The 132,693-nt window shown below is 46.7% G+C and overlaps 10 protein-coding genes, 1 non-coding gene and 2 pseudogenes across 11 annotated transcripts; 5 read left to right on the top strand and 8 right to left on the bottom strand.

Moving 5' to 3' along the window:
* Positions 1 to 6,207: 6,207 nt before the first annotated feature.
* On the top strand, positions 6,208 to 6,346 carry LOC117851064 (small nucleolar RNA Z247). Its single transcript, XR_004639435.1, has one exon. It is a non-coding gene; the product is annotated as a small nucleolar RNA Z247 (small nucleolar RNA).
* Positions 6,347 to 10,475: 4,129 nt separating this feature from the next.
* Positions 10,476 to 12,759, top strand: LOC117850375 (protein NRT1/ PTR FAMILY 3.1-like; annotated as a pseudogene).
* Positions 12,760 to 25,318: 12,559 nt separating this feature from the next.
* LOC117849868 (protein NRT1/ PTR FAMILY 3.1) lies at positions 25,319 to 28,550 on the top strand. The gene is made up of 3 exons (XM_034731583.2): positions 25,319 to 25,665; positions 26,191 to 26,995; positions 27,405 to 28,550. Exons 1-3 carry the CDS (start codon positions 25,572 to 25,574, stop codon positions 28,312 to 28,314), a joined length of 1,809 nt encoding a protein of 602 aa, XP_034587474.1. The 5' UTR covers positions 25,319 to 25,571; the 3' UTR covers positions 28,315 to 28,550.
* A 4,391-nt stretch (positions 28,551 to 32,941) lies between these two features.
* On the bottom strand, positions 32,942 to 35,607 carry LOC117849867 (protein NRT1/ PTR FAMILY 3.1). Its single transcript, XM_034731582.2, has 3 exons — positions 35,157 to 35,607; positions 34,202 to 35,042; positions 32,942 to 33,974 (listed from the first exon to the last, which is right to left on the bottom strand). Exons 1-3 carry the CDS (start codon positions 35,242 to 35,244, stop codon positions 33,068 to 33,070), a joined length of 1,836 nt encoding a protein of 611 aa, XP_034587473.1. The 5' UTR covers positions 35,245 to 35,607; the 3' UTR covers positions 32,942 to 33,067.
* A 3,064-nt stretch (positions 35,608 to 38,671) lies between these two features.
* Positions 38,672 to 40,360, bottom strand: LOC117849123 (uncharacterized). Its single transcript, XM_034730713.2, has one exon. The coding sequence runs from the start codon at positions 40,006 to 40,008 to the stop codon at positions 39,025 to 39,027; it is 984 nt and encodes a 327-aa protein (XP_034586604.1). The 5' UTR covers positions 40,009 to 40,360; the 3' UTR covers positions 38,672 to 39,024.
* A 3,175-nt stretch (positions 40,361 to 43,535) lies between these two features.
* LOC117847586 (probable carboxylesterase 17) lies at positions 43,536 to 45,068 on the bottom strand. The gene has a single exon (XM_034728809.2). The coding sequence runs from the start codon at positions 44,839 to 44,841 to the stop codon at positions 43,744 to 43,746; it is 1,098 nt and encodes a 365-aa protein (XP_034584700.1). The 5' UTR covers positions 44,842 to 45,068; the 3' UTR covers positions 43,536 to 43,743.
* A 12,181-nt stretch (positions 45,069 to 57,249) lies between these two features.
* Positions 57,250 to 74,695, bottom strand: LOC117849124 (pentatricopeptide repeat-containing protein At4g14170-like; annotated as a pseudogene).
* Positions 74,696 to 80,232: 5,537 nt separating this feature from the next.
* LOC117849985 (asparagine synthetase [glutamine-hydrolyzing]) lies at positions 80,233 to 82,725 on the top strand. The gene is made up of 5 exons (XM_034731748.2): positions 80,233 to 80,719; positions 80,800 to 81,738; positions 81,818 to 81,898; positions 81,978 to 82,064; positions 82,159 to 82,725. The coding sequence occupies exons 1-5, from the start codon at positions 80,390 to 80,392 to the stop codon at positions 82,540 to 82,542; spliced, it is 1,821 nt and encodes a 606-aa protein (XP_034587639.1). The 5' UTR covers positions 80,233 to 80,389; the 3' UTR covers positions 82,543 to 82,725.
* Positions 82,726 to 83,186: 461 nt separating this feature from the next.
* On the bottom strand, positions 83,187 to 85,827 carry LOC117849987 (pentatricopeptide repeat-containing protein At4g14170). The gene has a single exon (XM_034731749.2). It carries the CDS (start codon positions 85,437 to 85,439, stop codon positions 84,234 to 84,236), a length of 1,206 nt encoding a protein of 401 aa, XP_034587640.2. The 5' UTR covers positions 85,440 to 85,827; the 3' UTR covers positions 83,187 to 84,233.
* Positions 85,828 to 103,656: 17,829 nt separating this feature from the next.
* On the top strand, positions 103,657 to 105,829 carry LOC117847636 (WAT1-related protein At5g07050). Its single transcript, XM_034728878.2, has 6 exons — positions 103,657 to 104,061; positions 104,164 to 104,280; positions 104,428 to 104,680; positions 104,780 to 104,938; positions 105,059 to 105,210; positions 105,322 to 105,829. The coding sequence occupies exons 1-6, from the start codon at positions 103,793 to 103,795 to the stop codon at positions 105,575 to 105,577; spliced, it is 1,206 nt and encodes a 401-aa protein (XP_034584769.1). The 5' UTR covers positions 103,657 to 103,792; the 3' UTR covers positions 105,578 to 105,829.
* A 3,119-nt stretch (positions 105,830 to 108,948) lies between these two features.
* Positions 108,949 to 114,532, bottom strand: LOC117850673 (65-kDa microtubule-associated protein 5). Its single transcript, XM_034732532.2, has 11 exons — positions 114,256 to 114,532; positions 113,414 to 113,617; positions 113,059 to 113,313; positions 112,765 to 112,980; positions 111,796 to 111,951; positions 111,540 to 111,699; positions 110,669 to 110,820; positions 110,450 to 110,537; positions 109,802 to 109,875; positions 109,625 to 109,699; positions 108,949 to 109,365 (listed from the first exon to the last, which is right to left on the bottom strand). The coding sequence occupies exons 1-11, from the start codon at positions 114,334 to 114,336 to the stop codon at positions 109,111 to 109,113; spliced, it is 1,716 nt and encodes a 571-aa protein (XP_034588423.1). The 5' UTR covers positions 114,337 to 114,532; the 3' UTR covers positions 108,949 to 109,110.
* A 2,107-nt stretch (positions 114,533 to 116,639) lies between these two features.
* On the bottom strand, positions 116,640 to 119,398 carry LOC117850665 (cysteine proteinase inhibitor 3). The gene is made up of 4 exons (XM_034732525.2): positions 119,083 to 119,398; positions 118,347 to 118,578; positions 118,142 to 118,245; positions 116,640 to 116,935 (listed from the first exon to the last, which is right to left on the bottom strand). Exons 1-3 carry the CDS (start codon positions 119,281 to 119,283, stop codon positions 118,142 to 118,144), a joined length of 537 nt encoding a protein of 178 aa, XP_034588416.1. The 5' UTR covers positions 119,284 to 119,398; the 3' UTR covers positions 116,640 to 116,935.
* A 7,268-nt stretch (positions 119,399 to 126,666) lies between these two features.
* Positions 126,667 to 132,213, bottom strand: LOC117846962 (uncharacterized). The gene is made up of 8 exons (XM_034728090.2): positions 131,966 to 132,213; positions 131,389 to 131,602; positions 130,082 to 130,902; positions 128,775 to 128,948; positions 128,563 to 128,679; positions 127,969 to 128,148; positions 127,627 to 127,673; positions 126,667 to 127,286 (listed from the first exon to the last, which is right to left on the bottom strand). The coding sequence occupies exons 1-8, from the start codon at positions 132,014 to 132,016 to the stop codon at positions 126,950 to 126,952; spliced, it is 1,941 nt and encodes a 646-aa protein (XP_034583981.1). The 5' UTR covers positions 132,017 to 132,213; the 3' UTR covers positions 126,667 to 126,949.
* Positions 132,214 to 132,693: the final 480 nt, after the last annotated feature.

The following is a 132,693-nucleotide window of genomic DNA, read 5'->3' on the forward strand; positions in this document are numbered from 1 at the left end:
TGGATGCAAAACTAAAACTACAGATGACACAAGTGGTGATCCTTCATCTCGATGCTACGCAAGACTTTAGACCCCTCTTGGACGCTGAATTCACTTTGAGAGCCAAACTCAAAAAACGTACTCTAGGCTGGGTGGTAATTGAGCGAGCAAGGAAACAACAATCATCACACATCAAAAACCTCAGGGAGGGGGATGCGAATACGCGATACTTCCACCTTAAGGTCAATGCGCGTAGAAGGAAAAATTTCATACAACGGCCTGACACGGGATGGGCCCTCTCACATCAAGACAAGCAGGACATTGTGCATGAACACTTCTCCAACATAATGTTGACACCACAGCATCGCACACGAGACCTGCATTGGGATAGCCTGCAACACAGTCAGGTGGACCTATCCGACCTAGACCGCACTTTCGACGAAAAGGAGATCCTGCACACCGTCAAACAGCTCCCGCACGAACGCGCACTAGGCCCGGATGGCTTCACAGGGATCTTCTTCAAGGCATGCTGGAACATCATCAGAGGAGACCTAATGGCGGCAGCTAATGCTTTCTACAACATTCGCTGCAACAACCTAAATCTCCTAAACAAAGCAAACATTGTCCTAATTCCTAAAAAGGAAGGTGCAGAAACTGTACTGGAGTATCGGCCAATCAGCCTCATCCATGCATTTGCAAAAATCATCACCAAAGCTCTAGCGCTACGACTAGCCCCGCACATGAACGCTATCATCTCACCTTGCCAGAGTGCCTTCATCAAGACCAGAAGTATTCATGACAACTTCTTATACGTCAGAAATATCACCCGTCATTTCCACTGAAATGCGACTCCAGCTCTACTAATGAAACTAGACATCTCCAAAGCCTTCGACTCAGTCCGCTGGGACTACCTCATCATCTTGCTGCAACACAAAGGCTTCCCTACTCGCTGGAACCAATGGATTATGGTTCTTCTTGCTACCTCAACTTCAAAAGTTCTGCTCAACGGCACGCCCTTGCCATCGATCCAGCACGGTAGAGGCCTCAGACAGGGAGACCCCCTGTCACCTCTCCTCTTTGTTCTGGCCATCGATCCACTACAGCACATTATTGTCCAGGCAACGGAGAGGGGCCTACTCACCAAGCTAGGAGGAAGAGCGGCAAGATTCAGAGCATCCTTGTACGCCGACGACGCTTCCATATTTGTTAAGCTGACACACAAAGACATCTCCAACATGGTGAACATACTGCAACAGTTCGGAGAAGCCACTGGTCTACGCACGAACCTACACAAGACTCAGACCGCACCCATAAGCTGCCAAAACATTGATCTTGACCATCTACTCAATGAACTGCTGGTTGCAAGATCAACATTCCCAATGCGCTACCTTGGTCTTCCCTTATCAACAAAGCACCTCAGGAAGGTTGAGTTCCAACCACTAATAGATAAAGCGGCAGGTAAACTATCTGCTTGGACCGGACGAAATCTAACGCAGGCCGGCAGATTAGCCCTCACGAAATCGGTCCTCTCCTCACAGCTGGTATACTTCCTAACGGTTCTCAAGGCAAATAACGAGGTGCTCCAAGAATTATACAAAATACGCAAAAAAAAATTCCTCTAGGCAGGCGACCAACAGCTAACAGGAGGAAAATACAAAGTGAATTGGATGAGAACCTACCTCCCGAAACAGCTCAGGGGTCTAGGCATACCAGACCTCAAAAAAGTCACCAGAGCCCTCCGCCTAAGGTGGCTTTGGTATGAGTGGACATCCCCAGACAAGCCCTGGGCTAACACAGAAACCCCATGTGACGAGACGGATAAGCAACTCTTTGTTGCATGCACGGTCATCACTCTCAGTAACGGCAAAAAGGTCAGCTTCTGGAACTCTGGCTAGTTACACGGCCAACGTCCAAAGGACATCGCACCACTACTCTTCGATATCTCAAGAAAAAAGAATAGGACGGTTCACGATGCCATCAGTAACAACAATTGGATCCCTCAACATCAACAACAACATCAGCACATCACATCTAGCTTCATTCGCCGAGTTATGGAACATGGTCAGGCACACAGAACTTCGACCAAGAGATGAGGATACTATCAGCTGGAAACTAACGAAATCAGGCATGTACACAACAGAATCGGCGTATAAAGCACAGTTCCTAGGCTGCACCGAAACACCGAACATCTCATCTATCTGGAAAACGTGGGCGCCACCAAAATATAAATTTTTCGCATGGCTAATTACACAGGACCGTGTTTGGTCCGCGGACAGGCTTGCCAGACGAGGATGGCCACACAACGCCACTTGCGCCCTCTGCAGACAGACAATGGAGACTGGTCACCACATTTTGGCCGAGTGCGGATACACAAGAAAAATCTGGGATCTAACGGCGACATGGATTGCGCAGCCTAATCTCAGGCCAAGCGCATGGCAACCCTCATCCAATGCACTGGAATGGTGGACTCACATAACCACAACACCGGATTCACCGCGTAAGGCTCTGAGAAGTCTAACTCTACTCATCATGTGGGAGGTTTGGAAAGAACAGAATGAGCGCATCTTCAATGCACATGAGAGTTCTACAACCACGTTGCTGGCAAAAATCAAGGAGGAGGAGTCAGCGTGGATGCTGGCGGGGCAAAAGACCTAGCGTTACTCGTAGCACGAGAGTAGTCCTTATCTTCTTGCATGGCTAGCTGCTCGGCTGGCTGTTTGTTTTTCCTCTTGATTTTGTTTCCTTCCTGTAAACTCCTGCTTTACCAATGCAATAGGCACAATCTCGTGACCATTCGTAAAAAAAAAGATAGAGTAGCTTGTAACTATTTTACCGAAGTCAAACTCTTGATATAAATTAGGTTCATACCCAAATTAAAAGCAATGAAGTGCCAGCTGTTAGCTTAGCTGGCAGCCGTTCGCAAGTCAAAAGTGAGGGGTTCGATAAACCCAACACCCCAAGATATTTTTGCCTAAAAGTATTGTTTGTATAAACCCATACTGAAGCAAATCAGTGGTATACATCCAAGTTGAACATGGTTTCCGCCTCTTTCTCACTTCTTCTTTATTTTTTTATTACCGAAATGGCTAGAAACAGATTAACATGAACATGAATTCAAACAAGGCATGAAAATGGAGTGAGGTGCGGCCCAGACGAAGCGGTTGTCATCATACTGGACTGACTGACATCGCAGTTGCAAGCCTAAAGAAAGAGCTTGCGGCCCAGACCAGAAAAGCCGGCCCATGAAAGAGCACAGTCAAAAAGCGGCTCAGTCCGTGCATGACACTCATCATGCCTATTGCCTTAATTTAGTATTTTTATATTAATAATAACTTACATAGGTAATTTGGATCCTATATTAGTTTATTTTTGGAGATTTTCTTTATGATGCATGTGGAGATAATTAGACTAAGATTTAGATGTTTACTTAAGTTTATTTTTAATAATTGTATACATGCATAATTTAGATATAAATGTAGAATGGAATTGATAAGTTATTCTTTATAATGACATGCATGAATAAATTGGATGAACTTTAGATTATTTTTTATAATGGTAGAGCTCGATAATTTAGATATAGCTTTAGTCTTTGTTTTGGAATATTTTCATAATGATAGCAGCGGGTAACTTTTTAGAAAATATAATAGATCAATGACTATGATTAATAGAGTTTACAGGATTCATGTTTGTTGTTTCTGATTTTTGTGAGCATTTCTAGGATTTGTTTTTTTTCTAGCGTGTCTCGTGAGAACTAATGCGGAATCTCCAATGAAAAAATGAGACCACATTGCTACAAAACTATTGCTTTAAGCTACCTCTCATTTGTTAAATATTGGAATACAATTCTTATTATAGAGATGTATACTTATTATCTTATCCGATTGTGATAGATTTTAGTTACTAATTACTCTATAATATTTTCATCCATATTTATAATGTGTTAACTTTTTTGATGCAAATATGCATCTAGATTTGTTTAATGGATATTAAGTTTGAGCTATAATTTTAACATAGAAATCTATATTCTCATTATTTCCTTTATATCTTTATAAATGGTGACACATCATGCGTATATACCTTAGTTATTATATCATATACTAATAGTATAGGAAATAGATGATTTAAAATCATATATATTGGTGTATATTTTTAATTAAGTGATTTGGAATAAAAAGTAGGGTTACCTTAAGTTATTTTTAATAATAGCATATATGAGTAATATATATTTAAATTTAAGGGTTACTTTAAAGTATTTAGCTATGGACAATTTAGTTGCAAATATAGAGGGTTATTTTAAATATTGTTTATAATGGCATAAGTGGGTAATTTTGATGAAGATTAGGGGGTTACATTAGTTTATTTTACGTAATGACAAAGATGGTTAATTTAGATATAGATTTAAGGGGTTACTTTAGGCTATTTTCATAATGGCATAGGTGGGTAATTTTTTAGAAAACATAATAGATGTAATGGCTATGATGAGTTGAGCCTGGCTAAATATTTTGCTTTTTTTTGAGAATTTCTAGAATTTCTCTATTTTTCTAGAGTCTCTACCTAAAATTCTAGGTGGCTTCACCTAGAGGTTTTAAAAGGAGGCTCCAATTAGTAATAGTAAGATCAAGAACGACCTTCTTTTAATGCAATCGGCATTATAAGTACTACCTCCATCGCAAATTACTACTCTTTTTTGCTTTTCGGCTTTTCTAAGTACATAGCATTTACTACGTATTAGACATAACATATATCTAGGTGCAAACTAATAATGTGGGATGGAGGGAATACTAAAATTTTCAGTCATGCTTGTCCGTTCGAGATTTCTGTGAACTTAATAAGAGTTTTGTACCCATCACCTGCCAACTTTTCCGAGAAAATGGAAACAGGTTGCAACATCCGCTTAATGTTACAACATCTTTAGAACACAAGATTCACACTACTGGAGTTGCAAGGAAATTTCATAGGGTGTCATCCTTAGTTGCAAAGAGCCACTACAAAGGAAATTTTCCTGCAGGATTGGAATCCTTCAAAATATCTATGATTTTCCTTTGTTTGAAAGGGGGCCTCAATGTTCATTATCACAACACATCAGCAGTCCCCTACGGCACATCATCTGCCAACTGAACTGCTTAACTGTAGAAGATACAGTCATGGACTCATGAGCAGCGTGTGCTGCTTTGCCATGACTGCTACCAGCTGCACGGCTTCGTTGGCAGAGTTCAGATTAAGTCAACTGGCGGTTGTGTGTCCAGCATCACCACCGTTCTCCATGCCACGGCCCCTACTCATACAGATCACGGCGTAGCAGGATGGCAGCACTGGCATTGCCTTCTCGAGGTCCTAATTAACTTGCTAAAAGTACAGGGGCACCATCAGCGACCCTGTGACAGCCAAAGGCCGGATTTTATGATACTGGTTTCTGCACTATTTAAGTCAGGAGCTGAGTAGATCGATGACTGGTACATCCAAATCGTACACTCAGAAGTCAGATTGATTCAAAAATCGTACACTCAGATTGCCTGTACTGCTAGGAGGTCTCCCCTGGACCTGTGTAGAGATATATTTTGTATTTATCCCTTTGCTGTTCCTAGACTTATGCGGCTGTGGTGAATCTTCCAGAATAGATTAGATAGAGTTGGTGTAACAAACCACAGCCGGTTCTCTAGGGATGGAGCCTATATAAGCCACCGGTGCCAGGCGTTTTGGTAACCATAATAATTAACACGTAACCGGCCAGGAGCTCTAAGTTTGGGGCCCTGCCGTTCCACCACATTGCGCCTCTGAAGCTCTTTCACATGGTAATCAGAGCCTAGGTCACCATGTCGTCAAGTTCAAGCGTTCCGCATCCTCTCTTCGGTGTTCCAATCACCGAGAAATTGACAAGGAAGAATCACGCGCCATGGCGCGCACTCGTGCTTGCAGCCGTCCGCGGCGCACGCACGGAAGGCTACCTCAATGGCAAGACTCAAGCTCCTGCGCAAGAGATCGAGGAGAAGAAGGCTGACGGTACAACCGTCAAGGTGCCTAATCCGGCCTATGCAGATTGGTTCGCCGAGGATCAGAAAGTCCTTGGGCTGATCTTGTCTTCGGTCGGGAAGGAAGTGCAGCCACAGGTCGTCGCTGCAGTGAAACGTGCGATTAGCACTTGCTACAACAAGGAAAGGTAACCAGACAATTGCTGAATACTTTACCAAGATGAAAGGCTATGCAGATGAGATGGCAGCTGCGGGGAAGCCAATGGACGACGAGGAGCTGGCGGCCCATATCTGTAACGGGCTGGACGCTGAATTCAATCCGGTGGTGACATCTGTTACTGCCCGGACTGAACCGCTCTCAATTCATGAGTTGTACTCTCAGCTTCTTAGCTTTGAGACGCGACTCGAGCTTCAAGATGGATCGGGCTTCTCTGCAAACGCCGCCAATAGGGGCGGCCGATCTGGATCAGGAGGATCTGGGTCAGGCGGCTACAACAATCACTACTTCAACAACAATCGCGCCCCTGGGCGCGGTGATGGAGGCCGTGGCGGCTCGCGTGGGCGCAGTCCCGCGCGTGGTCGCGGACAGCAATGCGGGGGAAGGGCACAGCGCCCCAACCTTGGAGGCGTGGATGAACGTCCTCTTTGTCAAGTGTGCTTAAAAATAGGGCACACTGCGGCGAAGTGTTGGCATCGCTTCGACGAGTCCTATGTCCCTGAAGAACGGCACGTGGCTGCGGCGATGAACTCCTACAACGTCGACACCAACTGGTACACGGACACGGGCGCGACCGACCACGTCACCAGCGAATTGGAGAAGTTGTCCTTCCGTGAGAGGTATCACGGGAATGATCAGATCCACACAGCTAGTGGTGCAGGTATGGAAATTAAGCACATCGGTCATACTACTGTTCCAACCCAGTCCCGTAATCTTCATCTAAACAATGTGCTTCATGTTCCAAAAGCTAGCAAAAATCTTGTTTCTGTTCGTCGCCTTGCTAAAGATAACTCTGTTTTCCTTGAATTTCACCCTGATTATTTTCTTATCAAGGATCAGGCCACGAAGAACACGATTCTTAGAGGACGATGCCACCGAGGGTTGTACCCTCTTCCATCAGATCAGTCAATAAAACAGGCATTTGGAGTAGTGAAGTCGTCCATGTCTAGATGGCATAGCCGCCTGGGTCATCCAGCTTTTCCAGTTGTTTCCAAAATTATCAGCAGTAATAAGCTCCCATGTTCCTCTGAGAAAAACAATGATTCAGTTTGTGATGCCTGTCAACAGGCAAAGAGTCATCAACTTTCTTATAGTAGATCCTTTAATTCCTCAAAATTTCCTTTAGAACTTGTGCATTCTAATGTCTGGGGTCCTGCTCTAGATTCAGTCGGGAGAAAGAAATATTATGTTAGTTTTGTTGATGATTTTAGCAAGTTCACCTGGATCTACTTTATTAAATACAAGTCTGAAGTGTTTGAGAAATTCCATGATTTTCAGGCCATGGTAGAGAGACAATTTGGTCGCAAAATTCTCACCATGCAAACTGATTGGGGAGGGGAGTACCAAAAATTGCATAATTTCTTTACCAAAAGTGGGATTGTGCATCATGTTTCCTGTCCCCATGCGCATCAACAAAATGGAGTTGTTGAGCGCAAGCATAGACACATTGTCGAAATTGGACTTTCCCTCCTCGCTCATGCCTCTATGCCACTAAAATTTTGGGATGAGGCTTTTGCAACAGCTGTTTTTCTTATTAACCGTATGCCTAGCGCTACCATCCAGCATGAAACACCTTTAGAACGCTTGTTTAATCAAAAGCCTGAATATTCCTCTCTTCGGGTTTTTGGTTGCGCCTGTTGGCCCAACCTTCGTCCATATAATCAACATAAGCTTGAGTTTCGCTCAAGACGATGCGTTTTTATTGGCTATAGTCCTCTCCATAAAGGGTTCAAGTGTCTAGATGTGTCATCCGGTCGTGTTTTTATCTCCCGGGATGTTATTTTTGATGAGTCTATTTTTCCTTTTTCTGAACTCCACTCCAATGCAGGAGCCCGACTCCGTGCTGAAATTAATCTATTACCATCAGACCTTGTTCCTTTATCTATTCCTGGGGTGGAACCTGTAGCAGACCGTGTGTTTAATTCCGCTAATGCTACTCACCAGAATGGATCTAGTGCATGTGATAACAGGATCTCAGATTTGCCTCCTGGTGCGAGACATGAGAATGATGCGGCACGGACTCCTGGGCGATCTGCTCCGGGATCGGGGCTCTCCAACTCTACCGGCCCATCCCACCAACGCGCCAGCGCCACGGAGATGCTGGTTCGCGCTCCGGCACTGCCTGACCCCCGCGTGCACGCCGGGTGCCCCACCTGGTGCTGACGCGCGGCCGAATCAGGGTTCAGGCGAGGGGGAGACAGAAGCTGTGCCTGCGCCTGATTCTGGAGCTGTGCCTGCGCCTGATTCTGACGCTGCGGACGATGCGGCCGAGAGAACAGCGCCTGTGCCTGATACTGCAGATGCAGATCTCCCTGTTGATGAATCCTCTGTGCCAGCACCACATCACCCAGCACCACATCACCGGACCCGGCTGAGTGCAGGTATTCGTAAGCCAAAAATTTATACTGATGGAACAGTCAGGTATGGTTGTTTTACTGCTTCCGGGGAGCCACAAAATTTAGATGAAGCACTAAATAATAAAGAGTGGAAATCAGCAATGGATGCCGAATATGAGGCTTTAATTAGGAATCAAACTTGACATTTAGTTCCTCCAAGAAAAGGGATTAATATTATTGACTGCAAATGGGTTTATAAGATAAAGCGAAAAGCGGATGGGAGTCTGGATAGGTATAAGGCTCGTCTAGTTGCAAAAGGTTTTAAACAGAGATATGGTGTTGATTATGAGGATACTTTTAGTTCTGTTATTAAGCATGCTACTATCAGAACAATTCTATCTATTGCTGTTTCTAGAGGATGGAGCCTGCGGCAACTTGATGTACAGAATGCTTTTCTTCATGGTTTTTTGGAAGAAGAAGTGTACATGCGTCAGCCACCTGGTTATGAAAGCAAGGCTACTCCAAATTATGTCTGTAAGTTAGATAAGGCTCTATATGGTTTGAAACAAGCGCCAAGGGCGTGGTACTCGAGGTTGAGCAGAAAATTGTGTTCTTTAGGCTTCAAGGCTTCGAAGGCTAACACATCTTTGTTCTTCTATCAAAAAGGGCCTGTTACTATATTTATTCTCGTATATGTTGATGATATCATTGTTGCTAGCTCCACACAGGAGGCTACAACTTGTTTGTTGCAGGACTTGAGGAAGGAATTTGCTCTCAAGGATCTTGGAGAGCTGCACTACTTCCTTGGGATAGAGGTAAATAAATTGAGGAATGGTATTCTGTTGACCCAGGAAAAATATGCTAGAGATGTATTGCATCGTGTGGGCATGAAGGATTGTAAACCAGTAAGTACTCCTATGTCTACATCAGAAAAATTGTCAGCACAAGAAGGGACACCTCTTGGACCAAAAGATGCTACAGCCTACAGGAGTGTAGTAGTTGCATTACAGTACTTGACTTTGACTCGACCTGATATTTCTTTTGCTGTGAACAAAGTTTGTCAGTATTTACATGCTCCTACGACACTTCATTGGGCGGCAGTAAAGAGGATCTTGATGTATTTAAAACACACCATGAAGATTGGGCTCCGTATTAGTAAAACCTCCTCTCTTTTGGTGAGTGCCTTTTCAGATGCAGATTGGGCAGGAGATGTAGATGATCGTCGGTCAACTGGAGGATTTGCAGTATTTCTAGGGTCTAATCTGATAGCATGGAGTGCAAGAAAACAAGCCACTGTCTCCGGATCAAGTACAGAAGCTGAATACAAGGCTGTAGCAAATGCCACAGCTGAGATTATGTGGATACAAATTCTGTTATATGAATTGGGAATACAGGCGCCCAGAGCTGCCAAATTATGGTGTGATAATATTGGAGCTAAGTATCTCTCTGCTAACCCAGTTTTTCATGCTAGGACAAAACATATAGAAGTGGATTATCATTTTGTGCGAGAAAGGGTAGCAAGAAGATTACTTGACATTGAGTTTATATCTACAAGAGATCAAGTTGCTGATGGCTTCACAAAACCATTGCCGGTAAGACAATTAGAGATGTTTAAGAAGAATCTCAACTTGAGAAGTTTAGATTGAGGGGGAGTGTTAAATGTAAAGATATATTTTGTATTTATCCCTTTGCTGTTCCTAGACTTATGCGGCTGTGGTGAATCTTCCAGAATAGATTAGATAGAGTTTGCTGTAACAAACCACAGCCGGTTCTCTAGGGATGGAGCCTATGTAAGCCACCGGTGCCAGGCGTTTTGGTAACCATAATAATTAACACGTAATCGGCCAGGAGCTCTAAGTTTGGGGCCCTGCCGTTCCACCACATTGCGCCTCTGAAGCTCTTTCACATGCTGCTGGCTCGGCGTGCTTATAAGTTACAAAAACATGGCTCCATCCTCACAGCAGGTCACAGCACATGTAGGGGCACGTGTTGGTTACGGTAGCATATGGCTTGTTCTGCTTGAACAGCTGAACATCATCAACGCCTCAGTTACTGTAGCTGGGAGGACTGGGTTCTCTGCAGGCTGCAGCCATGGCGACTGTAACGGCGGAAAGGGAAGGAAATGGAGAGCAGCACCAGAAGAGATGGAAGCAGGGAGGCTACAAGACCCTGCCATTCATCATGGGTGAGTACAGCGTATCTGTTGAACTTGCATCATCAAACATTAGCCGTCTTCCGGATTCCGAACATTTTGGATGCTGTATTGCTGACGGTCACATGAATCACCTGTCCGGCTGCCCGTTGCAGCAAACGAGATCTGCGACAAGTTCGCCACGGCCGGCTTCAACGCCAATCTGATCTCGTACCTGACGCAGCAGCTGAACATGACGCTGGTGGACGCGTCGAACACGCTCACCAACTTCGGCGGCACCACCAGCCTCACTGTCGTCCTCGGCGCCTTCTTCGCCGACTCCTACATCGGCCGCTTCTGGAGCATCGTCGCCGGCTCGATCTTCTACCTGATCGGCATTATGGGCCTCGTCCTGTCCGCGGTCGTCCTTTCGCTCCGGCCGCCGCCGTGCAACGCTCTCAACCCGGACGCGTGCCAGCGCCCCTCCGGGGGCCACCTCGCCGTGCTGTACATCTCCAAGCTGTGCATGTGCCTCGGCACCGGCGGGATCCGGCCAGCGTCGTGGCGTTCGACGCCGACCAGTTCGACCAGCAGGGCGCGGAGGCCTGGGCCAACCGGAAGCGGCGCTACTTCAATGTCTACTTCTTCACCATGGGGTCGGCGACGCTGCTGGCGCTGACGCTGGTGGTGTACATCCAGGATCACGTCGGGTGGGGCTGGGGGTTCGGCATCCCGGCCATCAGCATGTTCGTCTCCATCGTCGAGTTCGTGGTCGCGTACCCGCTATACGTCCGGGCCAAACCCGGGGGCAGCCCGTTCACGAGGCAGGCGCAAATCCTCGCCGCCGCGTTCAGGAAGCGCAACGCCGCCGTGCCGGAGGACAGAAACATGCTGTACCAGGACAAGGAGCTCGATGCCCTCATCTCCACCAAAGGCCGGTTCCTGCATACTGACAAGCTCAAGTAGGCAGCATGCTGCGTGCACGTGACATGTCTCGCATTTTCTTTTTCTGCGTGCACGAAGGCTGTGCTCACACTGGGACATTTTTCTGACATCTGCAATAATGTGCGTCAAGCTAGGTTCTTGGACCGGGCGGCGATCGTGACACCGGGTGACGTCTCCGACTCCGGGCGGCCGAAGCTGTGGCGCCTGTCGACGGTGCACCGCGTGGAGGAGCTCAAGTCCGTCGCCCGCTTGCTGCCCATCTGGTCGGCCGGCATCATCCTCGCCGCCGCCGGCTCGCACAACGGCTCCTTCACCATCATGCAGGCGCGCACCATGGAGCGCCGCATCACCCGGAACGTGGAGATCCCGCCGGCGACCCTGTCCATCTTCACCACCGGGACCACGCTCGTGAGCATCATCCTCTACGACCGCGTGTTCGTTCCCCTGGCGCGGCGCGTCACAGGCCTGCCGTCCGGGGTCACCTACTTCCAGCGCATGGGCATCGGGCTGACCATCGCCATCTTCGGCGTCGGCGCGGCCGCGCTCGTCGAGACCAGGCGCCGCGGCACCGCGGCCGCCCACGGGCTCCTGGACACCCCCAAGGCCATCGTCCCGATGAGCGTGTTCTGGCTGGTGCCGCTGTACACCATCCACGGCATCGCCGACGCCTTCGCGTCGGTGGGGCAGATGGAGTTCCTGTACGACCAGTCGCCCGAGAGCATGCGCTCCACGGCCGTCGCCTTGTTCTGGCTCTGCGGCTCATTCGGGAGCTACCTGAGCACGGTGCTCGTCACGGTGGTGCAGCGCGCCACGCGAGGCCACGGAGACTGGCTCCAGGACAACATCAACCGGGGCAGGATCAACAACTACTACTGGCTCATCACCTTCATCATGGTGCTCAACTTGGGCCACTACCTTTGCTGCTTCTATTTCTACACCTTGAAGCCACTGGAGCTGGCTGAAGCACAACCCGGCGATCATCGCGATAAGGAGGGCGACGAGCTCCATTCTCCACAGAAAAATGGTGCTGGCAATGGCGTCGGCATGGCATAAAATTGATTTGGATTGTTATAACGTACTCCGTAATTCATCTGTTTGAATGTTGTTAATACATAGTTATCCAGCTGTTCATGCCACAAGGATTACAAGTTCTTTGAAGGGATAGTGTTTTTACCTTTGTAAGTAATACTGTCACAGTAAAATCCAAGTGATAATATTGATCATGCATGCATGCGGTTCAAAGCAAACATAACACTCGTGTATATATTTGACCATGTCCAGTAGAGAACCAGCTCAAAGATAGAGCCAGAGGATATTTTCTATAATTAAAATAGCATGTGGGCGTAGTGGAAATTGTTTTTCTAGTCAGTAGCGTTGAAAACTGTCCTGACCGTTGCGCAGCCGAAATTGTTCATTTTAGGAGAGTAGGGTCACAAGTAACAACTGAAAAATCACTTGGAAAATAGGATAATGTATTATGACTTCTGAATCCTTGCCAGTGGATGTGTTTTTTTTTTTTTTTTTGGGGGGGGGGGGGGGGGGGGGGGGCATGTCATGATTGCAAGAAGTAGTTGTTTACCCAAGATTGAAGTGAACTGTTGAAGCTGCCCGGAGATAAGAGGAAGAAACATGGTTATCATGTCGAGAACATGCCATTCTGGAATGGTTTCCTCGTTATCGTATTGCTATAGTTTTTTGCTGACACTACTGAAAATTGTTTTCAGTATTTGACGCTACCGTACCTGATTAGGACAGTTATTTTTTTCATCTTATGTTTTACTGAGGGATTCCAAATGGTGATTCCGTATACCATATGTATCCACCGTATGCTCAGATGGAGAAAAATAGACTTTGATTCAAGATATATTTTTAAAATTTCAATAACAAACAGGCCTTACTTTCGACTTTCAATATCAGATAAGGTACAAATTAGAAGTACCGTAGGAGCACGGGGGGCACAGATTGAGGGATAAAATAAGGAGCAGCATATACTGACGAAATATCAATATCATCAAGTGGCAGCATATAGTCTAGGCTCCAAAGGCCCAAGCATCGGTAGTCAGTGAACGAACCCGGCGACAGGCGTGGCACACGTTGGGGACAGCGAGGCGCGGGAGCCAAAGATGAGCAACCCAACGGTGCAGCCTGCAGTGGGTTCAGATCGTACTACATTATACAAATATACAAGAAAATGCGAATCCATTATACAAATATACAATTGTTTAGGACTAGGAGTCGCTTTCAGCTAGTCAAATGTTCTTCTTCTTGAGTCCAAGCCCAGGCTAGCAAGGAGAATCCACATGGTGCCAGACTGCAAGAGCTAGCAAGTGCTACTGCTGTAGAATCACTTGCGCTGCATGCACAGTTGCCATCATCGGTTCAGCAATATTCTCGTTTGAGTCTTACGTTGGATAGCAAAAGAGACAGACACAATCAGGGCTGGTTTAGTCGGTCCGCGACGGCCCATATTATTGCACAGAGAGACATGGCCTGAAATCCTAAGAGGGCCGTGCCCAATCCACGGAAAGCCCTGGGCTGGTAAAAAGATGGGCCAGCTTGCATTGTACATTATTTGGATTTGAAAGTCTTTTATTAACTTCCTATCCATATTTCTTTTTTCAAACGACCAAGCCTATTTTTTTTATCTGAATTCGAACCTAAAGTTACCATGCTAATTCTGTCAATCCTTAGAATAGCTTGGATTTTTCTTGTCACTGGCTAAAATTTGGCATACCTTTTTTTATGTATAATGATTATATATTAAAAAGAGAAGTCCAAAAGGAACAAACATACAAAGGGAATCAAGTAACAAAGAAGGAAACACGTAAAATTAGAAATAATATATAAGGTTCTCTATCCATTCTTCAATGTGCATGAAGTATCTTTTTTCTTTGTCCAGCGGAAAACCATAGCAATCTCCTTCCTAAAATTAAATTCAATTTGCAACTTGTTTACAGCCATATATTATTGTTTCTCTAACCAGAGCTATCACTATAGAGGAGACTATTTCTTATGATTGAGCAATTTTATCCCCTAGTCATGTAATTTCTTCGCTCACACTAACATTGATGATCCATTCTTACAAACACTCGAACCACCGACACGTTATTCCACTAGGTTGATATGTTGTCTAATGATATCGCAATGTGCAGATGAACAGCTAGATTTGATTCCTTGAACCAACTATTATTCGAGACCCCTTTGCAATCGCACGGTTTTAGCGCTCCTTATCCTTGGGTGCATGACACGCCTTGCATACTATCCGACACTAGTGAATGGAACTACTCGTGCTACGTACTCGGCACTCGGCAGCCAGGTGTTTCATGTTTGTATAATGCTGACATGACATATCACCAGTGCCGAAAACCGCCAGAGTGTTCGTCAGGCACGCGCCAAACATATCAAGGCAGTTGCTCAAGTGGAGCACGGTTCTGTTCTGATCTCCAAATAAAGAGCCTTTCAAAAGGAAGCCCTTTCGGCATCCCATCCCTCCCCCCAACCACGTACTACAGGATTTGGCATGCCCCACTTCCCCAACACCCGGCGCACCAGCGACGAGATCACGGCAACAGCGCGTGTCCGGGCACGTCCGGCCAGTCGACGCGATCCGCGCCCGGCACACAGGCCGCACAGCCAGATAAAAAGGCCACCGCTGCTGCCGGTGCCGGGACCCGCCGCCTGCCTGCGCCGCGAGCACGGACCCGGCGATGAGGTCACGCAGGACGCCACCAGTTTTGTCCTTCTCCTCCCGCCCGGGCGCACGAGCCCCGCGCGCGATCCGCGAGCGCGACCCGGCCGGCGACAGCGACGTTCCCTCGCGTCCGCGCGCGCGCGCCGCACCGTGCGGTCAATCACCCTGTTCATGGTCCGGTTTAGCCGGTTTTTGGTTTGTTTCCAAACCAACCCAAGAGACAGTCGCTGGTCCGGGGCGGCCTGGTCTTGCATGGGTTGCTGACAGTTTTTGGAAGCACACCGGTGCGGGTTGGGCTGGTTGGTTTGATGGTTTACGCAGGTTTCGTGCGCTCTGGGTAACTGCTAAAGTTTACGCAGGTTTCGTGCGCTCTGGGGTAACTGAGGACGAGGTCGTCGAACAAATATTTGAGGTTATGTGTACGCAGGTTAAGTGAAGAACCAAAATCACCGATACAACGCTGCTACTGCTAACACACAGCATTTGCAAAACTAATCACCCAAGAGTAACAAAGGGGTATCAACTGTCACGATCTAAAATTCTGAAGTCTGAACCTGCAAGTCAGCATATCGGATTCTATTGCCAAAAGCAGTACAATTACTATAGAAATTATCTAAGATACTATAAGATTTGCCAAGGAAAACCATAAACATCAGTACCATTTGTGATATGTCTCTGCAGCAATACTTGGGCACCTGCATTACAGCTGCAGCAAACACACTGCCATATTTACTAACTGCTAAAGTTTTTATCTCTCCCGCCTCCCTCCTTCCTTTTTTTTAGTATTCAAAATCATCCAGTATAACCTGAAATAGAGAATAGTTTGAAGACCATTCATTGCATGCTAAATAAATGATATGTGACATGCTTCTAGAAAAAGAATGCTGCCATGAAGATATACTTCCAAAATATCATTGTAAAGAAAACTGTTACCAAACTAGCAAAGAAAAAAGAGCCTGTTACCAAACTAGCAAAGAAAAAAGAGCCTGTCATGAACTTCTTAACCTAGATAGCATGCTTACTTTTAGCAGATAATTCCACATAGCAGTTCCACACTATCAGTTCCAAAAGAAAAGAATTGTGTATGACGTAGTTATACTAATTTAGCGTTTCAACAGACACTAGCAGCAGACTTTAGTAGCCTGAACCATTCACTAGCACAGACTTCAGCATTGATACTCATCGTTTCAGTTCCACAAGCTAATTTTAACAAACTTCTGCATGTCGCAATAGGATGTTGACCTCTTAATCCCGAAATGCTTCCAAACAAGTGATTTTTTGAACCGGTTCTTTTATTTCTCTTGTGAACAGGAGAAACTGGAGTAGGAGAGCTAGCTGACTGAACATTTGATGTATTAACTGCTAAAGTTAGTCTTATTCTCTTTCTCACTTGAGTTGGCAATGCTTCCCTAGTTGCTTCTGATAACCTTTTCTGCATAGCAATTAACCTATTCAATCTCTCACTGCTATCTTCAAAGGGTCTTGCAGCAGGTACCTCCAAAGATTGGTCTTCACCATCCTGAAATAGATCTAGGTAGATTAAAAGATGACAACAATTATCAGCTGGACACAATCCAGATTGCTCAAATTGAGATGCTAGCATGTCCCAAATATAGCTGCCAACCCAGTTTTTACACAGATAGTCGGCCTATGTGAAAGGAGTGTTTGCACAGATAGCTACAGATATGTCAAATTTGTATCTTCCTATGACACAGTAGCACAAAGCCAAAAGATATTGATTCATACGACAGCTAAACTGCCAGCATAAGGCATGGAAATATGTGGCTCAAACAGAAAGAAAAGAAACCACAGAGAAATTTTTAAAGAAAATAATGTAACCTATTACTTTGGATAACCTGTTTGATAGATGACTTAAACAACCAAATCTGTTACTTAAAGCCACTGGGAGTTGCTATATCAGAATCCCACACCAACATTGCTAGTAAATTCAAAAGGAATCGAACCACACTATAGCAAGCACACAGATCACAGGGTAGCAGAAACTGAATCTGAGCTAGGGTTCAAAGCTGAATCAATCCGAGAAATAAGCAACAGACATGGAAAAATAGAATGGAAAACAATGAAACAAGAAGGTATAGAAGGCCACCTTGTTCAGCCTGGATGGATTGGGAGTGAGGATTGACCCATCGCCGATGAGCTCCATGGTGAGAAGTGGTAGCGAGTCGACGTCCGTATCGAGGAACCCATCCATGGAGGCAACCGCTTCCCGCAGCCGCGATGCTGATTCGGCCGCCAGCGCGGCCTCCAGCTCAAGGCCTTCAGCGACACCGTCGCGCAGCATCTTCGCCGCCGCCGGCCGCCGTCCTGTTTTCTTTTTCGCGGTCAAGGCGCGGAGGATTCGAGCGTGCACCGCCCCGTCGTCCCCTCGACCCCTCTCCTCGATCTCGACCCGGCGCGCGACAACCGCCACGCAACGCACGGGCGCCGGGCACCGGGCGCAGCAGCGCACGGGAGCCACCCGTCCCTTCTGCGGCCCGAAGCCGGGGCCAACCGAGCCCGTGCGCGCCTCGAATCCGCCACGTCCGCGGCCGCGCCGGGCCCGAACGAGCAGGAAGGGTCCGGGTGTCCGGATACTGGATCGTGGATGGGACCAGAGCACCACACCGGAGACCAGACCACCAGCACGCACCGCGCCGGCCGCCGGCGCACGGATCGACGCGACGCCACGCTCGGTCGCTCGCCCTGTACACTTGTAAAGCGAAGTAGGCGCGCGTGTCCGGTTCTGATGATTGATTGAGAGAGCGAGCTCGTGATTTGTGAACGGGAAACGCCGGGACCGGCGGGATCGGGATGACAGGAGACGTGTTGTTGGGACTGGACCAGCGTGCCAGCCTTCCTGCCGGTATCCCGTTGTCGCTGTCGCGCACCTTCCGTGACGCACACTGACTGCTAGTAGCAAGCAGCACACTGCCTTTGACAGGAATTTTGGGCGTGCGCTCAGGACCTCCATCGATTATACGTCTCTGCATCAATGGTGAATGATTGCAAGATTTGTGGTACTCAGACCACAATTCATGTCAAGATCGGTTGATAATATAATGCTGCCACTAGAATAAGATACCATGTTTGGGTTCATTAAGACGCGAGATAAGATTTGTCACACCATTAAATCTGGACGGGATCATGAGATAGCCGCCGCATGAGTGATGCCCATCCTCGTCTTCTACCTGGAAGCCTGGTAGGCCGGACGGCCGGACAAGACAAAAGGTCCGGTTCTCTGACGACCATGATGGCACAAGCGGCCAACCTAAGGCCTCCTCCAATGATATAAGCTACTAGCCCACTCCAGAGACAATCCTTTCAATGATCTGGCTCTTAGCATATAGTTTATAATATGAATGATCTCACACGTCATTCTCATGTAATTTTGAAGTACGTGCATAAGACTATCTCTTAATCAAGGATAATTCTTCTCTCTCCTATTAAAATATGAGAAAATATTCTACGAGCTAACTCATATGCAACTATTGGAGGAGGCAAAATGGCCACTTGGCTTGCAACAGTTCCAATGCGGTATGGGTAACAAACCAAAACCTGACTGGGAGCCTGTTGGCAGGTCAAGCACTTAAGCTCGATAGACACCACACAAAATTCAGTGGATTTGTGACTGGATCGGCAGACGAGAGAAAGGAGAAGAATTGCATCCCAAATTGTTCCCGCTAGGCGCGCACTGCTCGCTTCCAAGAAACCTTTCAAATTTCGAGGCCAACAGATGGCTGGTGCACTCTTAAAGCTTCTACTCCACTTTGCTGGTGTGAATGCGCAACGAAGACTGATTTGTCTAGCACCGTGTGGTTGGCTGCAACATCCGAGTCGATCATGGGGGCTGATGGCGAAACAAGCAGAAATAGTTACAGTACAGAGCAAACAGAAGTTTGGAACTAGCTAGGTTCAGTCTTCAGACGTCTAATAATGATTCGACATGGCAACGGGTCTTGGAGCTATTAGATTCAGGTGTGTTTTGCAGAGCTCTCAGAGCTGATTATTTGCTGATTCCAGCAGAAACTCTGTCAAACAGTTTTTCAAAGAGAAGTGATTTTGTGCTGATTCTGTGGAGTGATTCTCTGAAATGAACTAAGAGGCTGTGAGCGGAAAAAAGTAGTTTCTCCTAATTTTGTGAAGTGATTTACATGAGTTTATACTAGAGAATAAAAAAGAATCACTTTCAGAGAATCAGCTTCCATAAAAAATTAAAATTATATGGAACTCTATCAAAACGAACCCTCGGAGCTGTTATCAGATTTAGAACCTCTAGTCTCCATCGCTCCCTATATCCTTTTGCTCGTGGTGCTGAGTTGGTCAATCTTGTCATACTGCGATCATTAGCATCTCCTCCCCCTCTCTCTCTTTCTCATTGCATTTTAGTGATGTCGGCACATGTGACCTTTTCCATCAGTGTGAGTGTAGTGTGGATACGAGCAATCGAGCTTATCAGTCTTTTCTTTGAAGGACCAATAGAGCTTACGAGCAGAACCATATGGCACAGGCGCCAATAAACAATCTGCAGCTTGCTGTTGTTAGTCACACAAATTCTGGAAGTATATTTTTACAGTGTCCTGGCGCCGTTGGTACCTCGTAACCAAGATCCCTGGCTCCTTGTCATCATCTACAAAATTAGCAGGGCGAAGACAAACAAGAAATTAAATGAGAATCCAATTGAGTTGAGGACGGCATATTTACGCCGCTGCTTGGGAGTTCAGACATGTTTTCATGATTAGGTTCCATGCCATGGTTTTCATGTATTGTTGCGGGCGAAAGCGTGATTCAGCATCAGATTCAAGTGTGAGAGCGATGCCTTCTTTTCTGAATCTAACTGAGAACGACTTTTGAGCCCCTCAAGTTGGAATCTCGATGACCTGTTGTGTTGAGTGCAGAGCCATCTATCATTCGGAGTGGCTAGCTCACGAGTGGAAAAAGCGGCCCCCGTATCCCCCCTCCCCACCCCCCTCGGGTGACTCAGGCGGTGACCCAAACTCTAGCCGCCGCCACCCCCTCCCCCCTCCTCTCACCCTCGCCGTCGCCGAAGGAAACCTGCCAGAAGTTTGTGCGGCTCCTTAGGATGGTGGCGGCAGAGTCTTTCACCGAGAGGCCTGGACGCGCGCACCAGATCTAGGCGGGGCACAGTGTGCAGTGGCCATGGTGGCACCGCGTGGCGGCGGTCCTGCGGTGGCCTGACGCGGTTGCGTGCGGGTGAATATGCCCCAGTGGTCGGCCATGCGGAGTGGCTGCGGCAGCACGGAGGAAGGAAGCGGCGCGACAATGGATGCGCACGGGCGTGGTGGCGGCGCCGGCGGCCGGATGTGGCTTTGTGTCGGATCCAGCTCCACCCCGCTCACTGCCGCTCTGCGAGCTGTCGGAGCTCATACAGGCATAAGAAAGGCAGCGGTGGGGCTAATCGCCCGGTCTTCCTCCCTCTCGGCGTGCTTTGGCGGCGGTGGCGGTCGGGAAGGGGCTTTGGGCGGCCGATCTGGCTCCGCCGTGCCCCACTCTGGCATGCTGTGACTTGATCTACCTACCCATGACGGTCAGTATGGCGGGCGGTGGTTTGCTTCATGGCGAAGGTGGCGGTCGGCAGGCTTTTCGGACTGGGGCATTTGGTGACCTGCTATGGCGTGACTAGGACGGCGGATGGCAGAGGTGGGTGGTCATCAGGTTTTGCAGGTTTTCGGACGAAAGCCATGCTCGGTCTTCGACCGTTGCCGGTAACGATGGTGCCATGGTGCATCATGTCCCTTCTTGAAGGTGTTGCCGTGAGGACCTCAACGCCCAGGGATTTTTCTAGGTGAAAACCGTGGAACTGACTTGTTGGTTCGGGCGGCGGTGGTGGCATCTTGACGCTGCTTTCCTGTTGGGCGTCGCTTTGGAATCCTTGGGATGGCGATACTAGGATCAGCTTTGGAGGGAAGACGTTGCCCAGTTTGTTTGTTTTTCTGGCGCTTCAAGTGAGATTGCTGGAGTTTGTGGTAGAGATCGACTCAGTACGGTGTCTACACGACAAGAGATCGTCATGAAGTATTTGGGAGTAAGCAGGACGATATTATCATCTGAAGTTTCTAAGAAAACAGCAGATGTAATGAGTTTTGTAGCTGCACAATGAACAAAATAAGGTTGAAGCGAGAGCTTAGAAGAAGTTGGAAGCGTAGTCTTTCTAGCTTTATTTGTTAGTTTTTTCTTTCTTATTTTAGTGTTGCTTGGAGTCTAAGTACTCATGTATCTCTTTGTGGTTGTGGACTATCTTTGGAGTTTAATGTTCAAGACTAGATATTTTTCCCTAATGTAAAAAATTCTATCATTCGAGTTACTGTATGCGAAGCAGTGTTTCGGTCCTGCATGAGATTTCTGTGGACTGGTGGGAAGTGACTGCCCGTCATGCTCGAGTTTTTTTTTGTTTCAGATGTAACCCCAGCATATCATGAAATTAGGAACGACAGCCGGCAGTTCAGCTGGCACCACTGTACCACGAATTGACAAGTAAGTGGGCATTGCTGCGACTGTGAGGAGATAAGTGCCAGTCTGCACTCTGCAATGCTTCCGATGTGACAGAGGCTAAAGTTTGGCCCTTAGGCAGAGTAGAGTTCATGTTCCGTTTTGAAGATTTCAGTCCTCATGACTAATTGCGTTCGTAGCTATTGCTGCAGCCTTCTTCGTCCTCTCGAGAACACAGATCATATCAAATGTAGGACTCCATCGATCAAGTGGCTGTGCACAGAGATGGCACGTTAGCCATGAGGCCATGATCTGTTGTGTCCTGTGCACAGTTCACACAGCCTAGCCAGTCACGAACCCGAGCACCACCAGTCCACCACACTCTTCCCCGTGGCACTGCCTCATCGCAGATGGCAACGTTGCGGCCGCGCATCCCACCGGCCAACATCCACTTGGCTTCGTTTCCCGGCGCGGCTGATGGACGCGTTCCGGTTCGGTTCCGGTCACTGTACCCGCTTCTAGCCTTCGTCTCCGCGAGACCCTCCAGGATGGGATGCGCTTTCGGGCGGTGTCAGCTCAGCCATGCCCGGAAAAGGGAACTGGCAGGCGCCGTCGGCTGTTCAGCCGACGTGGAGACGGAACGAATGACAGGGATGGGTTGGAGGACGAACGTGTCTAGCCAGCACCTAGCGGGGGAGCTCCGTTCGGGCCGGCGATGGCCGTGACAGCACCCACGTGGATGATGGAACGACCCCGGCTTGAGTGATACTCCATGCTCAGGCCGGCAGAGCTCGATTGGCTTGTCCTGGGTTCCTGGCTCGATGCTGCTTTTCTGACCTATTTTTACTTTACGGTGCACAGGTAAACTCCACCTGACACACTGCGAGGCATTCTGCGTTACTTTTCTGTGCACCCTGCATAGTATGGTCTACAACTCTACCAAAGGTGGTTTAGAAAAAAGGCACCTCTCGAGTTTAGACAAGCAATTTACACTGGCATATCGAGAGCATTCTGGAAGCTCTGTTTCTAATTCGATAAAACAATCAACTAGCTAGCACAATAGAATCCGCTTAAAGAACCCGGCCAAAAAGATAGCAACGGAACACCCAAGCCAAAAATCCGCTTTACTTTCTATATGTGTCCAACTAGGCTAAAATCTCACGTATACTCGCTCCGATCCTTGCCGAAGCCCGAAAGTATCACGGATGCACGTTGCTTACCTATCAAACACTATGAACCAGAATATATAACTCACTTCAAACTTCTACGAGGTGTTTGGTTTGAGAAACCACCTCATCTTAGTCATACGTAAGGTGGTTCATCATGAGCCCATTCTATAGGTGGGATAACCCTATTTCTCATGCTTATACTAATCATTATTTTGTGAGGGACCAGGTGGTGATGAATTAACCCACTTCATTACAGAAACTAAACAAGAAGTGAGTAGTGAGATGATGGACTGCTCCATCCCTCAGATCAAACATCCTTTAGTATCAACTACTATCCTAGCACACTTTGTTGTTTTAGTTTTTTTGAACATGTCCACCAGAGGTTTAGTCAAGTATTGTTTATTTTTAAAAATACATGAAAAACCTCTTAGAATGCCTATTATTTAAGGTATAATTGAGGCTGATATACATATATTGATCATGTTGTATTACTATATTTCTCTACTGAATATGAATCTTATGTGAAGTTATTTTCTTGGTTTTTCTTCATATTCATGATGTTCGTGATATACATGTTGCCATCCATAGCATCTATTTACTTTCTATTTGGCTTATTTCGCGGTCTTCGGGAGGTATCTAGAAGTACAAATTGGTACCTCCCAAGGACCTAAAAGAAGCTCTTCTATTTTTTTTAGCTTGGTCTCTGCACTATACAACATTTTTAGATAATGGATAATATTTTTGCACTATACCACACAAATAATTGAGTAAGGAAATTAAATCCGTGTGTAAGGGAAAAGCGTATAGAACAATGCAAGATAGTGTCACTTTAAGTAACTTTTTTATTGTGCTTTATGTGGACCATTTAGAAGCAAGTATTTAGATTTTTGGTTATTTTTTAATAATCATATATGCAAGTAATTTAGATTTCATCAATGTTCTTTAGGTTAATATGGGATAATTGGAAATTAGAAGTAGGTAATGGAGGTATTTTAGTTGATTGTTTTTTCAACAATAGAGGTGGTTAATATACAAGCATGTATTAGAGATACTTTGGTTTAACTTCTTTAAGATTCCAAATGTAGGCATCGGGGAAATAGATAAGGTATAATTGCTATACAATGTCAGTCTACCATTAGGAAATACACTAATAAAATACTCCCTCCATCCCATAAAACAAGCCATTCTGCGATTTAAAATTTATCCTAAAAATAAGTCATTATACTCAATTTGGTGTGTGTGCATGTGGTCATGTAGCATTCAATTAGAGTTACATATGGCTAATAAATAGGGGCAATTGAGGTCATTTTATCTTCTTATTAATCTGTCCTAAAAATTCCTCGATGACTTATTTTTTTGGGACGGAGGGAGTATGCTTTATCCCACGAGAATATCTAAAGTATATCTCTTTTTTATCACGTGTTTCATCTAATAACTAGTGTAGGTGTTAAAAGAAGTCTCCAATTAGTAATAGTAATTAATAGAATGGGATGATTTTTAGAATCCATCAAATTGAAGGTCTAATGTTTTATTTATATTTTTAGAATTTATATGATCTCTCTAGGGATTAACCTAAAGCTCTAAAGGAGTCTCTAATATTTAGGTCCTATCTGGAGACCCCAACTAAACTTTAGTTGGCTAAAAAATAGCTCTAGGGACTCCAAACATGTGGACTAAAAGGTGAACTAATTTTAGTTGCATCCACACTAAAATTTAGTTCATTAGTCCACCAAAACCAACTAATTCGAGCTAACATGTAGCAAAAGTCACTTTTGCCCACCCCCACCAACCCATCTCTCCCCCTTTCTCTCTTCTCTCCCCAAAGCAAGAGTAACATGGATTTTATATATCTCTTAGTTATCTTTTAGTCCTAGGATCAAAACAAGGTAGCTAAACTTTAGTCATATAAAAGTGTTGGCTCACTTTTAGCCAACTAAACTTTAGTCCAATTAAAAATTAGTTTTAGACGATCCAATCAGACCTTAGTACTCCCTCTAGACATAAATAACTATCATTTAAACTGTAATATGATCATCGAGACAATAGTCTGACTACTGATAAATAGTACGCAATGTCAAAATTATTAAATTTTGAAACTGATTTTTAATATAAATCTAGCTGTATCATTTACAAAAGTTAGTTTGAAATATTTAAAGAGAAATTGACAACTAAAGTATGAACGTGCTGCATGTAACTCAAAATGACAGTTATTTGTGACCGGAGCAAGTAATTGTAAGATAGTGACGATTAGTCCCTAATTTAACAATGGAAGCATCTTTCCATCACTAAATATGACAAGAAAAGGCCTAGCTGGGTGCGCAAACACTGACCAGACCACAAAGTTGATTTCCTAGGTAATCCTCGGATCAGATAGTAAATCTAATCCGACCAATCGTGCACTTAGTTCCTCGAAAAAGAAAAGGAAGAAAATGCAGTCGTAGTTCTGGTCTGAATTGAACTATGGAGTAGCATCGTCTCCCTTGCCCCTCGGGCACCGCTGAGATGTTTGTCTTCTCCTGGCTCTGCGGCGTCTATATATATGTTGCTCCGTCCTCGCATCACATGTAGGGGCATGTGAAGGTCACGGTCGATCTCAAGGCCTGCGCTGCTTGAGCACCCCCAGCGCCTCACTCACCCACCAGAGTAACTTGAGCGAGTTCTCTCAGGCTAGCTCTCTGCTGCCTGCCATGGCGACCAATACGCCGGCAGTGGATAGGAATGCAGATGGGGAGCAGGGTAGGAGGAAGAAGGGAGGCTTCAGGACCATGCCGCTTATACTAGGTGAGTCGATCGATCGAGTACCATACTTAGCTTGCATCAACGTTATGCAGCAATATGTGGGCCGGGTTCTGCACAAACAGTTAAGAAAGTAACCTGGATAGATGGATGTTGTTTTGCATTTTGGTCGGTGACTGATTCAGTCCAAAGATAGCTGTACACATCTAGCGAAGATTACAAGCTCTGCTTAGCCGGGCTCACAATTTAATATGCTTTCGTTGCACGAATGCGTACGACTTCCTGTTCTTGGAAATCTGGATTCACGGCCTTGCCGTTCCCAGTATGCTTGTCTTCTTTGTTTCATTTTTTGCGTATTGTTTTTCATAGTTCTTGTATTCTAAATGGGCACTCCTTCGTTTTTTTTATCACCTCCTCGTCCAATTGTCACGGCGTTCGTAGTAATGACGGTAAATTTGATGATACGGAATGAGTTGGTGAACCAAGATAGACCAATCTTGACGGCGTTGCGACAGATTAGTTCTTGCCTTCTTGGTTTGGTGATTTTCTGATGGTGCTTATCCATTGCAGCAAGCGAGGTCTGCGATCGGTTCGCCATGGCCGGCTTCAGCGCCAACCTGATCACGTACCTGACCCAGCAGCTGCACCTGCCGATGGTGGAAGCGTCCAACACGCTGACCAACTTCGGCGGCACGTCCGCGCTCACGCCCATCCTGGGCGCTCTCGCCGCCGACTCCTTCGCCGGCCGCTTCTGGACCATCATCGCCGGCTCCGCGATCTACCAGGTCGGCATGGTCGGCCTCGTGGTGTCCGCGCTCCTGCCTTCGCTGCGCCCGCCGCCGTGCTCTCCGCCGGCCACCCCGTGCCTGCGCGCCTCCGGGCGGCAGCTCGCCGTGCTGTACCTCTCCCTGCTGTGCACGTCGCTGGGCTCCGGCGGGATCCGTCCCTGCGTCGTGGCGTTCGGCGCCGACCAGTTCGAGGAGCAGAAGCAGCAGGACAGCGCCGAGGCCGCCAAGGCGGCGGCGGAGCGGAAGCGGCGCTACTTCAACCTCTACTTCTTCACCATGGGGTTCGCCGTGCTGCTGGCGCTCACGGTGGTGGTGTACATCCAGGAGAACGTGGGCTGGGGCTGGGGATTCGGGATCCCGGCCGTCGCCATGTTCGTCTCCATCGTGGTGTTCGTGGTCGGGTACCCGCTCTACGTGCTGCTCAAGCCCGGGGGCAGCCCGTTCACGCGGCTCGTGCAGGTCGCCGCCGCCGCGTTCAACAAGCGGAACGTGGCCGTGCCGGAGGACCCCCGCATGCTGTACCAGGACAAGGAGCTCGACGCGCTCATCTCCACCAACGGCAGGCTGCTGCACACCAACCAGCTCACGTAAGCCTCCATTCCTTTTGATCTGCCGTGCTCCGCGCGTATGTTTTTGATGTGCGCTTTTTCACCCCCATAATTGGGCCGTAAGATAACGTGCACGTGATGTGTTTTACGCTGATGCCTGCGTGCCTGAATGGTGATAGACCTGTCGGCAACTTTTTGTGGTGGTTACATTATCAGTTCACAAAGGGAAGGCAACCGCTAAGCCTAAAGCAAGACCGTGGCACTGATTTAAAATCACCTCCTTTTCACATTTCTTTGTACTCTAGATTCCTAGCTATGCTCACAGCTCAGTATGATTTTTTAGGAAACATTTTACGCTTAGACATGCACTAACTAGTAATTAACTTTGAGATGAGAATCATGCATTGAGGTATTGATTTCTGAACTGTTCATCTGTATATGAACGAAGGTTCTTCGACCGGGCAGCCATAGTGACGCCGGGGGACATCTCCGCCTCCGGGCAGCCGAACCCGTGGCGCCTGTCGACGGTGCACCGCGTGGAGGAGCTCAAGTCCCTCGTCCGCCTGCTGCCCATCTGGTCCGCCGGCATCATGCTCGCCACCGCCGGCTCGCACAACTACACCTTCACCATCATGCAGGCGCGCACCATGGACCGCCACATGGGGCCCCACTTCCAGTTCCCGCCGGCGACCCTGTCCATCTTCTCGACCGCCGCCATGCTCGTGACCCTGGCGTTCTACGACCGCGTGTTCGTGCCCCTGGCGCGCCGCGTCACGGGCCTGCCGTCCGGGATCACCTACTTCCAGCGCATGGGCATCGGGCTGGCCATCTCCATCCTCAGCGTCGCCTCGGCCGCGCTCGTGGAGACCAAGCGCCGCGACGCCGCGGCCCGGCACGGGCTCCTCGACAACCCGGCCGCCGTCGTGCCCCTCAGCGTGTTCTGGCTGGTGCCGCAGTTCGCCGTCCACGGCATCGGCGACGCCTTCTCGTCGGTGGCGCTCATGGAGTTCCTGTACGACCAGGCGCCCGAGAGCATGCGCAGCAGCGCCGTCGCGCTCTTCTGGTTGGCCGGCTCCATCGGCAACTACATGGGCACCGTGCTCGTCACGGCGGTGCAGCGCGCCACGCGCGGCCGCGGCGATTGGCTCCAGGACAACATCAACCGGGGCAGGATCGACAACTACTACTGGCTCGTCACCTGCATCATGCTGCTCAACTTCGGCTACTTCCTCATCTGCTTCCATTTCTACACCACGAAGCCGCTGGAGGTGGCGGATGAACACGGTGACCATGACAAGGAGTGTGAGCTCTCCTCTGTCCAGAAAAATGGCGGACGCCGCGCCAATGGGATGGTGTAAGGATAATTAGAGGACAGTTAACTAGACTGGATGTTGTTAATAACTAGTTAATCACCTGCACATGCACAAGCATTAGAAAGCTAGTTATACAAGGATTAGTGTCTTGGAGCTAGAACTGTGACCTGTGAGCATAGTGTCACAGGAAGATACAAGCAAGTGTGACGATCATGATCGTGATCATGCAGCCAAAAGGGAGACCGTTGCATTAATTTAATATATGTATTGTGTCTGGATCACTGCTCACTTTTATCACAAGATCTACACGGTACACAATATAACCATCAGCCAGGTCAACCAAAGAGGCGCCAGAGAATATCTTATTTTCTTTAATAAAATGATGAAAAGAGTGTTTCTCCATTGCAGAAATTGTGTGTTTTGGCAGTAGGGGTGACAACTGACTAATCACTTGGAACCATGATAATGTGAACTCGCACACAGACAACAGCCCTGTGTCCTGCTGTGCTATTTTTTATGATTATTGGATCATCTACACGTAATCGCGTACGTGAGAGTGTGGGACCGAATCATTAGAGCTAGAATACAAATAGACAAAGTCGGTCACAATGCATGCATATGCTAAGAACATCATACTATGCAGTGCTTTCTTTGTCATATCGTAATAACCATCAGTTTTTGAATTTTGACGGATGTTACCAAGAAAATCTTCTAAAGGACAGATATGCTTAACAAGATGCTACATGCTCACTCCGTCCCAAATTGTAAGTCATTCTAAGAATTTTGGAGAGTCAAAGCATCTCAAGTTTGACTAAAATTATAGAGAAAAATATAAAGATTTATGACATCAAATAGATATACTATGAAAATATAATTGATAAATAATCTAATGATACTTAGTTGACATCATAAATGTTATAAATTTGATCAAACTTAAGATACTTTAACTCTGCATTTTTAGAATGACTTACAATTTGGAACGGAGGGAGTACATAATACGACGGCAAGTGGCGTTTCCACGGGTGTCCATCAGTTTCTCAGCTATCAGACATTACCATCTCATCCTCTTGAAACCACCTCTCGTCCCCCAATTTCCCCCAAAATTGTTCACAATTCAAACTGTAACCTGAAGAACTATCAACATAAAGGTCGAATTTCCTATCCGAGAATTCAATTTGAAGCGTAGAATGGTAATGCTTGGGGTGGCTCCCAAGAAGCAAGACAGACAACGTTGTTGATGGAGATGCTCCTGACAACATCATAAACCAATTATTGTGAACAAGAAAATATCGGTAAGGAGACACGAGAGAATGGAACGGGAATTGAATCTCACAAGATCGACGGCGGATGTCACCCAAAGCGGGTTAGAATCCTCCAGCCAATTAGGAAATTTCAAGTGCCAAATTTAGAAAACTCTGTTTTGGCCTTATTGAGAATTTTATTTTTTTAAGTGAAAGCAGCAGCTCTGCCTATTTCAGAAGGAAGCTCAACAAACGTTTTCTGGATTGGTTAAAGTTCAAAGCAACCACAACCACAGACAAGAACTTAAAGCTACTGATACAAAAGAAACAACAAAAGGTAAGGGGGGTTGGGATCCATGGACTAATTTTTAGTTCGGGTCACATCGGATGTTTGGATACTAATTATAAGGACTAAATGTGAACTAATTATAAAAATAATTGCATAAGCCGTGGCTAATTCGCGAGATAAATCTATTAAGCCTAATTAATTCATAATTAGCATATATTTACCGTAGCATCACATGGTCAAATCATGGACTATTAGGCTTAATAGATTCATCTCGCGAATTAGCCTTCATTTATACAATTGATTTTGTAATTAACCTATATTTAATACTCCTAATTAGTATCTAAATATTTAATGTGACGGGACTAAAACGCTGTTTTAAACAGGGCCTAAGTTCGGATATCTTTGACATCCACATTCTGTAGGTCTTTCAAAAAAAAAAGACATCCACATTTTGCAGCAGTAAATGCGTTCTTCGTTTTGGTAGCATCCACGTCATCTTTGATATGACAGGTAACTTGTTGAACTGCAAGATATTCCAAAGATCCTTTTGTTCTTCTCTGACATAATATTTTAACATATGTAGATGAATGCAACAACTAAATCTTTTAAGCTCTTTCATTTACCCTTGAAATTACGCTATGCGTCAGCCACCTTTCTAACAGTTGGCGGGATGGTCATGATCTGTGTGGTGTAGAGAATTACTTCGTCTATCCCAAATTACTATTCGTTTTGGCTTTCTAGGTACGTAACATTTGCTATGTACCTAGACATAATCTATATGCATAATAAAACGTATGTATCTAGTAAAATCAAAATGAATAGTAATTTGGAACGTAGGAAGCATACGACACCACAATCTGCAAGCACCAAACCATGATGCATAAGAAGCAGAAAAAAGGATAACCTATGCCACCATCTTTCACAAAGCCGGCATGATGTGCTACGCAGCCACCATCTACATTCATGCTTGTTCACTGCTAAACTCTGACCATAAACCATGCGAAGAATTTGCACCTGTCCTCCAAAACTGCGTAGCTTTCATACGTTTGATGTACATATCCCAGCTCTATTTTCTTTGACCTTTGTTACCTGGAAGCCATTTTATGCAATTTGCTCTGTCAGTACCACAAGCAGTAAATGGTTTTCTGTGAAGAATTCAAGATTGCTAATAATGCAGCGCAGTATTAAGTGGTATCACAGAACTGCAAAATGGTGTATAAATTCCTATGCTTTGCTTGCTGTAAAGATTTTTGTTGCTCAAAACCAATGTTACTCATTGAATTGAGACCCATACAAAATTTTAGCATCATGAAGTTCTTGGTTTTGCCATTCCAGAAGGAACTGATAAATAACTGTAGGCATTCAAAGACATCATAGATTCTACAACACATGCCCATCACAACAGCTTAAAATAACTTAACATCGATCCTTGCAATACATACCTTGTGCCTAAGCGACCTGCCACCAGGTAAGATCCATTCGTGAATCGTGATCTTGCACACAACAAACTGTCCAGTATGATCAAGGTTCAGCACCATATCACCTTAGTCACTGTGCTTTGTCAACAAAACAAAATGAACTTGACTGAGTCAGATTTTTTTGAATGAACGGTAGGGGCTTGCCCCTACTGAATATATATTAGAAATAAAGGTTGAGCACGAGTACAAGAAAAAGGAGAAGGGAAGGCAACTAAGAGAACATCATCTACTTAAAAAGAACAAAGCCGAGAAATGGAAAAAGAGGAGCAGATAGCAGACGCAACTGCAGAAGAATTAGAGTGATTGAAGCCAGACAATCATGGTAGGGATCAAGCTTGGTTTAGCTCTATGCTACAACAAGGAGAATTCAGACATGAACTTCCTCTTGCAGGCTCCAACCGATGGGTCAACATTGTTGAAAAGCCAATCATTTCTTGTCATCCAAATGCTCCATGACATCAAAATAATGATCTCCATGAAGAATGGAACGGCCAACCTTCCTTTGATGAGATTAAAGATCTGCAAGAGAGGTCTTGTGGTGGGAACTGAGACCCCAATGACGCCCAGCAAGCTTTGGTGAAATTACATTGGGCAAAAAGATGAGCTACTATTTCCAGCCTTTGTAAGATGCAGAGTTCACATGTGTATGAATCAAGGATTATGGTTTTGCGTCTGAGCGGATCCCTAGTGCTTAACCTATCTTGAATCAGAAGCCAAAAGAAGACCTTGTGTTTGGCATTTGGATCTCCAAATCCATCTGAAAGCTGGATGGACTACCTTGTGCCCAATAATCATCTTGTACGCTTTGGTTGCGTCATAAGCAGTGTTACCATAAATGTATGACCATTGATCATTTCCATCATCCCATGATGAATTTTGAATTCTATCTTGTAGAACTTGAAGTTGCTGGTGTGCTTGTGTGGAGAGAGGGAGATGGAAGTTGTGAATGAATGTTGTTCTGCTTACAGCTGCTTTGACTGTGATGAACTTGTCATTACCAAAGAGAAGAGTTCTGGGTATGTCAAAGAGGGGGCAAGCTCTTTCCAAAGATCAGACCAGAACAGGACAGAGGAGCTCTCTTAGAAAAATTCACACAGCATCAAGTGCTTGAGTTGTGTACTGTAAAGATAGTAGCATACTAGCATGTCAACGAGGTCACAGACGCAGATGTCAGAGGGACGCTAGTCAGTAGTCACCTAAACTCAAGTTCATAAAAGAACTACAACAAATTAGCTCTGCACGTCTGCGTGTCGGGATGATCCACCCTGTTGATGTTTGAATGTCTCATTACACTTGGCCACATAATTACTTGATAAACATGGCTGCTTTTCGCTGACGATCAATAAGGGCATCCATAGTAGTGATCCGATTCGTCGAGGAGGGAGACAGAGACACGCAAGTAAAATGGTTGAGTCGATTCATGCACCGAAAGTTGTGTGGATCCCACGAAAAGGATAAAAAAAATAGGCACAACTCTTCCATTCGTCCACCGCCTTCCTTCCTCCGTCTTCCTCCGCTGCCGTTTTTTTAATCTCTATTGAGTCGATTCATAAATATGGATCGGATCTTCTCTCTCCTCCGATGAATTGGACTTCTCCAGTAATGATGAGTCGCTTTGAGCATGCCACCTAGGTCCATGCACCGGCCACTGGAGAAGCCTTAACTGAGATGATTGATCATGAATACCATTTCCTTTAGAACTTGTATAATCCTTTAGGCTTTAGACAAGCAACTGTCTGATCAATATGAACAGCTATATGTCCACCCTAGTTAATTGACAGCAAATCAAGTTACACCAAACCTCCGGCACCAGCACCATTTTTGTGGAGAGAGGAGAGCTCACACTCCTTGTCATGGTCATCCTGTTCGTCTGCCATCTCCAATGGCTTCATGGTGTAGAAACGGAAGCAGATGATGTAGTAGCCAAGGTTAAGCACCATGAGGCAGGTGACGAGCCAATAGTAGCTATCGATCCTGCCCCGGTTGATGTTGTCCTGAAGCCAATCGCCGCGGCTCCGCGTGGCGCGCTGCACCGCCGTGACGAGCACCGTGCCAAGGTAGTGCCCGATGGAGCTGGCGAGCCAGAAGAGCGCGGCGGCCGTGCTGCGCATGCTCTCGGGCGCTTGGTCGTACAAAAACTCCATGTGCCCCACCGACGAGAAGGCGCCGGCGACGCCGTGTATGGCGAACTGCGGCACCAGCCAGAACACGCTGAGCGGGATGACGGCGGCCGGGTCGTCCAGGAACCCATGGTCGGCCGCGACGCCGCGGCGCTTGGTCTCGACGAGCGCGGCCGCGCCGACGCCGAGGATGGAGATGGCCAGCCCGATGCCCATGCGCTGGAAGTAGGTGATCCCGGACGACAGGCCCGTGACGCGGCGCGCCAGGGGCACGAACGCGCGGTCGTAGAGCGCCAGGCTGACGAGCATGGCCGTGGTCCCGAAGATGGACATGCTCGCCGGCGGGATCTCGAAGCGCCGGGTGACGTGGCGGTCCATGGTGCGCGCCTGCATGATGGTGAAGGAGCCGTTGTGCGAGCCGGCGGTGGCGAGCATGATGCCGGCAGACCAGATGGGCAGCAAGCGGATGATGGACTTGAGCTCCTCCACGCGGTGCACCGTCGACAGACGCCATAGGTCCGGCTCCCCGGAGTCGGAGATGTCGCCCGGCGTCACTATTGCTGCCCGGTCCAAGAACCTGAATTCAATACGTTAGTGTATTGTTTGTGCGAGAGCTTCCATAAAAACCATAAGAGCTAGCACAGCAGTGAGAAATGTTAAAGCAGCTCGCACTCTTCCTTAAAAACCTATGGTTGCATTGCCCTGCTTTGCACTGATGATGTAACCGCCACAAAAAGTTGCCGACACGAGTAGTACCATTCAAGCACACAGGCATAGATGCAAAACTCAAATGAATGGACTTACGTGAGCTGGTTGGTGTGCAGTAGCCTGCCGTTGGTTGAGATGAGCGCGTCGAGCTCCTTATCCTGGTACAGTATGCCGGCGTCCTCCGGCATGGCGATCTTGCGCTTCTTGAACGCGGCGGCGGCGACCTGCGCGAGCCGCGTGAACGGGCTGCCCCCGGGCTTGAGCCGGACGTACAGCGGGTACCCGACCACGAACACTACGATGGAGACGAACATTGCGACGGCCGGGATCCCGAACCCCCACCCCCACCCCACGTTGTCCTGGATGTACACCACCACCGTGACCGCCAGCAGCGCAGCGATCCCCATGGTGAAGAAGTAGAGGTTGAAGTAGCGCCGCTTCCGCTCCGCCACTGCCCTGGCGGCCTCGGCGCTGCTGCCCTGCTTGTGCTGCTGCTCTTGGACCTCAGGCTCATGGTCGAACTGGTCGGTGCCGAATGCCACGACGCTGGGCCGGAGCCCGCCGGAGCCGATGGACGTGCACAGCAGGGAGAGGTACAGCACGCCGAGCTGCCACCCGGAGGCGCGGCGGCACGGCGCGTTGGCGCCGGGAGCGGGGGAGGAGCACGGCGCGGGGCGCAGCGAAGGGAGGAGCGCGGACACGACGAGGCCTAGCATGCCGAGCTGGTAGAAGACGGAGCCGGCGATGATGGTCCAGAAGCGGCCGGCGAAGGAGTCGGCGGCGAGCGCGCCGAGGATGGGCGTGAGGCTGGACGTGCCGCCGAAGTTGGTGAGCAGGTTGGACGCGTCCACCAGCGGCAGGTGCAGCTGCTGCGTCAGGTACGTGATCATGTTGGCGCCGAAGCCGGCCGTGGCGAAACGGTCGCAGATGTCGTTCCCTGCAACGGAGAAGCAAGCCATTAGAACATCTCGACGCGCCAAGAACTGCACGATCGTTGTTCAGGATCCTCAGGTGGCAAATGTTACATGTACTATGCTGCTGGCCTACTCACCAAGTATGAATGGCATGGTCCTGAAGCCCCCCTTCTTCTTCTTCCTCTGCTCTCCATCTCCGCTCCTACCCACCGCCGTGGAAGCCATGGCTGCGCCTGCCGGGAGCTCGCTCCTTGCTATGCTCACTATTCACCAAGTGAGGTGTGTGGTGCTCAAGCAGAACTGGCCGCGCAACAGTGGGCTATGGCCCTCACATGCCCCTTACTGCATGTGATGTGAGTATGTTGGTATGGAACCACATATTCATCACATACACGCCGACCTGGTATATATAAACTAGAGATGTGGTAGTAATGCATCAAAGATCAAACCCTCTCCGCACAACCAAGCTGGTTTTTACAGCCACAACACTGAGCAAGCACCTCAGGCCTGTCGCGGCAGTGAATGCCGGCACCGAACCGTAAACGCTGCGGCGCCATCAACAACCGTGCTGGGAAAACCAAGCAGACTGTACGCCGCCAGATGGGGGACGCGCGGCCGCTAGTTGCCGTCTGCATCTGCGCGGAGTGGGGCCCGTGCCACGGGCTCACGGGAAGGCTGGTGGTGCAGGACGGCCGGTCGGTGCTGTTCGGCGCTGCAGCTAGGCTGTGTGAGCCGCGGACGCCCACAGCACAACAGCTCACGGCTGTGGTACCACCTCTACGCGCGGCTGCGGTGCCCATGCATGCCTGCTGAACACTTCCAAGTGCAAGATGCGATGGATCGGCAACTTTTGCCAGTCCACAGGAACCTCAAGCCGGACCGGGACAGAGATATCTTGCAGTCGTAACGTGACCTTTTCGTGCCATTCTATCCAGAGCCGAAGCGCATGCAGGCTGGGGATACCAGCCCGCACCGAGATCGCTGTTCCGAACAAACAACACCAGTGCGCTGACAGGCAACAATCAAACCGCCGGAAAGGACGAGCACAAAAGTTGTGTACAGTACAGCAACTTCAATGATCGATGGTTCTGCAGGTCGCGTCAAGGCCATGAAACTGATCATTGAAACAAGGAACAGCTTGAGGCACCAATAGGTCCTTGTCGATTTCGGACAGAATCGGAAGTATCTTCTTCACTCTTTCAACCTGATGCCAAAACACAAACCCGTTAGAATAAGCGTTGCTGACTTGCCGTGGAAAGATCCTTGAACTTGAGCCGTGCGGTTTGCCGACTCAACCTGATGCTGCGAAAAGGAAAGAATGGGAGTAAACTTAGTTGCTCGTAGTAGGCGCACACTGATTGGAAGGGCAGCGCTTAGATTTCCACATGTACTGACATTACTAACGCTGTCAGCAGGACGGAACAAAAGGATTAGAAGAAGATGGTAAATCGCCGGAGTATGACAACATTGACTGATGCAGAATCAATCTTTCTGAAAGAAACTATGTCTTCGAGTTCCAGACTTCCAGTTGCCATAGCCAAGTATATAATAGGATCTTGGCCGCTGCAAGATCGGGACGGGCACCGGGACCTTCCCGCTTGTTCGCTTCCGGCACGGCCGCTCGCTCGTGGCAGATTCGGCGCGCGGGGCTCGTCTGGCGTTTTCCCACGGTGCTGCGGTTCCGGCCAGGGCCAGGAAGAGGAGGGCAGCGTTGTTGCGCCAAGCGTGGAGAGGGCGCCGCCGGGTAGTTTCGGCCGTGCGGTCCGTGTGCTCGGCGTGGATCGTGCTGCGAGCGCTCGTCTCTGGTCCGTCGTGTCCCACGCTCTGCCGAAATCTTGTTGCTAGTCCTATCGCTAGCAACACAGACGTGGGAGTGGGATAGGGCAATCACAGCGTTATCAGCTAGTTCACGGACTCACCGCCCGCGTCCAGGCGATTTGCTTCCTTGCTCCTGGAGCCAGCTGCACGCGAGTTGGATGAGACGTGTATTTCTGAGCCAACTTCAGGCGAATGAGATTTCTTGATCCGAACTTGAAATTTAAAGGGTGGATACGCGCACTGTTGAATTGCGTAGTGACTATCCAGTTCTAAGATACAGTAATAAGTAGTTCCTATTGTGGAACCGGAGAAACTGGATAACTAGTTGACTGTTGTGCTCTGCCAGTCTCTAGCTCTGGATACCACACACAATTATATAGCCCCACATGGGCCAACCTATGGTGCTTCGTGCCCTGATACTAGGCTCTTCTAAATTCAGGAAAACTCTTTTCAATGACAACCTACATTCTTAATGGTCCTTTTACCCACCCCAAAAAATTCCAATAAAACTGCAATGAAACCAATTGCAGAGTATGGATGATCAAGATAAATAGAAAAATGAATAGTTAGACAAATCAGCATGGGGGTACAAACCAATATGGATACAAGTAAACATATTTCAGTGTAAATGATTTCTTTTCATTTTTTTAAGAATTTCAGGGATTGTCCCATAGTCCATTAGCATAACTATCAGGACTGTTACAGCCAGGCACGTCATCTGTACGACTGTGCCTGTGCGCAATGCATCGGCTTTTAAAACAAAGCACTAAAGCAGCCACAGCCGCGAAACAAGTTCTGAGAAATAGCAAGACATCTAGAAGGCATCATACTGGAGCAATGAGAAACAGAAAAGACATCAATGGTTGCTTCCATCAGAAACCGAAAGCCAAGTTCTCTATCTAGGGGTGTGTAAAGGATTTTGATACTTAGCTATTTCCTGAAATTTTCTTTCTCAAGTTTTAATAAACTAACTCTCAAGTTCTGAACTCGGGATACAATAAGTTTGTGAAGTTACATCTGCTTAAGTCGACCCATGGTCTGTAGCAGACCAGCAGTAGTCTGATCTTGTGCTAATTCTAATACCACCGAGTAACTCTAACTTCAGCTATTTGCCACTGAATAACTCAATCTTCCACAAATGCAGCTAACTTTTCAAAACATGTCACTATTTCTCATTTCCATCTTCCCCACTACTGTGACTCTGTGAGGACGTATATGAACTACTAACTTTTTTCTAAACGAATATGAACTAATACTCATTGTGTATAAATTGTAAGCTGTTGAACAGCCAAGAGCTACTAAGCCTGAGTGCTTGACTCACCCATCAGTGCAATAAATTTGTCAAATTAGACAGAAATGCAACGTATTTGCTACTCATTGTAGTAATATTTGCTGCAATTCAAAAAAATTTTGCTGAGTTCACAAGAATATGTAGCTTGTTCTGTAGCATTTCCACTAACTGAATGTCAAATCATGATCTTCAATATTATCTATCAGCTAATGGTGCAGAAAAATCATATAATTTGCTTGATGTAATGGTTTGTGTTGCTATAAACCAATGCTACACCTAAATTTAGGACCATCCATATAAAGAGTTAGCAGCAATCATGAAATTTGATGTTTATTTTTTGCTTTACTGGTCGGGGGAAACTGAAAATAGTAAGATATAGCCATAGGACATTCAAAGACTTCATACAAGAACTTAGCATCAATTCTTACAATTCATACCTTGTGCCTAGGCAAGCTTCTACATCAGATCCAGGAGCAATCTTTCACACAACAAAAAGTTCCAAAATGATCAAGGTTCACCATCACACCACCTTAGTCACTGTCATTGTCAATAAAACCAAAATAAACTTCATATTGGATTGACTCAACAACCTCCAATGCTTGAAAGGTTAGTAATGTACAGGATAGTAGGATGTTTATTTGCCCATAGATGCAGACATCAGAGGAGGCACTAGCCACTAGTCAGGTTTGGGACAACCCACACTGCATTTGGACAAAGATACCATGCATAAACATCAGTGAAGTAGATACAATTCGGCCTCAGGCCAGGGAACTCATCAGGGTGTACACATGCTGAGTGGTTCAGCCCTAAGAAAACCACATGTCCTTGCAGCGCTTTTGCTGGCCGTAGCTCCACCATTCTGTGCCCATGAGGAATAATCTTGCCAATCTGAATCCTTACGCCTGGGGGTACTTGTCCAAATTCCGTGCCATCGTTGCCCTGACTTGCAGCAGGTCTCCCCAGGGTGTTGACACCAGGTGCCTGGAAAGCAGCTTGACATCATCGGCAACACAGCCTAGTGTTCCTATCACCTCAACATTTGGCCCTGAGAGGTCCCAACATTCGACCACTCCATGCACTGTCACCGTGTAGACTCTGCCATCATGGTGGATGATATCAGAGTACTCATCGTATTGGTGAAATTTTGCTGTGAAGTGCTGCCCGCCTTCGAAGATGTCGCGGGTGACTTCGTAGACGTTCTCCTCGCCCATGGTCGAGGCTTGCCGCCATTCACTGTCACCTGCCTTGGCGAAGGACAGAGAGCGCCTGTGGCAGTGGATAATAGCGGCGGTGTAGGCGGCACCGCCTGTGCCGGTCGATGACGGCGCGCTGGATAAGATGGCCTTCTGGTAGAAGCAGCTGCCGAAGGACTCGGCATCGAAGCCGGAGTACTCGTCGTGGACGTATGCCACGACGCCGCCGTCGTCGCTGCCGTAGCCGGGGAGGACGCACTCGAAGTCGGTGACCGGAGGGAGCGGGATGAAGTTGGCCGCTGCCGACGGCCGGGCGAAAGGGTTGTAGAGCACGAGGTTGGAGCGCTCGTCGGAGGCGACGATCCAGCCGTGGGAGGCGCCGCAGCAGCGGAGGGAGCGGCCGCCGGGGAAGGGCGCGGTGGGGAAGGAGGCGTTCCCCGCGCCGAGGAGGCAGCGCAGCGTGGCGCTCGTGGGGCCCCCACACATATGGGTGTCGTCCGGCTCCCAGGAGAAGAGACAAGGGGTGCGGGCGAGCGGGACGCCGGCGCCGGCGGCCACAGCGGCACGCCACGCCGCGCAGACGCCGGCGTACGCGAGGGCGGAAGGGGCGTCCAGGCGGCTCAGGACGGCGATGAGGAGGTCCCTCGGGAGGCTTGACCAATCGGGGCTCCCGGATGGATCTGACATTGGATTGGAGCCACCACTCGAACAGAGACTGGGTTCGTCACTGAAGACGAGTCGATTCGGGTGGGTTCGTCACTGATGGAGGAGTTTGATCGCAGAAGGGGAGGAGGCAGCAGCTAGATGAGGGAGGATGCTGGCCGTAACATTCTACGGGTGCCGCGGTGAGAACGGAGACCATTCGGCTGTGGGGAACTGCCGAACTGTAGGATCCGGAATCCGGTCGGTCCCGGGGGGGAACGGAGTACGGACGGAGAAGGGAGGGGGCTGCTATGACGTCGAAGAAACAGCCCAGGAGAAGCCCATATCACTCACAAACGATTATATACACAGCCCACTAACGGATTCATTTTTGTGTCATGCCACTAACCCTCAACTGCTGGTTCTTATCTATCTGTACATGGAAAACAATTGAAAACACTTCCCACCAAGAGTTACACCCCCTACCTCTCATTAAAGACCAGCCAAATTCCTCAAAAAGTTTGACAGTGGAGGGAGGAGACGGAAAAAATGGAGGAAGGAAAATGATTCTGCCAATTCACCGTGTTTTTTCACCACGGCCGTGGTCAACTCCAAGAGTACCTAAATTTTTTTTTTCCAAAATTATGTATTGGGGGTTCTCCTAAAAAAATTTCCCCTAAAAACATATCAATCTACAGCACATCGCTAATAAATTGCCCCCAATATTTCAAAACAGGCCACGTCATCGTATTGGACCCATCAGAAGAGACGCGCGGGCGTGTGGGATTAGGATCGGGGGAGAAACGTCAACGCTAAAATATACGCGGTGGCAAGCTATTTTTTAGCGTCGCTAAAAAATTAGGAAAGATTTGGGTAGACTGTTGGAGTTCATTTTTTCTCTTTTTCTCCTAAAAAAATATTAAAATTAAGATTAGCAGCTTTTTGAAATTGCTCCCGCCCATCCTACCCGCCCCCGTCAATCACGTCGGCACACCATTCCTTTCCTTGCACGAGCGCCGGGCGCCAGCCCCCTGATTCCTCTCCTTTCCGTTCACGAATGAGCGCCGCCTACTGATCCACCTTCCCGATCTCATATCCTCCTCGTCCCCTCCGATCCTATCCCATCTCCAACTGCGGCGGAAGCAGCCGTGGCTCCCTTGGCGGCGCAGCCCCGTTCCCTCCAATCTCTTTCGTCTATCGCCACCGCCAGACCACGCCGGCATGCCGTCCCTCCTCGCGGTAAGCTCCTTCACCTTCATCTCGCGGCACGAGCAGCAGTGACATCCATCCCAGTCTCACCGCCTGCTATCCGCCTTCCTACCACTAATCCCTCATTTTTCGTCCTATCATCGATCCTCTCGGGTGGATTCCTCCGCGCACACTGCCATGCACCAATGCTGACGCCATGCACGCTCTCATCCGCCAATGCAGTTGTTGGCAGCGCTGTGGTGAGTGGTGACTGACGAGTGGTGAGGCATCGATGCTATGAATTGTGGAGAAGTGTGCATCAGAGGTATGTATTGCCGTTGTCTTGACTATGCTTGGAGAGGATTTCGATCATAGGGCTAGCAGTAGCAGGTCAATGTGCATCAAATTCAATTGAGCGATGTGCTTGTTTTGATTTTTGGGTGATGAATGCTGTTCCTGTTAGTGAGCCAATGTCTGATTGTTTGTCTGGTTAGATGCATGTGCTTGTTTTGATCTTTAGGTGATGAATGTTGTTGTTTCTTAGTGAGCTGATGTCTGATCGTTTGTCTGGTTAGATGATAAAAGTTTTGCACTCTATCTGCTCAGAGCTTACAATTAATAATTTGTGTCGCTTTTGGGAATATAAATTGTGTACGATGTTTATCTTTACTGGTTCATGAAGCTTTGCAACTCGAATGATGTAGGAGTGGCATCGGCAGAAGCTCGTTCTGGTCGTGTGCAGGTTGCTCCATGGGGGAAAACATCAGTAGGTGATGGAGGTCGTCCTGCTTCTTTGATTGAAGCTCCCCAAAATCTCAGATCTTTAAAGTTCAGTACGATATAAATATAAAATCTCTCCAGGCTAGGAACAGAAATGGTTTTAAGGTATTAACAATACAATTTTGGCCTATTTTTTATGTGAATCTTATATCAATCCTGTCTGAATGCAAGCTATGCAAATTTTAGGTGTCTTAAAGATAGTTTACAATCAGACACAGACAACTCTTTACAAAAGAATCCATGTATAAGGCAAGGAAGCAAATCTGAACAGGAGGGAGAGGGTATGTAGTGCCTACATGCATTTACATCACGTTGTCTGTTGTGATCGCAAATAATCTAGCTCAATACAGTTGATTCGGTTTTTCATGCTTTTACCTAGAAAAGTACCAATTGTAAAGGGTTGAGCCAATTTTGTGAACTGTCTCTGGATTTTAGTTCCAACATAGCAATTCAATAGGACAATGTGTATGTGTTGAGTATCTTGTCCTGTAGTATAGGACACTACTAAAAAAAATTAGTTTCAGTTTAAATCTCACCAGAATTTATTTTCACTTGACCAAGTGAGGCAACATTTCTGATAAATTACAGCCTCGAGCACAAGGGAGAGGGAAGTTACATGATGTACGTGAACACAACGGGCCATGAGATCTATGCATTTGTGAATGGGAAGCATGTCGGTCAGTAGTATGCTCCTGCATAATCGATCCTAATCTTGTCACCTGATGCTCGTGAATCTTTAAGACAATTGAGCTGTTCTACCTACTATGTGCAGTTAGAACGGAAATGGGATCCTGGAGCCATGGCAGAATGTACAATAGTAATTGCCATGTTAATGTTATCGACGATGAAATTTTTAAGATCAGAAAATGACTATTTTAATAGTAGTATGTTGTTTGCTTGTATTATATAGAGCATGCCTTGTGAATGGGATGTATAACGAAGCTGTTAAATGACCGACTGGCTCCTCACTTGCTTGAGGCCCTTTTGCTCTATATTGGAAATTCGATTTGTGAATTATGTTACGTTAACATGGACTAGATACTCCTTCCGCCCCAAATTACTATTCGTTTTGGCTTTTCTAGATACATCACTTTTGCTATGTATCTTGATATAAATAAATAAATATATGGTGTGTATTTAGAAAAGCTAAAATGATTTGTAATTTGGGATGGAGGAGTATGAAAGAATATGTTACTGATTATTTTCCTTTTGATTTTGTTTTATTTGCAGCATTTTTAGCAAACAATAACTTACCTTTCCATTTTTGTGAAAATACATGTGATGTTTGAGCTGTTCTCACGATGCAATCTATTTACTGGGAATGGCCTGTGTTTGTGAACAAACATGTGCAGTTTGACGTATCATATTAGATGGATTTAATTTCTTTTTGGGTTAAAAACATGCATAAATTGGGCAATATGTAACTGATTGCCTCTATATTTAGGAAATAAATAAAAACAAGAAATAAATTAATTAATAGTTGATCAATTGAGCATCCATACGAGTCAATTGATTGTAGGGTTTCTTTAATTTAATTAATAATTGATTGGCTCTACAATTTTACTAGATTTTTTAAAATATAAGTAGGTGTTTACTGCAAATCATTATTTAAGTGTTTACTCCAATTAATGATTTTAGGTGTTTACTGCAAATCATTATTTAAGTGGACATCACATCCAAGCCGAAATAAAGCAACACGTAGTATGTCGACGTCGACCTAACAGCTGACACCTGAGCGGTGGAATGGCGCGAACATCACAAATAGACGAGCAATATGGACACGTGCGGAATATAGCTTGTTCGTCTTGCACTTCAGTGGCGGGAGATGAAGCTCTTGATGGCGTCGATGAGCTCCCGCGCCCGCTCCCCGGTGACGGGGTCCATGTCGACGGCGTACTTGTTGAGGTAGAAGGAGTGGCTCATGCCTCGGTTGATGAGCACCTCCACCTCCTTGCCGGCGGCGCGCAGCGCGTCGCAGTACTCGAGGTTGGTGTCGCGGATGAGGTCGTTCTCGGCCACGGACACCAGCAGCGGCGGCAGCGGCACGGACTCCAGCGGCGGCGCCTGCGAGCCCATGGGGCACGTGAACGGGTGGTCCTTGGTCGCGCCCTCCGGCAGCGCGTAGGCGAGGAATTTGTCCAGCATGTCCAGCGTGAAGAACACCGAGTCCGCCTTCGCCTCCAGCTCCGACCGGCTCCGCGCGGCGCGCACGAACCCGGGGTGGATCGGGATGCCGCCGGTGACGCGGAGGGGCGCCCAGTCGGCCGCGTCGCCCCGGCCCACCTCGGCGGCGACGAGGTGGACGAGGTTGCCGCCGGAGCTGTCCCCGATGAGGAACACCCGGGACACGTCGGCCGCCTCGCGGAGGAGCGCGGCCGCCGGGTCGTCGAGGGCGCTGCCGTCCTCGGACAGCACGATGGAGCGGAGCCTGCGTAGCGCGGCGACGCCCGCGTCGATGTGCGCGGGCATGCGCCGCTCGGGCGCGAGCGGGAGCTCGACGGCGACCACTACGGCGGGCACCACGCACGCGAGGCGCGCGTAGAAGTGGTGGTACATGAGCCAGGACGGGTGGGAGATGCAGAAGCCGCCGCCGTGGAGCTGCAGGATGACGGGCAGGCGGCGAGCGCCGCCGCCGTCCTCGGAGCCCTTGGCCACCTCCGGGAGGTACACGCGCAGGTTGGGCTCCCCGGGGAGGTCGTGCAGCGTGTGCCCGTCGCGGGGCGCGGCGTACGGAGCCACGGGCTCCATCAGCGGGAGGGCCTCGGGCGGGCCGGTCCAGGTGCGGTCGACGCTGCCGTCGTCGAACACGCGCAGCCAGCCGGACACCTCGTCCACCACCTTGCGGCCATCCACCGCTCGCACCTGCTGCGGCGGCGCCTGCTGCTGCTGCTGGCAATTGGCAGGGGCCATTTCCTTCGCCGCTGCAGGTGGTGCGACGTGCACTGGGGCAGGCCGGCTAAGTTCTCGGGGGTGTTGTGTGAGAACGGCACGACGCGCGCGGTGGAGATGGTTGGCTTGCACAGAGGGACGCCGGGAGCTGAGGCTTTATAGGCAGCGCGCGAGCTAGCACTCGGGACCGGGAGGGGCCGGGAGACGGGGCAAGATGCAAAACTCACGATTCATCTCACCGTTGATTAAAAATGAATGATTCGGGTTCCCATGCAGCCAGGTGTACAAATGAAATATCTTGCTCGAGACCGATCTACCTGAGCGGAAGTTTCAGAGTGATTGGAGGGGGATTTCCGGAGCAGAACTCCGGATGGCGACGTCGGAGTGCCGAGGCGCGAGACGACGGGGTAGCAGGTAAAGGCTAGGGAAATTCGTGTGCCGTGTGGACCTGTGTGTGAAGGAACGAAACCAGACTGGGAGTCCGTCATCTCGTGCCGCAACTTCCGATCGAACACGTGGGGAAGCTAGTGGCTTTGGAGCGTGAACTCGGGCTCCTGACCCAGCGAGGAGCCGAGGACTAGAGGACTAGAGAGGGTAGCTAGTCTCGAGTCAGTCAGGTCAAGGAATAAGCTATTTCCTAGCAAAGAATATTTCCTAGCAAAGAAGAGGAACGCTCGCTAATCGGGCAATAATCGAGCTACTGCTGGAAACCTCAAATTTACCGAGGGTTGGAAACCTCAAATTTACCGAGGGTTGGAAACCTCAAATTTGCCGAGTGTTTTTATATTTACCGAGTGTTTTTATATTTGCCGAGTGCATTCCCTCGAGTACTCAGTAAACAATGTCTTTACCGAGTGCTGAGATAAAAACACTCGGCATATAAATTGCACTCGGCAAAAAATATATTTGCCGAGTGTAGGAAATAAAACACTCGGCAAACAGCAACTCGACACTCGGCAAATAATGGACACTCGACAAAACGCCACCACGTGACCGCCACGTGCGACGGCCGTCAGATGGCGTATGGACCGTTAGCACTTGTTTGCTGAGTGTCTTATAGAAACACTCGGCAACGTCATAGGTTTACTGAGTGTTCCTACAAGGTACTCGGAAAAATAATAAGTTTTTTCACACTCCAAACTTTTTCTACTCTCCATGTACAACATGTGGTACTATATGTTAAAATTTGGTATATTTCTCGATCCATTTGCTATATTTAAAGTTTGCCGTTAAAATTGATGCTGAGTGTTGGTTGCCGAGTGTTACACTCGGCAAAGCTTTTATCGAGTGTTTTCGAGGCTGTGCCGAGTGCCCCGGCAAACATCCTCTTTTCCGTAGTGAGCGCGTTATCTGACTAATTGACTTGTTAAGTTGGTCATGTGCAGAGGGCAGAGTGCAGCGAGGGAATAGCTTATTCCTTGACCTGACTGATGGACAATGATGTGAAGTTGGTCATGTGCAGAGTGCAGCACTGTCGTTAATTGGGCTATGGACCCTCATTCAGTCACTCACTGGGCTTCTCACTCGCAGGGGAGTATTTGGGGGATAGCACGCGAATGGGTGGATTCATCCAAGGATCTGAACAAAGTCTTGTGAGTATACTTTGAACATCAGTCTCACCAGAATCAATTACTATAAATACATGTTGTATGAAAAGATAGAAAAAAAATAAAAATACATTTTATAGACTTGTATGAAGTTCGATCTTTTTTAAAAATCCTAATACGCCATATAAAAAGAATTTTTGGGGTGTAATGCAACTATAACAAGCATCGATTAGTCTATAATTTATTTCTCATTTGTCCTTTTATTTTAATTATTATATTTTCTTTTTTCAAGTGCTATTTTTAGAATATATCCTTCAATGATGGTAAAGGCTCAAATGTAAACTGGAGATGGTTCTTCAGTTTACCATTTTGTTGGCGGTAGTTGCTGTTATTGGTTATTGGTTAGCAAAATGAAAGTGTGAACTAAGCTAGTAAGTTTCTTGTGGTCTGGTCTTTGTATGGAGAAGCTAGTAAGTTTCTTGTTAGTTGCTCTTTGTGTGGAGCCATCGAACTTATAAGGCACTTTGGTACATTTTGAACACCGAAATACCAAAATAGTTCAACTTGTTAGGCCGGTACATATTTTGTCATAGTAAATTTTGTAGTCAAGTTTGGCACAAGAAGAAAGTTTACTACAAACTAAACCATAAAAAAATTACCATGCTGCGGATTTTTGCCGCACCTAAGGAAAATCTCTATTCATATTATGGATTTTACTCCCATCGCAAAAGATTATTTATCTTTTTTAACATAGATCACTATTTCTGTTAGAATATTTTTTTTGAACGGACGGCAAGAGATTTGCTGAATTTTTATTAAAAGAGAGAGAAAAATAAAAAAAAGGTAAAAAACAACTTACAACTCACGACTTAGAAAAACCAACTCTGGAGCGCACAACTAGGAAAGGACAAAAGGAAAAAAAAACCCAAACAAAGGGACCCCGAGATCTCGACTAGCGTAGAAAAAGAGAGGAAAATTAGACTTCGTGTTGTAAGTTCTGTCTGATGTTTTGTGTCGCGCACTAGTATTGCTCCACTTCTTCCTTGATTAGGTATGCCACATCTTCGTAGGATTTGCTCTCTTGGTTGAAAGTTCTTTGATTTCTTTCTTTCCATACGTTCCACCAGAGTATACGACTAGGCCGTCGAACTGTGATCTATTTTGTCTTGCTATGTGCCTCCGACTTTGTTTCCACCAATTATATACAGATGATGTCTCGTTTGCTGTCGGTAGGTGGTGTAGCCCGAACCATGCGGCCAGACGGTTCCATACTGCGGTGGTATATGTGCAGTCCTTGCATAGGTGTGTTGACGTTTCCGGAGCCGCATTGCATAGCTTGCAAATCGGATCGTTCGGCCAGTTTCCCTTTGCTAGATTATCTGCTGTTAGGATTCTTCTGTGTAGTAGTATCCAAGCAAAGATCCTGCACTTAGGTTCTGTTTTGGCCTTCCATATTAGGATGACGTTGATTTTCTTCGTCTATCCTTGGAACTGGATGAGGTATGCGCTTTTTGTTGAGTATTCACCATTTTCTGTCCAACACCATTTGATGCCATCTTCCCTTTCTTGAGATATTTGTTGCATGTGGATTTCCTCCCAAAGGCTTGTGTATTCTCTGATCTCGTCTCCTGTCATTAGTGGGTGATTTGGTCTAGCCAGTAGTTATCTTGGAGTGCTCTGTGTCTCCTGTCATTAGTGGGTGATTTGGTCTAGCCAGTAGTTATCTTGGAGTGCTTTGTGTACTGTGCAGTTTTTACGTCTCGACTTTTTGAAGAGCAGCGGTGCCATGTTTTTTGGTGATGTCCCATTTACCTAGGAGAAGTGCCAGAAGAGAGCCTTCTTGCCATTCCCTATCGTGACGATTGTTGATGCATTGAAAAGGTCCCTGTCACTTTTTCTGCATGGGATCTCCATCCCTGTCCATGGTCTCTCTTCATTCTTCCACTAGAACCAACACCATCGTAATCGCAGGGCCCTTGCTAGTCGCTCGATGTCAAGGATGCCTAACCCCCCTAATTTTTTCGGCATGCATGTAGTTGGCCAGTTAATTTTTTCTGGAACCAACACCATCATAATCGCAGTGTCCGCTGCTGACTTTTTCTGGTTCTTCTCCCTTCCATAGGAAGCTCCTTCTTATACGGTCTATTTGTTTGATCAGCCACTTTTGAACCAGGAAGACAGTGAGGTGATAGATTGGTTGCGAAGTTAATATGCTTTTGACTAGCGTCTCTCTCCCTGCAAGGGATAGCATTTTCCCCTTCCATCCTGGTAGGCGTCCTCCAATTTTATCTAAGAGTGGTTGAAAGTCTACTCTTCTAAGGGTACGTGTATGTAAAGGGAGGCCCAAGTACTTTCCTAGGGATGAGGATACCTTTCCGGGGAAATCTGCTAGCGCTTCGGCTACAATTTCTGATGTGCATCGAATTGGAAAAATTTCCGTCTTGGTCATGTTAACCCTTAGACCCGAGAAATCCCCAAATAGTTGCAACAACTGTTTAATTCTTTGAAGTTCCGTTCTATTGGGATTTGCAAAATTGCAGCATCATCGGCGTACAAAGAGCAGCGCATTTTTGCTGCCCTTGGCAGGATTGGTTGGATAATGTTCTGTGCAGCTGCTAGTTCCATGATTTGGTGCAGTGGGTCAATTGTGATGATAAAAAGCATTGGGGACAGGGGGTCACCTTGTCTCACCCCTTTGGCATGCTTGAATTTTTTCCTAGGCTTCCATTGAGTAGGACTCGTGAGGATGCAGTGGCTAAAAGCGTTGATATGCAATCTCTCCATTTCTGACCAAAGCGTAATGCTTGAAAAGTCTCTAATAGGAACGCCCAGCTCAGAGAGTCAAAGGCTTTTGAGATGTCCTATTTAATGAAAAATGTGCTCTTGTTAGCTTTGTGCAGCGCCTTGATTACACTCTGAACATACACAAAGTTGTCGTGGATACATCTTTTTTTGATGAAGGTGCTCTGGCAGCTAGAGATGAGGTCATTTAATTTTGGCGCCAACCGGTCAGCTAGGATTTTTGAAATTATTTTTGCAAGGTTGTTTATGAGACTGATGGGCCTGAAGTCAGCAATCCTCACCGCGTTGTCTATTTTGGGGATTAGGATGATGTTGGCCATGTTTATCACTTCTAGATGGCGCATTCGTAAAGAGTGGAATGCCTGTAGTGCGTCAGTGAGGTCTGCTCTTATTATGTGCCAGCATTTCTTGTAGAATAATCCTATGAATCCATCGGGTCCCGACGCTTTCTCGGCCGGCATGTTCATGACTACTTGTTTGACCTCATCCTGCTCAAACGGACTTTCCAGGTCCAATAGATCTTGGGCCTAGTATCCCAGGTGGCTCCAATTTAGACCTTGTACTCGGTTTTGTGGCGTGCCCAATAGCTCCACAAAGTGCTTGTATATTATTTCCTCCTTCTGTTGGTGGTCGCTAGTTTGTCCTTGCGCTGCAGTCAGTGTAGGGATGTGGAACTTTCATTTTCTACTATTTGCATGTAGCATGAAAAGCTTTGTGCAAGCATCCCCTTGACGTATCCATGTCAACCGGGAGTGTTGTCGCGCTCGCGCGTGTTGGACCGCTGCTAAGCCCACTGATTTAGCCTTCAGATATTTTCGGAATTCCAGTTCCTCGGTCGTGAGTGTTCTTTGTTCTTGTGCTGCGTCTAGGAAAGCTAGCGTTTCATTTGCAATGGCTAGTCGTAGTGCCACATTTCCTAGGTTTTATCTTCTCCATAATTTCAGTGCTTTCGCCGTTCTGATAAGTTTCACATGGAGGTGCAATATGGCATCTTGCGTACTAACTGGTTGGTTCCAAGTTTCCTCTACAGTTGTCATAAACCCCGGCATGGTTACCCAATAAGATTCAAAATGGAAGCCCGCATAGTTTTATTTTTCGGTTTCACTAGTTAAGATGAGCGGACAGTGATCTGAGACTTTGGTGGCTAGCGCTTGCAGGTCTACATTGGGGAAAAGGAGGTGCCATTCCGGTGTGCCAAAGAATTTGTCAATCCTTGTAAACGTTGGGTTTTGTTGCTCATTGCTCCATGTGTAACGCCTTCCCCGTAGGTCAATCTCCATCATCTGAGTCTCATCTAGAGCTTGCCTAAAGCTGTTCATAAGGTGCCTATTTAGTTTGCTGTTGCTTTTATCCTCTGTCCTCTAAATTAAATTGAAATCCCCTATCACTAGCCATTCTGGGTGTGACTGGTCCTTCAGACTCTTCAACGCATTTAGGAAGGCCAGGTCATCCTGTTCTCTCTGTGGGCCATAGATTCCTGTTAAGGTCCAAGCTTTATTGTTGTCTTTCATAACAAGACAATGTGTGCACTGTTGTGTAGGCATTTTGGATAGCAAGATGTTGTTTAGCTGTAGTGATCAAAATGCCTCCCCTCGTTCCTGCCGCAGGCAGGGCCGTGAAGTTAGCCGTAAATTTGGGCCCCAATGTTTCAGAGATAAGACGAGAATTCCAATGGTTGATTTTAGTTTCCTAAAGGTAGACAATTTTCGCTCCCGATGAGAGAACTACGCTTCTGACCGTTGCTCTACTCGCCTTTGTGTTAAGGCCTCGAACATTCCAACATAAGATGTTGCAGTTTTTTGCGACATTTGGCATGAAAATGCAACTTGACATTGTTGGAGACTCTTGCTGCACGGTGCGTACAAAAGAACTAGAGAGTTTGGTGGGGTGGGCCGGCCAATTACAAAAACTGCCCTTGGTAGTTGGGCTTGAACTTGCAGCCCATCCAAATACTGTCGCTACTACCCTGTGTGCCCACGTTGGGCTATTAGGCCACGCCCATCTGAATACTCGGGTCCAGCTTGCTGGGCCATTACAACTTTCAGTCCATGACAGAAAAGGTAAAAACACTCCTAACATTTGCTAACTGATACGACTACTAACCCCTCAAAGACTCACACCTGCAGCGGCTTGGTGCAAGACTTAGGCCTCCTGCGCCTGTGTTGTGGCAGCTAGGCTGGGAGCCACCTTGTTTCTCTTTGTGCGCTTGGGCTGGTTTCCATGCTCCCCCAATGTCCTGATGGCCTCCATCTTCTTGTCATTCAGTGGTTGTGGAAGGTGTTTTGCAAGCTTGTTAGCATCAGAAATAGTTTTGTTCCGTTCACTAGGCGACAACTCTCCCAATTTACTGATAAGAACTTGTTGGGCTATTTGGATGGTGTCTCTCCCAGGATTTAGCTTTGCTTTAGTTGCTATGCATGTGCTCCTTCTTTGGTTTGTGGTTGGTGAGTGATGCACATCAACCGGTGGATTTGGGTTTTTGTTGGGTGGGGTGTGCAGTAGGGGAGCAGCTGGTTCGCATGAGATAAATTCCATGAAAGTGGTGAAGTCATCCAGTTCAGGACCTGTGTCTTGGTTATTTATGTTGGGTTGCAGGGTGGGGTTTCTGGGTGTTGCCGGGGGATCCTCTGGTTGTAGCGCAGCAGCTGATGGAGGGGGATCCTCTGGTTGTAGCGCAGCAGCTGATGGAGGTCTGGTGTTTGTGTTTGATTGTGCGACTGCATGAGTGGTGCCCTCTGTTTGTGAAGCAGCTTCTGTAAGGGTGTGCGTCGTTGCTGGAGTGTGTGCTTGTGTGTTGCTCACGCTCTCAGGGAACAGAGTGTAAAAATAGGTTCAGGGACAACCTGGTTGGTGCAGCTGGTGTGCCCTTCCTCCTCTGCTAGCTCCCCTTCTGGTCCTTCCCTCTCTGCCGGCGTTGGTGTTGTTGACCAGCCTGGTGCTGCTGCCAACATTTCCAGGATTAGGCGCTCCTTTGAAGGTTGGCCAACATAAGAGTGGATGGTGCAACTTTCATCAAGCATTGGGTCCACCCATTCATCACTTTGCAACGAGGTAGAGTTGGGAAAGAAAAAGTTACTGGTTTCCTAGGGAGTGGCTGATTCGCCCATGGTTTGGACAAGCGAGGTGGCGAATGTGACTTTCTCGCCGCTGCACTTCTTCCTCCAAGTAGGCCGCTTTCTTTGCTTTGGTGCGTTAGTGTGTTCAGGAGGGGGAACAGAGGCTAGTTTCTGCCAGAAGGGCCCCTGTTGCCGCTCCTGCGCCTATTGGTGCTGTAGCAATCCTCAGTCGCTCCTCTGCACCTTGTCATCTTTCCCCAGGAAGATTGGCTCCGCTGGCGCCGCTGCCCGCGATGGAAGTTGTTGTTGTGGTCGTCGTGGTTGTCCTTGCGGGGACGATACTTGCGGCCGTAGCAGTCGTCGTGGTCCTGCCCGCGTCGTCTCTCACCCAGGGAGTCCGGTGCGCCATAGTTCCAAAAGGAACTCGTGTCGTGGCTTCCTGTTCCCTTCTCCGCCAAGGCCTCCGTTGAAGGAGAGGTCTTCTACGACATCGAGGTGGACGTGGAGCTTGTAGTTGTAGCCGCCTTTGTAACCTCTCGGTGGGATGTGCTGGTTGTCGCCCAAGTCTTGCTCCTTGTCAGGGTTAGAAACCGTCAGCAGTACCTTATTGGGGATTTTGCTTGGGTTGGCGCACCACGCCCACAGATCGTAGGTGCGTGTGCAGTCCTAGCGGCATGAGTGGCTTTCGATGTAGTGGATGGCACAGTTGGGGACAATCTTGGCGAGGGTCTCCTCCAACCAAGCGTGCACCGGCAGTCCCTCGATGTGGAGCCGTACGCGGAACTCCAGCATGCTCTCTGTTGCTCTGCGTCTCTCAGTCCATGGCTCGAAGTTGAAGATACGGCCCCTGTGCGGGACCTCTCGATGCTGGACAGTGCAGTGGTAGGCGCGGCTGTCGGCGAAGAAGATGATGTACTGCTCGGGGAAGTGCTTGACGACCTTGACATCGTGGCGGCTGATTTGAAGCTTCTTGTCCAAGGCGTCGATGACGTGGTGGTATGCGGTGTCGTGGCTGTTGCCGTTGAGCCAACAAACTGCTGTCTTGCCAATCAGGGTCTCCCTCTTGCCCTTGATGGCTCCGGTTGCTGATATCGCACAGGCTGCTAGCTCTAGTTGCACTCGTGAGTCGACTGGGTAGGTTGCCATGGTCGTCGGTGGCCTGCAAGTAAGAGCGGCTTGTACTTCTGGTGGACAGTGGTGGAGGTGAGACGGTGTGGAAAGGTGGGGATGGTGAGGCTGGGGGGTGGTCGGCTGCTCTGGTAGGGGGATGTGTGGGCGATATGGGGTGGGGAGGTGGGGATGGAGGAGGGGAGGTTGCAGTGTTCTGCCATGACTCTAGGTTGGTTTTATGGTTGCTCCTCCTCCTCTGATACTCCCTTGTTGTGTGCCCTTTCACTGAGCATCTCCAACACCTAGTGCTATTTCTGCAGTCTACCACTCTGTGACATGTAGCAAAGCAATTGAGGCATTTTCCTCTGACCAATTCCCTGTATCTCTTCTTCCTCTGTTCTGCTTCATCCGGTTGGTGGAATGGATGTTCCTGTCTTGAAAATCTATCCAGCTTGTGCCACCAGTATGGTGGTTTGACGACCTGAAACCCGTGGTCGTCGATGAGGTTGGATGTCCTTGCATTGTCCCTTGGTGAGCCGGGTGGTGGGAACCTATCATTCTTGCCCATCCATGTTGTACCTTGACGTGGGGGAAGGCCATGGCCATTGATTACTGGCTATGGCGAGCAGCCTCCCATGGTGAAGCTTCCTCTCCCTTCTGTCTTGGCCGTGGCCTGTGTCAACTGTTGCTGCAGCTGTAGTGATTGCTGTCCTGCTTCATGTTCCATTGCCTCAGTTACTATGATGTCCTTCTCCTTCTCTGCTGGTGGAATCTCCTCTTCTCTATCAGCAGATTTGGCCTGATGAATGCAGTGCTGAGTTCCAAGTCGACCAGCAGTGGTGAAGCGTCTCCCTGGCAGGCAATCCTCTAAAGGATGTCCTCTGTCAGCGGGTCATCACCGGTGACGCCACGACCCTCGAGCCCCACATTGCCCTGCATCGCCATTGAAGAGTCTTGTACCTGAAGATCTTGCGCCAAATGAGAAAAATGATGGCCATCTCCGCCTAGGCTTGGACTGTGGTGAGTACTCCTTCTCGGTGCGGTAGTCCCACCGATGACGTTGACCTTGACGTAGTGGGCTTTAGTGTAGCCGGCTCCCTTGCTTGGTCGGGTGCTTCTTCCGGCTTGATCTCTGGCGTCTTGAGGTGGTTTGCCGCAGGGGAACTCCGTGGGTGTAGATCAGCGGTGGCCGACGCTGGATTCGGTGTAGTTTAGGTGGGGAGGGGTGCTGTGTTGTGGGGATCTGGGTGGCCGGTAGGGGGTGCTGGAGTCGCCATGGGTGCCGCCCGATGGGGATGGGAGAGGGGTGACTATAAATGTTTTTTCACAACAAATCTACGTATTTTTATATTTTCAAACTATTTTTAAATTTATCAATGTGAAATTTTTAAAGTTTGACTGGCGAATAAAACAAAAACATATTGTGTTATAACCTGACGAGGGAGCACAACATTTGTATATTTAGTGTGAAAGGCACGTATTCACATTAATGAGACAAGCGAACATGCGTTGTGCACGCGCGGTGCATCAGCGTAGTGTGCTATTAGGAGCGCTGACGACGGGCCTTTACTATGTACTCTTAAAATTTGAAAAAAAAAACATGAGATCATCAAATATATGGGGTGCTTATTTGAACTTGACATCAATGACAAGCATGGGTAGGCTCAAACTCAAGCCAAAAGTTACTGTTACAGCGAGACATGACCGTGAACATATGCGTTGACCTCAATTGCGAACACGCACAAGCACGAACACAAATAAGCAGCAGTGGAGATGGTTGGGGTTGCATGGAGAGGGACGTGGGAGCGGCGCTCGAGGCTTTATAGGCAAGCGGTGAGGCAGGAGGTGGAGCATGGAGGGAAAAAAATGTGTGGGGACGGTCCCCATAGTCCTCCGCGTAAGGACCCGTTTCGGATCTTTGCCGCGTGGACACCTGGGCAAATCGGCGCTCCTGCTTCGATGCTCGCTCGAAACTCTGCTCAACTCGGCTCTGTACAGGGCGAAACTCGGCTCGCGAATGGGTACCACATGATAGCGGAGAGAGGGCATGACCTCACCATGGCGCAAGCGTCGCCACGGCCATGGGCGACTCTTCCTCGTGGTTCTGTACAGGGAGAAGACGACGATCTCCTTCTCCAATCCGCTGCTCAGGTGTGCGAGGAGAGGGGTGCAGCGGTAAAACGGAACAACGGCAATGAGGGCACTCAGTTTTGGTGGTTAGGAAGGAGAGGGAGTGGAGTATAGGGAGGGGGCAGCTATGGATGTGTGAGAGGGGAGGTCGGCATGGAGGAGGTCCTCATGATCTGATTTGGGAGAGACGAGAGGGATGGGGCTGCGCCAATTAGGTTTCCCGCGGGCCGAGTTTCTCCCTGTACACAGCCGAGCCGAGTAGAGTTACCCACGAGCGAGCGTCGAAGCAGTGAGCGCCGATTCGCTCAAGTGTCCACGTGGCAAAGATCCGGAACGGATCCTCACGCGGAGGACTATGGGATCGTCCCCACGCAATTTTTTTTCCGCATGGAGGTCGTGGGTTTGTGGCCCTTGTGCCGTTGTGGCCGCTGATTTGGATTTTGGAGGGAAGAAGTTTCACGAGTCACGACAGAGCATAATTCAGGCAGACACATGTGAAGCGATCAGAAGCTAGGGACGAACGTGCAAAAGGTTACAAAAGGGTGACTGACTCTCTACGAGTCGGTCCTCTTGGTGCAACTCAGAAACACGTTGGGAAGCATCTTTCGAAGTGTGAACTATGGTTCCTCACCGAGCGTGGACCTGAGTTCTAAGTCTCCGAGGGGTTATATGAACTTATTCCTTCTTTTTATCTCCTTGATGAATCACTCAGCTAACTAGGTTTGGCAAACACTCAGCTAGCTTGTCAACTTCTCCAGCCAGCAAAATTCTCCAGGAAGCTGTTTTTCAAGAAAGTCTACTTCAGGTCATCAGAAAAAATCTGTCCCAAAAGGGGTCAAGGGCTATATGTTGGATTCCTCCACCAACACTTTGAGTAACCTTAACTCAGATCAGCTCAACTAATGTAGGAGTAAAAATAAACCAACAGTCCCTTTTACCAAACTTATTCCCTGTATATGTGGAGTGACGATCAGTGTAATCTCAGTGGACATGCAACATGACCTTGTTCATTTTCTGGATAACCCAACGCAGAGCTCGTCATCATCTAATACCGCGTCCCCTGCCTCCCATTTGTCTTTGATCCAAGTTGGCAAACTACCTGCTCCAATCAAATCGGTTGAGACTAGCCAAAATTGTCGATCAAAGATGAAGGAGTGGACAACGACCACGGCGTTACATTTTTTTAATGCAATAGTGTTAGACAGGTCTTACCGAATTCGAATTTCATTGCCATACTGCGTTCGAATTTGTGAACTATATGTCAATGCACAGAACGCTGTTGTAAAAAAAGAAATTCGCAGTATGCAGGGTGTAAGTTCATGTGGGGATCTGATCATCAACCATTGTGTTGGCCAAAAGTTTCGCAGAAAAAACGAGGAAGTTGGATGAGTGGAAAAGGTGGACTGAGTTTGCAGTTATAAGTATCTGCTATTGGGGGTAAAAAAAAAATCAAGTGGGGCCGTCTGAAGCTGTGTTTTCTAGTGCAAGTACGGAAACCTCAAACATGTCATCTCGTCAAGCAATCTTTGGAAGATCATATAGTCATGCTGATAGTCTGTTTGTCCCAGGACAGCAATTGACATACTAATAACATATTGTATGCATTTGAAGATGAATATAGAGTAGTATAATATCATGCCGTATCTCCCTGTTAGGCTGGGAGCGTCAAATCAGTATGTATCCACTTGCACATGAAGTTGCTCAGTAAGTCATATTGTTGATATACCAGCATTAGCATCAAAATTTCTCAAACTGAAGTACCACCCCCACATTTCCGCTCTATGTGAGCAAACAAAAGAGTTTAATTTATGTCAATGCACATATTATGTATGCATACATAGTCTGAGTTCAGTTCCATACATTTGCTCCACAATTTATGTATTCATCTGAGCACAGTATAAGTCTAAGTTACTTCTCTGTTCAAGCAATAGTTGTCTCAGGGAACTGTACAGTATTCAAGAATCAGTGTAACAACTTTAAACAACAGCAAAATTGAAACCCAGCACAATGGCCATTACCTACTGCATCAAGACTAATATAGTCAGTGTGGACCACTTTAGCCTATCATTTTCCCACCTCTCTTCTATAGAACAAGGCAACACTTGTAACCGAGAAGAAAGTATTTGCCACCATATTGCCCTCCACTTCTTGTGCATATTGGACCAATGTTAACCAAACATTTCTGCTCATGTGTCAACAAACTTTTGGGTATCATCATGTGTCAGTTTCAAAAGATGCCTTAAACCCCCAGCCACACATAGTGGAGAGTCTCTTTTCCCTTTCTTAAAGACATGGAGAGAATTGCATGATTTCAATTTGTGATCATCACGATTTATTTTTATCAAGTTGGCCATATCAGCTCAAGAAGTGGCTTTCTTAAATTTTGACAGCACAGCATAGTAACTCAAAACATTATGAAGCATATAACTATCATGCACTTACTCATGCCGTGTTGCCAATGCATCTCATTTTGCTCTGTGTCTGCTAAGCACCTCTATTCTCTACCATTTAATGAAGTGTGTAGGTACCATAGAGTAGAATCTGCTTAGGCATGAAATTTATCAACATCCAATTCAACTGAATATATCCAGGAAGCTTCTTGACTTTAACTTCTTTCATGAAGCCTCTTATTCTCTCTGCATCACTGTACCTTCCAGCATCTGATTATTTGTTTGCTAACCTCATATAGTAGCCACTCTTTCCAGGAGAATCCATCAATCTCTTTGAAACCTGTTCAGCAGCCTCCATCAATCTCTTCGACAGGCACACCAAGTATTGATTGCCTAGTCAGGCTCAAAACGCATTTCCTCCACCATACCAGTTTCACAGCCTCAACAACACGCCCTGCTCTACCAAGCGTGTCAGCCATACAAGAATAATGCTTCGGTTCAGGCTTGATGCCTCGCCTTTCATCCCCTTGAAGATAGCGTACGCTTTGTCCACCATGCCTGAATGTGCACAAGCTGACAACGCCCCGAGAAAGGAGACCGAGTTTTGTTGGATCCCTTCTGTTGCCACTCCACCGAAAAGTCCCAATGCAACATCAGAACGCCCATTCAAACCATGATCAGGGATCAGTGCGCTCCACGAGATAACATCCCGCCTACACTTCCCAGCAAACACCCTCTCAGCAAATGCGAAGTCCCCACACTTGACATACATGTCCACAAGCGCGTTCCCAAGCGACAGAGGCATCCCTAGGAACCTCCGGACGCAGCAGGAGTGCACACTCCTCCCATGACGGCGCCACCCAAGCCACCCGCACGCCAGTAGCAGGCTGACCATGAGTCCATGACAACCGCGTCCAGCTCCACCCCTGCGGCCACCATGCCACCAAAAAACCGCAGCGCTGCATCGGGATCCCCTCTCTGAGCGTACGCGGACAGCATGGATGTCCACAGGACGGTATCCCGCTCACGCATTCCGTCGAACAGCCTCGCGCATCCGGGAGGTTCGACAGGCCCGCGTAGCAAAGCACCAGCGCGAACGCCACGAAGAGGTTGTCCTGCGCGTCAGCTTGACGGCGAGCGCGTGAGATGAGGCCGGGAATCCTGCGGCGCCCGTAAGCGTGCAGGAGCGGAGGATCGGGGGCAGGGTGAAGTGGTCCGGCCGGACGCCCCGCGCGAGCATATCGCAGAACGTGCGGAGCGCCTGCGCGGGGCGGCCGGAGCGCGCGAGCGACGCAAGGAGGGCGTTGCAGGAGACGAGTGGTGGAGGGGGCCGGACCACCGATCGCCGGAGGCATGTGGCGCGCCGAGGTGAGGCTGTCACCGTCTGGCCGACAAGGGGCCAGCGGGGCGGGGTGTATTGTTGCCAGATGCTAGCCCAGGCCGCCTTCTACCTATCGGGCCTTGGAATTTTGGGCCGGATACCAACTTCTCAGGCCCGGTCATCATCTAAGGCCGGATACCAACTTTTAGCCCATTAACAGCGTGTTTGGTTTGCCGATTTACTCCTCCATCCGGCATTACCTCGCCCCGCGTACATGAGCCACGAAGGGTGGTCCGAGCTTATTCGAGAGAGGAACCGGTGACACAAACCAAACAAGGTTCGGTATTAGGTTCGGACGATTCCGGAACACTTCATCATCCGGTAAACCAAACACGCCCTCCATCGGCCCTGCTCGTCGTCCGCGCCTGTATGCTCCTTCTCGTTGATTCCCTCTGATGGCTAGGTCCAGTGCCTCCCTTCGGCAGCTGGATTTGGGGAGCTAAGCTTTGGAGCCTGCTGCGAGTGGACAAGAACCGGGGAGGGAAAAGAGAAAGAGGTGACGAGCCTCCGTTGGCTCGCCGCCGCCCCGTTGTGCCTCCTGCCCCATGCCCCAGCCGCAACCTCGTCCCACCTGCGCTTGTTGGCCTGCCGCTGCCACACCCTCCTTGCTCTCTGTGCTAATTAAACCGGCATCATCTATATAGAAAGCCTGAGGGAGAATGTTGAAGGGAGAGAGATAATGATAGAACTTATATAGTGGAGTCCACTTAAAGGGATTGTGCATCGGGTAAGGTAGAAACCATCGGGTAAGGTAGTTCTACGTGGAATCTCTTGTTTACGTGGTATACTATAAACACTGTGGGTTAGAACTATTTTTAATCACTTACATTGATGTACAACATTCTGGTGATTCACAGTATGCACATGCATGTAAATTAAGCTATATAGCTCCTAGAGCTGGGCTACATATCTTGCTACTTTCCAATCAATCACAAATTCACAATAGTAACAATATATATATCTTTGCTTTCAGTATTAGCTTCCACGTACACTTGTGTGCGTGGGATAAGAGAAGAGCTCATACGAGCGTACAATGAACAGAAATCGGCACGAAAGGTACACATGCATGCACCTTGTGCTGACAGTGATATGACAAGTGTAAATGGATGAGACCTATTATCTGTCACAACAATAATTCTGTCCTCGCTCCCGGAACTGATTCGTACAAGGCACATATAATTGTTGCCCCTGGAAATTTTAACGTTGAGCTAACACCGTTACTGACGCACTACATTCATCACTCATTCGTGTATTACACATTTAGCATTTTAGCATCTTGCTTGCCTTCATAGAAACTTAAATTGACGCTACAGTTTGGGGTCACTAGTAGAAAAACGGCCCCCTTTTGTCCCGGTTTAAATGACCCGGGACTCGGGACTAAAAAGCTCACCAACCGGGAAAAAGGCTGGGAAAAAAAGACTTTGAGAGGCAATCCCGGTTTGAAACAAACCAATCCCGGTTTGTAATACCACGGGATAAAAGGGGGTCATTTATCCCGGTTGGTGTTTCAAACCGGGATAAAAGGGTCCCCCAACGAGGTCACTGGAAGGTGGCTGGAAGGGGATTAAAAAATCCCGGTTCGGGATAAAAGGGGGTCTTTTATCCCGGTTGGTGTTTCGGGATAAAAGGGTCCCCCACGAGTTAATACAAAAGGATAGTACGCGCGAGGCTGGAGGTTGTGGGTTCGAATCCCACGAACCGCGCACGCGCATATTTCGCGTGCTTGTGACTTGCGGCGTGCGCGTGTGGGGGGGCCTCCTATTTTTTTTTTTGCAGCGCCGGCCGTGGGTGACCCCTTTTATCCCGGTTGGTAATACCAACCGGGATAAAGGGGGTCTTTTTCGATTGAGTGACCCGGGATAAAAGACCCCCCCTTTTGTCCCGGTTGGTTTATCCCGGATGCATTTTCGGGATCTTTGCACCCTACCAACCGGGACTAAAGTCCAATTCTCTACTAGTGGGTCCATCTCGAAGTAAAAACTCAGAAAGTGAAACAAGCACTAAGCATCTGCTCTCAAAAACTCGCTATCTCGGAAAGCCAGTCTGCTACGTTCCTGGATGGACGTACTCTTAGATGAGATAATATTATGTACTTCATAGCAAAATTTATGTATCTAGAAAAATCAGCGGATAGTAATTTGGGACGGAGTGAGTAGTGAATAATAATATATTGCGGATTGCTCAAGTAATTTTGCTGGTAGTGTGAGGAAGAGATGAAAATCGTGTGGACGAGAACGAGTATAAATCCAACAGAGGATATTACATGAGTAGTGATATGTCTTCTAGCTAGTTGAGTGGCGCACCCAACCAACAAGCATCAAGCATGCATAGGGGACCACAAATTACTGAATTGGCGCGGTTAAATACTACTTTTCCTACTAAAGTTTAAATCTTGCATGTTGCACTCGCCTATTAATAAAGATTATGTGTTGTCAAAAAAATAGAAATGGGGTACCAGAGCTGTGCATGCATGTGAATGGGATAAGATAAGAAGATGAACTTCTACAGTGGAACAAAATAGACTAAGGCAAGAAGGTACACATCCATGTGGGCCTGTGGCTTGTATCGCAGTCTCACATATGGATAATATATGATGACGTGTAAGTGGATAAGACCTACTATATACTAGTACTAGCTAGTACGCAACCATCTCCATGCTCCTGGGACCTGATTCGAAATTGTTGCTAGCTCCTTTACATGTGAGTATGCATCTGCTATATACTGTATCTTTGTTCTTAAACACATGATCTTTTAGACAAACTAGCTAATTCATTTTTAAATTAAATAGTCTATCAAAATATCATATATTTGAGATTAAAGAGAGTATATACTCCTTAGCTATACATATGCATATATTTTTGTCAGATCAAAATGGTTTCAAAATAATAAAAGCAAATACTTCCTCCATTTCAACTACAATTTGGATAATCTGTATATCATGGATCGATCCTTATCCACCGCCTAGGAGTATATGATATCATATCACTCAAGCAGCGGCCAGCAGGCCACGATGTCTGCTCCCCTTTCCAGCAGGCCCTTCCCATCCGCGTGGGCACGTACGGACAGTTGGACACGTATACTCCGTATATGGGTAGGACGCGAGGAAACGCCGACGCTACAACGCTAGCAAGGTACTGAGAGAGAAGAAAACGACGCAGGAGATAACAGATCTCGATCGAGACATCATATCGAGTGAGTCAGCATCATAGCGACATCCAAGCCAAGCCAAGTAATATGACCAGGTTGTTCACTTCTCCCTTTTGCTTTCTTCGTGGTTCACACACGCGCGGATAAATTTTCTTTTCTTTTCTTTTCTGCATTACTACTATAAGCATCATACTAAAGAATACTAGAGAAAACGGCTCTAGTACGAGACTGGAACCCCCTCTAGTATCGGTTGTACAACCGGTACTAGCAATTTGATATTAGAGGGGTGTTTTTGGTACCGGTTGAAATAACCAGTACTAAAGGGTGTTAAAAAATTAATAAAATAAAATAAAAATCCGCCGCTAGCCTCGCCCGGTCCCGCCCCCCACTGCCCCCCCCTCCCCGCCGCTGCCCTACCCTCTCCTCCGCCTCCTCCGCCCCCTTCTCCGCCTCCTCCGCCCCTTTTCCCTCCGCCAGCCTCCTCCGCTGGCCTTGCCGCCACCCCCCTCGGCTGGCCCCCTCCCGCCACCCGACCCTGCCGCCCTGCCACCTCACCTCCGCCTCCGCCACCTCTGCTCCGCCTCCCCTGCATATCCGCCGCCACCTCCATCCCTCCCATCCGCCTCCGCCGCCGCAGCTCTACCCCACCACCTCCGCTCCGCCTCCGTCGCCTCCGCTCCACCTCCCCTCCACATCCGGCGCTGCCTCCCCTCCACATCCGCCGCGGCTCCACCCCGCTTGCTCCTCCGCCTCCGCCCATCCTGCCACCACGGCTCCGCTCTGCTCGCTCCTTCACCTTCGCCCACGGCCCGCCCACCCTGCCGCGTCCCCTCCGCCTCACCCCTCCTGCACCGTCGCGCCGCTCCGCCTCGCCGCCCGCTGTCGCCGTCGCTCCGCCCCGCCGCCCGCCGTACATATCTCTATGGGTCCACCAGAAGGTTTGGACAGACCCATACACAGGGCTGTACACCGAGACATGTCAGACATGGGGACTACGGTGCAGGCCGGCGTAGTCTGCGTAAAGGACAGGAACTAGTAGAGGACTCGGAGACTACTCGTAGCAGTTAGAGTAGGACTCTCTGGTCGAATTCGACTAGTACTCTTGTAAAATAACCGACCTGTAACCCTGCTCCTCCGATATATAAGGATGGGCAGGGACCCTCTCCAAACAAGTTCAATTGAATACAAGCAAATAACACATAGGATGTAGGGTATTACGCGATCTAGCGGCCCGAACCTGTCTAAATCGTGTGCCTATGTACACCATCGAGTTCCTGATTTCGGCGACACCCACCAACCAAAACTCTACCTTGGGTACTACCCGTGGTAGGTTGCTGGGTTTAAACACCGACAGCTGGCATGCCAGGTAGGGGAAGTCGCCGAGATTTCCCTTGTGAGTTTGATGGCACAAGTCATCATCAAACCCGTAGTCGTGTTCAAAGCAGGCACAACGTTCATCTTCGGCCCCTGGGTCGGCGTCACAGACAGCGCTGGGGGCTTCCACCTCCACATCACGGAGGTCCCAAAGGAGAAGCTTTACGACATCAACCTTCATTGCCCAGCTTTGGAGGAATTCGTTGAGAGATTCAACAAAATTTTTGACCTATTCCAAGGATCGAGAAGCAAGTCCGAGTACTACTCGGGCTCTACATCTACTCGGATTGGTTCCCATGAGCCGGCGTTCCAGCCATCATGTGAATCGATTCAAACTCCGAGTCAATCCCCGTTCGGACTCCATAATGCGGCCGCCACCTATCAAGCAGGCCTGTCAACATTGCAATCCAACCCGAGTGCAATCGAGGACCCCGACTACAATCGCTACTCGGATTCCAACGAGGAGACGCCATTATCAGGTCCACAGCAGGGCCTTGTGATCACTTCAAACCCCCAAGGCAGATTTGTCTACTGGCCTAGCATGAGGCCACTCACCCTTGCCTCGGATAGCGATTCACGCTTCATCGCCCACCTCGACGTTCTCAAGTACCAGGAGGGAGCACCCTGGTCTCCTATCCGTGAAGGCGATGGCTCTATAGAAGTCATCACCTCAAGTTCTGGAAGCCGCTCTCCAGACAGAGAACTCTTCGCCCTTATCACCGGGCAAGATACGAAGGAAGGCGAGCAACCGGAGAGGAATCCTCGACACGAGCGTCACCCACATGATGTCTTGCAGGATGAACTCACCACCAACGCCGTCGGGGAGGAGACCGAAGCTCAAAGAACACGGTGATGAGCAAGGAACGCAGCGAGAGCGGATCATCACCGCCAGCTGGCAGAGAGGCTCCTGATTGTGAATTTAGACAACGCTTTTGAGGCAGTCCAAACACGGCAACACCGTACGCCTCTCGCCACCATTGCTTCCATTGATCTCATCACTTGTGCCATGCCGCAGAACAAATACACCAGACAGTTGGCAGCTTTGGCGGAACACGCCTATGATTAACTTGACAGGGAAAATCCGATTGCTTCGGTATCACAGACTCCATCCCAGCGAAATCAACATGGCAGTAGCTATAGAGACCCTACAGTTCCTTCAGCTCGACAACCCGGAGGCGCCAGACAAAATAGGGATGTATCCGAGAATAGTCGGACACCTTCTGCGGGAGGCCACCACCACCACAGAGCCGATCTTGAGCCTGCACGTCCCATAGTGGATCTTCGAGAGGTGATAAACAACAACCGCAATGCTCGTGACATCATCGAAGGACGGCGTCATGAGCGCGAACTCGAAGTTGACTATAGGAGCGACGACAATGATAGCTTCCCAGGTTTTACAAGTTGGGTTAGCAAGACTATTTTGCCCAAGAAATTCAAACCTCTAGGCATCTCCAAATATAATGGCAAGTAAGACCCAGTTTAATCGCTCCGATGCTACTCATTATCAGTTCAAGCTGCAGGAGGGAATGATGACACAAAAGTTATCTATTTCCCTATATGCATGGAATCAGCGCCGCTCTCTTGGCTTGAATCATTGAAGTCAAACTTGATTGACTCATGGCAAGATCTCAAGAAGGCATTTACCAACAACTATGCGGGAGCAATGCAGCATCTAGGCAACAGATTTGACTTCGCACAAGTCAAGCAACGACAAGATGATACCCTGCATAGATTCCTACGTCATTTCTTCGATAAGAAGGCCACCATTGTAGATATCTCAGAGTAAAACGTGATCGACTGTTTCCAGAACAGTCTCTACGATCGTCGTATGTTCCAAGACTTTGGCAGATTGTGCCCCCATGATGTCAAGTCACTCAAGACTGGCGCAAGCATGGGTAGACAAAGAAGACAAAGAGCTTGAAAGGTTCAAGTCAAATCGCAACCAAGGCCAGTACAACAACAATCATAGCATCGGCTAGGACAACGACAAGAACCACAATGGTGATCACCGAAATAACTACTCGGGAGATCACAACTGCAAGCGCAAGCCAGTCAATACTGTTGCGGCGATATCTCAATCGTCCAAGAAAGGAGGTGGCAGAAGCCAAGACAGACCCACTTTCAGTGAGCTCTTGAAAAAATAGTGCCCGTGGCATTCTCACCACAAACACGCTGTGATAGACTGCTACAGCCTATGTAGAGTAATGAAGGATTTGCCAGAGCCATCGGGTACCAATGACAAAGGAAAACCCAAGGAAGACGATGACGAGGACGGCAACGGCAAGTTCCAGACTTCGTGTAAGATTGTCAATGTCATTTTTTGTGGGATCCCGAGTACCACCTCAAAGTGGTCCTAGAAGTTAGTGCTACAAGAGATTATGTCCATTGAGCCTACTATATCCACGCCCCTTAAGTGGTCTGAGGTACCAATTTCCTTCTCTCGAAAAGATCAATGGACTAATTTCTCCGAATCAGGATGATTCCCTCTCATCTTGGACCCGGTTGTTGCTGGCTCCAAGCTCACCAAGGTACTCATCGATGGCGGTAGTGGCCTTAACGTCCTATTCGCCAAGATTTTGAAGAAGATGGGCCTGAACATCACGGAGATGCTCACCCCGATGAACTCTCCCTTCTATGGGATCGTCCCAGGCAACACGGCTATACCTCTTGGACAGGTAGTCCTACAAGTTACCTTAGGGACCAAGGAGCACTACCGGATAGAGTGCATCCGGTTCGAGGTGGCGGATTTTGAGACTTCTTATCACGCCATCCTCGGAATACCAGCATTGGCCAAGTTCATGGCCATCCCGCATTATGTGCACTTAGTACTTAAGATGCCGAGACCCAAGGGAGTCCTCTCCCTCCATGGAGACTTGAAGAGATCATACGAGTGCGACATAGAAGCTGTCGAGTTAGCCGCAACTTCTCAAGTGCCCAATTCAATGCAACAAGTCTTCGCTGCCTCAAAAAAGCTCTCCACGGCTGAACTCAAAATTCCAGATTACAAGTCGGGGGCTACCAAGGTCAAGCCGGCAAGTGATGTGGACATCAAACTTATTGACCTCGAGACCGGCGACACCTCCAAGACGGCCCTAATCGGTTCAGGGTTGGACCCTAAATAAAAAAATTACGCTCGTTAGCTTCCTTCGGGCCAACCGAGGCATCTTTACGTGGAAACCAGCAGACATGCTAGGGGTGCCTAAGGAGCTAATTGAGCATTCAATAAATGTGGATCTGAAAGCTACTCCAAAGAGACAACAATTATGACGATTCGCCTAGGACAGAAGGGAAGCCATCAAGAAAGAGTTCGCAAAATTACTCGCGGCGGGTTTTACAAAAGAAGTCTTCCATCCTGAGTGGCTCGCTAACCCTGTCTTGGTTCGAAAGAAGAACAACAAGGAGTAGAGGATGTGCGTTGATTACACAGATCTCAACAAGCACTGTCCAAAGGACCCTTTTTGGCTCCCGAGGATTGATCAAGTCATCGACTCCACTGCTGGATGCGCACTACTCTGTTTCCTAGATTGCTACTTGGGGTACCATGAGATAGCTCTCAAGGAAGAAGACCAGGCCAATGGGAGTACTATGAAAACAGCGGCATCGACGTTCCGTACATCTCTGTTGCTCACCCGCGGGCCAGTGGCCACGTTGAGCGCGCCAAGGGGATGCTACTGGAAGCCTTGAAGAAAAGATTGCACAACATTGGCAACACCAAAGGAGGCAAGTGGCTCAAAGAACTATCCAACGTCCTCTGGGGGCTACGTACTCAGCCGTGCAAGCCTACGGGGCAGTCGCCCTACTTCCTGATCTACGGATCAAAAGCTATCCTTCCTGCTGACGTTATGTGGAAATCCCCAATAGTTGAGCAATATGACAAAGGGGCAGCAGAGGAGACAAGGCGTCTAGATCTTGACAGCCTAGAAGAAGCCCGCTGTGCAGCACTCATCCAGTCTGCCAGGTACCTCGAGGGTCTTCACCGCTATCAAGATCGCAATGTCAAAGAACGTTCTTTCAACATAGTCGACATGGTTCTCAAGCGTATCCAAGACACCAAGGGGTTGCACAAGCTTAATTCGCCATGGGAAGGGCCGTACATCGTATCCAAGATCGCAGGCCCAGGATTGTATGTGCTACAACACCTCTCTGGCAAAGATGTCAACAACTCATGGAACATCGAGCATCTCTGTCGATTCTATCCATAGTCAGAATACTACGCAACATTGTAAATAGCTCACTGGCCACCATTGTAAGTTTTTAGCATAATAATGCAGTTATCTTTAGTGAAATTCGACTACTTATTCTCGCCCCCATTGCGGCTCACAAACGCAGGTCAGCAGCATCCTAACGAGCCATTGAGCTCTTTGGGCCACAACGCCCCAGTATGACTTGTAATTACAAGTCTACATGAGTTATTCAACTCACCCGATGGTTCGCTAAGCAAACTAGCGGCGCAAGAGCCATCTAGTCGTCTGGGAGTCCACAAACTACCCGATCGACTACGTATTTACTACAAATCTATCTTAATGTGGCTCGCACTAATGAGTTTCATAGCTCCAGGTTCCTAGGGCATAGCAACAAAGCAACCAAATAAACAAGACAGCAACATCTCATTAACAAGGCATACGTGCTTTCATTAAGGTTACAGCACAAGTCCTAGACTTTTACAATATCAAAAAGCATGTGTGGACAGTTCCAGGACTATCCTAACCTTAGGGCAAGCAGCTTCAATGTAGAAGAAGGAAAAAGAGTGAATGCAAGAAATCTGCGCTCAAGGAAGCTGCGTTCAAGGCCTTCCTCAGCGGTGTCCTAGACAAAACCCGGGGCACACGATGCATCTTCCTCACGAGGATTCTTCTAGCATCATGGCCTCCAGACTCGGCCAAGGAGACTGTAGAGGAAAGGAGCATCTGAGCATTCTTCACAAGAATTCTTCTGGCATCAGAAAATATGGTGGAAGCTACCCCTGGTGAACAACAAAAGCCTCAAACCAACAAGCGCTATAACTTGAGCCATGAACACTCCGGAGCTCTATTTATAGCCAAGGCAGCCAGCGACCGTCCAGAATGCTACAGTATGCTCCCGTGACTGCACGGCAGAGCTCCCTATGCACATCATTCCCATACAATGTTCACGTGACACTTATCCTTATCGTCAAGACTCTGACGACCAGTGTTCACATGTTGCTCATCTTTATCGACTAGACACGAACGAGCAGCACTCCCATGTGGCCCTCCTGACAAAGCAGCAAACATGCAAGTACTCTACTCAGGGGAGTCAAGGAAACAAGCCCTAGTCAGTGGAATTCTGGAGAAACTACCCGATGTCCACTACCGGATAGCTCGAGTACCCGAGTACCCAACAATTTGCTTCCGAAGAGGCTCACAATAGTAGTCTTGTGTGCAGACACTCACGTTGGTCGTATGAGCAAAATCAGGCTCATGTGTGAGAAGCACTAAACACGATAGATGACAAGTCGAGAGCAACAAATTGCATTAAGACTTAAAGTTATCTACACATTTATCCTATTACAAAACTAAATGTTCTTCCTATCCCAAAAGATAAGGAATTCATTGCAGGTCCAGGTGCTTGGCGACTTCTTCAGCAAGGGGATCCAACTCCTGCAGATACTACTTGAAGACTTCGTTCGTGCAATCTCCCACTATCCCCTCCGCGATAGGAGACAAGTCCGCGTCAGGGTAGAAGGATTTCACGAAGGCCAGCAACTGTTTCGAGACGGACTTCGCCATCCCTTGGACGTAGCCTGCGATCTTCCCCAGCGCATCTCAGAGTCTCTCCACCAGCAAGCGAGGATCCGCACCATCAATCGGAGGTTCCACCATGTTAGCCAAGAGCCGGGCTACCGCAGACAGCTCTTGCAGCTACAGCTTACAGGCCCCAAACTCGACTTGTTGTGCCTAGATGGTCATCATAGCATTGATCAGATCGACTTCGCCATCCTGGCGCATCTTCATCTCTTTCTCCAAGTCACGTTCCAACTCGGACATGTAGCAAAATCGCGCAGAATTAACCTAGCTAAAGTGTACTTAAATCGCCTAACATGCAAACATACACTTTAATCAAGCTAACTCGGCAGTCCGTCAGGTTTCACCCGATAAACCACTTAACTCAGATCGATCACAAAGCAGGCTCACACAAAGATGAGTGTTTTCCCCAGAAATTTCAACAATCCATCCAGATTAACATAGTACGATAAGTTATTACATCAGAGTTTCAAAAATTCAAACAAGTTTGCAGAGTGTTCAACAGTGGTCAATTAAAAGTCTTGCGGAAGCTAAACATCGGTATGAAATATCACGCTGAAGCCGACTATGAGATCAATAACCCCTATACTCATCGTCCGAGAAGGGATTCCACTCAACCGACCAGCCCGGAGGGAGCTGAGTAGGCTAAGTAAGACTAGCAGCCACTTCATTTAAAACAGTAACACCTGAAAAGTAAGTCATAAGTAAGGTTGAGTATACTAATACTCAACAAGACTTACCCGTCAGGTGGTAACTACTCCACCAACTTCTAGACATGCAAGGCTTTTTAGCAGAGGGGTTTGTTTTTGCCAAAAGCATCTAAGTAGATCCTTACTTTTAAGTTTTAGCATTAGGTTCTAGTAGATTAACCATTCTAGGTAAGCATCTATTCTAATCAAGCATGTTGATCACACAATTAAGTACAAGCATCAATATTAATCATCATCCTTTGTTCCACTTCTTACTCAGTGCAGCACAGTGATCAAGCAGTCTCAAACTGTGAGAGGCAGATGATTCGAATCGAGTTTCTTAACCTTGCAAAGTGAACCTAATCCCACGTCATTGCGTACCACGACGGGTCCACACATGTCAGTCATCCCCATTAATTCCCATGAATGTGGCTAGGGCCCACTTTCCTTGGATACAAGGCCCCACGGTCTCGGAACGTCACCGTACCGTGACTTCACTTGTACCCACATGGTACACCAGGGGAAACTCCGTTCCAGAGAGAGTGGGGAGTATGTCCACGTCCCGATTCAATCAGGTACTAGGCTTCCCTATCCCACTAGGTATGAGATTAGTACTTTCAAACACTTGACTATGAACGCCGACACATTTTGACCTTAGCAGCTTTCTTCTAGACAGACGGGGCAATCCACCAATCCACCAAAACAGAACATATAGCGCAACTCCGCTTGTCAATCCTTATGATTCCAACATAAGTAAACAAGCAACCCCTATAACTTGTGAGTGACAGGAAATCACTCGACTTTTACCGAGTCTCTATTTAGCATTGCAACTACTCATCTTAACATACTAGTATTCAACACATAGGTACCTAGGATCATACAACTAGGATTTCAAGCAACTCTATGAACTTAATGCACAAACATAACTAGCATAAGTAGTGCATAAATTTTAGAAACAGGGGTTATGTTCCGGGGTTTGCCTTCCTGAATTATGTTAGTTAGCAAGTCGTTGGAAGCTTCGGGAATCTCCCGCTCGGCCTTGGTGTGGTGCAACTCGGCAGATCCTTCCTCCTCAGGAGGTGTCAGCTCGTACGTTCCATCTGCGAGGTTCGCTTCTACATGAGATGCCTATGCAAAAGTTCAACATTTTGACCCTTTATAAGGTCAGAAAAGCATTTCATATGTTATGGTAAAGTAAACTTCATTTCGAGACCAACTACACTTAGACCGACACTTACAACACTTTCGTCACATTGAAGTGTTTTCTGATTTAAGCATTTAGCTCGGTTTCATGCTGATTGTGTTCATACATATGTGAAAAGCTTATTAGACTCTAGATTAGAAATTTATCCTATTTTTGAATGTTTTTCTATACCTCTTCCAAAATTACCATTTTACCCTTATCATTGCTTAATTTGTCTTACCTATTTATTCTTAGCTTTAACTTCCATAATTCATTTCAGTTGCATATGATGAGCTATGGGGTTGAAAATTTTACAGTGACTTCTTCATACCATTACTAGGCTATTGTAAAAAATTTAGGGTTCATTGGATTACTACAGAAATCATTATATTTATTTCACCACCCTAAGGTAGCAAGCACTTAACTATTTTTATCTTGCTTTACAGAGAGTTTATTATTGAAATTTTTAACAGTGAGTTACATAGGTGCATCAACGTCTTTGGTGAATTTTTTAGGATTTTTGGTGAAGGATATCTATTTTCCATATTTTTCCTTCTTTTAAACTTGTACAAAATGTTAAGCATGTTTCATCACGTTTCATTCATAGTTCAGTATTTTTCTTACCAAGTGTATTTTACAAGTAATTTGACCCAAGTGGTTTCATATTTTTCTCTGACCTATTCCAATACTTATGCAAAAAGAAAGGTTCTTAGCTACATCACAAAGATAAAACTAAAATTGTGGCATAAACTTCTATACTAGGGTCCTAAGTAATTTTCCTAGCACTAGCTCACTGAAACAAACCTATCTGAAGTGGTTTTGCTATTTTACCATTTTTCTGCGATTTACTATGCTTTTAAAGGCTTTAAGCAAGAAGTAAAACATAGAACATTATTTCTAACAGTAACATGTGCAAAGTTATTTTTCTGTGAAACTACATTACTCACTGAGTTCAATAAAACTGGTTTGGTGTTTTTCTGATTGTTCTACAATTATTTGTGCATTTTCAAAGTTCAGCTCATTTTACTCCATTTAAACCAGATATAACCATGGCAGTTTTGCAGACAGACCCTTAGAGGTTTTAAACATTCATAGAAAAGCCCTTGGTTTCTTTCATCTAGGTCCCTACGCAAAAAAAGCCCACAGAAAGGCCGCTATGGCGGCTAGCGACGAGGCGGATGGTGTTCCGGCAATCTAGGGCTTAAACGAGGGGACAAAGGGCAGGGGATGTGCAGGTGCTCACCATGAGAGAGTCCGGTGAAGGTTGGGGTGTGGTGGTAGTTCGGCGGCGGTGAACGGTCGTGGGGACGAAACTGCGGCGCGGCGGCGGAGCTTCACGTGTTCCGGTGCCGACGGTGTAGCTGGCGGGCAACGGGCAGTGGGGAAAGCTGCGTGTGGGTGTTAGGCTACTAGTGCGAGCGGCAGCACTGCGCAGACCGGGGCTCTCCACGGGGAGCTAGCGCGATGGCGGGCGGAGCAGAGGAGCGGGCAGGGGGCGAGCGAGCGGGGGATGGGAGCTCCGGCGGGCATTCACCACTTTTATAGGGTTGGGGAGATGTGGGGGAACGAGGCGGAGCCAGCGGGTGTGCAGGACATGGTCGGAGGGGAGCGGGAGAGAGAAGACAGGTGGTGGCCATGGTTGGTCGGTCGGAGGTGTAGGGATCCGCGGGGATTTCCTGGCCATTGGTCAGGGCAGATTCCGAGCATGCTAGAGCGGCTTTGCTGGGCGTGGGCGTTGGTCAGCTGCAGCGCGAGTTGTCTCGTTGGTGCGAAGATTGGGTGGAGGCGTGGAGCTGGTGGGCGGTGGCGTCGTGGCACGGTCCGGCGGGCGGAGGCGTCCGCGGGATAGGGCGGAGGGGATCGCGTGGCAGGGGCGGAGATTAGCGCGGCGCGGGAGTGGGCAAGAGAGGCGCCGTTGGGTCTTGTCATGGCCGTGGGTTGGTCGGCAGCAACTCGCTGGTGAGGCAGTGCCACGGGGCGGGTGGCGACGCGTCGGGTGCGATTCTGCCGGATTCGCGCGCAGGCAGTGAAAAGGGGCTGATTTTGGGCGAGGTTTGTGCAAGATTTCAAATTCAAACATGCCAAACTCCAAAAGCAAAACTTGTAGTCCAAACTATATACTTCAACTCCTAGAAACACATTAGGCACAAATTCGAGCTAAATCGCAAGTTATTTAGTGCCAAACTTTGTGGGAACACCGGTCGGGACACTTAACTGATTTTCGGCTTATGGCGGATTTTTAGCATTTTAGCTAACTTTGGTTCCATTTTTGAAAAGGTACTACGGAGTTTTGGGCCTAGATCAAAAAGGTGGAGTTGTAGTAGACTTTTAGTACTCAAACTTTTGTAAAGGGTCTAGCACAAGTTTAGTTTCAAAGTTGTGAGAACTTGCATGCCAAGTTGAGGTCTTTCACTGTTTTAGACTTAGAGCTGTCTTTGCTGTTTTTGAATTTGTTACTAACTTTAGCCTAGAGTTCAAGCAATATCTAGGGTGACTTAGTCTAGACTCATATTGACAAACATGTTATTCAAAGTTTATTCTAGAACTTTTGCAAAAGCTCTACCCTAATATCTGGTCTAGAATTTGAAATAATAGCAACTAAAGTACCCTACATAGCACTGTTTTCAACACTTAACATTATTGAAATGGGGTTGATTTGCCACTGAGTTTAAATCTAGTTTTTTAACCTCTTCCTCTCCAAATCACTCAAAGTGACAATAATAAAAGTTGTTGGGTTTGTAAATTTCTACAACTCTTATATTAACAAAAAAATTAAGTTTCTATGTAAAATTTCAAGTTTTGAAATGACCCCAAATTAAGCTCCTAAAGGGCATTTTTAACCTTTCAAGTGCTAGATTAGTGTCTAATCATCTTTTCAAGCTTAAGCAAGGTTAATTTAGCTAGGGTTATTACAGCCTACCCCTCTTAAAAGGATTCTCATCTCAAGATTGGAGTGAGGAAAACTGGTGTGGCGGTGCTGCACTCCACATTTACTAGCAAAACTTGTTCCAAAAAAACTGTGGGAAGCGCCGGAATCAAATAATATGAAGGCAGGGTGATGATGTACAGAAAATATACCCGTCATCACTGGAGTGCTTTCTAGAAACTCTGCCAGATTGGTGAAGTTCAATCTGCCCTGATAAACTTGCACCTGCGACCTTTTCCCTTTATTATTCCTGGGGTTGCTTTGACCAGGCCTCTGATTCTTGTTCTGAGGGCAATCCTTGGTGAAATGAACAGTGTTCCCGCAGGTGAAGCAACGGTTTCCATTACCAGGGTGCGGAGGTTGTGGAGGTTTGGCCATGGCCCTTGTGATTGAAATCCAGGGAAATGGGGTGATGCCTGCTGCGGCGGATGTGCAACCCATCTCCCAGGCTATGTAGGCCTGCGAGGCACGGATAGGGGAACCAACCTGAACTTCTGAGCGGGGGCACTAGGTGATGGCATTGGAGCCTTCCTCTTCTTGTCGGCTTAAGAGCCATCACACAGTCTTCCTGCGATATTGCCAGATTCACCAGCTCATTGTACGTATCAAAATGGGGTTGATTTGCCACTGAGTTTAAATCTAGTTTTTGAACCTCTTCGTCTCCAAATCACTTAAAGTGCCAATAAGAAAAGTTGTTAGGTTTGTAAAGTTCTACAACTCTTATATTAACAAAAAATTAAGTTGCGATGTAAAATTTCAGGTTTTGAAATGCCCCAAATTAAGCTCCTAAAGGGCATTTTTGACCTTTCAAGTGCTAGATTAGTGGCTAATCATCCTATTCAAGCTTAAGCCAGGTTAATTTAGCTAGGGTTGGTACAGGACACCTACTGTCGCAAGCTCTCATGTTGATCAATGGCCTGGTAGTAGGCGTTCTTCCAATCAGTTATGGAAGCCTTCAACTGGGGTTCCTGATTCTTATACTCTGCACAACAGAGACCAAAAGTCAGTCAAAAAGACTATAGGCTACCAACAGACGAACACAACAAAAAGATGAGTACTTATCTTCAAGCTTATGGCTCAATGACTTGTTCCAGGCAGCAAGGCGCTCTTTCTTCTTTTCCAACTCTTGTACTTGTGCCCGAAAGGTCACCACCGTGCTGTCAAGTTTCATGACAAACCGGGAAGTCTGCTGCCACTCCTCAGCCAGCTCTTTTTGCAGTGCCTCAACATGTTGCACGATCTCGCCATAGTCCCGCAACAACTGGGACTTCCGGCAGGAGCAGTTGATCAGGTCATGTTATTCAAAAATTAGTACTCGAGTACCACACGGAGTACAAATTGCGGGCATTCAAAAGTAAAGCATAAGGCAAAGTTCAAACTTACCTCAGTGTAAGACGCAACGCGCTGGTTCATATCGAGTATGGTGGTCACCGTGTGTGCATCTAGCAGAGGATCGTCAATCAGCTGGACCGCCTCAAGCAGCACCTGAATCTCAACGCTTGGCTCGATCCTCGCCCTGGGCACTAGGACGATCTCACGGCTATACGGTGTGCCAGCTTCAGAAGTCGTCCCGACAGCAGCAACCACGACTTCAAGGGCTAGGGCGGCTTCAATCTCGGGGGCTTCGGGAGCAGCAACATTGAGGGAAATAGCTTCTATGATCACAGGAGGGGGCAGACTCTGCATGGGAATAGCCATGGGAAGAGCCCCAGGTATAGCAGGCTCGGGGGCTAAGGCCACGAGTACTTACTGCTCTCAGCGGGTTGGCGGCGTTGAACTCCGAGACTACTCGGGGATCTCATTGGCATTCTTAAAGAAGCGCTTCAACCTCACCATCACCCGTCGATGGAGATTTCTTCAAGCGTCATCCTTGATGAGTTGTTGAGGCCCGAGTACTCGTAACCCTAGGTGTGGCGGAGCTGCAGGGGTTGCACTCATCTCTTCAAAAAATTGAAGGCGACTCTAACACCATCAGTCCCTGATCCTTCAAGTGGGCGATCTTGACCAAGAGCTCGGGTACTTGAAGACTGTTCCCGTGCGTCGGCTCGTCAATCACCTGTTGTTCCATTTTGGGTGTGACCAGTCACCTTTGGCAGCTTCGGATTGTGGTCTTCAATGTAGAACCACTTCTCCTTCCACCCAGAGTGCGACTCCAGCAACTCGAAGTCCAAGTACAGACTACTACTCTTCTCTCGGACTTGAATTTCGGTGCCACCGACTATTGCAGTGCACTCCAGTTTTGGCTGCGGCTTCACCCAGAATATTTTGTGGAACAGCTGAAAGTGGGGCTGAATCCCCAAGAAAGCCTCGCACAAATGCACAAAGATAGTGATGTGGAGCATGCTATTGGGATTGAGGTAGACTAGCTGAAACTTGTAATAATCCAAAAGGCCCCGCAGAAAATCAGAGGAGGGGATGGCAAAACCCCGCTCGACAAAGTGGGTGAAGGTTACCGTCTCCTCGGGGTACTCTTCAAATGGCCACGCATTACCGAAGGCACACCTCCAGCCTACGGTTGCTTTGTCCTATAGTAGCTTTGCCTTCTCCAGTGCCTGGATCTATTCTTCCTTCAGGGTTGATCTCTTCCAAGCACAGGCAGGAGTTGGCGGCGCGGTCTAGTTCATCTTCCCATATTTGGTGCTGAAATTGTCTAGACGATCGACCTACTAGCAGTGGTCGCTTGCATGCTCAGTGCCCCTAGAAGCATATGCTTTCCTCCCCATCTCGGATGTCACGAGCCTCTTCTTGCGCACATGCTCGGGGGCTTACAGGAGGGTGGCGGCATCGGCACTCTAAGATTGGATTGCGGCGGTGCTGGGCAGTAGGGTTTTTGGAAGCGCAAATAGTAGATGCTAATGGCGGAGTAAATGGGGGTAATTTTTCTCATCTATTTATAATAGAAGCGGAGTAAATGGAGCTAATGGCCCGATGTTTTCGCCTTTGGCCGTTAATTTCGCATATGGCCATCAGTTTCCGAAGTTACCGCAAAATATAAGATTACTGTTGGCGACGGTCACGATGACTGGTGGTTGACCCTTATACCTCCTAAAACTAGTCAGCTAATGGCTCGGGGGCTATGTGCCACGTGCCCGTCGGCTAAAAAGTTTTTTCTCCGGAGTTTAAGGTGAGGACAATACAAATGCAGATTGACCCTCAGCCTGATTTTTCGATTCAACCTAAGGCTCAGGGGTTACTCCATATGGAGTGCGATTTTCATCGCACTTTCATATATAAATTCAAGGACAGATATTCAAGACAGCGTCAGATGAGGCTTTAGCACATTCTAGCCGCATGGCGGTACTTGAGTTACTTGAAGGCTCAACTTCGACAGAGTACTCAGAAGAGCACCAAAAACTAGTCGGATGAAGCCTATAAAGGTACTTGGGATTGCTGCATTTCACTAAAACGTACTCGAGGGCTTGTCGTACATACCTCTATGGGCCCACCAAAAGGTTTGGACAAACTCATACACAGGGTTGTACACCGAGACGTGTCAAACATGGGGACTACGGTGCAGGCTGGCGTAGTCTGCGTGGAGGACAAGAACTAGTCAAGGACTCAGAGAATACACGTAGCAGTTAGAGTAGGACTCTGTGGTCGAATCCAACTAGTACTCTTGTAAAATAACTGACATGCAACCCTGCTCCTCCGATATATAAGGACGGGCAGGGACCCCCTCCAAACAAGTTCAATTGAATACAAGCAAATAACACACAGGACGTAGGATATTATGCGATCTAGCGTAGCGGCCCGAACCTGTCTAAATCGCGTGCCTACGTACACCGTCGAGTTAATGATTTCGGGGACACCCACCAACCAAAACTCTACCTTGGGTACTCCCCTTGGTAGGTTCCCAGGTTTAAACACCGACACCGCCACCGCTTCTCACCGCCGGTGAGGGGCGAGCGGAGGGGGGAGGGGAGGGGAGGCAGAGGAAGGGGCCAACCGGTGAGAGCACAAGGCGGAAGAGGAAGGGAGAGGAAGCTACAGACAAGAGAGAGAGAGAGAGAGAGAGAGAGAGAGAGATAGGAGATAGAGGAGATGAGGATGAGGGAGGCGGAGCGGAGGGAGCTGAGGAGATAAGGGAGGCGGAGCGGGCGGTGCGTGGATTAAAAAATCTAAGTGTTTGCGGTGTGCGTGGACGGGAAACCTCTTGTACCGGGTGGAGACTTTACCCGGTACTAAATCCTTCGTCATGCTTCAATTCAACACGTTGATGCAGTCATTTTCTTTTCTTTGCAAAATATGTCACATCCATTTAACAATTATACAAGGAAATATTGTGAATTCAATTTGTACGGATATGAAGATTGTAATTATTTTTCTTATCTTCCTTTTCTTTTATTTTTTTTCTTACAGCACACACAAAAATATCGATGACCCTTTTGAAGCTGATGTGATGTTTTGCTGGCCTTTAGTAACGAAGTAACCAAACGAGAGAATTTTTCCATCTCCAACGATTCCCATTATTTGTTTAACAGCTGCATACACAATATCACCTTGGTTTACTCCCCAAACTATATAAAAAATATTATGATTGATAGTTGACATGTTCCAAAAATGTTTCAAATTTTTATGTTGCTATTTCATCGGGTCGGAATATTTCATATTATTCTATCACAAGATATGAAAATAAATAAATGAAAAAATAACTACAGATCATCATAAAAGTTTTCCGAACATAGGCTATAATGAAATGTATATATCAACCCACAAAATTCGAACCGAAACATAGCACATATGAAAAGAAACAAAAACAAAAATAGAAACGAATGCCGTTTGAGGAGCTAAAATGGACCTGAATAGTTTGGCGAATAAACTGAACCAATATTTTATAAAAAGGTCAAATGGACGAAGTTAATCATTTTTTTGTCAGTAAATAGTCTTTTTTCCTAAATCTAAAATTACAACATCTTTACCGAGTGTCCATTACTTTTCTGTTACTTCGGTTTGCCATTGTGTTCTGTACGTGCTAGATAAATAGCAATAATATATATTTGAGTATGCTACAAATTCTTTCTTAAGTTAACAGGGGAGCTGGAGGAATATATACACACGGAGTTTCCACTAACCCTACACTTTAGTCATTAAATTATGTTCGTCCTCTTTATCTGAACATGGATTTTTCACATGTATGTGCAACCACATGAGTTATACAAGCCATTCATTTTTGAATCAATGGTGAGATGGATTATGGGTATGTGAGAAATACATGAGGTAGATAGATCAACAGTAGGATAGAGAGAAATCAATGGTTAAAATAATGTGGTTTTACATTTTTCCTCTTTATCCACCGTATACTTTGCGCTATTGTTGCTACTTTACGGAGCAATGCAATTGACTGTAATTTAGGGGCTTTTTCTTCTTTTTTTGTGAGTGCAAATTGATAATTAGGTGGGAGCGGGCAAAATAATGCCGTAATTTGGCATCAGCGTATCCGACCGATGTAAGGAAGGTTGTTTATTTCGCATCAGCATATGCAATGGAATCACGCATGTACGTACCTAAAGTTGTAAAGTCGCCGACGCCGGAGGGGTGGATATGTGGATCGGACCGTACCCGTGAACAAATGCAGCTCAAACATGTGGCATGGAGAAAAAACAAAACGAGGGGAACCGTGTCAGCTGCCGGATGAACTTGCCTGCTTTTCCGGGTCATATCACTACATGCATCTGCCTGCCCATGATATGTTGTCCTGGTGCAACTATCTTGTGTCCGGAAATAAAAAAATAGACTAAATCCAGAAAATATATTAGAAGAAATAGAACAGTAGAGAAGCATTGGTTGTCTACCGCTAGTGAATAAAAACAAGGAAAAAGAAACGAATTGTTCTGTGCATAGTAATGGACAATGGTGATAATGTAGATGGATGGTCTCCCTTGTCAATCGCTCGCTCTATAAATAGAGGCCCAGCAATGCAAAGCTCACTCCACTCAACACAAGCTAGCTCAGCTCATCTCGTCTGCTGTTTGATCTCGTAATCTCAGCAGAGTGAGAAGCCTAGCTGCAACTCAAGCTTTAGTTTCCTCCCAAAACAAAAATTTAAGGTTGCATTGTGAGTGAGGTAGCAGGATGTGCGGCATCCTTGCTGTGCTGGGCTGCGCCGACGAGGCTTCGCTGCAGGTAAAGAAGCGCGCCCGCGTGCTGGAGCTGTCGCGCCGGCTCAAGCACCGGGGCCCAGACTGGAGCGGGCTGCGGCAGGTGGGCGACTGCTACCTCTCCCACCAGCGCCTCGCCATCATCGACCCGGCCTCCGGCGACCAGCCCCTCTACAACGAGGACGAGTCCGTCGTCGTCACCGTCAACGGCGAGATCTACAACCACGAGAACCTCAGGACCCACCTCTCCGCTGCCGGCCACAAGTTCAGGACCGGCAGCGACTGCGAGGTCATCGCGCACCTGGTTGGTATATACTCATATGTTTTGTCAGTGTATCTGTCCGTTTCAGTCACCTGCTCACCTCTCACTGATCGTATTTGTAGTACGAGGAGCATGGGGAAGGTTTCGTGGACATGCTGGATGGCGTCTTCTCCTTCGTCCTGCTCGACACCCGCCACGGCCGCTTCATGGCGGCCCGCGACGCCATCGGCGTCACGCCCCTCTACATCGGGTGGGGAATCGACGGCTCGGTCTGGATTTCGTCGGAGATGAAGGCCCTGCACGACGAGTGCGAGCACTTCGAGATCTTTCCCCCGGGCCACCTCTACTCGAGCAAGGAGGGAGGGTTCACGAGATGGTACAACCCTCCGTGGTACGACGAGGAGGCCGTCATCCCGTCGGTTCGCTACGACCCGCTGGCGCTCAGGAAGGCCTTCGAGAAGGCCGTTATCAAGAGGCTCATGACCGATGTCCCCTTCGGCGTTCTGCTCTCCGGCGGCCTGGACTCGTCGCTGGTGGCGGCCGTCACCGTCCGTCACCTGGCGGGGACCAAGGCCGCCAAGCGCTGGGGCACAAAGCTCCACTCCTTCTGCGTGGGCCTGGAGGGATCCCCTGACCTCAAGGCCGCCAAGGAGGTGGCGGATCACCTGGGCACCCTGCACCATGAGTTCCACTTCACCGTGCAGGACGGCATCGACGCCATCGAGGACGTCATATACCACACCGAGACGTATGACGTCACCACCATCAGGGCGAGCACGCCCATGTTCCTCATGTCCCGCAAGATCAAGTCGCTCGGGGTCAAGATGGTCATCTCCGGCGAGGGCTCCGACGAGATCTTCGGAGGATACCTCTACTTCCACAAGGCCCCCAACAAAGAAGAGTTCCACCGCGAAACCTGCCGGAAGATCAAAGCTCTGCATCAGTATGATTGCTTGAGGGCCAACAAGGCAACCTCTGCTTGGGGCCTTGAGGCTCGTGTGCCCTTCTTGGACAAGGAGTTCATCAACGAGGCCATGAGCATCGATCCCGAGTGGAAGATGGTACTGACGATCTCAAGCACTTCATTGAAACTGAAACCTCTTTTTTTTCAGACAGTGACCATTTCTGACTTCATTACAGGTCCGGCCTGATCTTGGAAGAATTGAGAAGTGGGTACTGAGGAAGGCATTCGACGATGAGGAGAACCCATTCCTGCCAAAGGTACGCAACATTCGGCTGCCCAAGGTAACCTCCAGAGACATCTGCAGCAGTGACTGACACTTAATCTACGCACTTGCAGCATATCCTGTACAGGCAGAAGGAGCAGTTCAGTGATGGTGTTGGGTACAGTTGGATCGATGGCTTAAAGGCCCATGCAGCATCAAATGTAAGTCAATTCTCATGACAATTTCGGTAAAAAAATAATTGCCTGTTGCAAGGTCCTTATATGAAATCACTCCATACAAAATAAATGGATGCAGGTGACTGACAAGATGTTGTCGAATGCAAAGTTCATCTTTCCACACAACACCCCGACCACAAAAGAGGCCTACTACTACAGGATGATCTTTGAGAGGTTCTTCCCCCAGAAGCCGGCGATCCTGACGGTGCCCGGCGGTCCAAGCGTGGCGTGCAGCACGGCCAAGGCTGTCGAGTGGGACGCGCAGTGGTCGGCGAATCTCGACCCCTCGGGGAGGGCGGCGCTGGGCGTCCATCTCGCCTCCTACCACCAATCCGAATCCGAGTCCGAATCCGGCGCTCAGCAGCAGAACAAGCATGCCCCGGCCACCATCGCGGCAGGAGCCAAGAAGCCCAGGACCATCAAGGCTACAACGACGCCGCCAGGCGTTGTCATCGAGGGCTAGCTCGCTACAAATTACTAAATGATTAAGCAAAGCTGCCATTATATTTAAGCTGTTCGGCGCATGCTGTAACTAGTAGTCGTGTTTAATCCTGAATATCCTTTTTTTAATCTTTATGTATCGAGGAACCAATATATGCTTACTTTGCTCGAATAATGAGTTGGATGCCATGTTGTTTGGATGAAATCAGTGATGTCCTGCGCTACTTGTGTTTTCTAACCTACTCTCGTCACTTGAAAGCTACCACTTGACAGTTTTCGCCATATGGTACCTGGCTTTTCCAGACATTTTGTAGTGGCATTTAGAAAGCAAAATTCTGATGTCTGTATTGATTATGCAATTTCATGAGAAGAGATGAGAGTCCTAGCCTCGAGAATATTTAAGTAATTGTGAACAGTCAGATATAACACTGTTCTGTTGGCCAAAACTTTCTCAGAAAAAAAAACCGAGGAAGTTGGATGAGTGAAAAAAGGACTGAGTTTGCAGTTATGAGTGTCTGCTATTGGGGGTAAGAAAAATCAAGTGGGAGCGGGAGTGGGAGTGTGGGACCATCCGAAGCTGTGTGCGTTTCTAGTGCAAGAAAATCCCAAACAGCATGTCATTTCGTCAAGCAATCTTTGGAAGATCATAGTCATGCTGATAGTCTATTTGCCCCAAGACAGCAATTGAAATGCTATCAACATATTATATGTATTTGAAGGTGAATATAGACTAGAATAATATCATGTCATATCTCCCTGTTAGGCTGGGAGAGTCAAATGAGCATGTATCTATCGGTAAATCATATAGTTGATATACCAGCATTAGCGTCAAAAGTTCTCAAACTTAAGTACCAACGCCCTTTTCCTCTCAATGAGTGAATGGAAGACAAAGAAACCATTTCTAGGTGGGCAACCAAAAGGGTTTAATTGGTCTCAGTGTGCAGATTATGTAAGCATAGTCTGAGTTCAGTTCCATACCATTTGCTCCTCAAGTCCATGTAGAGATTCTGAGCACACTATGAGCCTATGAATCATAGTTACTTCTCTGTTCAAGCAATAGTTGTCTCAGGGAAATGCACAGTATTCAAGAATCACTGCAGCAACTTCATAGACAAGAAAAACTGAAACCCAGCATAAATGTCCATTAACTACTGCATTCAGATTAACATAGTCAGTGCGGCCCAGTTTAGCCTATCAATTTCCCATCTCCTGTTCTATAGAATAAGGCAACACTTGTAATGGAGAAGAAAGCATTTGCAAATAAACCACCATATTGCTCATCCACTTCTTGTAAATATTGGACCGATCTTAACCAAATATTTCTGATATGTCAATGTCATATCAACAAACTTGGGTGTCATCATGTGTCAGTTTCAAAAGATATTTTAACGCCCCAGCCACGGATAGTGGACAATCTCTTTTCTCCTTTCTTAAATAACTTGAGAGAATTGCATGATTTCAATTCATGACCATCATGCTTTATTTTTATCAAGTTGTCCATATCTGCTCAAGTAGTGGCTTTCTCACAATTTGACAACACGACAGAGTAACTCAAACATTAGGAAGCCTATAATAATCATGTACTCATGTGGTGTTGACAATACATCTCTTTCGCTCTTTCTGTCTGCTAATCCCCTCTATTATCTTTACCATTCAACGGATATACTGCAGTGAAGTGTGTGGGCACCAGAGAGTAGATTCTGCTTACGTACTTCAAACTCCATTGCTCGTTCTATGAAATCTATCAACATCCAATTCAACCGAACTATATCCAGGAAGCTTGCTGACTTTAACTTCTTTCATGAAGTCTCTTATTCTCTCTGCATCACTGTACCTTCCAGCATCTGAATATATGTTTGCCAAGCTCATGTAGTAGCCACTCTTTCCAGGAGACATGTCCATCAATCTCTTTGAAACCTGTTCAGCAGCCTCCATTTCTCCATGCACACGACAGGCTGCCAGTGCACCTCCAAGCATTGCTTCGTCAGGCTCAAAAGGCATTTCCTCTATCATCTTCACGGCCTCAACAACACGCCCTGCTCTACCGAGCGTGTCAGCCATGCAAGAGTAATGCTTCAGTTCAGGCTCAATACCCCACCGTTTCATACCCTCAAAGATAGCATAAGCTTTGTCCACCATGCCTGAATGTGCACAAGCTGACAATGCCCCGAGAAAGGTGACCGAGTTTGGTTGGATTCCTTCAGTTGCCATTCTATCGAAAAGTCCCAATGCAACATCAGAACGCCCATTCAAACCATGACCAAGTATCAGTGCACTCCACGAGATAACATCCCGCCTAGGAATCCCAGCAAACACCCTCTCAGCTAACGCAAAGTCCCCACACTTGACATACATGTCCACAAGCGCGTTCCCAAGTGACAGAGGCATGCCTAGGAACCTCCGGACGCAGCAAGCGTGCACACTCCTCCCATGACGGCGCCACCCGAGCTGCCCGCACGCGAGGAGCAGGCTGACCATGACCACCGCGTCCAGCTCCATCCCTGCTGCCACCATGCCACCAAAGAACCGCAGCGCCGCGTCGGGCTCCCCTCTCTGAGCGTACGCGGACAGCATGGATGTCCACAGGACGGCGTCCCATTCGCGCATTCCGTCGAACATCCTCCGCGCGTCGGCGAGGTTCGACAGGCCCGCGTAGCAGAGCACCAGCGCGGACGCCACGAAGAGGTTGTCCTGCGCGCTGAGCTTGACGGCGAGCGCGTGGGACGAGGCCGCGAATCCTGCGGCGCCGGTAAGCGCGCAGGAGCGGAGGACTGGAGGTAGGGTGAAGTGGTCCGGCTGGACGCCCCGCGCGAGCAAATCGCGGAACGTGCGGAGCGCCTGCGCGGGGCGGCCGGAGCGCGCGAGCGACGCGAGGAGGGCGTTGCAGGAGGCAAGCGTGGTGGCGGGGACGGGAGGCATGTGGCGCACACCGAGGCTGCTGGCGATGCCGTTTCGCCGCCTAGGATGGCAATCGGGCGGGTGGACCGAGACCCGTGGGTTTCACACCCGACGGGAGCGGGGACGGGTCCGGAATTTCCATGCGGGTCTCGAATTCAGGGACATGGCAGGTGTGAGGTTGGGTTAAAAATTTCCCCCGCGGGGACCATGAAGTCTCGAATTTGACCCACGAAGCACAGCTACTGCCGCACCAGCCTGCTCACCTGCACTAGCCCACATCTCCCCCGCACCGGCATGCTCACCCCACTCTCCCATGCCTTGAGCCCAGCAGCCCTCCACCCCCTTCTCCTCTCTTACGGTCTCTCCCGCTCTCTCCGTCCCCTGCCGTCCTCCATCCACCCTATCCCCACAGACCCACTCCACGCGGCGGTGGCAACCGCCGCGCCACTAGGCCACTTGCGACCCACGCCCCTCGCCTCGCCCTCGCCTATGCCCCGTGTCCCTCACCCTTGCCTTTGCCGTCCCCTGCCCTGCACCCTCGCCCTCGCCCGCGTCCCTCGCTCGCGCCTCTCGCCCCTCGCCTGCGCAGTCTCGCCTTCACCAGTCACCCTCGCCCGCGCCGCCCCTGCCCCACACCCTCGCCCCTCGCACATGAGCGCCGCCCATGCCCCTCGACCCCTCCGCCCGCGACGGCGGTGGCGCGGACCCCCGACCATGGGCGGCAGCGCCTGGGGGCAATGTCGGCGATAGGGAGCCCGGCGACGGCGACGCAGCCCCCACGGACCAACTGCTCGTGTGGTGGGGGACTCGCTGGGTTTCAGGCGCCCACGGATTTCGAGGTCGGGGTAGAATTTCCACCCGAATAGGGTTTCAGGTTCAGAGCAGGTTTACTATTCGAGTTTCGGGGTGGGTCCGCGGAAGCTTAACCCGGCCCTGACCCGTCCCGTTGCCATCCCTGTCGCCGCCGACTGCCACGTGCTGACAGGAGAATTGGGCCTTGACAATGCTGGGGAACAGTGCGGCGGCGGTCGGCCGGCGGTGGTGTGTTATTTTGCCGGAGGCCTGAGTTTTGGGCTTGTGCTGCAGGTGGGCTCACCACAGAGCAAAATTCTCCTACTTATCGAGCCTAGGAATTTTCAGACTTGATAAGTTCTCAGGCCCGGTCATCGTGTAAGGCCATGCGCGCCAGAAATTCTTTTTATTAAACCTTTCAGCTCTCTCTTCTCATTAACGGAAGCGGGTTAGAGTTGGAACCCAATAATATATAATATAGGTTGGGCTAGAATGTTTTGGGCCCGATTATTTTGTCTTCTGAGTGAGAGAGCGTGTCGATGCCAACCAGTCCACGAAATGCGATGACTTCGTCGCGTCAAGCCGTCAAGTGGCGATCGATGCCAGCCAACAAGACAACCGTCACTTTTGTCAGCGCCATCCTGACTGCACCGTCACTTTTGTACGCCTGCCAACTTCCCAGATCGGGTGCGTTCTTCTCTCGATCCCTAGCACGCAAGAGCGTCTAGATTCACTCGGTGACTCGGTGTCCGTCCGGCAGAAGCAAAGCGCGAGCTCACTTTAATGGCAGCATCACTAACGAATGCCGGGATAAGAAGCCGCGCACGTCGCGATGAGCCGTCCCTGTCCAGCAACCCGCCGGCAGGGCCGGGTGCCGCTTATTCGTCGCCGGCGTCACCGCGTCCGCCGTGCCGTGCGTGCTGCTCCTGCTCTCCCGTTCGTCCAGCATGATGCAGAGCACAGGCAGGCAGACCAACTTTGCCCTGACGAAGACGACGACCCTGATGATCGGCGGCGGTTTCTCGTACGCCTGTATTACATCGTAGGAAAGGAAAGCATAAAGCAAAGCTGGATGCGATGCATGCGTCTACTTCTTTGATCTATCCTCGAATTATTAGTGCTTTTTCTCCCCACAGCGGCACAGCGCTCGATCTTTTTTGAAAAGTCTCATATAATTGCATGCTTAATTTCTGCGTCCTGGTTCTATCGATCGATAGATCAGAGTTGCTTTGGCAATGTTGTTTGTCGTGTTTCTCGTCGTTGAGCTTGCAGACTGAACTACCGAACGTTCTTTCCCCGACTGTCGCTGTGAACTCTTTTCCTGGAGAGATGAACTAGCAGATAACCATACTGCACCTACCAGGTGAAAAGACTATGCATGACGTTTCTACTCAGAAGATTCAGCGTTTATAGTTTACGGCTTTTGGAGCTGTTTTGGGTACCTGCTGTCTTGTTGTAAAAATTGTAGATAGAGAAACTGCTAATAACTTGCAATTAGTTGCAACAAAAGTACAGGCAACCTGGCAATTACAAGCTTTAAGATTCAGCTGACAAATGCGGTTCTGTTGTGATTCGCAATGAGGATGCAGGGCAATATGGACTCATCTCTTGCAGTTGATCGATGCTACTGTGTACACTTTGTATATTTCACAGACAACACAAGCGACTAAAAAATTTTCAGTCAAGGTCATTCACGATTCTTTGTAATGACAAGGAAATAAAGATAGTGCTAGTAGAGTAGGTTATCTCAAATGGAATCAAAGGAGCCAATGCAATGAGTGCTTTTGTCTGATGGGCTACGCTTCTCCTTTGCTAGGCCTGTCGTATCGGCCTGGCTAGTGTTGGACTGGCTCCTGCAGATCCATGGACCACCGTGGCATTGGTGATCGAAGCAAGCAACAAGCTCCACCGAAAAATTAAAGCAACATCTTTTACAAATGTTTTTGGACGATATAGACAATGTAGGTTAGCTCATAGGACGTTGTAACAGAAGACCTGTTCAATAAACAAGAAGAGATAGATGCAAATGATATTCAGAATGGGAAAGCCAATGGACAGGACAGATGGGAGCCACCAAGTGCAGGCTTACAGTTTAATTTTCTTTCAACTCCTGCCTATGTGCCTGTGCATGGAGTTAGTTTAGAGTTTAGACCCAAAAAAAAAGGGAGAGCACCATCAAAGCTGGAGTTTGAGTGGGCTTTTCTTTTGATTGGGCATAAAGATCCAGGACAAAGATGAATCTCTGACCAGGGATCTGAATATTACCTGTCTATCTAGCTTTGGCGCCTACCTTCATCAGCGAGCAATCAAGACGCCCACGAACGACATGGCGGACGCCGACATCCTTTAGCACAAAGCTTTTTTATTCTCAGCACAAAGTTAAACAAAGGCACGGCCAAAAATGCGCTCGTGTTTCTGAGCTCCAACAGCGGCACCAGCAGGCAGGCAGACGCAAAGGAGAGACGATCCACCCGTCCATCAGTGTGTGTGCATCAAGCACGGAGAGCGAGTGAAACAAAGGTTGGTGGAGGCAGACGAAGGCGAGGATCCGATCTGTGTTGTACTGTTGTTCCATCATCATGTTATCGCGATGTGAGTGTAGTGTATAGTGTATACAAGCTAAGGACATGATAAAGCATATGTAGTAGCTTGTGTAGGTTCATCGCAGTTCATGGTGCTGAAATGGAACGTGTGTAAGGAACTGAAGGAGGGAGAGAGCAGGTAGGGGCCTATTCGTCCAAAGAAGTGTACATCAGTATATTTGAGGGGAGACATAATGAGAGGGTGTGAAAGATTTCATGAATAAAGCTGAAATGAAAGAAACAGACCGGCGATCATTGTCGACAAATTATCGCCTCATTAGTGCCTATTGATCGCGAAACTAATGCTCTAGTGGTACTGGTACAGTAGGAATGGCGATAACAACACCTTTATGACGACAATGAATTTTTGTTTCTCTCTGATGTATGATGTTCTGTCGTATTTGTAAATTTCCAAAATGTATCAATATGTGATTATTGAAGTAACAGTGACATCTAATGGCTGAAGATGACAGTACGCACTTCTCTTTTCTTCCTCCTTTTTTTCCTTTCCTTCGTCTTCTCTCTGAGATAGCTACTCTATGAGTCCATCAGGTAGTGGTTTTGCCAATTTTCCTTTGCTTTAACGTGGTATACCCTTTCATGAACAAGTTACGTGCTACCTTCTCAATTGCGTCACCTTAATCGACAGCACATCAGAGTAAAAAGCTTTTTTTTCTACGTTATTCTTTTCCGCAGAGGAACTGAAATACACTCCAAACTGTCTTTCATACTAGTACAGCTTAGCTGAAGATGTTGATGAACCGATGGATCTTTTTGGAGCGCCCGTGCCATCCTTCAACGTGTGTCTTCCTTTGCTGTGGTACACTGAAGGCCGTTCGTTCCCTCTTTTTTATAGTGCGAGGATCGCCGATTGGTGCCGAAGATTTTTTCCCGCAAGTATTTTCTACATTAAAAATCGTGTCTCGTGTTCAATCTTGTTTTCGCATTATTTACTAACAAGTGGTACCAGAACTGGTCATGAGATTTGATTGAAAAAAATTAGGGTTTCAGTCCCTGTTCTATGCTGCCGCCGGAACTAATATGATACGGCGATTCCATCCGCTCCGAGCAGGTCTCGTCGTTATCGCCGGCGCGTTGCTTCCTCGGTTTCCGAGGGAAAATCGACGGAATTCGTTTTCCGTCTCCTGGTCGAAGCCACCGGGCTTTTACCGTTCCTGCCATCGTCGACACGTCGCCGCCGAGTTCGAGTCGGACCGGCACTTGTATCTGCCGACGGGGTGTTTGGATCTTTAATCCCAACTAAAAATTCATGTCACATCGAATATTCGAAGGCTAATTAGAAGAATTAAATATGAGCTAATTATAAAACTGATTATATAGATGGAGATAAATTTTCGAGATGAATCTATTAAGCCTAATTAATCCATCATTAGCACAAGTTTACTGTAGCATCATATTGTCAAATCATGGACTAATTAGGCTTAATAGATTCGTCTCGCAAATTAGTCTCGATCTGTGCAATTGATTTTATAATTAATTTATATTTAATACTCCTAATTAGTATCTAAACATTCGATGTGATAGAAACTCTATGAACTTTAGGAGCTGCTAAAGACCAAACGGGACCAAACGGGGCCAAAAGTTCCGCTGCTACCCTACAACTCTTGTCGTGAGGCAAGAGAGAAGGACCCTGGCTATTCCGGCCTGGTTGGTTTCTGTGACCCGTCACATCAAATGTTTAGATACTAATTAGAAGTATTAAACATAGATTATTTACAAAACCCATTACATAAGTAGATGCTAAACGGCGAGACGAATCTATTAAACCTAATTAGTCCATGATTTGACAATGTGTTGCTACGGTAACATTTGCTAATGATGGATTAATTAGACTCGTCTTGCCGTTTAGCCTCCACTTATGTAATAGGTTTTGTAAATAGCCTACGTTTAATACTCCTAATTAGTACCTAAACATTCATGTGACACGTGCTAAAAAAGCCGCCTCCCTGAGGCGACACAGCGAGCAGATTGTTCAAGCGCAAGTTCTCAGGCGGAGCAGAAATCCTAGTTCTGTTGCTGCACTGGGATCGAGGAGAAGTACAGCGGCTCCTCTGTTCCTCGCGTGAATTTTGGTGTAATTTTGCTACGGTCACACCAAGATCTACAAGGAGATCGCATTTGCTCTTTGCTAATCGTACACATGAGCTGTACACAGGCTATAGGTTCTGCTAGGGTTACACAGGTTACCTAGATTATTTACTGCAGATTATTTTTCTTCTGATTATTTCTTTGTAATGGCTTCAATGAACTATGATATTCCATTGCTGGATCGAGATACAAGCAGCATGTTCACTTCAGCTTATTTAGTCGGCTTATCAGCCACCAAACAGCAGCCGTTTCAGCTTTTCAGTCAGCTTATAAGCTCAAGATGCAAGCTATTCTAGCGCAAGCTGATTTGGATGATGCGCTTGATAAATTCGGGAACAAGAATTCAAAGTCTTGAATCGATGATGAGAAGAGGAAAGATCGTAAGGCCTTGTCTCATATTCATCTTTATCTTTCAAATAATATTTTGCAAGAGAAAACTGTTGCTGCTTTATGGCTCAAATTAGAGTCAATTTGCATGTTTAAAGATTTGACAAGTAAGATGCATATGAAGATGAAGTTATATACGCACAAGTTGCAAGAAGGTGGTTATGTGCCTAACCATCTTTCGATCTTTAAGGAGATCGTTGCTGACCTACAGTCTATGGAGGTAAAATATGATGATGAAGACTTGGGTCTCATTCTTTTGTGCTCACTGCTTAGTTTTTTTTTAGCAAACTTCGGAGATACCATATTGTATAGTCGTGATACGATAACCATGAATGAAGTCTATGAGGCATCGCAAGCCAAGGAAAAGATGAAACAGATGGTGTCTTCTGAAGGTTCTGCTTCCAATGGAGAAGCTTTGTCTGTTCGTGGCAAGACACAAAGTAAATCAAATAATGAATATAGAGGCAAGAGTTCGAACAGTTATAGGGGCCGTTCAAAGTCTACATGCAAGGATGAGAAATTCTGCAACTATTGCAAAAAAAAGACTCATTTTATATCTGACTGCTATAAGTTGAAGAATAAGGAAAAGAAAACTGGCACGTATAGACCGAAAGGTAAATCTGATGAAGGTAATGCTTCTGTTGTTGCTGCTGATGGTAGTTCAGATCGTTCTGAGGTTCTTGTTGCTTTTGCTGGATGTGCAAATAATGGTGATGAATGTATTCTTGATTTTGCTGCTTCCTTTCATATATGTATTAATAGAGATTGGTTCATCACTTACGATTTGTCCAATGTGGTCCCGTTAGAATGGGTGATGATAGATCACATCAGATTGTTGGCATTGGACCTGTTCAGATTAAGATGTATGATGGTATTACTAGAACTTTGACAAATGTGAGGCGCATTTCAAATATGAGCAAGAATCTTATTTCTTTGAGTACTCTTGATGGCAAAGGGTACAAGTACTCCAGTGGAGATGGAGTTTTGAAAGTGTCAAAAGGTTCTCTTATTATTATGAAAGGTGATTTGAAATCTGCCAACTTGTACCGTCTTTGTGGTACTACAATTACAGGTGATGCCCGCTGTATTTCTAATTCATTATCTACTTCTGATGCTACTAATTTTTGGCATATGCATCTTGGGCTTATGAGTGAGCTTGGCTTGGTAGTGCTGAGTAAGATAGGATTTCTCGATGGGCATAGCATCAGTAAGTTGAATTTCTGTGAGCATTGTGTGTTTGACAAACACAAGAGGGTGAAATTCAATACCTCAAGTCATACAAGTAAAGGTATTCTTGATTATGTGCATTCTGATTTATGGGGAGCATCTTGCAAGCCTTCTCTTGGTGGTACTCGTTATATGTTGACCATTATTGATGATTATTCTAGAAAGGTATGGCTTTATTTCTTGAAAGATAAATTAGAGATATTTTCAACATTTAAAGAGTGTAAGATTATGGTTGAAAATCAAATTGAAAATAAGGTTAAGAAGCTTCATACTGATAATGGGATGGAATTCTATTCTAATGAATTTAAGTCATATTGCAAATCTGAAGGTATTGTTAGGCACTACACTGTTCCTTATACACCCCAACAAAATGGTGTAGCTGAGCGTATGAACAGGACTATCATCTCCAAGGTCCATTGCATGTTGTCTAATGCTGGTCTGAATACACATTTTTGGGCTGAAACTGCTTCCACTGCTTGCTATCTTATTAATCGTTCACCCAGTATTGCCACTGATAAGAAAACTCTAATTGAGGTATGGTCTGGTTCTCTAGCTGATTATTCGTATTTGAGAGTTTTTAGTTATACTACTTATACTCATGTTGATAATGGTAAATTATAGCCTAGAGCTTTTAAGTGCATCTTTCTTAGTTATCAACTTGGTGTTAAAGGTTATAAGTTGTGAAATTCACAAACTTGAAAGGTTGCGATTAGCAGCAATGTTATTTTTAATGAATCTGCTATGTTATCTGACAACCTATCTACTAGTGCACCTATTGTTGATAATTCACAAATTGTTAATGATTCACCTATTGTTGAGCATTCTTCTCCAATTGTGTAGCCTCCACAACAACCTATTGCTACTGATAGGGCCAAAAGGGCACCTAAGCCAACTAAAAGGTTGATTGAAGAATGCAATATTACAGAAGAGATTGAAGGTGCTGAACCTTCTAATTATTCTGAGGCTATTACTTCTGCTTATGGCAACAATTGGATGACCGCTATGCAAGATGAGATGGATTCGCTTGAAAAGAATGGTACTTGGGATTTAGTAAAATTGCCCAAGGATAAAAAAAAAACCTGTTCGTTTCAAATGGATTTTCAAAAGAAAGGAAGCTATTTCTTCAAGTGAGCCAGCAAGGTATAAAGCAAGGTTGGTTGCTAAAGGCTATAGCTAGATTCCAGGTATTGATTTTAATGATGTCTTTTCCCCAGTTGTGAAGCATAGTTCCATTCGTACTTTGTTGAGTATTGTTGCTATGCATGATTATGAGTTTGAGCAGTTAGATGTTAAAACTTCATTCTTACATGGGGAGTTAGAAGAGGACATTTATATGGACCAACTTGAAAGTTTTGTTATTACTGGAAAAGAAAACCTTGTTTGTAGATTAAAAAATCTCTTTATGGCTTGAAACAATCTCCTAAGCAATGGTATAAAAAATTTGACTCATGTATGCTCTCTCATGGTTTAAAGCAGCCTGATTATGATAGTTGTGTCTATTTGAAGACAGTTAATGGTCCGGCTGTTTATTTTCTTCTTTATGTTGATGATATGTTGATTGCTGCAAAAGATGAATCAGAAATAGCTAAGTTGAAAGCACAATTAAATTTAGAATTTCAGATGAAGGATTTAGATGCAGCTAAGAAAATTCTTGGTATGGAAATTATCAGAGATAGAAAATCTAGTATGTTATACCTCAGTCAACGAGGTTATATTGAAAAGGTTCTTCGTCGTTTTAATATGCATGATGCAAAACCAGTGAGTACTTCGTTAGCTGCACATTTCAAATTATCCTCAACTTTATGTCCAACTTCACATGATGATATTGGGTACATGTCTAGAGTTTCATATTCTAGTCGAGTTGGTTCACTTATGTATGCCATGGTCTGTTCTCATCCTGATTTATCTCATGCATTAAGTGTTGTCAGTAGATACATGGCTAATCCTGGCAGAGAGCATTGGAATGCAGTTTAGTGGATTTTCAGATATCTGTGTGGTACTTCTAAGCCTGTTCCAACAGCTATCAGATAAATACTTGTGACAATCCCGTTGATATGATGACTAAGCCTGTTCCTACAGCTAAGTTTGAGCTATGCTCAAGCTTGGTTGGTGTTAAAGTTTAAATCCTAGCAACTTTTGGCGTCGGTGATTATTTATATTGAAGTGAGTTCATTGATGATACTTCATTTGCTACAAGATGGAATTCGTCTCAAGGTGGAGTTTGTTGGATATGATCCGAATTTCTAACGTGTGTCTTGTGGGGACACCTGGAGTGCCCACGGTTCGGGTTATGTGATTAGCGGATTTGTTTCCATATTTTACTGCAGTCAGTTCACCCTATATATACATCTTGTAAGCCGCACAGGAAGAGCAAGGCGACTCATTGTATTCCCTGCATTGTAACTCTCTTATTATAGTGAAGATCGCGGATTAGCGCCCGTGATTTTTCCCGCAAGGGTTTTCCACGTAAAAATCGTGTCTCGTGTTCAATCTTATTTTTGCATTATTTACTAACAGTTCTAATGTAACTGTCAACGCTTCTTAAAGCGGCAGATTGTAGTTGACAGAAAAAGGGTTTTACTTTGGAACCTGATCAACCATTGTGTGTGCACCAAAGGCACGTCCAGATCATCAATAATGACACATAGGAGTAACTATTAGTAGCTCATCTCATCTGGGTCGGTCAAAAGGAGTCTTTCCAAGAAAAGACTTTCGAAGGATAACCATGTTTTTGTCGGGTTCATAGTAACACTGGTGTTTAGAAGTCAGAACCATACGGATCAAACAAGTAAAGCACTTACGAAACCTACTGAGTAGTTCCTACTGATTTTTTGGAAAGACGATTAGTTTTCCAATGAAACTTTAGATGTTAGTATAAGTTTTCACTGCTCCATGACTTGTTCTTCAACAATTCACTTTGGCCTCCAAGCTAGATCGTGGCATGTGCATGTTGCTACTGAATATATGCGGTCAGTCTCGGATCAACTACTACGTTAGAACGCAGGCCAGCAAATAGATTCGAGCACAAGTAATCAGCCCTCTAAGGCTCCAACTAACCAAGTGCATGGGTTCACCAGATGAAGAAACTACGCGCCTGCCTTTTGACTTCTCCATCCCCAGCACTCTGTAGTCAACAGAGTACTGGGGACGAAATAGCACCAGACGTCCATAGCATCATCTCGTCTTCGATCTCGAGCCGATACGCCAAAGAAATGAACCATTCGCATAGTGGCAAGCAAACCATCTCGTCTCTGACCTCAAATTATTGAACATATCATGTTCAGGAGGATCAGGATCCTATCTGTGTTTACATCGAGCTCCTAGTATCTTGGACAGCTGCTGAGACGCTGCAGTGGCAAGTGACATGGCATGGGCTCCCTCCCTACCCCCTTCCCCTTTCCCTTCCTATGGTCCTCTCAACCACCCCTCGTCGGCCGCCACCCCGGCTCCGACGCCCACCCTAGCCCTCCGTCGTCCACCATTCCGGCACCGGTGTCCACCCTCCCCTCTTCCTTCTCCATCCGAGACCCATCTTCGCCTACCCCGCTTTCTTCGGATGCGGTGCCGTTTTACCCTAGTGAGAACTTCGGCAACAGGGGGAAGCAACTCCGATGGCGGGACGATTCTCCCCTGTCCGACGATGAGGAGGACGAAGACAGCGGCAATGGCTCTCCCTCCTACCGCGACATCCTGCTACGACCGGTGTCGGCAAGGGTGACCGTCCTACCTCGGCCGCTACCTCTTCAACCTCGGTGACACCCTACACCAGGCCCTCCACCGCGTATGCCGCCGGCTCGGTCCACGACCGGCTTGGCCGCGGGACGACGCTCACTCTGGCTGCCACCAACAACAACACTACGGCCAGACGCGGTTGATTCATGGCCTTCCCCTATGCCTAGAAAACCCCACCGGCAACTCCGCCGCCAGCCACCGCCGGCGTTCTATTGTCGTCCAGCCTTAGCGGGAGCCAAGCCCACCACCTCGGGACACTGGTGCCTTCACGGAGGTGCGGAGCCATCGGTCTGCATGGTGGCTCCGTCAACGCCGCGCGCAGTGTCAGCAGGCTCCTCCTCTCTCAGCGTCGCATATCCCAGCAGCGTTCGCTGGCTGCTGCCTCAACTGTCTGTCCTTCACGCACATGATGGCTAGCTGCAAGCTCCCTACCAGGTGTTTCAGGCAAGCTCTGCCTCCTCCGACGACACTGGGGCACGCCGTCTGGTCCGTTCGCAGCATTCCGACTCCCCGTCGACACCTACTGTCCGTGCCGCTCGTGATCCCACGCCGACCCACCACCGGTCGCGCGCCGCTCTGAGGGCAATGTCCGCCACCCAGGTCCAGTACGCATCGGGCAGCGCTAGTAGTAGTAGTAGCCGCCGCCGCCGCCTGCCACGGCGACACGGTGCTAGCTAGCCGGCGAGCACACCGAGCGTCCGCGTGGAGGGACATGACAGTGGCGGCCGAGGAGGGCTCCCCTACCACCTCTGCCGCCGCCACCTCAGGACCTACCGGAGTCATCAAGGTCCAGGGACCTGGAAAGTTTGGATCTTGACGACGACTTGCCTACAGGACATCCTCTGCTCCGTCTGGACCATGAGGCCTGCTACCTCTCGCGGTCGGCTAAGATGGATGCCGAGGAGGAGAAGTTGCGCTTTGCCCTCTTGGCAGCAACGCCCGGTGGACATTAGCCCATCTCCGTCGAGGCCATACATCGCACCTTTCAAGACCTCCCTGAAACCCGTGATGACAACTTCGTGGTGCGGCGCTTCGCCCTAGAGAGCTTTTTGGTCATCTTCGCGTCACAGCGCACCAGGGACAGCGCCATGCGCGGAGGGAGCATGCTGGTGGGGGCCGTACACTTCTTTTTCCGACCTTGGACTAGGCTCGTACGGGCTGAGTCTGATGTCTTGCACCACCAGGTGTCCTTGGAGGTTGAGGGGATCCTGACGCATGCTTGGGGCTGGCGGGCTGCGAGGAAGATCCTGGCGTAGTCTTGTTGGATCGAGAGCTTGGATCCATCATCGGAGAATAGTTCAGACATGTCTAGTCTATCGCTCACTGCATGGATGGACAATCCAAATAGGATTCCCAAGAAGAAGACAGCATTCATCACCAAACACGAGTTGTCTGTCATCTACAGCAATCCAGATATGCAGCGCATCTTCGCCAATGTGCACCCCCTACTGGCAATAGAAGAAGGTTCTCAAGTACGAGGTTCTGATTCATCTCTGGTGCATCACTGACTTCGACCCGCGTTCAAGATCACCGTCGCTCAGCCCCTCACCATCGTTAAGCGATAGGGACTCCAGCCACAACGGAAACATGGACTGGGGATACAGTGAATCTTGGGGCGATAGGGGTCCCAGGTTGCAGAGCTTCCACTGCTCCCCTAGTCTCCCCGACGGGTCCGAGGCGCCCCAGGGCTAGGGGCTCGGCGGCGCGGTCACCGGTGGAGAGTAAGACGGCACCACACCAAGCGCCGCTGCAACATCATCACCTGTCCCAATTTCCTCCACGACGGAAGTGCTAGGCACCTCGTCGCCTGCAATTTTACCAGAGTTGGTTGGGGTGGCGGAGTTGTCACCGGACTTGGAGGATACAGTTGGTGAGGAGGAAGATAGGTTGACTGGGTCAACCGTGCCTGCTGCAAAAGCTGACAGGATTGCACTAGTGCTGTCGTTTGAGCCGTAGGCCCAACCTGGCTAGCTATTGCGTGCCACCACATTGCCCTATCAGGGAGCAGCTACGAACCGCCCCACAGACAAAAAGAGCTTTCCAGAAGCGGAAGAAGACAATCGAGGAGGAGCACCCGAGGCCCCCTTTTCGGAGCTGGTGGCCTTTGAGGTGCAGTGTCACACCAGAGGAGGACACGTGGCGGCCACTACTAATCCCATGCTATTCTAATTTGGGGCTCCCTCCCCAAAGTTGATGCGGCCACCAACACAGGGCATGGGCGAGCCATCATTGGAGATGCCACCGACCATGTGCAAGACCTACAGACACCGGCTACGCAGCGCTGTGGCTCCGTCCTCGGACCGAGCCACCCTGGCAACGCCCATTGCGCTCAACTTTGACCCGGTTGAGGATCCGGCGATCAGCTCACATGGAGCCGAGTCAGGTCATGGGCCAACAGTTGAGCCCGAGCTGAGACAAATCTTGGATGGGCTGGCCATGGCACCCCCACAAGGCCCAAAGGCTCCAAGGAGGCCCAACAAACAGAGCGAGGAAAAGGAAACAGGCCAGATTGCAGCCCAACTTCAGCTTGGAGGAAGCCAAGAAAACCACTGCAAACTTCCTTGCCAGTGTGAGCCAGGTGCTGCTGGCCTCGTTGCCATCCAGGGGAAGCAGAAACACGACGGTGACCCCATCGATGCCGGCCATGAAACTGCGGTGCAGCGGACGGTTGGCTAAACAACCACTAAACTCCACCGTGCGCGCCTCCAAGAAGGGGGAAATCCTCATCATGCAGAAGTTGGGTCTCTGCCAGGCGGACGGATCGCTGCCGGGGCAGCCTCACCCTCAACTCGCGTCGGTGTTCCGGGGACCCTTGGACGCTACCTACTTCACAGCGATATGTGACATCTTCCCTGCGGCTCAGATCCTCCCCGATGGTGACCTGATGGCCACGGCCGTTCAGACAGGAGGTGCAATCAGCATTTGCTGATAGCCGAGCGGCTCACCTGGTTAGTCTGGTTCCATGGATCAGCAAAACTATAATGTCTTGGTGTGGAACGCTCGCGGGTTGAATGCGCGAAGTCGCCGCGACAATCTTCACGAGGTCGTGAATCGTTGTAATGCTTCCATCGTCTGCATTCAGGAAACTAAACTATCTGTAATCTCACCTTTCTTAATCAATGAAATGCTCAGAACTCAGTTCGCGAGCTTTGCTTACTTGTTGTCGATCACGGCTAGCGGCGGCAAGAAATCGGGGCTACACAAGGCAGGTCTGGCATGCCATCCTAATGCTGATGGGAGCGACAATCCAATTCCTAACCAAGTGGTCTATGCTTGACTGGTAGTTGCAGCTAAGGCATGGGCTCAACAACCTGAAGCATAAGGGCATGGACTCGGTCGTCATGTTGATCACCTGGACCATCTAGAAGGAGAGGAACGCTAGGACTTTTGATAGCCGACCTAGCATCAACGAGAGTCAACTGGTGGACATCATCGTCAAGGAAGGCCAACTGTGGGTTCAGACCAGAGTCAAGCATACGACTGCTCTGGGATGGCCGGTAGAAAGGACACTAGGTCTGCTAGGTGGTCCGGTCCAGCTGCATAGGATCTGTTCTTGGGTTGTAATAATTAGCCGTATAAGTATCAAGTGCGTTTAAAACTGTGTGCATGTGCCTGGGTGGCCCGTGCTGTAACTTGTAACTACATTTCATCTTCTTAGTACAAGGATATACAGCTCTCCTATATTAAAAAAAAGACGCGGCACGGGCTCTGGCATGGAACCCTGTGCTGGGGATGACGCCGACGCATGCCGATGCGGTTGTTCCGGGGTCCTGGGCTCCTGTCCTGTGCTGCGGTTCGTGTAGATTCATGCCATGCTGCCATCCACTTGGAGGGCACCAATGGGTTTCCAGGAATAATTGCCGCCTCCCTGCTTTGGATCGAATCATCAGCGGCAGGAGTATCCGCCGTAACGGAACATGTTTCGTGGAAGCGCGTGAACTGAGTACATACTGGCATATCTTTTTTGCACGTCAGGAATCTGACTATCTGATCATGCGGGAAAAAAAGCCTAGCAAACATGCACATGGTCTTTCTTTTCCCCTATTAAGCTAGTTGGTTTTTTCCCCTACTGATGGTATAGTTACCAGCTCTGATTTCAATTTTAAATTTACTATATAAGTAATATAACACACTTTTGTCTTTAATTTGATCATCAGTAACTAAAAAAATAATCCGAAATGACATCTCATCCTTCGGCCTAGCCTTTTCATTTCTTCCTTATTGGAAAATTCAAACTGTTTCAAAAGTCATATTGACAACATAAAACCGATATTACAAGATTCATTATGAAAAATGTGTTCATGATATATAGCCTTTCTATTCAAAATAAAATAACAAAGTATCATATTATAGATCGTGTTCATGTCCTAATATACTTAGGTCTGACTGATTGCGATTCTAGGTCCTAGACTGCACTCTTATAGTTAATACAATGCATAAAAAGAAGTTCCAACCCAGTGCTCAAAATGTTAATTTTTCTGTATCAAAGAACTATGAGTGCAGTAGTACACTTTTGTTATAAAAAATGAGAACTTACAATTAAATTATTAAAATAGATATGTTATAATGTCACAACCAACATGTATACATTTAATTGAAGTATCAACTAACATAATTTATTGTCAGGGGGTATTAATATAATTTTGAATGCATTTTTAGTGTTTGTAACTCTAGGAATTTTCTCTTGATTGATAAACTATAAAAATATATACTTACAGCTCATGAATGTATGTTGGCACCCAACATTTATTAATTTATACTTTGAGTTAGTTTTTTATATATTAATAGTTTTGGGAGCAAATAATTTAGGATCATACTCTCCCTCCATCACAAATTATAGATTGTTTTGACTTTTCTAGGGGTTATTATAGTTTATTTTCAATAATGGTTCATATGAGCAATTTAGATGCAGTAAAGGGTAATGATAGATGGATAATGCAGTAGAGGTGAGCAATTTATATGCAGATTTATGAGTTACTTTAGTTTATTTTCACTATGGCAAAGTAGTAGGTAATTTAGGTGCAAATTAGATCCAATGTTTATTATTGTCAATGATGGTTAGAAATTACCAAACTGATAGCTAGGTGTTTCTATTACTGTGAGAATTTCAAGAATTTATATCTATTTCTAATGAGTCTCGTGAGGATTAATTAATGTGAAGGTATCAAGAGGAACATCCAATTAGTAACGTAAGATTGTGTCAAAATGTTCTGAAAATCTGTTGTGAAAATCAAATTAGAGTTATGCATGCTTTGTTATTATCCATGGTCCTCGCAGATTGTCACAACATCTAAATATGGCTCTACAAACTATATTATCACAATCTACCTCAACATAAGATGTAAGCCGGAAAGATATAAGACTCCTATACTAGTAACTCACTTTTTTTTAAAAAAAAAGTGTACTTTGTTTCAAAATGTTATGTTCCTAATGAAACAAAGATCTGACAATGTCAAGCAAAACACAAACATTAGTCCCTTTTCTATCACCAAAGAGATCGACTTGCCAAGCCCAAGCCTTTGTCCTCGACAATGTCGGCAACTGTGTCATTGGAGCAAAGGTTTTGTAGATACAGTCGTACTGCCGCTACTACATAGCCCGCGATGCCTTGTCCTTCTCTTTCTCAGCCGCGCCTAATCATGCTCGAGTGCCAATGTTTTCAAGGACAATTTGATAGTGCCAGTTGCCCTCCAAAAACTTTGGTAAAGTAACCGTGCCTCTCGGGGTAGATCAAGGGCCAACCTAAAAGCTAGGATATATAGCTTATGTCATGAACGGATACTAGCTAGCATGCATGAGCGAATTGTCCCAGCCCAGGATGCAAACTACCACACAGCTGCAACATATATATGCTGGGGCGGATCCAGGGTATGAGAATAGGGGGGCTTATTTTGCTCTTCTTCTTTCGTACTCCTCGCTTTTTCTTCATCTTTCTCCTCCTTTTGTTCCTCTTCCTCATCCATAGCTGAAAAATGGAGGTAGGGGGCTCCAACCCCCACGTTGGATCTACCCCTGTATATATGCCGCCCTAGCCGCTATCTATCTTTGCTATAATAGTCACCACTAAGGTCTTGTTTGGAAACATGATAATCTCCTCTAATTTATATGTATCAGAAGGGGAGGAGAACCCAGGTGTAGGCAACCAAACCCTAATGTCCTACGATGCACCTGGGCTATTCTGGCCTCTAGTCCCTTTTAAAGTGAAAAAAGTTTATTTTCTACTTTAATCCACATGGGAGAAAAGGAATTTCTCCAAACAAGCCTCAATGCAAGTGTTGTTGCGGGTTAGTGCTACTAGGGGGGGTGAGGTTTTTAAATCGCTAGGTGCAAATCCAAATTTGCAACCGAATTATTATTTGGCTCATTAAGCCTGAGATTCAAAAGTTTTAACTAGGAGGTTATAAGTTCCTAAGATGAAATCCATAACTAGGAGGTTATTTGGCTCAATGCGACGGACCATCTGAGGAATCGGGTGATGGGGAGCAGGCTCCGCTACGGCGTCGTCGATTCCCCCGGAAGTGACCCTGGAATAAACGTAGCACGAACGAATGCACAATGCTATGTTGCTGAGGAATTTCCCGGCGGGGATCTGTGAGGCTCACGGGTACAACTTCTTGGCCCACGATCCGCGCACCTGGGAGAGCTGAAAGCATGAAGCATCGCCATGATCGAGAACCCCTGCTCGGGAAGGTTTCGATCGGCATCGCAGGAATCCAACTGCCACCAGTCAGGCGGTGCACTTCAGCTTGGCAGATGCCGCGTCGCACCTCTCGCGAGCTGGGCAAGCGCGGGCGTTGACAAGTAGGCGTGGGGGATCGCGGCGTCACGGCCTCATGCAGCCAACGCCGCGTCGACACGCGAGCAGAGAGGCCCGAGACTCGCGGTGGTAGGGTGTGGGCCGCGCTCGCCCGCGGGCGTCACGGCGCACCGGATGACCGGTAGCATAGGGGGTCGTCCGCTCCTCGTCGCCCTCCACTCCGGAGTCCCGATAGCCGTGTGCTCTCCTATTCGCCGCCACGCCGGCGTGCTCCCCGTCTTTATCCATCCATCTATGCTCATCTACGTCCGGTTTGGCTCTGTCGACGGTCGTGCTGTGACCGTGAGTCAGTGAGTGTGATTAGGCGCTTGCAGTTAGCTAGAAAAACACCGGATGACACACGAGCAATCGCATCAGAAGCCACACTTGCGGCCTTGCCCGGTTCCTGAACAGTGCCAGGCACTGTGCCTTTTGCCTTTGCACCAGCAGCGGGAGCATCCATGCAGCCAGATGCCGCCGGCCGGCGCGACGTCAGCGCTGGCCCCCACCAGCAGCCAACCAGCCAGCGCGGCACCGCACCACGCAGTTGCCGCCGATCGAGCCGAGCGCCTATAAATAGCCGCCGCGCGCTCGCCACTACTTCCTCAGGCAACGAACGAGAGAGGGAGAGGGAGAGAGAGAGAGAGTGAGCAGAGCAGAGACACCACTCATCTCCGGCCGCGGAGCTTGCTGCTAAGATTACCGCGCGCCAGCCCAGCTACGCGAGCCGCGCTCTGAATCCGGCAGCAATGGCGGTGGCTAGGGACGGCGGCGAGTCGCTGATGCAGCGGTGCAAGCCGTACATGGCGATGGTGTCGCTGCAGTTCGGTTACGCCGGCATGAACGTCATCACCAAGGTGTCGCTCAACCACGGCATGAGCCACTACGTGCTCGTCGTCTACCGCCACGCCTTCGCCACGCTCTCCATCGCGCCCTTCGCGCTCGTGCTCGAGCGCAAGGTCCGGCCCAGGATGACGCCATGGGTCTTCCTCCAGATCTTCGTCCTCGCGCTGCTCGGGTGGGTATAGCTACTAGCTGCAGCGCAGGGGCAGGGCTCACTCTGTTTCTCTGCTCTGGTTGTGGCGCCGTGACTGACCATGAACTCAATCGTGGCGTGCAGGCCGGTGATCGACCAAAACTTCTACTACGCGGGGCTCAAGTTCACCTCGCCGACCTTCTCCTGCGCCATGAGCAACATGCTCCCCGCCATGACCTTCATCATGGCCGTGCTCTTCAGGTACATATATTATATAATTTTCACACAAGGACGACCAAGAATCAACACGATCGAACAACAACGAAGCTACAAACACAGCACGATTGTGGCATTATTGCCAAACAAGAACCTAATTAATCGAAAAACTGAATGATGAACATTGATCAGGATGGAGAAGGTGAACCTGAAGAAGGCGAGGTGCGTGGCCAAGGTTGTGGGCACGCTCGTGACGGTAGCCGGCGCCATGCTCATGACGCTCTACAAGGGCCGCGTCGTCGAGATGGTCTGGACCAGGCACATCCACCTCCACGGCCCGCAGCCGGGCGCCGCCGCCGCGGCCGCCGCCGACAAGGACTGGCTCACGGGCTCCATCTTCCTCATCATCGCCACCCTCGCATGGGCCTCCCTCTTCGTCCTCCAGGTCGGCTCCATTGCCCATTGGCTCCCTAGACATTGGAGCTCCGAGATTTTACTACTGACATAGTATATTTATTTAATTTGGTCAAACTGCTGCATGCAGGCCGCGACGCTCAAGAGGTACGACGCGCCGCTGTCGCTGACCACCCTCATCTGCTTCGTGGGTACCCTGCAGGCCATCGTCGTCACCTTCGTCATGGAGCGCGAGACCTCCGTCTGGAGGATCGGCTTCGACATGAACCTCCTCGCCGCCGCCTACGCTGTCAGTATACCAAAACCTTGCTCTGCTCCCTCTGCCGTCTACCACCGGAGCACACAACAAGAAAAGAAACATGTCATGACTCTGAACAAAGAATATCTGCGGATGTATGTAACCGTGCAGGGCATAGTGACGTCTAGCATTGCCTACTACGTGCAAGGGCTGGTGATCCAGAGCCGGGGCCCGGTCTTCGCTTCGGCCTTCAGCCCGCTCATGATGATCATCGTCGCCATCATGGGCTCCTTCATCCTCGCCGAGAACATCTACCTCGGAGGGTAAGTGCCGATCGTCCGCCATGACTCCATGAGCGAGAGCTCATCCATATATGCATATGCACTCGTAGAGTACAAGCAGTAACTGACGTTCATGTCGTTTCTGGTTTCCAGGATCCTGGGGTCCGTGCTGATCGTCGCCGGCCTGTACTCGGTGCTGTGGGGGAAGCACAAGGAGAACCTGGAGAAGGAGGCTGAGGCCATGGAGATCCCCGTAGCGATCAAGGGCGTCGACGGCAACGGGAGGATCGTGGACATCGTGGAGCTGGACGAGGTGCAGCTGGAGAAGGCCCAGGCCAACACCAAGGCGGCGGTCGCCGTCACGGTCTCCGTAGAGGAGGCCCGGGTGCAGGGGAAGGACGAGGCTTAAGATACGAAAACCAAAATGCGCCGATCAATCGATTAGCACTTCTCGCGTCATTTTACCCCTTTTAGCTGTTGCCTTTATGAGTTCTCCCCCATGGTGTTGTAGTGTGGGGTGATCTGATGGTGGTGGTAGTATTGTAGTAGTGACTAGTGAAGTAGTCTCAAGATGGAAGCTGAGGAGGATGTCATGAGGGAGAGTTTTGTAACCCCTCCTTCTATAAGCAGATGCTGCCAGTGATAAAACATTTCCTGCGTACATGTCTTGTACTACCATATAAACCTTCAATCCATGATGAAATTCTCAGCATTAGGCCTCAGCTTCCAACCAAAGTTCAACAAAGTGTTTGATCATTTCATCGTTATTTCTGTCTAGAAAAATAGGGGAAGTCTTTGATCATGTAGATTTATTACTTTTTAGTTTTGGTTACTAATTTTTGTGTGCAAGGTGTAACTGCAAGCTAGTGCACAGAGAATTATACTAGTCTTTGAGACAGATCATATGATTGGATATAGGCAAGCAGCATTCCTGGAACTCTGAAAGGCAAATCCTTTTCAGGCTTCGGCATTGTTTATATCTCCACAACATCCTTTACATTTTTTATATGCAAACACGATCAATGTGTGGTTTCACTATGTAGCATATTGATGCGGCGATTCGCACATAGACACATACTTATTGGTAGTATTCAAGAATATTGTTTCCGGTTGCATCTTGAAAAGAAATGCTTCCACTAACATGTGTATATCCTATTGGTGTACTAGGCAACATCCATGAGATGCGTAGTGATTCCAAGAACCATGTCTGAATTTTCTTTTACATAATGAAGAACCTTGTCTTAATTAGCAAGGATAACCTCAACGAATCACCATTATGTAGTCTCAAAGAATCAGCATTGAGTAGTGATGGGAGTTGAGGGAATAATTCCCTGAAAGCAGTCCTACATAGCAAGCACTTGAAAGATTCAGTGCTGAGCCCCAAACCAGCATGAATCTCTTTAACTGAAATATAAAAGGATTCCAGAGACCTGAGGTCCCACCTCCACTACAACTGCACCGGTGCAGTGGGCAAGTTGGTTGCATAAAGCCCAGGAACAAGAACAGTACCTGAATTTGATGCCCCGCCCAAGAAAAGAACTTCTCATTTTAACTCCTAGGCATGGATCTGTCGATGGATACGCGAAGTCGATAAGCTCTCGTAGGTTCCCTCTCTGGCTTCCATTCAATTGGTTCAGGGAATATCAACTTGCAGATGTGCCCCTGCATGAGCCATACACACAATCATACTTGACAAGCAGCAGGCCACTTAGCAGCAAGTTAATGGATTCTGCATCACTTGCTACTCCGCTCGGAACACGTCGCGATGTCATTGTGCACAGTGATGCGTATCATCATTCCCTGGTTCTTATCAATGACGCAGCATGGCATATCTGCGATTCACCATTTGAGACCAATCTTCTGCCGAAGAGCTGCGTGACAAGTCGTAAAAACATTTCGTACTTGTCTGGAGCAAATGTTATCATGAACGCAGAAGGACAACACAACAAAGGTGACTCGTCGCTGTACGGCTCTACCTCGTAAGCTGTTTAAGATACGTTTGGTTCTGCAATTCTACATCTTTCTGTTTCTTGGCATGTACTGGTCCTTTATTTCCGTAAGGAAAGTGCGTAAAAGGTGTAGTTGTGTATGCAAGATGCTTTACTTCAGTTGATTCAAGAGTAGACGAGTACAGAGTCCAGTCCACCACTTATCTCCTGATCAGACAGTGGGGTTGGGTGGGGTGGAGGAATCAAAGTGCTTCCACTAAGCATCTATCAACATCTTGGGAGTAACAGAAAAACAGAAGCAATGCAACCATTAAGCAAACCATACACAGAAGACTAGTGAGTTTGCACACAGGCTATATTCTCATAATTTTGCCTTATATTCTCCAAAGCTCATGTGTTTTCTGCAACCTGATAACTTCAGCAGAGTACTAAAAACAGGATGAGAAATCATTAATAATAAGAGCTGTATGACAATCTCCTTAAGGTTCCCTGTTCCGAACTAGAAATGATGCCGCATGCGCATTAGCAGGAATTGTCACAATGTCACATCATGCAGCCGGCAATATGCCGAAGTGCCTAAACACTGCTTTAGAAGTGCCAAGCTTTTGGTTCCATGGATTATTAATACATTATAGAGTCCAGCGAGAATAAAGAACAGTTTCGTAGATGACCAGGAATGTATTCAACCAGGAATTGAAAGAAAATTGTTGCCAACAAGGACACGATGGAATTCTGTGATGTTTAACTGATACAGGATTTTTAACTTGCCAAGTAACATCGTCTGCCATAAAAACACTTCAATGATTCAGTAACTTTCACTGCATTTGAGATTACTTTCTTGTAAAGTGCTTTCAGCTACGTAATTGACGAACAATTTACATCGTTGTTATCTTTACACAAAAGCTAGTGCTGCAGTTCAGCCGCGTCGTTTTGCAAGGGAAGAAGTAATTTCTTCCAGCACCAAGTTGAGCCCTCCAGATCATTGCACATGCTTTGCAATATTCTAAAGATAATTTGTGTTATCCAACAAGGATATCACAATTCACAAAGATAGCTAAAGTGACAAACCCGATCTGCATCAGAGCTAGTACCTAGTGTGGAATACTATTCTCTAATCCGAGGTTGCATCTCATTAGGGTTCTCACTAGATGAACACTTGCAACTTCGACTGGAATATCGACTAAATAAATCTTATTTTGGAATCAAATCCTGAGGGGCTGATGTCACTGAATTCTTTAGCTGGAGATTCACTGACTTTACCTGTTGGATACGCAACATGAGAGAGGGGACAAGCAGCACCAAAACTGCCTTTGGGATCAGGATCAATGGAATGACCAGGAAGGCAACACTTGTATATAGTGTGGCTCAATGAGATCACCTGCATGACACTAATGGTAATGAGCTAATGACTACTACCTAGTGACTACAGAGCATGGGCTTTAGAATCAGTATGAAGGAACACAGGCATGACTCACAAAGGTATCAAAAATGTTTTTTTTTTCATGTTGGCAAGCCTCCAGTTTGCTTCAAAGTCAGGCAAAAATTGTTATAGTGGACTGCTATAACTTGTAACCCGGATAAATATTTTCAATTTAAAAAATGTTTAAAATGAACACAAAAATGTTTAAAACCTGGCAAGGTATTCATGAATGAGGCAACTAACTGATATGTCCTGAATAGAGTAGAAAATATTCCGAAACAGTGAAGAAAATCCAAGTAGACCTGCACGGTATTCCTGTACAGACCATTAGACCAACAACACTCATGGAGTACGGACAATCTTGCAAAACCTGAGGATGTGTATAACGAGGCAGGAATGCACCCGTAGCAATTATGCATCGAAACAGTACCAGAATTTCCAACTTGCTCGAAGGAGAGAGAATCGTATTATCGAGGACAGAAACTTAAAGTCTGAAAGTGAGCGTCAGATACTGGGGTCAAACAACTTTTAAGGCATTAGCAAGCAGCTAATCTACACAGGTGGTGATTACACTCAAAATGAAGAATTTTCTGTGCAATCCTTCCGAAGGGCAACAAAGTTTGCTGGTCCCAAAGTTGTCTTGGTAGCTTCCTTCACCTTTCCAGATGACAGCCCTCCCTTCCGAGACATCGGTGTAGTAACATGGCGGCTTGTCGGAGTTCCAACAGCAATATTGACGTTAGAGCTCTGCCCAAGAGGCTTCCTTGCAGGAAGAGGACGGATAGGGCTTGGCTTCGTTCCAAACTGTTCCTGCAGTTTCTTCTGTTCCTGAAAATAGTTGAAGCATTCAATACCCCATAAGACTTGAGATTCGCAGCAGGAATTGGACAACAATAAATGTTACATAGAGTGACATGGTTGTATAGTGATCATAGAATAGTTGAATCATAAATTTAAAATCATTATGCCACATTACCATTCATCACAAGCATCAAAAGAAAACAGACTAACAAGTTAAACAAAACACAATATGCTTGAAATGTTTAAGAATTTGTGGAATAGAAGGTATGGAAAGTAAAAAACAAACCCTTAACCGGCGCTTTTCCTCTTCTTTTTGTTGTCTTGTGGAGGTGTACTCTTCTAAACTATCCAAAAGCCTCACCTGTAAATGAATGTACAAGATCTTGAATAAGCAAAATGTTGTTCACAGTTCGACACAAACAAGCCTTTTTATTTGACAAGAACACTGACTAATTGAACTTGCCTTGTTAAACATAAATGGGATACCCTTCTCCTTCTCCCACACTTTAATTTTAGCAGTCAAATTCTCCATAAGCGCTGTAGAATAAAATAAGACTTAAAGTTCACATTGACATTTTACAGGCTACTTATATCAGACCAAACAGTTAGCTGGCAATGAGGCAACAGAAGCAAACCATGGAAGGTATTGAAGTGACACTGTTATAAACGAGTGCCAAATTATACTGTCAAATTTGACTTTATAGGAGAAGACGTGAAGGAGCATGTACCACATTTTCCAAAAGAAATCACAAGACTGAACTAGATTTTTTTTTTCTTTGTGCGCAAACAGTAGGGAGGCGGCAAATAGACAAGTCAACCAGAAGATCTTGAACTAAAAGATCAAGATAAAATTAGAAACTTAGGTAACCTAGAAGGTACAATCTTTTGTTGAATGTGTTTTCCAATTTTATAGGCGTGCATATGATTCTATTATAAATTTTCAATCCAAGGACTATAATCACAGAAGTTCTTTATCTATTACCCACACAACCTGAAATGGTAATAAAGTAAGGGTACCACAGCCTTCTGATATAATATACACATAATATAATATGGGGTGCTCAACAGCTCAACATAAATAATTTTTAGTACAAACAAGTATACAGCTTACATGGAATTTTGTTGACCAATACCCTAGCTTTCTCTGCACGCTTGAGATTTATGTGAGCTCCTCGACCAGCATTGTAGCGGTTCTGATCCTGGAATGGAAATCAAGGTTGTACATAACTGTTATTACTTGTTACATGACAATATGCAAGATTTAGCACTGTAATATTTCAACTTAAGATATCTAGTGTATGAACTCTTTGAAGAAAAAATAATCAGGTACCCTTTCATATTCATCAAGCCAAGTCTCCTCTTCAGATGCTGATGTCCATTTCTCCACCTTTTCTAATATGTCCTTTCTGCTTAGAGCATGTTCTTTTGCTTCTGCAATTCGATCATCCATACCTGCCAGCAACTCTGATAGATCTGCTCTACCTACAGATCAAAGTTTCTTATATTCATAAATTATTATCAATCAAACGGCTGAAAGAAAACATGCTGGAATAAAGCTCAAGATCATATTATCAATATTTATTCAAACATTTCAATCTAGGATGGGTTTGGTCTCATAGATTAAGTTTCTCCAGTTCAGTAAGCTGGCAATCAGAAAGTCATGTAACAACAACAACAAAACAATGTAGACTTAAATTGGAAAGGACCATCAACTTGCAAAGCAAAAATGTACTCAAGGACACAAGCACGACATACGAAGGAAGAACTAGACAATGGCGAACAAAAAAGGGCTAATGTTTTCATTGACTATAAATGTTTTCAATTCACCTATTCTAGAAAAGACTAGAAATTACAGTATACATGTTCCAATTGAAGAATCCTGGTGGCATTTTACATTAGCCATTGACCTAAAACAGGGAAATAAGCTAATACAATAAATATAGGCGACGATAATAAATAAGATAAATAATTAGTTACATGTTAATTTTTAAAAAATGGTGATTGAGAAGACAAGCATCAAATCTTAACACAAATGCATGAAACCAGTAACAGATTTTTGTTGGGAAAGATAGCCAGATTTAAGCTAGACACCACATGGTGCATTAAAATTTTGAATGAAAGAAAAGTTAAATAAATAAAATATGTGTATATTAAGTTTAGTGGGAAGCATTTCAGTATGAAAGCACAAGAAAGAAGTGAACCAGAATCAATGAGATCATTAAGGATCCGCCGCTCAGAGTCACTATCAATCTCCATGTGAACACTTCTATAGATTTCTTCAAGCTCAGTCATTTTCTTGAAGACTAGCTCTTTCATTTTGCTGGCTTTCAGATGGGTCAGTCTCTTAACTTCAATCTCAACCTATATCAGAGATAAAATGATTATATATATGAACTGGCATAATTTTAAGCACTAGCATCAAGGAGAAGTCAAAGGGAAAGGACAATAAATGGTAACCTTCTCGATAAGGTCATGTGCAAGGCATCCATGGGGCATCACTGTATTTTGTGACACTTTGATAAGAGAAGTAACATGGTCAAAACATCTTTGTTCATCAACTGGTGTGTCCATGAGGTTCCATAACTCAATGAGTGTGCTGCCAAGATCTTGGAGCTGCAAAGAGAGTGAATTTCAATAATTGGTATATTGAACAAAATGCAAACATAGAACAAAAGAAATATAGTACCCAAATATTTTAAGTGCATACAAGATGATAATCAGAGAAACATAGCAATAGGTTACTGAAGTCATGAACCACAAGGTGTTTTTGGTACGGGCTACGAGCTACATGGGATTAAAGTAGGAAAGATAAAAAATGATAATCAATACAAAGTATTTTACAGATCTGTGAGGAACAAGCAATTCAATCATACTCTGGACAAAATGTATTAGTCCCTGAGGCCTCAATCACTAGGCATAGATTGTCATGAGACCCAGAGAGTTAAGGATTGAAAGCTGTGACCTCTTATATGATGAGGCCTAAGAGATTGAAAACACTAAAATAGTGCTGTTAAATTTGCCTTGAAATGGACCTTAAAAGGTTTCCAAATATTTTACTTGCACATTTTATTTAAAGAAGTGGTTAAAATCATGCATTGGTGACCTTGAAAAGTCAAAGAGAACTTATGTGTTAGAATGCAGGGAGAAGGAAAGATATAATGTTACATACTTAGTGTTAAGAAAATATCATGGTATTCTCACAAAACAGTAAACTTAGTAAACCATCATGATACTTGATTTGTATGAAAATTTCATCTCTTAAAGGTCAAATTCACTGCCTAGTAATTCATTCGTAAAAAAATGTTCACTGCCTAGTATGCTGGAAATCGGGGGGAAATGGAAAAGACACTAGGTTCAATGCATTTCAGTGGTATATATGCTGATATCTTTTTCAACAAATAAACTACCTTGTATAGATATACATACCTTCCTAAGTCTTTGTTTCTTTTCATGATTTAATGCATGAACTTTTCCTGCAAGCCTCTCGAGCGTGCTGTTACTAATACTCACAGGTTTGCTTCTTCCCAACTCAGCATAACTAGGATGAACGTCATAGAGTGCCTTTTTAAGATCAAGAGACATTATGTTGCACATTTCATTAATACAGTTGATCTGGACGTCAATCTTTTGAAGCCTGAGATTCTGAAAATTAGAAACAGTCAATTTAAGGATGACACCGTAAGCAATCAGGTAAATGGAGTTTTAGAGCTGATAAACAACCTTTTCTGTCTGAAGTTCATTAAGTTGCACCTTCAATTCTCCCAATCTCTTTAACGATAGATCATTCTCATCTACCACAGGAGCAGTGATATCACCATGATCAATGGTTCCTGAAATTTCTGCTTGTAGACGAACTATCTGCAACTGAATGGCCCTGAACTCATTCGCTCGCTCATCTCTCCTCTGTCTCAAATCCTTCAGCACTGGCTCTATCTTTGCAAGTTGGTCCGTTAATGTGCCCCCAAGCTTCTCTGACTGAATAGACAAAGATTTTCTTGATATCAGCTTGAAAATTGCATGCTTACATCTACAACTACAGAAACCACGGAAAATGATTGATGGCAGATAAACTTACCCTAGGAAAGGATTCGCGCTCTCCAAGAGCAGAAAGGATCTTATCTATATCAGCTTCGCCAAAGGACAGCGCTTGAAGCAGGTCAGCCTTCTGCTTCCTAGTTTCATTCACTTTCTTCCTGTAAACATTGAGACAATCCTCCTCAAGCTGCAGTATCATCTTATCTCTTTCCATTTCATCCTGACCAATTTCTCCCCATAGTTCCTGATTAAAAATCGTGACATTTAGTACCATATGCAAAGGTGAACCAGATGTAGAGAGGGACCCATCCGATGCAAAAGCAGAAAGAAACAGAAAGATAACGTGAACGCATTCCCCAGTGGATTTGGTAACAAGGATGCACGCAAAAGAGACAACGGTGGAGCGACGAATCACCATGATCAGAACGGCAAATGACAAACCAGGCCAGAAATTGTACCAAAAGAACCAGGAAACAGAGAATTTCCGGAGGGCGACAACATTGTCCCAAGATCCAACCATCATGGCAAAATTCAACGCCATGAAACGCAACGGCCGCACCCTCAAATCCCCGGACTACGCCAAGAAGCATGAAAGAAACACAAAATCCACGGCCGATCCCACCTCGTCCTTACGAAATCATCAACAACGGGAACCACGAAAGCGCAAAATTCGCAGCCCGATCACCAAGATCGACACGCTTGAACGCTAAAGAACGCCCATTTCCTACGAACCCCGAATCCCTTACCCACCAAGAACCACCGAGGCCACAATCGCCGGCTACGAACGCGAAACCCGAGATCCATCAACTGGACCCGTACGCCCAGATCAAACAACAGTAATCGCGCACAAAGAGAAAGAAGCGTCGTGTCGCGGGGTCGAACCTGCAGTTCCTGGAGGAGGGAGCCGCAGGAGACGCGCCTCGGCGGCTGCGGCGGGAGCGGCGGCGACGGCGGGTTCGCCATGAGGAAGCGGCGATGCGGTGGGACGGGCTGGGGGAGTGGAGTGCGCGCTCCCTCGCCTCGGCTAGGGTTTATAGAGAAGGGGGAGCGTGGGAGGGATTTGATTTGAAAGGGGAAGGGCGGGGAGCGAGGAAGAAGAGCGGCGGAGGGGAGGAGGGGGAGGAGAGGATGGAAGGAACGGTATTATTGCCAGCCAGCCGGCGAGGAGAGGGAGGGATTTGAAAAGGTTTGAAAACGGACGCGCTGTTCTCGGTCGGCAGTTTTGCTGGGCCGCTGCTTGCAAACGGTAGTGGGGAGGTTCTAGGCTACGGGCCTACGGCTAGGCCCTATGCCGTATGGTTAACAATTTCGAAACACAGGGGTCTCCATTTTAAGATACAAGTAATTCTATTTTTTATTTTAAAACACAAAAACGACATAAATTTTTAGAGACTAGACTGGCATACATTAAGATTGAAACTCACAATATCCACATTATTATCGACAGCCACATTGTGTGAAAAAAATATTCTGTTGTAAAAGTTAGTACCCTGCCTGTTTGATTGCCCTTGCTTATTTTAGAAACTAAAACTTAATTATTTTGAGGGACTAAAGTTTAGTCCCCTGTTTGGTTCCAGGGACTAAACAACATTTAATGTCCTGTACAATGACCACATTGCCTCTAATCATTGCTACCCCTTCCATTTTTCCTTCTTTGCCTCCCCACGCAGGCAAGAATAGCACACGCTCGAGCCCAAATCCATGGCAGCAGGAGCGGCGCGCGGGGTGGCCGGGGGCGACGGTGGGAAAGGAGCGGCGACGGGTGGCCGGGGGCGGCGGTAGGGCGGGAGCGGCAGGTGAGAACCAACGGCGGTGGGGCAGGAGGGGCAGCGGTGGGGCAGGAGCAACGGCGGTGGCCGGGGACGGGTGCGCCGGCGGCGGGGATGGCGCAGGGGGTGTGCGGAGGAAGGAGGATGCGGGGGCGTGCGGATGCGTGCAATGGGGGAGGCAAATAGACAAGCATTCAACGAGGGTAGAGGGTGTCCATGGTACCTTTTTAGCCCCCATAAGCAACCATTTGGTGGCTTATGGACTAAACTTTAGAGGTTAAAGTTTAGCCAAATAAGCAGGGGTGAAGGTTTAGGGGCTAAAATGGACTAAAGTTTAGTCCCTAAGGCAAGAGGTGTCCCTAAGTAGTCGGTAGAAAACGATGTAAAGATTGCCATTAGACACACCATGATAGTCGAGGTCGACAACGAAAGAGAGGATCGAAAGGCCACATAATGGAAATGGAAATGAGCATCCAAACTTTGTAACACAAGATATCTGAAATATCCAATACATTTTTGCTAGATTATCCGTGTTATTGGGTTATCACTTCCTAGATTACCCTGTTATTTGTATTCAGGTTATTTCATATTATGTTTTTTAAATGAAGGGATAAGCTAATGGACATTTAGGTAGACTCTTCGTGAATGAAAGGTTGCAAGGCAACTGATGACAATACCATCGGCAAGGTGACGATGACTACGACGGCAGCGGCGCGGTGCTGTGGAGCAGTGGAGCTAGTCCCTGATCCGACGTTCTAGACAGTTATGCAATGGCCATTTTTGAAGCAGAAATCTTGGACTTTGGAATTTACTTGTAATAGATTAAAATTCCATTCATCCCAAATTACTATTTGTCGGATTTAGTAGCTCGGCAGTCCACCAGGAGTTGCCTAAGTGGTTGATTTGTATGCAGAAAGGATCGTGAGACCAAAAACTTGAAAGTGATCACGAGAACACGAGGGTTTAGACAAGTTCAGGCTTCTGTAGAGTAATACCTTACGTCCTGTATTCTGATGGTTTGTACTACTTGAGAATTAAGATGTGTTGGGATGCCCTCGGGAGGCGCCCTTGGCCGCCTTATATAAGCTGACGATCTAAGATTACAAGTCAGTTTAAACCTAATCTACTCGGTTGTTACATGGGAGGTGATCTGAGACAATTACAATATGTATCTCGCAATATCCGGACCGATTTGAATCACCTAGCCTCCTTACTTGTGCTCCAAGTATATTCAAGTCCTTGGCCCACACATTCTGGTCGAGCGGACCCACTTGTCAGGACTAGCCAGTATCCTAATCGGTGAGGATCCATGAGGTACCCATATCTCTCACTGTTTTGTTTTGGGTTTTATAGATTCATAACTTTGATATGTATCTAGACGTATAATGTATCTAGGTACATGTCGCTAAGTATAGAAAAATGAATAGGAATTTGGGATGGAGGGAGGTACATGTCGCTAAGTATAAAAAAATGAATAGGAATTTGGGATGGAGGGAGTAGTTGTAAACCAGACGATGATTTTGCATACTAACATTTATGCAGTTGAAGTACTACTGCCGTAAACAGACAGAAGAACTCCCTTATGTACAGACATGGAAACGGACAGTGTGAAATACTGAAATATACAGATCTATGTTCCCACGTTCAAAGCCCAACGAAATATACATATTCCGGTAAACGAGTCAAAGCATTTCAGCTTGACAGCGGCCTACTTATATCTAGATACCTTAGACTTCAGTTACTACCTTCACACCTTCCATCCTCTCCTGGAATCCTAGTCACACCGAGTGTGTCTGAAAATGAGAGATGGATCAAAACTTATCAGTCACATTGTGCAAAAAGAATGCTGCATTACAGGGGGCAAAAACAAGAAGCAAAATGCAGGAACCCATAATTGAGAAGTCTGGACGTGGGAACAGGAACAAAAAAGATATCTAAGCAAACCGGTAAAAGATGGCTTTTTTTCGCCGTGCCAATTTGTGTGGCACAAATTATAGCACAAGAAATCCAAACACAGTGTATATGATTTTCTTTCACCTAGAATATTTTGTAAAGCAACCCAATAATACATCAAACAAAACAGTGACCTGCTAATGCAGGTTGTAACTGTTATAATCAACATATCAGAAAGTTCAAATAAACAGAACAGAGATACAGAGGTCAGTTGGTGATCAAAACGAAAGCTATGCAATCAAAGCACGCTACATCTAAGGATACATATTTATTGTTCATTGGAGTATTAGACATTAACTGGCTCCTGAAAACGATTTGATTATGACTTGGATTCCTCAGCTAACGAAATAAAAAGGAACAACAAAAGAAAAACCAGTTATGTCGCTGTTTTTAACGTGGTATTACAATGTATGCAAACATTGCAAATTATATAGAGTGAGATATGGCTATGATCCAGACTCCTAAGTTGCAGATGAAAGCTAGTGGAACAAGATATATCATATATGCCTATGTCACTTCATCATGCAAAACTTAACATGCATCTTTGGGTATTGTCGAGAGTTCGAACTGCTTAGGCATACAAGCTCTTGCTAAGAACATCAGTAAACAGCAGGTTGTCCGCTGATAGCACACAAGGCCTTAATGAACCATCAAAGCACCAGAGCCAGTGTCACGTGAAGACTGCCCATTATAACACACACAAAAAAAATCTAGGCCATTTTTGGTGTCCACAAAGAAAAAGGTAACTAAATCACAACAGTATTCAACTAACAGTAAACGTCCAGTGGAAACTAACAATCTAAATGCCAAAATGTAATGTCTCACATCAGTACTAAAACCAACTATAAAGCCATTGTTTAGTTTGCATCATGTATCGAAGCACTAATACACAATTAATTCAGAGACCCATGCAAGAGCAAAACAATGTCACCGTAATAGTCATTAGGATGCACTGACAGACCGTAATTGACACATGTGGTCATAGGTCGGTTAAATACAGCAAGAGAGTTCCTAGCACAGGAAGATGGAAGGAGATGTAATCACACCTAAGAGGACGATGTGAAGTCCCTGGAAAGTCCTTCATTCTCAATGGTGTGCAGGCGAGCCTCTTCTTGTACGATGTCAGCTTCAAGAGAGACCTTGGCAATAGCTGAAAAATGTAAAACCATGTATAAGCAAGCAACATATATATCCTGGTAGATTGCATCGGATAACTATCAACGAATTATCCAAACACCCAGGACCCAATACCTTGACGGGAGCTTTCATCAGAAGCAAGGGAAGACTCGGATTCGGCATCAGAGTCTCCAACAAGGCGAAACTCGACAACTGACTTGAAATCTTCCCATGGCTTCACCCAAACCTTTGCTCTGTACAGACTCTTCTTTCCAGCATCAGCTGCCTCCAATACCAGGTCATGCAGAGTCCCAGTCACGACCTGCCGCTTCGATTTCAGCACCCTTGTAAACTCCAAAGCAGAACCCTGCACAAGGAAATTCTCCGAACATTATGTAGAACTCAGGAGAAACGAGGTGTACATCCATGGAGTGATCATCTTACTAATATGAGAAAACACTGCTAACTTTTCGAGTGACGTCCCAATAGACTAATTGAGAAAAATCTCAAAGTTCAATTTCTCCATTGAATAATACTATGAAGCAAGGGCCAAATGGCTAGGCACTGCACATGTGGCTCATCATATGTTTCCACAAACAGTTCAATGAACTAGAGAATTAAACTATTAGATCTCGAAACTTGGTTCTAGTCCTCAACTGGGACCAAGTTTAATAACTCCTGCAAGTCGGTGCAATTGAAGCCCGTTGGCGAATTCATGGACCTAACTTTTTCCCCTCTCTCGAGAGAGGGTTTCATTGACCTAATTGGGTGATGTCACCTTGTAAGTCAATGCAATTCACTCGTCGTACATAAGAGTTCACACCAACGGAAATTGGGTGTCGACACGAGGGGAGAGCGCGGGGAGGCGAACCTGGTTCTTGTTGTGGTGGGCGACGGCGAAGCGCGCGGCTTCCTCGGCCTCGGCCCGCTCGCGGAGCGCGGCGAGCACGCCCTGCACGAGGCCGCTCTCGTCCCCGCCGAGGTGGAACCCGGAGACCGCAGCGGCGGAGGCCAAGAGGAGCACGGCGGCGGAGAGGGAGGCGCGGCGAGGCGTCATCGTGGCAGCTAGCATCTCCTCCGATCCCGAGCTAGCTAACCTACCAGCAGCTTGGTTGGTTCGCGTCGGCGTGTGGCGCTTGGCTGCTGCTCTGCCCGACCTCGACTGCTCGTGCTCGTGCTCTCGCTTTTGCTTGGGAAGGTGGGGAAAGCGAGCCGGGTGGGGGACTGGTGGGGGCAGGTTGGCGTGGGGGCGACAGCGACGCGTGATCCGATCGGAGCCGTCAGCGCTTCAGGATCGGGCGGCGGGGTGCTGACAAGGAGCCGGACGCGCGGAGGCCAGCTTGTCTTCTTCCGGTCTATGGGCCGAGCCCAACTGCCGAAGCGTGTCTGCGTTGCGCGTCGCCCGCGAATGAGCCGTCAAGCGACCGGGCTGTTGCCCTCGTCTCCGGCGGCGCCACCGCGTCACGGACTCGCGCCACCGCAGTCCAACCCCCTGGTCCCTTGTACTCCCTCCGCAGTTCGCATCGGAAGTAGACGTGGCAACGGGTGTCCGAAACCCGAAACCTGATGGATTTTTCTCTACTTTTAAGGGTCTGTTTGGCAGAGCTCCACGCAGCTCCAGATCCAAAAAAACAGTAGCTCCACTACAGAGCAGCTCCAGCGTGGATCTATGTTCTCACCGTGGAGCTGAGCAAAAGTGTTTGGCTGAGACAACAGCTCCAAATCCAGAAACAGAGTTTTTAGTTGGATTGTCCACTAATACCCTTGGTTTTTTCCATTTTTTCTTCTCATTTTTTTCTTAAAAAAGGAAAATGGCCGGAGGAAGAACATACAGGTCTCCAACTACTACGAGACGAAACTGTCATTTTCCAGATTCATTAGCAAAAGTTAAAATAAGGAAAAAAAATGTCAGAGGAATTGCAAGCAGCGCAATCACGTATTGACATGTTTTTTTTATATACGCATGCATCTAGTTTCATTCGTCTACACTGACGAGTAGTCATTTTCCCAAGAAGTTGATTAATTGTTCATACATAAATTAATTATTCATACATAAATAATTGTCCATACATAGAAAATAAATTTGATAATTCACTACTTCATTACATTCTACCTCCAAGCAAGAGCAAGATTGGTGGCCAGCTCATCGCGAAAAATATCCATTGTAGTGACACTGCCTTCTGAAGTAGATCCATCCGATGGAACTACAAATGGATTGTACCGTTGCGGTATTGTAGGGACAAAATTAGGATCACGATCAAACCGAGCAAAGTCTGAATCCTCACTATTATGCTCACGAATGAAATTGTGAAGGACCATACAAGCAATAACTACCATTTTTTGTTTCCACATCGGGTAGTTCAGCATTTTATATAAAATTTGCCACTTCATTTTCAATACGCCAAAAGATCGCTCACATTTCGATCGCTCAATCACATTTCGAATAGAAGAATGGATGCGATTGAATTTTTCCTTTGGGGTTTTTGGTTCCATACCTCTATGCCACTCAGGCATATGATACCTCTCACCCTTATATGGAGCTAGATAACCTGGACGATTGGGATACCCCGCATCGACAACGTAGTATTTACCTACAAATGATGACAAAAATAAATTTATTTGTAGTCACGTATAATGGTAAAATAACTATTCCAATAAATTTTACCTTGCGGTGGATGTGGAAAGAATTTTTCGTCCACACTCAATGCATTGTATAACACACTTGTGTCATGCATAGCTCCTGGTTGGCCCGTTGACACATATGTGAACCGCATGTCGAAATCACAGACTGCTAAAACATTTTGGGTGGCTATCCCTGTCTTCCCGATATACCTCACTTGATCATCCGGTGGAAGGGAAACACGAATATGGGTGCCATCAAGTGCTCCAATGCAATCTTTGAAATGTGGATATGCTCGCCTATCATCCCTTATTCTCCTATGAACATTATGAAAATTTGGATCTTTTGGCCTAATGAAATCCTTTGCCATGGCCATCAAACAGTTTAGAACATTCTCAAATTTTCGACTAATAGTTTCACCAGAGTGCTTGAATCGATTTTAACATTTTCTATTAGACTCATTTCCCGCACAGATAAATAAGAAAATTCCTAGGCTCTCTTCGGTAGATATGTGCAACGATGGTTTTAGCCCATACCTCTGTACCAATAAGCCATGAAGATCAAAGAAGATTTCTGTGCTCATACGCAACTGGCTATGGCATTCGCCTGGAGTGTGCAAAGTCTTCAAAATAAAACCCATTCCACTGGTGGTAGATGTCCTTGTAGGGTTTTTAGTAAGGAACATATCAACATATATTTGAGCAAGCATAGCACCTCCTAGGATAGTCTTGAAAAATTCCTCATTCTCATCACTAGAATCATCACTAGACAACTGCAAAAATAAAAATAACATGTCCAAATAACAACGTAAAATGAATAAAAAATGACAACAAATTGACCATCACAAATTATCCACACAAGATGGATGAATTAAAAATGACAACAAATTAAGCATCACAAATTTGTCCATATGACATAGATGAATAAAAATGACATGTCTAAAAAAAAGATAGCAAATCACTCGGCCATCACTTTGCAAACATCATATTGTACTTCCTCTTAAGCCAACTAAACCTAGCCTCATTGGTGGGAATAGTCATGAACATTTCCCTTTGCTCTTTCTTAACAAAAAGCTCAGTTGCCACAAAATGCTCATCACTGCCACACGCAGCCCCACATGCAGCAACATGGTCCATTACTTGTTCAATAGTGATCCTAGCTTGCCTGCTTGCCACAAAAGAGGAAGCATTATCTGATATCTTGGAGATGTGTTCTTGTATAACTATTGCTGTGCTTGCCTTAGATTTCTTGTTAGGTTTATCAAGGATCACATGTACTTTTTTCTTAGCATTGGCAACGGAAGGAGAAACCTCCTGGACCTCATCGCCATTGTCTAAATCATTGTTACCACCCATCTCTAACCCATCCTCGGCATCAATGAAGTTGGAACTCATAGGATTGGGTGCTTCTTGGCTTGGGGGTATGATGGGGTTGGAACTCATAGGATTCCAATGATCTTACTCTTCATTAATGATATTTCCAAACATCACCTTCAACTCATCTTCGTTTTGGAGAGGCCTATTCTTAAATTTCCCCACGCCAGGAATGTCCTAAAAGTGTTTGACAAAGGTATTAAATTGAAATTATACAAGACTAATATAATCTATATATGAACAAAATACCATGCGAGAAGTGCTCACTTTTTTTGTTTTTTTCCACCACTCGGCGTCCATATTGATAGTTCCCTTCTCCCAGTTCCAACCAGTACCAGTTTGCTTTCTCATTAATTTTTTCCATGCAGACAAATCACCCCTCAACTTATCCCACTTGTTCTTAAGTTGACTTTTTTTCAACATGATACCGGTACTCTGAAAAAACCTTTCTTTCACCTCGGAATATCCCACATTGTTCAAATGAGTGTTTGGTGGATTTCCTTTTCTAACTTGTTCAGCAAACAACTTGCAAACAATGGTGGTATAGCCATCATTCCAATCCATATGATCACCCTATTAATGATTTCCCCAAAATATTGTTCAAATTCCAACTCTATTATACAACAGCTCCACTACAATGGAAGAAAAATATACCTCATCATCCCTTGCCCTTTTGTTAGCTGATGCAGCACGCCTCCTAGCTTGCGCAACCGGCATAGAAGATGCCTGCGACGCCATCAGGAACTCATCGCCGATCACTGCGTCCTACATGCCATTTGCCAATGATCCAATTAGTATATATTTCCAATAATCCAATAATCCCAATTGGCTCCTGGTGCAAAATAATCTGGTGGCACCAAGCCAACTGAGTTAAAATAGAGAATGTTTGCATTCAAAAGAATAAAAAAATTAATTGCCCTACATTACAATTTGTAGCACTGGAAAAGCACTAGCAGATAAGAATGTATGTGTTCGGTTAAGCTTAGACTTCCTCAACAAGTGCACTGTCCTACCAACAAGTGTACGTCACATTCATGAATCGCAATAATTGGCAGCTGCGACAGACATAGACAGGTTGAAAGCTTCCTGCTGTTGCATGGACTCCATAAATGTCTACTGTCAGTGTTATCATAGTACCTCTTCTAATACATTGTTGGAGCAAGGCAGATACATTGTTGGATTAGAAATAATGAGCTAACCTTGTATCCTGCAAGCTTTGCAGATACTTCTTTTTTATTCTTTACTCATTTAAAAAAAACATTCACCTTCACTTACTTGCAGCAGCATATCTGATGAAAGAAAAAATAAACGAGCAGAGAGCGAGGCACCATCTCCTCCTTTACCAGGTATATATGGTTGCAATTCTGTTCCCGTCTATCTTCACCTTCACACTCCCTAGAAGTCATCTTTCTAAAGTTTTTAGTTTATGTTGATACGTATAAAGAATACTAAGATTGGTTATATCAATATTGTATGGTATATTCTCTTTTATATATGCTTTCATTAAAAAATATAATGTACCAATACATACTAATACAAGTTAAAAAAAAGTGGTCAATGTCATCATCTCTTGAAGATTGAGAAAGGACATAAATCTACGTAAAAGAGGAAAAATGGAGTTTATGTTTATCAATTTTAGCACTTGGCAGTTGAAACTCATTCAAATTGTTATTCTTACTACATTGTACTAAGAACTATTGGTTCTAATAATACACTTTCATACTCGGATAAATCTAAGCGACATAAGTTGTGCCTTGATTCTATGACAGGCTTAACAAAGTTCAGTTTGACTGAGTTGAAGAACGCTACACAGAATTTTTCAGAGAAAAACAAGATTGGATCAAACGACTTTGGTACGGTCTACAAGGTACTCCATATGCTTGGCGTGCTATTTTGTAAATGTGATTTCTCAACACGACGCTACCATTTAAAATCTACAGAAACATTGATTATAATTTTAATCCCTGGAGAGTTGCAGGTCACAAACCCATGTGTAGCTGGGTATGGATTCTGCAATCAGGCTCTAAAGATCACTCCTTACATTGTTCACCATTGCATTTCTAAATTATCTTGCAACCAACTCATCTATGACAATAATGCAACAAAGTACAGAAATCGGACAAATTATGCGAGAATGCCAAAATCGTACCAAGCCATCCGCGTCGCCCAGGCCACCCGCGGCCCGGCTTGCACCGTCCAGGCCGGCCGCGCCGCCCAGGCCAGCCGCGGCCAGGCTTGCGCCGCCCAGGCCTGCGCGCCGCCCAGGCCAGCCGCGGGGCTGGCGCCGCCCAGGCCCGCGGCGGCCAGGCTCCCGCCGCCGGGCGCGCCAGTGTCGCCGCCGGGTGCGCCAGTGACGGGGCCGGGACGGGAAAGTCCAACCCTAGGGGCCGGATTGGAAGATGAAGGGGGCAGAGGAGGTGGAGGAGGAGCTGATCTCCTCATTCCCGGCGGCGGTCCGGCCACCGACGGAGACGAACACTGGAGGCGGCGGCCGGCGCTGGATGCGGCGGGGGAGGAGGAAGGAAGAAAGCTTCGGATGAAAAAACAGAGAGGCGGCGCGGAGAAAATAATAGAGGGCGAACCGGTACGAGATGTGTGTAATCGATGGCATTGGTGGGTAATTTCCACCAACTCCATGAGGGGTTACAAAACCAGCGTTTTGAGAGCACCCCCTTGGGTGCTCCGTGGAATTGGTGGATCTGGAAGCTGATCCAATTTTTTTGCGGATCTGGATTTCACGGAGCTGCACCGTTTGGCTGGAAAAAATAGGAGCGGAGCTGTTTTTAAGGATCTGGAGCTGCGTACAGGCCCTAAACTCATGGATCTGTTAATGGGTAAAATATCATACCCATCGGGTTTGCGGGCGTGGGTCTGGGAATGCAGTACCCGAACCCGTAAACCTATGGATTTTTTAAACCCGGTCCATCGTACCAAAGTAGCCCATCGCAGCCCATAATACCCCATTGTTTCTTGACTGGTCTGGCCCATTTACTGCTACATAAAAGGCCACACATTGCCCATCCAAACCCTAACCAGCTAATCCTCACCTCACCCGACCCTCCGATTCCCCAGCAGTCCCGGCGGCGCATCTACATCTCGCGCAAGTGTTGAGCCCCGCCGTGCGTAGGGACTCCAAGCGCGCTAGGCGCTGGGCGCCTCGGCCTCCCTCCTCCCGCTCTGACCCTGCTGCGTCCTCCTGCCCTCCCATTCCCGTCCCTCACTCAAGAGTCAAGAATCCCGCCTCCTGCTGCATCTCAAGCACGCGCGCACACATCCTTTTTTCTTTCTGTAGTTGATGAGAAGAACAAGCAGCTTGCCACGTTACTGTAATTGATTTGTTGATTGTGAACTTGCAGTACTGCATGCTGGTTGCTATATGGTTGTCAAGTGTCGACTTGTCGTTTTACTTTGTTGCCATTTAGGCATCGACCATTTACCTGGTGGTTTGATTTTGCTCAAAATGAGCCGAACAATGAACCTGGTAGCTTTAGTTCTTGATTATGTACGCCACTGATGATCTATGCATTTGCATATTGAACCTGGTAGAATATGTATGCCTATAAATGTATGCTGTCCAGACTATGACTATTGCCTTCTGTTAACGGGCACGGGCGACCCGTGTGTGCCCGTTAACCCGACGGGCATGGGTTTTTCGCAAAAATTTAAACCCATGACGGGTCGGGCGGGTTTTATATTCGTAGGTACGGGTTTGGGATGGCAAAACTCAGTGGTGTGCCGGTTGCCATCCCACATCAGAAGCTTGTGATTTTTTTTTTCTTGTGAACTCGAAGCCACAACTTGTCACTGTGATTTTGAGCTCTGGAGCTCTATCAGAATGTTTATGAGAGTTGATTCTTTGAGAGGAGTGATTTGTAGTTGGAAGTGATTCTTTTTAATTAAATTATTAAAATCGGGATGAAGAATCACTCTACAAAATTAAGGAAAAACCAGCTTCCAGCCTTTCACATTTCAGAGAATCGCTTCTCTCCGGAAGCTTTACCAAACGCACCCTAAGATAATACACACCCTAAGATAATGAGCTTACCAGTCCGAAGCTCCTATAAGAGGTGGGGTTCGGTGAAGGAAATTTCTAGATAGCTTTACAAACAAAATTCTTTTAAAAATTTGTAAAAAGGCTTGTTCGAACCTATGACCTCCGGACCGGTCATAGACCACAACCGCGCTAGGTCCGCCCTTCTGTAACAAGATAATGACATTTGAATTTTTACAAGTTATATGTCACGCTTAGGATACAGAGCCTCATAGTCCTAGGACTTATGCATATGGAGTGTTTTGCAAATACACAAATATACTCCCTCACTCCCTGTAACACGATAAACTTGTTAACACCGTTCCCATATGATATCTAAATAATTAGATTATCAAACAACTGTCAATATATATTGTAAAGTTAAGCACTCTGAGAAATATATTTCCGTACATAGAGCAAAATATAGCGAGGTTGCGGCAGGGGAAGCTATCTTAGAGTATATGTTTATAAGCTAAAATCTTCATCTGTATATACAATAAGGCCCAGCAGCAGGACTCATCTCGCATACTGCTGCTGCAAGCCATTGGCCTCACTGGCTCACCGAAGTACAAAAGCTATTCCATGATAGTTCCTCCATTCATATGAAAGCGACTAAATTAGTACTATAGCAAATATAACGTTTATACATCATTATTGTTATTTATATTTTCTATCCTTCAAGAAGCTCCGGCAACTTTGTTATCCTTGAACATCTTCAGCAAATCTCCCAGCCATCGGCGTCCTCGCTGGAATCCACTCGCTTGCAAATGCCTTCATCGGTAGTGTCATTGCCATCCGAAACTTCCACGGTGCTTGGGTTGTCATCCAGATCTCTAGCCACTGGACTTGCAGCTACTGGGACAGTGTGCTTATCTGGAGACTCGACTGCTTCAGTAGTCCTATCTGAGGAACTACAACTCTTGTGAAGAGAGGAATGCAATGAAGAAGAGAGGCTTGACATCGTGGAACGCTGCAGCTTGCTCAATGATAGGCGCTCGTCCACCACTCGCTTGAGTAGTGAGACATCCTCACAGATAACAGCAATCTCACCTCTGCAGTGAGGACAAGGACATGAATCACAGGGTTGGTTGCAGATTTAGAGATCATATAAACAACTTAAGATAGTCTACCATCATTGCAGACAAAAACATGACTCCAAAAGTTGTAGACATTGCTCTAAAATAGTTAAAAAAAATGATACAAGAGAATTATCTAGCTGTTTCAATTCCTATTTATCATGAAGTATTATAATTTATAAAAGACATTCATCTTAATGTAGTAAGTATGTTTGCGAGCATCTTTGAAAGATACAAGATTACAGTTCAAAGTTCGAACATGACTAGTATTAAACAGCTTAACAGTGCTGAAATAGCTGAGATAATGACAACTTACTGCAGCATATCAACAATTTGGCCCCGCTCAACCAAGAATTCCTTCAACTGTCCATCAAACAATTTAATTAAACATCAGTAAATAATTTTAGCTTGTTCCTGACTTCCTGATATTTTTGTTGTATAAAGATAATTATCTTTGTTAGAAAATTCATAATTATGTGCCTGAGACAAATGCACCCACAGACAAATATGTGCCTATAAACTCCTCAGGAGTACATCATCCATACAGCAATTTTATTAGATATAGAGCAGATAATCAATATCTATCATGCAAGGTGCAACATGTTTTACAAAAAAAAGGAAATAATCAAAAGTAGATTATGAAGGAAGCAGACAATACCTTCAAGTTCTCCTCTGCTTCTTTTTGCAACCTTCTCGATTCCTCAACAATAGAATTCATCATCTTTTCTTGTTCATCAAGTAGTGCCTGAGCAGCAGCCTCTTTTTCAATCTTTTCTTTCTCAGCTTCCACAATTTCTTGTTGTGCAGCAACCAATCTTTCATCAAGGGTTTGGCGTATCTATACACATTAAACTTTCATCAATTATAATTTAGTGCAATGCCATCACATGGCCCACTATATAACCGAGTAAATGTTAGATTTTAACACCAGTTTCATCAAAATATTTAATCAAGTCATATTGAATAACAAAAAAGAACCAAATTCTGCAAGCATATGGAAACTGTAATTGAAAGGGACCAATAGTTCCATATATTGGAATAAACTCAACCAGAGTAAAAAAATTCCGAAATCTTCCAGCATTGAAGAATAAACATGCCAACTGTATAAACTATGATGTTGCACCCTTCAACATCACATATTCACATTTTATAAATTTTGTAAAAAAATCACACTTTAACTTTACTTTATGCAGGACGATAGGTGTATGCTAACTCCTACATAATGCTAACATCAAAGCAAGAAACAATGTACCTCTTCAATTATCACCAGATTTTTATTCCTCTCATCTGAAAGCCTCTGAAGTCGTGATTGAAGCTCACGTGCCTCTGTGGTTAAAATAGCTTTCTCGCCACAAACCTCACTAGCATGCTGTAGATAGAAAAAATGTCAGATATCCTTGTGCCATGAGCCCTAGACAAATCAAGAAGTTTTGTCAAGTGAAATATTATGTCAAAGGGAAAGACCATATCATTTGCTTCCTTTGCATGAGTTAGCATTTCTTTAAGCTCCTCAACTTTTGTCAGAATGCCTGTCCCAGCAACAGATGACTCATGCTTTGCTACTTTAGCCTTTTCTTCAAGAAGCTCAACATCCTCTATCATTTTTGTAACCAACTCCAGAGAAGGTAACAGATCATTCTGCATTATGTCAAAAGCACAAGAATAAGCCACCAACAATATCAACACAATACGAAAACCATTACAATAGACAATTGTACATTTTACCTTACGTTTAACAAAGTCAATATTTTTAAACTTGAGAATGTATCAGAAAGTTTTGTGTTTAAAACTTGAAAAAGCAACAGAAAGTGAAAGAAGAAATATGGCATATGGTTGGTTCAGCTTCTTGCACAGAAATTGAGTTACTAATTGGTATTTCTCACTCTTCAGAAAATTCAGGCTGATGCAACAAAGAAACAGATCCCAGCATGTAATTTGGTAAGGTTCAAAATAATGATTGAAGCGGGTTGGCATAGGACGGCTTGAAGTGGCTCAAATTCAGGCTGATACAACAAAGAAACACCGACTATGTAATTTGGTAAGGTTCAGAATAATTATTGAAGCGGGTTACACAGAATGGCTTGAAGTGGCTCTCAGCAATCTATTTGGCAAATGGTGACCATGTGCCGCTTTTATCTTAAGTACACAAGGAGCTAGCCAGCTCTAAGCTACATAGATACCAATTGGATTGGCCAATATGCGGTAACCATGACCCAATCCGATAAACTCAACCTACTTCGATAGATGCACACTAATACAGTTACCTGTTAAACCTCGTGCGTGAGAAGACAAACTATGCTCTTCTCTTCTGCATAGAAAAAGACCGTGATTTGTGTGTTTTGTGTACTTGTGACCAACCAAAATCCCAACTAGTAAATATGTTGTTTGTAAAGATATTCATTCACTAGTCAAAATTGAGTGTATGACATGTTTCGCTGAAAATTGAGCATGAGAAATGTTTAAAAAATTAAGCATGTGCTATCAAATATTTGTCATAAACAACCATATGAATTTTTTTAAAACAAATAGCGTAGGTCTGCTTTCATGCATTTAATCTTCTTAATCCAAAATACTCACTATTTCTCACCGACGACCAAAATAGCAAGGAAAAATGAGGAGGATGAAGTTGACATCACTCCAAACAAATGAGTACTATCCACTGGTACTAGTGAGTGCACACACACAAGTCAATCACATGGTAGAGAATGAATTGGAAAGATAACAGGTACAGGTGTATCAAAATGACCAGTGCAAAGAGAGTTTTACATTACCTTATTGCTTCTGGCATCAGCAATACAATCCTCAAGACACTCAATACTAACAGAATGGCTTGAATGAGTTGAAGATGTAGAAGCAAAGTGATTCAAATTAAGATCGGGAAGCATATCCGTCTTAGAAGACAAGAGAATGTCATCATTCTCAAGTATATCCCCTGAAAGCTGCTTGTCACAGTCAGTGCCAGAATTGCTGGTATTCTTCTGTTCTATAACTCCAGAAGTCCCAGTAGAGGATCCTTCTTTATCTGGACTGGGAACATCCAGCACGGGTGAAAACGAATCCTTTCCAGTAATCAGAATTCCAGAAGATACTTGATCATTAGAAGAAAAGGCCAAAAGGTCCGAAAAGAACAAATCATCATCAAAATTTATGTCCTCGTAACCACTAAACATCTTCAACGAATTTTTCTGGGGAAAGCAATCCCCAACTGGAATGTTACTAGAATCTTGATCGTGGAGCTGTGGAGCTTCACTACTTATGCTGTCACCACAGTTTGCCCCTGTCGATAGTTGAGAAAAACATGCACTAGATAATACACCATATCCAACTTCAGTATCTGAGTTAGCCAACTTTCTCTCTGGCCTAGTATTTGAAGATACCGCATCAAGGTTGGGAATCAAATCATGTTGATTACCATTTGGGATAGGATCAGAATGTTGATCTAGTTGTTCACTCATCCCATGGATTGATGTAAGTCTCCCCTCATGTAGTTCACTGTCTATGTTTTCTTGCGAGCCACTTGTGACCTCCACGGAAGAAGTGTCTTGTCCAGAGTGAACACTTCCATCAACCTCATTGACACGTATATCATGTCCTAATTTGTGGCAACAGCCAATTTGTTATTGTGACTTCAAAGAATGAGAAAGGTAATATACAGCAAAAATATCGAAAACAAAATATGCTTGGTTCAGTGAAGAACAAAAAGGACTATGTATACAAGACTGATCTGATATAAAAGTTTACCCATGCATAGGGAAGCACAACCTCAACAACCTTTCATAATTACTATAGACTAACAGAGGCACCGAACTAGTTAAAACACCACTAGTAAGTGGGCCAAATAACAAAATTTCATATATGTGTTTTGGGATCTTTAGCCATATCATATAAAATTCATAAGAACCAAAAGAAAGATAAGGGGGGAAATATTATCAATGCAGAAAACTATGCGGTTGTCAGCAAGACATCTTCAACACACCTATTTTACAGAACAAATAAAAGATATGTAAAAGAAAACAGCCAACCGGAAACACCTCTAACACTAAGCACAAATTGACTGAACTTTTGTCTTTGGACTCACCGGCAGATGATGAACTTCCCACTTCATGCGTGCTGTGATTAGCAAACACATTCCCAACAGAACCAGCGAAAGATGGCAAGACATCATGATCAGCTGACAAAGCTCCAGCCGAATCGGTCATGGACGGCATGACCTCATCATGGACAGCAACCACCGCAGAATCAACATCTTTATGGTGCTCAATGGCGATAGCCTTCAGTATACGATGATCAACCTACAGAAAAGAGGAATCAGACAAATTTGCCCCTCCGGAAACAGCCATGAACCGCACAAACCTTGCAATTCAGGTTGCCCATTAACCCAAACAGATAACACCCCTAAATTCGAACTAATGATCAAATAATCGTGTACAGTTTCTCCATAGCCACTGAAATCGAATCGAAATTCCGCAACAAGAAGCTCCTAATCCCACTGGAATTTAACATATCCGTGTGTCCTAGGACTAGTTACTCCACCATCAGCCACAATTGCGTCAGTACATACAAAAAATCACGGAAGAATAAATCCTCTAACATACGAAATCTCATGGGATGCGCGCGACACGCGGACGAGAACACCGATCGTACGCGGTACGCACCTGAGGGAAGAGTTCTTGCAGGGAGCGGAAGACCTCCTTGTGATCACCCATCTGGGAACCCTAGATACTAGAGATCGACGCAGAACCCTGAGGACCGGGCTCCCCTACGTCCGGCTCCGGCGGGGCGGAGGGTAAGGGATTAGGGTTTGGGGTTCCCCGCTGATTGCGTGAGGGGCGGAGTGAAGCAGGAAGGCGAGGAGGTGGCCGAGGCCGCAGGGGGAGGACGGCTTTTACCAGGAAAGCCCGTCCCTTGCCTTTTCCCGTTTAGGTCCCCCAGGACTTCGAAATCGAGAAATTTTATAAATAAAATCCTTAAATTAGTAGTACCTCGCTGCCTCAGTTCTCAGAGGAAAAAAAAGAACAGAGCAGGCTTCGAGGACAACTTGGTTTCTTCGTGTAGCGTGAATTGCAGCACCTCTTGAGCGCAACATTCCTTTCGTAAAAGTCAAATAATAAAATAAGATTAGGGGCTTTCGATTCTTGTCTTGTCTCACTTGATTCCACGATCCTTGTTGTGCGAAATATGCCTTTATTACAATTATCTCGGGCACCATCATGGGTCACTTGCTTCTCATCAAGCATAATCACATTTTAGAGTCACTAGTGTATTAGATTTTTTTTAGTTACATGAATTATGTGTTACAAAATATGCAATCGATGGGAGATAAACTCTGGTACGTACCATCGTCTCATTGCCACTGTCATAAGCCCAACTGGCGTTGGAAATA

This window comes from Setaria viridis, chromosome 3, assembly GCF_005286985.2.
Source record: "Setaria viridis chromosome 3, Setaria_viridis_v4.0, whole genome shotgun sequence".
Lineage (NCBI taxonomy): Eukaryota > Viridiplantae > Streptophyta > Magnoliopsida > Poales > Poaceae > Setaria > Setaria viridis.

Coding starts and splice junctions, on each gene's coding strand:
- LOC117846962 (XM_034728090.2), bottom strand. CDS start 132,016: ATGGGTGATCACAAGGAGGTCTTCCGCTCCCTGCAAGAACTCTTCCCT. Junction 130,903..131,388: donor GGGAAGTTCATCATCTGCCG/GTGAGTCCAAAG, acceptor GCCACAAATTAG/GACATGATATACGTGTCAAT. Junction 128,949..130,081: donor CTGATGCCAGAAGCAATAAG/GTAATGTAAAAC, acceptor GACATAATGCAG/AATGATCTGTTACCTTCTCT.
- LOC117849867 (XM_034731582.2), bottom strand. CDS start 35,244: ATGGCTTCCACGGCGGTGGGTAGGAGCGGAGATGGAGAGCAGAGGAAG. Junction 35,043..35,156: donor GACCATGCCATTCATACTTG/GTGAGTAGGCCA, acceptor TCTCCGTTGCAG/GGAACGACATCTGCGACCGT. Junction 33,975..34,201: donor CTGCACACCAACCAGCTCAC/GTAAGTCCATTC, acceptor TATTGAATTCAG/GTTCTTGGACCGGGCAGCAA.
- LOC117849987 (XM_034731749.2), bottom strand. CDS start 85,439: ATGCCTCCCGTCCCCGCCACCACGCTTGCCTCCTGCAACGCCCTCCTC.
- LOC117850673 (XM_034732532.2), bottom strand. CDS start 114,336: ATGGCGAACCCGCCGTCGCCGCCGCTCCCGCCGCAGCCGCCGAGGCGC. Junction 112,981..113,058: donor ATGAACTTCAGACAGAAAAG/GTTGTTTATCAG, acceptor TCTAATTTTCAG/AATCTCAGGCTTCAAAAGAT. Junction 109,700..109,801: donor TCCCATTTATGTTTAACAAG/GCAAGTTCAATT, acceptor ATTCATTTACAG/GTGAGGCTTTTGGATAGTTT.
- LOC117847586 (XM_034728809.2), bottom strand. CDS start 44,841: ATGGCCCCTGCCAATTGCCAGCAGCAGCAGCAGGCGCCGCCGCAGCAG.
- LOC117849868 (XM_034731583.2), top strand. CDS start 25,572: ATGGCGACCAATACGCCGGCAGTGGATAGGAATGCAGATGGGGAGCAG. Junction 25,666..26,190: donor GACCATGCCGCTTATACTAG/GTGAGTCGATCG, acceptor TATCCATTGCAG/CAAGCGAGGTCTGCGATCGG. Junction 26,996..27,404: donor CTGCACACCAACCAGCTCAC/GTAAGCCTCCAT, acceptor ATATGAACGAAG/GTTCTTCGACCGGGCAGCCA.
- LOC117849123 (XM_034730713.2), bottom strand. CDS start 40,008: ATGTCAGATCCATCCGGGAGCCCCGATTGGTCAAGCCTCCCGAGGGAC.
- LOC117849985 (XM_034731748.2), top strand. CDS start 80,390: ATGTGCGGCATCCTTGCTGTGCTGGGCTGCGCCGACGAGGCTTCGCTG. Junction 81,899..81,977: donor AGAACCCATTCCTGCCAAAG/GTACGCAACATT, acceptor ACGCACTTGCAG/CATATCCTGTACAGGCAGAA. Junction 82,065..82,158: donor AGGCCCATGCAGCATCAAAT/GTAAGTCAATTC, acceptor AAATGGATGCAG/GTGACTGACAAGATGTTGTC.
- LOC117850665 (XM_034732525.2), bottom strand. CDS start 119,283: ATGCTAGCTGCCACGATGACGCCTCGCCGCGCCTCCCTCTCCGCCGCC. Junction 118,579..119,082: donor CCCACCACAACAAGAACCAG/GTTCGCCTCCCC, acceptor TTCCTTGTGCAG/GGTTCTGCTTTGGAGTTTAC. Junction 118,246..118,346: donor TGATGAAAGCTCCCGTCAAG/GTATTGGGTCCT, acceptor TACATTTTTCAG/CTATTGCCAAGGTCTCTCTT.
- LOC117847636 (XM_034728878.2), top strand. CDS start 103,793: ATGGCGGTGGCTAGGGACGGCGGCGAGTCGCTGATGCAGCGGTGCAAG. Junction 104,681..104,779: donor CCTCCCTCTTCGTCCTCCAG/GTCGGCTCCATT, acceptor TGCTGCATGCAG/GCCGCGACGCTCAAGAGGTA. Junction 105,211..105,321: donor GAGAACATCTACCTCGGAGG/GTAAGTGCCGAT, acceptor TCTGGTTTCCAG/GATCCTGGGGTCCGTGCTGA.